Source organism: Raphanus sativus, chromosome 2 (genome assembly GCF_000801105.2).
Source record: "Raphanus sativus cultivar WK10039 chromosome 2, ASM80110v3, whole genome shotgun sequence".
Lineage (NCBI taxonomy): Eukaryota > Viridiplantae > Streptophyta > Magnoliopsida > Brassicales > Brassicaceae > Raphanus > Raphanus sativus.
The window spans coordinates 19,258,547-19,398,059 of NC_079512.1; the positions used below are offsets into that span (position 1 = coordinate 19,258,547).

At 34.9% G+C, this 139,513-nt stretch overlaps 21 protein-coding genes, 5 long non-coding RNA genes and 1 pseudogene across 46 annotated transcripts; 11 read left to right on the plus strand and 16 right to left on the minus strand.

Annotated features, from left to right (window-relative positions):
• The first annotated feature begins 15,662 nt into the window (after positions 1-15,662).
• On the plus strand, positions 15,663-17,180 carry LOC108840527 (uncharacterized). Of its 2 annotated transcripts, none has more exons than XR_008937217.1 (5): positions 15,663-15,871; positions 15,976-16,101; positions 16,454-16,493; positions 16,573-16,671; positions 16,798-17,180. It is a non-coding gene; the product is annotated as an uncharacterized LOC108840527 (long non-coding RNA). The 2 variants fall into 2 exon arrangements; XR_008937218.1 differs by having other exon boundaries at positions 15,976-16,073.
• Positions 16,435-16,928, minus strand: LOC130498325 (uncharacterized). The gene is made up of 3 exons (XR_008937219.1): positions 16,790-16,928; positions 16,696-16,715; positions 16,435-16,566 (listed from the first exon to the last, which is right to left on the minus strand). It is a non-coding gene; the product is annotated as an uncharacterized LOC130498325 (long non-coding RNA).
• Positions 17,181-20,148: 2,968 nt separating the features above from the next.
• On the minus strand, positions 20,149-20,902 carry LOC130501484 (mediator of RNA polymerase II transcription subunit 31-like). Its single transcript, XM_056996403.1, has 4 exons — positions 20,803-20,902; positions 20,637-20,723; positions 20,510-20,595; positions 20,149-20,403 (listed from the first exon to the last, which is right to left on the minus strand). The coding sequence occupies exons 1-4, from the start codon at positions 20,900-20,902 to the stop codon at positions 20,149-20,151; spliced, it is 528 nt and encodes a 175-aa protein (XP_056852383.1).
• LOC108841003 (uncharacterized) lies at positions 20,304-20,941 on the plus strand. The gene is made up of 2 exons (XR_001948035.2): positions 20,304-20,409; positions 20,521-20,941. It is a non-coding gene; the product is annotated as an uncharacterized LOC108841003 (long non-coding RNA).
• Positions 20,942-21,245: 304 nt separating this feature from the next.
• Positions 21,246-22,489, minus strand: LOC108841215 (probable glucan endo-1,3-beta-glucosidase BG4). The gene has a single exon (XM_018613996.2). It carries the CDS (start codon positions 22,424-22,426, stop codon positions 21,398-21,400), a length of 1,029 nt encoding a protein of 342 aa, XP_018469498.1. The 5' UTR covers positions 22,427-22,489; the 3' UTR covers positions 21,246-21,397.
• A 2,147-nt stretch (positions 22,490-24,636) lies between these two features.
• On the minus strand, positions 24,637-27,602 carry LOC108824367 (uncharacterized). The gene is made up of 6 exons (XM_018597781.2): positions 27,294-27,602; positions 26,390-27,008; positions 26,135-26,291; positions 25,865-25,909; positions 25,608-25,773; positions 24,637-25,492 (listed from the first exon to the last, which is right to left on the minus strand). Exons 1-6 carry the CDS (start codon positions 27,495-27,497, stop codon positions 24,803-24,805), a joined length of 1,881 nt encoding a protein of 626 aa, XP_018453283.1. The 5' UTR covers positions 27,498-27,602; the 3' UTR covers positions 24,637-24,802.
• A 726-nt stretch (positions 27,603-28,328) lies between these two features.
• Positions 28,329-30,546, plus strand: LOC108822956 (glycine-rich RNA-binding protein RZ1B). The gene is made up of 9 exons (XM_018596176.2): positions 28,329-28,514; positions 28,602-28,700; positions 28,790-29,115; positions 29,409-29,484; positions 29,558-29,611; positions 29,768-29,836; positions 29,923-29,988; positions 30,085-30,153; positions 30,241-30,546. Exons 1-9 carry the CDS (start codon positions 28,404-28,406, stop codon positions 30,313-30,315), a joined length of 945 nt encoding a protein of 314 aa, XP_018451678.2. The 5' UTR covers positions 28,329-28,403; the 3' UTR covers positions 30,316-30,546.
• A 139-nt stretch (positions 30,547-30,685) lies between these two features.
• LOC108829987 (uncharacterized) lies at positions 30,686-33,562 on the plus strand. The gene has a single exon (XM_057002480.1). It carries the CDS (start codon positions 32,252-32,254, stop codon positions 33,458-33,460), a length of 1,209 nt encoding a protein of 402 aa, XP_056858460.1. The 5' UTR covers positions 30,686-32,251; the 3' UTR covers positions 33,461-33,562.
• A 1,112-nt stretch (positions 33,563-34,674) lies between these two features.
• On the minus strand, positions 34,675-36,337 carry LOC108824313 (GDP-fucose transporter 1). The gene is made up of 2 exons (XM_018597720.2): positions 35,143-36,337; positions 34,675-34,919 (listed from the first exon to the last, which is right to left on the minus strand). The coding sequence occupies exons 1-2, from the start codon at positions 36,122-36,124 to the stop codon at positions 34,903-34,905; spliced, it is 999 nt and encodes a 332-aa protein (XP_018453222.1). The 5' UTR covers positions 36,125-36,337; the 3' UTR covers positions 34,675-34,902.
• A 9,397-nt stretch (positions 36,338-45,734) lies between these two features.
• On the plus strand, positions 45,735-48,688 carry LOC108817833 (26S proteasome regulatory subunit 8 homolog A). The gene is made up of 9 exons (XM_018590648.2): positions 45,735-46,052; positions 46,802-46,899; positions 47,006-47,230; positions 47,341-47,403; positions 47,488-47,651; positions 47,767-47,923; positions 48,011-48,109; positions 48,211-48,321; positions 48,409-48,688. The coding sequence occupies exons 1-9, from the start codon at positions 45,851-45,853 to the stop codon at positions 48,547-48,549; spliced, it is 1,260 nt and encodes a 419-aa protein (XP_018446150.2). The 5' UTR covers positions 45,735-45,850; the 3' UTR covers positions 48,550-48,688.
• A 380-nt stretch (positions 48,689-49,068) lies between these two features.
• LOC108843199 (GTP-binding nuclear protein Ran-2) lies at positions 49,069-50,917 on the plus strand. The gene is made up of 5 exons (XM_057002483.1): positions 49,069-49,193; positions 49,319-49,388; positions 49,679-49,735; positions 49,846-49,963; positions 50,287-50,917. Exons 1-5 carry the CDS (start codon positions 49,191-49,193, stop codon positions 50,702-50,704), a joined length of 666 nt encoding a protein of 221 aa, XP_056858463.1. The 5' UTR covers positions 49,069-49,190; the 3' UTR covers positions 50,705-50,917.
• Positions 50,918-51,179: 262 nt separating this feature from the next.
• LOC108843198 (uncharacterized) lies at positions 51,180-52,979 on the minus strand. Of its 2 annotated transcripts, none has more exons than XM_057002481.1 (3): positions 52,710-52,979; positions 51,942-52,333; positions 51,180-51,855 (listed from the first exon to the last, which is right to left on the minus strand). In XM_057002481.1, exons 2-3 carry the CDS (start codon positions 52,326-52,328, stop codon positions 51,322-51,324), a joined length of 921 nt encoding a protein of 306 aa, XP_056858461.1. In that variant the 5' UTR covers positions 52,329-52,333; positions 52,710-52,979; the 3' UTR covers positions 51,180-51,321. The 2 variants fall into 2 exon arrangements, with proteins under 2 accessions (XP_056858461.1, XP_056858462.1); XM_057002482.1 differs by lacking the exon at positions 52,710-52,979 and adding an exon at positions 52,452-52,644.
• A 3,416-nt stretch (positions 52,980-56,395) lies between these two features.
• On the minus strand, positions 56,396-59,072 carry LOC108839698 (tRNA dimethylallyltransferase 9). The gene is made up of 11 exons (XM_018612477.2): positions 58,743-59,072; positions 58,427-58,480; positions 58,322-58,364; positions 58,136-58,244; positions 57,846-58,044; positions 57,496-57,724; positions 57,290-57,384; positions 57,108-57,202; positions 56,933-57,008; positions 56,704-56,843; positions 56,396-56,618 (listed from the first exon to the last, which is right to left on the minus strand). Exons 1-11 carry the CDS (start codon positions 58,995-58,997, stop codon positions 56,537-56,539), a joined length of 1,377 nt encoding a protein of 458 aa, XP_018467979.1. The 5' UTR covers positions 58,998-59,072; the 3' UTR covers positions 56,396-56,536.
• Positions 59,073-59,295: 223 nt separating this feature from the next.
• On the minus strand, positions 59,296-59,822 carry LOC108841491 (uncharacterized). The gene has a single exon (XM_018614251.2). The coding sequence runs from the start codon at positions 59,699-59,701 to the stop codon at positions 59,447-59,449; it is 255 nt and encodes an 84-aa protein (XP_018469753.1). The 5' UTR covers positions 59,702-59,822; the 3' UTR covers positions 59,296-59,446.
• Positions 59,823-60,131: 309 nt separating this feature from the next.
• LOC108858477 (SHUGOSHIN 2-like) lies at positions 60,132-62,449 on the plus strand (annotated as a pseudogene).
• Positions 62,450-65,343: 2,894 nt separating this feature from the next.
• Positions 65,344-72,662, minus strand: LOC108839100 (uncharacterized). 6 transcript variants are annotated; one of them, XR_008942460.1, is made up of 6 exons: positions 72,405-72,661; positions 72,255-72,304; positions 72,098-72,159; positions 69,015-71,799; positions 68,802-68,873; positions 65,349-68,737 (listed from the first exon to the last, which is right to left on the minus strand). It is a non-coding gene; the product is annotated as an uncharacterized LOC108839100 (long non-coding RNA). The 6 variants fall into 6 exon arrangements; XR_008942461.1 differs by having other exon boundaries at positions 65,344-71,180; positions 71,648-71,799; positions 72,405-72,660; XR_008942459.1 differs by having other exon boundaries at positions 68,802-71,799; positions 72,405-72,662.
• Positions 72,663-73,402: 740 nt separating this feature from the next.
• LOC108839099 (uncharacterized) lies at positions 73,403-73,681 on the minus strand. Its single transcript, XM_018611931.2, has one exon. It carries the CDS (start codon positions 73,661-73,663, stop codon positions 73,403-73,405), a length of 261 nt encoding a protein of 86 aa, XP_018467433.1. The 5' UTR covers positions 73,664-73,681.
• A 7,712-nt stretch (positions 73,682-81,393) lies between these two features.
• LOC130507848 (uncharacterized) lies at positions 81,394-81,825 on the minus strand. Its single transcript, XM_057002484.1, has one exon. The coding sequence runs from the start codon at positions 81,741-81,743 to the stop codon at positions 81,489-81,491; it is 255 nt and encodes an 84-aa protein (XP_056858464.1). The 5' UTR covers positions 81,744-81,825; the 3' UTR covers positions 81,394-81,488.
• Positions 81,826-89,432: 7,607 nt separating this feature from the next.
• Positions 89,433-91,080, plus strand: LOC108822375 (probable receptor-like protein kinase At5g20050). The gene has a single exon (XM_018595434.2). The coding sequence runs from the start codon at positions 89,628-89,630 to the stop codon at positions 90,996-90,998; it is 1,371 nt and encodes a 456-aa protein (XP_018450936.2). The 5' UTR covers positions 89,433-89,627; the 3' UTR covers positions 90,999-91,080.
• A 549-nt stretch (positions 91,081-91,629) lies between these two features.
• LOC108829538 (uncharacterized) lies at positions 91,630-93,911 on the plus strand. Its single transcript, XM_018603180.2, has 9 exons — positions 91,630-91,723; positions 91,835-91,897; positions 91,973-92,084; positions 92,460-92,496; positions 92,609-92,678; positions 92,788-92,892; positions 93,104-93,254; positions 93,362-93,441; positions 93,530-93,911. Exons 2-9 carry the CDS (start codon positions 91,867-91,869, stop codon positions 93,700-93,702), a joined length of 759 nt encoding a protein of 252 aa, XP_018458682.1. The 5' UTR covers positions 91,630-91,723; positions 91,835-91,866; the 3' UTR covers positions 93,703-93,911.
• On the plus strand, positions 93,718-96,418 carry LOC108843019 (nudix hydrolase 19, chloroplastic). The gene is given in 7 exon segments (XM_018616095.2): positions 93,718-93,757; positions 94,191-94,387; positions 94,390-94,926; positions 95,014-95,259; positions 95,339-95,438; positions 95,816-95,908; positions 96,007-96,418. Coding segments are annotated over 7 exon segments (1,497 nt in total). The 3' UTR covers positions 96,291-96,418.
• A 49-nt stretch (positions 96,419-96,467) lies between these two features.
• Positions 96,468-97,935, minus strand: LOC108843020 (mitochondrial pyruvate carrier 1). 2 transcript variants are annotated; one of them, XM_018616096.2, is made up of 5 exons: positions 97,796-97,935; positions 97,247-97,373; positions 97,080-97,134; positions 96,859-96,994; positions 96,468-96,733 (listed from the first exon to the last, which is right to left on the minus strand). In XM_018616096.2, the coding sequence occupies exons 2-5, from the start codon at positions 97,346-97,348 to the stop codon at positions 96,691-96,693; spliced, it is 336 nt and encodes a 111-aa protein (XP_018471598.1). In that variant the 5' UTR covers positions 97,349-97,373; positions 97,796-97,935; the 3' UTR covers positions 96,468-96,690. The 2 variants fall into 2 exon arrangements, with proteins under 2 accessions (XP_018471598.1, XP_018471599.1); XM_018616097.2 differs by having other exon boundaries at positions 97,247-97,368; positions 97,796-97,930.
• Positions 97,936-99,228: 1,293 nt separating this feature from the next.
• Positions 99,229-101,214, plus strand: LOC108840208 (uncharacterized). Of its 2 annotated transcripts, XR_008942615.1 has the most exons (5): positions 99,229-99,393; positions 99,493-99,603; positions 99,770-99,912; positions 100,084-100,154; positions 100,895-101,214. It is a non-coding gene; the product is annotated as an uncharacterized LOC108840208 (long non-coding RNA). The 2 variants fall into 2 exon arrangements; XR_001947838.2 differs by having other exon boundaries at positions 99,493-99,912.
• Positions 101,215-115,444: 14,230 nt separating this feature from the next.
• On the minus strand, positions 115,445-116,927 carry LOC108822416 (54S ribosomal protein L10, mitochondrial). Of its 12 annotated transcripts, none has more exons than XM_057002489.1 (5): positions 116,635-116,909; positions 116,318-116,529; positions 116,079-116,196; positions 115,980-116,015; positions 115,445-115,856 (listed from the first exon to the last, which is right to left on the minus strand). In XM_057002489.1, the coding sequence occupies exons 3-5, from the start codon at positions 116,091-116,093 to the stop codon at positions 115,590-115,592; spliced, it is 318 nt and encodes a 105-aa protein (XP_056858469.1). In that variant the 5' UTR covers positions 116,094-116,196; positions 116,318-116,529; positions 116,635-116,909; the 3' UTR covers positions 115,445-115,589. The 12 variants fall into 12 exon arrangements, 11 of the variants coding, with proteins under 11 accessions (XP_056858469.1, XP_056858470.1, XP_018451008.1 ...); XM_057002490.1 differs by having other exon boundaries at positions 116,295-116,529; XR_008942462.1 differs by having other exon boundaries at positions 115,961-116,015; positions 116,079-116,529; positions 116,635-116,927.
• A 1,935-nt stretch (positions 116,928-118,862) lies between these two features.
• LOC130508606 (uncharacterized) lies at positions 118,863-119,369 on the minus strand. Its single transcript, XM_057004188.1, has one exon. The coding sequence runs from the start codon at positions 119,367-119,369 to the stop codon at positions 118,863-118,865; it is 507 nt and encodes a 168-aa protein (XP_056860168.1).
• Positions 119,370-123,403: 4,034 nt separating this feature from the next.
• Positions 123,404-124,839, minus strand: LOC108836790 (uncharacterized). The gene is made up of 2 exons (XM_057004189.1): positions 124,537-124,839; positions 123,404-124,423 (listed from the first exon to the last, which is right to left on the minus strand). The coding sequence occupies exons 1-2, from the start codon at positions 124,837-124,839 to the stop codon at positions 123,404-123,406; spliced, it is 1,323 nt and encodes a 440-aa protein (XP_056860169.1).
• Positions 124,840-127,294: 2,455 nt separating this feature from the next.
• Positions 127,295-128,501, minus strand: LOC130508608 (secreted RxLR effector protein 161-like). Its single transcript, XM_057004190.1, has one exon. It carries the CDS (start codon positions 128,499-128,501, stop codon positions 127,695-127,697), a length of 807 nt encoding a protein of 268 aa, XP_056860170.1. The 3' UTR covers positions 127,295-127,694.
• Positions 128,502-139,513: the final 11,012 nt, after the last annotated feature.

Genomic DNA, 139,513 nt, shown 5'->3' on the forward strand with positions numbered 1-139,513 from the left:
GAATACTTCAAAGGTTCCTTCAAAGGTCGAGCTGTACTGGTGAAACAGATTGCAAACTCAACTGAAGCTCGTGCTGCTGCTGAATGAAAGTGATATAACCACTACAAAACCGAGGCGTTCTCCAATAGGGTACTTCGGCTCCATGATGTTATATTCACTGATGCTTACATTTATTTGGTGGTTGATGAATGTAATTGCACGTTTGGTGATTTTCTACGATTTTGTGCGAATAAACCTACCCGCTTTATCACTAACGAAGCAACATTTGAACCAACTGAGCTACTGTGTCTAACGTTAATTAGCTTGCATTGTTTTGTATCTTGTTGCGACATTTTCTCCGACTTTTTTTGTTTGTTGTCGCGACATAAACCCCCCCCCCCCTTTTTCTCCTCTGATTCCAGATTCTATAACCCTAATTTTCCTTAAGCCGTGAGATGTGATGGAAGAGGATCTTCGAGATGCTCATTGTTTGTCCATTTCGTACGATAAGAAGCTTGCTGTGGGTGCTGATCAAGGTGAATACTTCAAAGGTTCCTTCAAGGGTCTAGCTGTACTGGTGAAACAGATTGCAAACTCAACTGAAGCTCGTGCTCCTGCTGAACGAGAGAGACAGAACCATTACAAAACCGAGGTGTTCTCCAAAAGGGTACTTCGGCTCCATGATGTTATATTGATTGATGCTTACATTTATTTGGTGGTTGATGAATGTAATTGCACGTTTGGTGATTTTCTACGATTTTGTGCGAATAAACCTACCGCTTTATCACTAACGAAGCAACATTTGCACCAACTGAGCTGCTGTGTCTAACGTTAATTAGCTTGCATTGTTTTGTATCTTGTCCCGACACTTTCTCCGACTTTTGTTGTTTGTTGTTCCGACATAACCCCCCCCTTTCTCCTCCGATTCCAGATTCTAGAACCCTCATTTCCTTAAGCCGTGAGATGTGACGGAAGAGTATCTTCGAGATGCACACTGTTTGTTCATTTCGTACGATAAGAAGCTTGCTGTGGGTGCTGATCAAGGTGAATACTTCAAAAGTTCCTTCAAGGGTCGAGCTGTACTAGTGAAACAGATTGCAAACTCAACTGAAGCTCGTGCTGCTGCTGAACGAGAGACACAGAACCACTACAAAACTGAGGCGTTCTCCAAAAGGGTACTTCGGCTCCATGATGTTATATTGACTGATGCTTACATTTATTTGGTGGTTGATGAATGTAATTGCACGTTTGGCGATTTTCTACGATTTTGTGCGAATAAACCTACCCGCTTTATCACTAACGAAGCAACATTTGCACCAACTGAGCTGCTCTGTCTAACGTTAATTAGCTTGCATTGTTGTGTATCTTGTCGCGATACTTTCTCCGACTTTTTTTTGTTTGTTGTCGCGACATAAACTCCCCTTACTCCTCCGATTCCAGATTCTAGAACCCTAATTTTCATTAAGCCGTGAGATGTGATGGAAGAGGATCTTCGAGATGCATACTGTTTGTCCATTTCGTACGATAAGAAGCTTGCTGTGGGTGCTAATCAAGGTGAATACTTCAAAGGTTCCTTCAAGGGTCGAGCTGTACTGGTGAAACGAATTGCAAACTCAACTGAAGCTCGTGCTGCTGCTGAACGAGAGAGACAGAACCACTACAAAACCGAGGCGTTCTCCAAAAGGGTACTTCGGCTCCATGATGTTATATTGACTGATGCTTACATTTATTTGGTGATTGATGAATGTAATTGCACGTTTGGTGATTTTCTACAATTTTGTGCGAAAAACCTACCCGCTTTATCACTAACGAAGCAACATTTGCACCAACTGAGCTGATGTGTCTAACATTAATTGGCTTGCATTGTTTTGTATATTGGTGCGACACTTTCTCCGACTTTTTTTGTTTGTTGTCGCGACATAAACCCCCCCTTCTCCTCCGATTCCAGATTCTAGAACCCTAATTTTCCTTAGGCCGTGAGATGTGATGGAAGAGGATCTTCGAGATGCACACTGTTTGTCTATTTCGTACGATAAGAAACTTGTTGTGGGTGCTGATCAAGGTGAATACTGCAAAGGTTCTTTCAAGGGTCGAGCTGTACTGGTGAAACGGATCGCAAACTCAACTGAAGCTCGTGCTGCTGCTGAACGAGAGAGACAGAACACTACAAAACCGAGGCATTCTCCAAAAGGGTACTTCGGCTCCATGATGTTATATTGACTGATGCTTACAATTATTTGGTGGTTGATGAATGTAATTGCACGTTTGGTGATTTTCTACGATTTTGTGCGAATAAACCTACCCGCTTTATCACTAACGAAGCAACATTTGCACCAACTGAGTTGCTGTGTCTAACGTTAATTAGCTTGCATTGTTTTGTATCTTGTCGCGACACTTTCTCCGACTTTTTTTGTTTTTTGTCGCGACATAAACCCCCCCCCCCCCCCTTTATCCTCCGATTCTAGATTCTAGAACCCTAATTTTCCTTAAGCCGTGAGATGTGATGGAAGAGGATCTTCGAGATGCACACTGTTTGTCCATTTCGTACGATAAGAAGCTTGATGTGGGTGCTGATCAAGGTGAATACTTCTAAGGTTCCTTCAAGGGTCGAGCTGTACTGGTGAAACGGATTGCAAACTCAACTGAAGCTCGTGCTACTGCTGAACGAGAGAGACAGAACCACTACAAAACCGAGGCGTTCTCCAAAAGGGTACTTCAGCTCCATGATGTTATATTGACTGATTCTTACATTTATTTGGTGGTTGATGAATGTAATTGCACGTTTGGTGATTTTCTACGATTTTGTGCGAATAAACCTACCCGCTTTATCACTAACGAAGCAACATTTGCACCAACTGAGATTTTGTATCTAACGTTAATTAGCTTGCATTGTTTTGTATCTTGTTGCGACATGTTCGAGGAGTATCCTTTATCCAAGCTCATTCATGTGAGTTAGAGTTTTCTTGAATCATCATCTATCTAAAAGTAAATCTTCTTCATAGCTGATAATTTTCTCTTTTGCAAGGTTCCGATATCTCTTATTCCTACGCCTGTCCACCAAATATCATTCGATTTCCTCAGAAGTATTTCGCTCAAGACACTAACTGGCTTTGTACGGTCGTCCTCTCATCTCATTCTCACTGAATGGCGGCCTGGAGTTGTCCAAGTTGTAGATCTTCATGATGAAATATATAAGGTTCAGTTTTTTTTTTTTTTAACTCTTTTGTTTCGACTCTGACTGACTGACTCCAATGTTTTTGTTTTCGTTTTTCTTAACTTGTAGGTGGCAACATTTGTTGTGTTAGCCATGGTGTTGCGTACTAAACCTGATCCTTTGACTCTCGTTTTGAAAGAGCTGAGGCAGACACCTACATATCATGACCAGGACAAGCTCCCGCTTCTAATTTGGATGATAGCTCAGGTTAATTGTGATAAATCTTTTTTTTTATGCAACCGAGAGTGTGTTTTGTTCAAGTTTCTCAATATTTTTTTGATTAAATGGTAACAGGCCTTCCAATATGATTTACCTGCTGCCTTGTATTCGTGGGCGTGGAACTTGCTGCCACTAGTTGCTAACTACGACGAGTGCTACACCTCTCAGTCCATTGATCTCATCCCGCAGTTTGTTGAGATGTAAGTACATTTTTAAGATTTTCTCCTTTCCCTCCCTCCCTCCCTTCCTCCGCTTGTATGTCTAAAATCTTGTTTTTTTTCTTTTAAACAGGATTTTGTCCTCGTATCCGGAGGCTCGGGCTGTACTCCTAAACAGAGCTGTTACGCCTGAAGGGAGGCTGATTCCACCTTGTTCGTTTGAGATCTTGGTGCGGCTTACATTCCCTGCTCCATCCGCTAGAGTTGAGGCAACATTGAGGTTTGAGGAAATTTATCCCTTGTTGAAGGAAGTGGCCCTTGCACCAGATGATATTATTACTAGTGCAAACGCACTGGAACAGATATTCGCTTTTTCCTTGAAATTAGCTGGTGGACAAGGTATTGGCAACAAACCAAACCTCTCTCTCTCTCTCTCTCTCTCTCCCTCTCTCTCTCTCTCTCTCTCTCTCTCTCTCTCTCTCTCTCTCTCTCTCTCTCTCTCTCTCTCTCTCGGTTTGGTGGCGTTCTATTTGAATTTACCTCCCTTTGCTTGTTTTACAGGAAATCCTGCTCTAGCCAGTGAAGCTACAGCAATCGCCATCACTGTTTTGACACAAAACGTTGATTGCTTTAAGCAATGGGATCTTCTCTACAAAGAGCATCCTGAAGCTTGCTTTGCTCTTCTTAAAAAGCTTGTAGCCGAATGGAAGGATCATTCCCTCAAACTATCATCATCGTCTAGTGATACTCTCACTGTCAAGAATGTTATGAACATCTTCAGGATGAAGGTAATAATGCCTCTCTTCTAAAGCTAATAATATTAACTCTCTGACCTCACCTGCTATTATATTTTTGTCTGCAGAACGAAAAAGCCATCACTGAAGGAGTAGCCAATCTTCCTCTTTACAAAGAAGCTGACCACTTGTGCAAACTGATCTTCAGGTGCCTCTCCCGTGGCTCTCCCGTGGCCCCGGTATAGCAACCTTAACCGCTGCAGGAGGCGTTGTTGGATGTGGAGCCGCACTTACTCTATCTATCTTTAACTAAGGTTTATTGCACTAATTCTGGATTTTAAAACTTTCGAACCAATCCTTGTAGAAAAGAAATTTATGCACTTTTGTCTTTAGAAATTATAGCTAAGCATATGCTGAGAATTACTCCTCTTATCTAGCCTGTTGTACTGCAACGGTTTTTGTTTGATGTTTTAGTTTAATAAAAAACAGAAATAATAAATTATTTTATCATAGTTTTATGGTTGTTGTTTTACATATGTTTTGTGGATTTAATTTATAGTTAAAGGAAAGTTGTTACACATAAGTTTATGTTAATATATGTATTTTTTAATCATGGTCTATAGATGAATTGCTGTCAAATTTATATTTAGATTAGAGAAAAAACTATACATTTTCTTATTATAGAAGGAAAAAAATTGAAAGTCAAATAGTGTCGTACACTATCTTATGTAATAATTGAATGTTTTATTAAAGAAGTTTTTAAAATTTTATTATGTTAGGATTTGTTTTAAAGGGAACACATTATATTTTATAAATCTCATTTTTATTTACAATTTAAATATAAAAAAATACTATTAAATACTTTTTTACTTTTTTTTGTTTAGGATGTAGAAAAGGTAAATTACTGTTATATAAAGTTTTACAATTTATCTTCTTTTTAGAATTTTTTAAAAATTGCTATCAAATAAATATTTCTAGTTTCTAATAAATAATTAAAAAATACTATTTTTACAATTTATATCAATATTATTTTTCAGTTCTTTCATTAAGTGTATAATTTTTAGTATCATATTCATCTTCAAATTCTCTCTTAAATATTATCAATAATTATTTACAATTCTCTTTTAGTTATGACTTAAAAATATGATACAAATCTATTTTGATTAAGATATTTAGAAAGGAAAACAAATATCAAATATTATTTTCGAGTTTTTAAGGTTTTATAAAAATAAATTAATATTAAATAATCTTTTACAACTCTATTTTATCTAGGATTAAGAAAAATAAAATTACTATCAAATAATTATCTCCAGTTAATATTAAATATTTTTAAAAGTTGCCATTTTCAAGATTAGACTTTCTCAATATCAGTAGTTTCTGGTTGCTTTCACCAAATTTTTTAAAATGCAAACTTGATTTTTGCCTTTCAAATTTACTTATGTTTGTTTGTTTGATTTCCATGTCCAAAATCTCAACTCTTGTTTTTTTGTTCTGAATATTACAGAGAAATGAAATTCAAGAATGCGTCTTCCATCTTTTTTGTTCAGATCCATGTTCCTCCTTTTTGATTTTTTTTAATCATAACATTCCTGGTGTTAGTTCTTCTCTCAAAAGAGAAGAAGGAACATACTTATAGATATGGCTTTACCATTTAGTGGTTTTCTCCTTCACAAAGACTTCGGAGTTTGATATACCACATGCACATGTCTTCTGTCCACAACAACACCATCCACTCCTCCCAAGTCCCACACAACCACAACCACAACACATATTCTCTGTCCACATAGTGGAAATGTTAAATGAGGAGCTTATAGCTGATCAAAGAATTTTCGACAAGAGTCTATGGTGTGGAGGAAATTCATCCGAGTCTCTGATTTTCGTTAAATCGCAGAGAAGAAACATGTTCACTTGAAGTAAAATGTCCCTCTTAAAAAAAACTCCAACCAAAACAGACAATTAAAAAACATGCTTCTACCAGGACGTATAAGTTCTTATTTCACAAGAACTAGTTCGGCCAACTGGATTGAAAAGGTGCCACCACCGGCATCCATACACCCACTCACTACCAGGGCCTTGACCACAACATCCGCGACCACAACAACACTTCCCCTAACCACGAGAGTCCCATCCACAACTCATTCGACCGCCACAACAATCACACTAACCACGAGAGTCTCATCCACAACACACCCGACCACCACAACAGTCACACAAACTACGAGAGTCCCATCCACAATACACTCAAGAACCCCAGTCCGACCACTAACCTTGGAATTTTCATCCCCACCTCTCTCATGTATCTTCCCGGAAACTGCAAAAACCTTTAATCCATCTTCGGCAACCTCAACAACAACCAAAATGCATTAACTCCTCGCACTTGCTTCGTTTATTCGAACATGTAATATTAAAACACAACCATTAGATCAAATAGACACTTTTGGATCGTGTGGCTCACATGACATCACACTCTCCTATACACCTAACACCAATTTAATTTATTGTCTAACTATCTATCTAACTAAACTAGCAAAACCAAAGTAACTATTTCCTAACTTTACAACTCACACGTGAAACGCTCCACTTAGCTTAAGAGTAAAAGTGTCAAAATTAAACCTCAATTTCAGCTATTGTATGCTGCAAACACAATGTGTTCTTTTGTGTAGTAGAAAAGACAAATGTGTCTGATTGTGTAACTCTCTCAAAGAAATTTATGCACTTTTGTCTTTAGAAATTATAGCTAGCATATCCTGAGAATTACTCCTCTTATCTAGCCTGTTGTGTTGCAACGGTTTTTGTTTGATTTTTAATTTAATAAAAACAGAAAAATTATTTTATCATAGTTTTATGGTTGTTGTTTTACATATGCTTTGTGAGATTTAATTTATAGTTAAAGGAAAGTTGTTATACATAAGTTTATGTTAATATATGTATTTTAAAATCATGGTCTATAGATGAATTGCTGTCAAATTTGTATTTAGATTAGAGAAAAAAACTATACATTTTCTTATTATAGAAGGAAAAAAATTGAAAGTCAAATAGTGTCGTACACTATCTTATGTAATAATTGAATGTTTTATTAAATAAGTTTTTAAAATTTTATTATGTTAGGATTTGTTATAAAGGGAACACATTATATTTTATAAATCTCATTTTTATTTACAATTTAAATATAAAAAATACTATTAAATACTTTTTTACTTTTTTTTTGTTTAGGATGTAGAAAAGGTAAATTACTGTTATATAAACTTTTACAATTTATCTTCTTTTTCGAATTTTTTTAAAAATTGCTATCAAATAAATAATTCTAGTTTCTAATAAATAATTAAAAAGTAATATTTTTACAATTTATATCAATATTATTTTTCAGTTCTTTCATTAAGTGTATAATTTTTAGTATCATATTCATCTTCAAATTCTCTCTTAAATATTATCAATAATTATTTACAATTCTCTTTTAGTTATGACTTAAAAATATGATACAAATCTCTTTTGATTAAGATATTTAGAAAGGAAAACAAATATCAAATATTCTTTTACAGTTTTTAAGGTTATAAAAATAAATTAATATTAAATAATCTTTTACGATTCTATTTTATCTAGGATTAAGAAAAAATAAAATTACTATCAAATAATTATCTCCAGTTAATATTAAATATTTTTAAAAGTTGCCATTTTCAAGATTAGACTTTCTCAATATCAGTAATATTTTTACAACTTTTCTTGTTAATTAATATTTTTAGTATCATATTTATCAATAATTTTTCAAAGTACAAATCACAATTAAGTCAAATTGTAAAATTCTCTCTGGTCAAGATTTAAAAAAAAAAAATCTTATTTGGTTAAGATTAAAAATAAAAATATTTTATAACTCTTTTATTTAGGATTTTAGGAAAAAAAGTTATTTTCACATAATGACATATTTTAATTGTTTTAACTGATGATATATGTTACAATCATATCGGGTGAAATATGTTTTTCATTTTGGTTTATAATTTTTTAACACAAAATTATTAAAAGTAAAGTTAGTTAATTATACAAAAAATAAGATTACTTTTACTGTTTTATTTTATTTAGACTTTTAGAAAAGGAAAATTAATTATTTTATAATTGGGTTTTATTTGATATTTTTATTCAACTAACTTATTTCCATAATTGTTTATTAATTATATATATCATATACATTATTTGAGAAGTGATTTTGTCACATATCCTCTGAACAATGATAAATACCATAAGATGTAATAAAGATAAGAAAAAAAAGATTCGCTTAAGAAAATTGCCTTTTGTAATGCTACCTTTGCTCTTCCCTAAGTTTTCCGGGAATGATTCTCTAATATATGTGGTGTTCAAAAAAAATAGATAAGAAAAAAATTAAGTTGTATCAAGTAATTAAAAAAAATACTCAGGTAACTTAAACCTAAATATATATGTGAACTTTGTAGCTTGTTTTTGTCATAAATTTTTTAACATACAAATATCTATTAGAAAAGGAAAATTAGTTACTTATAAGAAATAATAAGAATACTTCTACAATTTTTTTTTAGAATTTTAAAAAGGAATATTATTTATTTCATAGTTAGTTTTTCTATATGATTTTATTAAATAATTAATTATACTTGTAGGGTTTTATAATTCATTTTGTTTGATATTTTTGCTTAAGAGTTAATATTTATCTTTAATAATTCTCTTTCTTTAATATCTTTGAAACCAAAAATTATATATATATATATATATATATATATTTAAAAAAATTACTTTCAAATAGATTTTTACAGTTACTTTTATACCTTTTAAAAAAAAATTACTATCAAATATTTAAACAATATATAATTTTAAAAGACTATCTAATTGTAAACATCATTTTCATATAGCTTTTTACAATTATTTTTTCTTTAGAACTTTTTTAATAATGAAAATTATTATCAAATATTTTCTTTCAATTATAATGTAAAACAAACTATGTAATAGTAATTTTACTTTTCTAAGATCTTATTTTGTAATGTAAATTTTACTTTCCTAAATCTCTTTTAAATCCTTAACGAAAGATAATTGTATCATATTTTTGACACATATCACAATCTTAAATATATAATTGACATGTGTCACAATCATGTTAATTAGTGATTTTGAAAACGAAGTTTTATACAATAAGATCGAAACCTATACTAAGACCTTTTTACATATTTAATTAATTAAGTCAAAAGATTAGTACATTAACAACATAGTTAAGATGCTCTATGTGGAAAACCGATAGCAATATGAATGTATTCAAGCTATTCATGTACTCCAGAAGAATATTAAAATCCTCAGAGAAACGAGTCAACTAATATACAAACCTGTAATGTGAGGTACCGGTTAAAGAATAGAAGAATATTTCCTCGCTGACCTTCCAGTTTATCAATCCACTTGTATCACAATACAATCTGAAAATAAGTACAAAACATAAAACCATAGTGCCATGCCATCTACTGAATTCGCATTACAAAAAAACTGACTCCATTTCACTCTTCAAAACTGGTACGTCTTATTCATTATGACAACACATACACTTGGTCCCCAATGAACAATGTCAATGACATCTTGTTGGGGGATACTAAAGTCTCATCTGAATACATGAAGGTTATCGATTTCAACTTGTAGCAACTGTAATTTACTTCTAATATCTGATAGTTCTTTCTGGATGCCTAAAAGACGATCAAGTCTCAGCTGAGCCTCTTCTCGGTAAGGCTTGGCAACAATATTCACAAAGTTTACTAGATTATTCGTTGCATCTGAAAGATCCTTTTGCATGGCATCTTCGGGTTGTTGAGCCAACGCATCAGCCACTTTATTCACTTTACCTATTATAGCTTGCCTACGATATGGGAAGTTTGCTATAGCTACATACCTGCCACATCGATTATGTTATATACAACTAACTAGATGATAATCCGCGCAGGTATGTTATATACAACTAACTAGATGATAATCCGCGTCCTACGCAGAGTGAATTCTTTAAAATATGTTGTACTAGGATTAAATCCGCCCTACGGGCGGGTAAACAAATATACAAATTATTTAAATATATTTAAAATGTTTAATTCATTTTAGATAAAAATTAAATTAATTTATTTTTATTACGTAAAATTTGTCTATTTATTTTATAAATCATAAATTTAGATAATATAATCTAATTATTTTACAAATCAAATTACAAATCATAAAATATTTTTTTTAGTTTGTTCTAATTTAGCTTCTAACAATATGTCACTTCGATTATTTTTACCAAAGAAACATCTAGCTAATAGTTATAGCAATAATCTGAATCTAATGTTAATTTTAAAATTGTCCTTCACTTTTATACACAGTCATACACAAAAAAGTAAAAATATTTTATCGTAGACTAAGTTTGTCATCATCTGTCATGGAAACTCATCATTCTCCGACTTGAAAAAACCGTTTTCCGCTAAGAACAAATCATTTTCTTTTCTTTTACTTGTCTGCCTCTTGAAATTTTCTGCGCAAAATCTCCAATTTCACACAATGAAATTTTGAATTGCGAGCTGTGTCAAAAAGGGTATTGGGTACAAACTATAAAAATTGGATTTTTGTGTGTTTAGTGATGTCTAAAGTATAAGTTTTTATCATCCTGACTATGCTCTTTTTGCAGATTTATATTTACACAATTGTAATTGTTTCATACTATGATTTCTCGTGGTAGATTTCACTGTCTGCTCCATCTATGACATCTTTTGTGTATATCACCTTTGCTTTTTCTTAACATCATGTTGTTTTGTAATTTTTAAAGTTCTGGTTTGTAGCAGTGAGTTCCTTTTCATTATGTGATGGCAACGCCACTGCTTGTTGTTTTTGAGATCCTACTCTATGTAAATCTTGATGATCAGTATGATATACTCTTTAACTTTTAATATTAATCACGGTTGTGTTTATGGTTGGTGTTTTTGTTTATGGTAGATCTAGACTTGGTTTCTTAGTTATTTTTAAATACTATTTACCATCATATGAGTGATGAAGTCATATGAGAAAAACTTCCTGTAAGTTAGTTCTTTACTATCTGTATATGAACTTCCAAGCATATTTTCCTATATAAAAGAGGATCTCTTTCATCCCTGCATTCTGTCTTCTTCTCATTTTTTCTTCGTCCGTGTTATTTCACTTTTACTCGTCAGATTTAGAAACATGTATAGTGAATAGACATATACAATGTTTTTATGTATATATATATATATATATATTTGTTTATGATTTGCGGACCTTACTACTGGAGAGACTATTGAAGATTTCTTTGTAGACAATATTGTTTACTCCAGTTGCTGAGTCTTTTTCTTCTTTTAAAATACTTGAACCTTCACGTGATGTTACTCTTGAGAGAGCAATATATAGCTGGCCATAACTGAAAACTGGTTTAGGCAAATATAAAGTAACTAATTTAAGCTTTGTCTTTGACTTTTGTTTATGGTCATTGTATAGCATACTCTTATTGGAAATTGTCTTTTTTAAGAATAAATGGATGGTCTGAGACTATTACAGATAAAATGATTCTTTGGAGTGAGAATCTTTTACAAAATATGTGTACCTCTGACTATTTCACCTTCATAGCTCTTTCTGTCATATGAGTAAGATAGACATTTATAACGATGTGGTTGAGAGAGAGATAACCGGTTTCTTTACATAAAAATATTTAGAAATAATAAAAATGTAAAAACTATACATTTTTCAGATATTTGTTTAATGTAGTATTTCCATTTCATGTATTGTATATTTACTTAAAATGTAAAACTATATATTTTCAGATAGATGTTTAATATAGTATTTCAATTTCTTATATTTTATATTTAGTTATTATTTATTTACTCTTATATTGTATATTTATTTATTCTAATTTTCTTGCTTTTATATCAAATGGTTATATTGTGATAGATGTTTAATGTAATATTCCTATTTCTTATATTGTATATTTACTTATTATTTATTTTACTATATATTTTCAGATAGATGTTTAATGTAATTTTCCTATTCTTATTTTGTATATATACTTATTATTTTTTCTTTCTTGTATTGTGTATTTACTTACCTAATATTATGATAGATGTTTAATGTAATATTTCTATTTTTTATATTATATATTTACTTATTCTTTATCTTACTATACATTTTCATATAGATGTTTAATTTAGTTTTCCATTTTTATATTATATATTTTACTTATTGTTTATTTTTCTTATTTTGTATATTTATTTATTCTAATTTTTTGCTTTTATATCAAATGATAATATTACAATTGATCTTTAATGTAATATTTCTTATATAGTAGATTTACTTATTATTTATTTGTTCTTATATTGTATATTTTTATTTTAAGATTACGATAGATAATATTTTATTTTTAATATTGTATATTTTCTTATTATTTATTTTTTCTATATTGTATATTTACTTATAAAATATTAAAAATAATAGAAATGTAAAAGTATACATTTCAGATAGATGTTCAATGTAGTTTTTTCATTTCTTATATTGAATATATACTAATTATTTATTTTATTATAAATTTTTCAGTTCAATGTTTAATGTAATATTTCTATTTCTATATTGTATATTTACTTATTATTTATTTTATTATAAAGTTTTCAGATAGATGTTTAATGTAATTTTTTTATTTTTATATTGTATATTTAATTATTATTTAATTTTCCTTATATCTTATATTTACTTTTTTATTTATTTTGCATTTTTAATAATAATGCAACCTGGCATCTTTCAAGAGAATTTTTGACTTATTAATATTATTTTTACATACTCCATCTGTACCATTTTAAGTGGTGTTTAAGGTTTCTACACAAAGATTAAGAAAATACAAATTTCTATGCAATTTATCTTGGTTACATAAAATTGCATTAAATAAAATCAGTCTAACCAATAAGAAAAACATGTAGTATTTTATAATTGGTTGAAAGTTTCAATTGACATTAAATTTTATCTAGAAATGTGAGAACATCACTTATAATGGAACAAAATAAAAATGCTTAAACATCACTTGAAATGTGAGAACATCACTTATATATATTGTAATCTTGCATATGTTTAATGTAGTATTTCCATTTCTAATGTTGTATATTTACATATTATTTATTATTTTCAAAATTATATATATCATGGTAATCTTACATATGTTTAATGTAGTATTTCCATTTAAAATTTTGTATATTTACATATTATTTATTATTTTCGATATTATATATATGGTAATCTTACATATGTTTAATTTTCATTTCTAATGTTGTATATTTACATATTATTTATTATTTTCAAAATTATATATTTTACATATGTTTAATTTAGTATTTCCATTTATAATTTTGTATATTTATATATTACTTTTATTTTCGAAATTCTATTTATCAGTAATACTAAAATGTAAAACTATTCATTATATCAATATTTTGAAAAATGTAAAAGTAACATAATAAGGTAATAATATTAGTTATGCCACATGGCTTCTTTTCGAATAGGGTCTTTAAAACGATGTGGACGCTCTCCGAAGCCTCAAAAGGCTACTTTTATTAGTATAGAATTTTTTACTTATTAATATTATTTTTACATATTATTTATTATATACATATTATTTATTATTTTGCAATTATATATTTTGTAATCTTGCATATGTTTAATGTAGTATTTCCATTTGTAATGTTGTATGTTTACATATTATTTATTATTTTCAAAATTATATATTTTACATATGTTTAATTTAGTATTTCCATTTATAATTTGTGTATTTACATATTACTTTTATTTTCGAAATTCTGTTTATCAGTAATACTAAAATGTAAAACTATTCATTATATCAATATTTCAAAAAATGTAAAAGTAACATAATAAGGTAATAATATTAGTTATGCCACGTGGCTTCTTTTCGAATAGGGTCTTTAAAACGATGTGGACGCTCTCTGGAGCCTCAAAATGCTACTTTTATTAGTATAGATTTAAATATTACAATTAGCACATATTTTGTTATCAAGAACTTTTTGTACATTTGATTTAGGGTGGACATTCGGATACCATTTGGTTCGGTTCAGTTATGTTCCAATTTTTTGGTGAGTTCGATCCGGTTCAGATCTACGGGTTCGGTTTGAATTTGCACTCAGATAACCCATTTAAAAAAATCATATATACTTTAAATCTCTCAAATATAAAAATAGAATTATTTATAACATATAAATGTGTATAATTAAAGCTAAAATACTTAAACTTAACATAATATTTGGTTTAGCTTCAATATTCAGATAAGAAATCAATAGATATTTGAAGTATTGGTATTTTGAGTATCATCTAACTATTTTAAACATGTACTTTAAACTATTTGTATATATTTTCAAATATTTTTGGAAAACTTAATAACATCTTATATCTTAAGGTCTCTATAATTTTACAAAGAAAAATTCAAAATTAACATATTTATGTATTTTATGTTATATATAGTTTAATTCAACTAATATTAATATATATATATATATATATGTATATAATATTATATTAAAATCTCAATTGTTTTTCAATGGAAATTTTGAAATTAACATATTTATAATTTTATATATTAAATGATTTAATGTAAATGATATATATAATGAAATTTCATATTCACACGATCTGTGATCAATTGTATCTTTCTTGAACGAAAAAAACAAAATAAACCATTGATAACATCCATTTTTTAATGTGGGACTTTTATCATTTTTCGTAATTTATCTATGTTCAAATTTTTTAATGTGGGACTTTTACCATATCTGAAAGTTGTTCATTCTAAGTTCTAACTGTATGTCCTTTGGGCTTTTATTCATCTGCCATCTTATATATTAAATCATCACATTTCACTTATTAATGAATTTGAATTAGAAAAAAAAAATTTAGACACTTGCCAATTTAAATATTTGTTTAGTATTATTTTATAAACAACATGATTTAATTTTATAACAGAAATCGATAGTAATTATATATATATTCTCTTCTACTGTTATGGTTCTAGAAGCTTATATAAATATTTGTATTGTTAGATTTCATTCGAAAAGAAATTATATTAAATATTTATTAAGAAACATATTTGCAAATAAAATTTCTTTACATATTTTTTAATTCATTATTTATATCATTCGTACTTTACATTTTAGTAGTTTTGTGCTAACAAAGCGGTAAATACAATGTATAAGTTAAACAAATGAGCCAAGTCTCAAGATAATATAAAAAGATTAAGCCCAAATTTGATACTAAGCAGATTAATCCAGGGGAAAAAAAGGAAACAAACATACACATACATAGCTTTTTTCCTTTTGACTTTAATGTATTTTTCTGTGGGTGAATCGAAGTTTCGCTTCTTTCTCTCTTCGTGGAACAAAAAAAAGAAAAAAAAAAAAAGCTTCTTCTCACTTCATCTCTTTGCTTACCCTTGGCTTTTTTATCAAAGATCAAAACTCCACCGAGAAGAAGAAAACCAAAACTCTAACTATAATTTTGTGTGACTCAACTACCCTTCAACTTCTAAAAGTCCCCTGTGACAAAAAAAAACTTAGGTTAGGGTCTCCATAACTTTTCCTTTAGCTTATGTGATTTAGTTTCTCAGATGTATTGATTTAGTATCTGATTCATATATATATATATATATATATATATACAGACTGTGAGAGATCATTGTAGATTGGAGACTACTTGGTTGATCGAAACATTCAATCTGAGGATCAATTTGAGAAGAAATCAGGGGATGTTGAAGATCAGGTCAATAAAACCCTTAGACTCTGTTGAGGTATTGGCATATGACATAAAAACTCTAAACATAGAATCCAGTGAATCGGAATACTCATACAAAGGTAGCTATTTGTTTTATAATAAGGTTGATGAATACCCTTGTGATTTGATAAGATAGATTTCCAATGTCTTAAATGTTTCTCAGACATTAAGTATTAATATGAAAACCAATTCATAGTTCGAGAGAGAGAAAAGTAGCATCCGATTTAAAAAAGAGAGAATCTTAAGATTTTGGTCACATTGATAAACAGAGAGATGAATCTTAAGGAAGAACGTAAGATGTTTCTCTCAGTTTTTTTTTTCTTCTTTCTTGTTAAGAGATTTTTAACTTGTTTAAATCATATTTACAGCTCAACAGGTAGTCAAGGTTGTCCATGTCCCCATGTTGCTGTAAGTTATTGTTAAGTCTCCATCAACGTGTTGCTTGATGTCACTGATCATGTATGTGTTTTGTCTTATATATCTGCAGATTGAATCATTGTTGTCTTTCTGATAAGATAGCAAACCCATCGATCAATGGAGCAGAGGATGAAATCTTTCAAATGTTTGATATGAAACTGTAATGGAGGTAAGAAAATGTGTTCATATTTACCTTACATGTATTTTTACAACCTGAAAAAGAAAAACAAAGTAGTATAAGATTAGATTTACTTGACATACGATTTATATAATGAAAACATATTTACCTTTACAGTTCCGTTGCAAGTATGAGCTCAAGAGTTTCTCCACCATAACGGGTGTTTGGTTTCCACTGATAAGCAATTTGACTCGAACTCGCCAACCGGTCTTATAATACGGTTTGACGTCATTTAGAAGAGACTTATTTTTTTGCGCTCGCCATGTTTTCTGTGAATGGAGAATGAAATGTGGATTGAGTAGTAGGTAATTCTAGATTCAGTATATATAGATCGGTGAAGAATCTATATTATTAAAAGAGAAGTACCCATATAAATTACCCCTAAGTTTTCAAAGTTATTTACACTACTATGCCACTGAAAATTAAATAACTTACATATTTTAAATGTTGTCTTTTCCAGTTGAGTTAGTGTGATGTCCTAATATAAATTAAATTGCCTATTTAAAGTTTGTCTTTTTCAGTTGAGTTAATGTGATGTCTTAATATAAATTAAGTTACCTATTTTAATGTTGGCTTTTTCACTTGAGTTAATGTGTTGTCCAAATATAAAATTTAATTTTCCTTCTCTATTAAATCAATTTCGAAATTATTTATAGTTTTATTAATTGCTGTCTTTTCAGTTAAATAAATACATTTCCTAATTCTAAATTTACCACATTTAATGATAATAAAAATCGCATATGGTAGGAAAATTATTGTGCCATCACTATCTTTTAATATTCGAACCAAATCAATTTTTATGTTAATTTTAAGTTTTTGGCATAGATTATTCAAATTTATATATATATATATATTTCTTACACATACATCTAATCATAGATGTTAGATTTGTTTAAATGATCTCCAGTATCAGTGATACATTTTACGTTAAATGCAAAATTATTAAATTACTTAATTTAATATGATTACATTTACAAATATAACATTTAGTACACACAAAAATTAAAATTTAAAATTAAATACCGAGTGAGATTATTTTCTTAACAAATTTATATTAATAAAAATTCCAAATATTTGGAATTCGAAAGCATTATGATCCACACCTATACTATTTTAATTATGATAATTGAATTTATATAAGAATATTTTATTATAATTTTAATTTTATTTTTTTTATAACTGCAAAAAATTAGTTTTTGATCTAAATTTATGATCAAATATTACAAATATATCATTTAATACAAACTGAAAACTAAAAACATAAAATAAATACCCGTGCGGTCGCACGGGTCAAGATCTAGTATAGGTTAAGAGGATAGATACGACGAGTCTAGATACAGCTCCGAATTATTTGCCTTCAATTTTTTTAAGTAAATTATATCTTTTGAAAATCTCTATAATCAGTCTTAGAGATTGTTTTGATTCGTTGCGCAAAATATGGAAAATAAGAAGATACGTGATCTACTTGTAAGTATACACTAGGATTTAACCCGCGCTTTAAAAGCGCAGATTTATTTTTCTTTTTTTATAAATTTTGAATAAGTTTGTGAAATGAAATATTTTCATTCATTTTTATTCGTTTTATTTTTATTTTTATTTTATAAATGGATATTTATGTTTAAAATTGAACTTGATTTTTTTCAAAAATTTGAAGTGGTATTTTAAAATTTTTCAATCAATTTTCACTTTTATGTACTGAATTTTTGAAAGATATATTTTTTAACAGATTTAACTTGTGAATAAATTAATATTATATTTTTTAAATAATTTTAAGTCTTTCATTATCAATATTAAAATATTTTCAGAAAGTTTTAATTATATTGAGAAAAATAAATAATAATAATTATGTGTAAATATTTGTTAATATTAATATTAGAACTTGGCCCAAATAGTCCAAACGAAAAATGTGAACTTAGATAAATATTAAAATCGGTCCAAATAGCCCAAAACCGTGAAATTAAAGAAATAAAAAAAGTTTGGGCCTATAATTAAAAGACCCATTAATTGAAAATGATACAAAATAACAGAAATACCCTTAATGAAACCTGCAACTTCCTTATAACAGAAGGGTATGTTTAGGTAAAAATTCAAATAGGATCCTGCTTTAATAGTATAGATGGGAAGTAATATGAAACCAATGGCATATGATGTAATTTTTGTGGAAAATTAAGGATTAAATACTATTTGTACTTCAATGTTAATAGTTTAGATAGTTTAGATGCATTTGGGTTTTGAGTGAATGAATATACACATTAATCCCAAAAATTGTATGTTAGCTCTTATAATAAATCAGTCACGGAAAATGTCAACATGTTATAGGTTTCAAGCCGTTTCAGTCAATCGTGTTTGAAAATGCCTAGAAATTATATGCTTCACATAAATAGAATTTGAAGATCGTGTGAGGTTTCAAATCAGTGTCTTCTCTGCTACCAATACCATCACCCACGCAAAAGAATTTGTCGGGAGAGTCGACAAGCGCAGTGAAGATAGATACATAGTCAAATATAAACATACTTGACTTGTCATGGGAAAAACCTGGCTTGACTTCAGAAATGTATTCTGTTAAGAACGCATACTTGACTTGGTGCTCTTTGACGTAGCGATATGTTTTTTTCCTTTATTCATTATCAGTGTCATGGACCAGACTTTGAACCTGGATGTACGTTTTAAAAGAAACACTCTTATCAACTAGTTTATCATGAACCTTGACATAAGAGATAATATATATAACTCCTCTTTTATCTCAACTCCATGGAATAAAAAATGATGTAATTGTTGTCAAATACACGATTGAAGAGTATATTACAGATTCGACCAAAATGGAAACCACCTCCTCTCATAATGCTTTGCCGACACAAGTAATCTCTACCAAGGACGAATGTTTGACAAGTCCAATAACTTTTTCAATTGCCTTCTAATGTCCTCAAGTTCCACGGAACTTACATCACACCGGATCCAAACAAAGAGGTTAATGCTACCACGTTGTCATTCATCTAATTGATCATTTAGGAAAGATGAGTAGATTTTCCGCACGCAGAACATAAATGCATCATTCAGTTATGTGCATGAGTTGGAACATTCTCATTGCAATAACTAAAGAATATAATGTAGCATACCGAATCAAAACTAACATTTACTATAAATCCAACAGCCTAGATCGACCAGAGAAAAAAAAAGACAGACTAATTAATACTACTGATTAAGGATTGTATACCATAGACAAAAATTGACGCCTTGTACTCCTACAAACTTCCCACTACAGCCTATGAATATAACGAGTTTTGTAACTTGAGTCAAGTAGGAAAAGCATATAATCCAGACCCATGGCGTCTGCTTCAGGCAAGAATATGCTCATGGACCCTTCCTGATATCATATGATATGACTCACATATTAGAATATAAATTCCTTCTTTTCCCTCACCACATTTGCAGTGATCTTGAAAATAAAATAAAATAAAATAAAAAAACTCAGGAAGAAGAAAGGAGAACATACTTTCTCTTCCTAGGATCAATTCCAGCAGAAACCATATTCCTCGGTTCATTCTTAGGAAGCATATTATTGTACTGCATCGGAGAAGGAGCTGGAGATGCAGATGGGACAGGTGGCAGAGAAGCTGGTGGTTGCGGAGCTACAGGCTCAGGAAGAGGCCGTGGTAGAATGTGTTTCAGCCTGTTGTTCCTGTAGTTCTTCCAATAGTAAAACTGTTGCCTATGCGCCAACTCCTAAAAGTAGCCAGATTCAACATAAGAACATAAGATCCTATTTATACTGCTCACTAACTTGCTGGTGTAATATGTTTTGTTAATGAACCTTATTACATTCATTTACCTTGTTTGCAGGATGGGCCATAGCAGTTCTGTAGTTGGGGTTTTGAAGAAGCTCGAGGAAATAAAGACAGAAGAACATAAGAAAACAGACAAAAGACAAGATGAGCACAACATCATCAGAACTCACATGATGTACTTGGGTTGCTGCCAGTACTGAAGATACTTCAAGTATCCAATAAACGCTTCATCTTCAAAATACCGATTCTGTGCCACGTCTGCAACAAAATACAACCCCAAAAAGCTCTTATCAATTAAAGCCCTAGAACGAAACCTATAAACTCTATAATAACTTACAGTGGATGTAAGTAGGATTAGCGAGACACTGAACGAACTCAAGTTCCAGTAAGAATCTTTGCCTTCCACCGTCGGGATCCTTGTATGAACTCAAGTTCATGTTAGTTCTGAATTAAACCGATATAAAAGTTTGGTTTGATTTGATTTTCGGTTAGTTCGGTTTCAAAAAAAAAATTGATTTGATTTGAAACTATGAAATATACATCTTGCTCAGCAGAATTTTAGTGACTAATATGTAAATACTATTTGAGTCTCCAATTAATTTTGAAACAATGTATTAACCCATTTAGTCTCCAATTCGTAAATTTAAAAATCTTACAGATTTCAGAGCACTATGGCATACTCTGTCATATACGTTGATGGAAAATGTAGTTTGAAATACTATAATATATATTATTTTTCCCCAAAGCAAAGTATGATTTGCTACGAGACTCTAATCATCCATCGAAACCAATAGTTGATTACATGGGGTATTCAGTATTGTTGTTAATCTTTACAAAAAAACAACCAGGGCATTTTTTTTATAAGGAGTTTAATAACCAGACCATTATAATTTGTATAAAAAAAGTCGGGAAAGTCAAATAAACGTTCACACTCAAAATAGCTTATAGATGGGTTTCATGTCAACAGGATTGTACAATCCAAAGTTCTGTTCAGTCCCGGGCGGCTTCTGGTTCTCATTGAACGTTGCAAATAAAAACCCGTCGACGCCACTGTTAGGCCTCTTCGGTGTCCCTTTGCCGCTAACTACATGCTTCACAAAGTTTCCATTATAAGTAGCTGCAATATCCGGCGTGGTAAGCTCCCCGTTTCCAGCGGACGGCCACCCGGTCTCAGACACCACCATTGGTAAATCCTTCACGCCTTCCTTCTCCATTGCCCACACGAACGCGTCGAACATTGCATCAAACATGTTTGAATATCCCAATGGTCCATCTTGGACCACGACGGCCTCGCTCTTGGAAACGGCGTAGTCGAGATGAATGTCCACCGGGTCGGTTGCGTAAGGGAAGTAAGGGTAGATGTTGACGAGGATTGGCGTATTTGTTTGAGACAAAAACTTAAGCACCGGGGTGAGTTGTTCACGCGCTTGGGACGTGAACGTTCCCGCGGAAGGTGGGTAGGACTGTCCGAGGTTCGCCATGGACACAACAGTGGTTATGGAGATAGGAAGATTCCTAGACTTGACGAGGTTGGTGAGAGACGTCACGACGGGAAGAACCTGAGGACCGAGCTGTCCAGGGATGACTTCGTTACCTACGGTAATGAACGTGATGTTGACGTCGGTTAAGTAAGGCTCGATGTTGGTAGCGAACCAGCCGTTAACAGCTTCTTCGCTGGCTGAAAGAGCAGCCAAGTCTTGGTCCTTGACGCCTACGGTGACTCCAATGTCGTGGTGGCCACGTAAGGCATTAAGAACATCGGTGTTTGGGTCGAAGATACGGACTTTGGTAATGCCAATGGACTTGTAGAGGTTGATAACATTTGATGGAGTCGGGAGATTGTCTCCGAGGAGGCCGTAGTTCAAGCCAACGTTACTTGCTGCGGTGAGGAGGCCGTAGTTGGAAATCAGCACAATGCAGGAGAGGAGGAACAAGAACACCGTCTTAGGAGAGCAGTGCATGATGAAACTTCTGTATGTGTATGTGTATGTGTATGTGTATGTGTGTGTTAGATTGTCTGAAGAACAGAGAAGAGTTTTTTTTTTCTTGTTCTTTTTGTTTCTTGCAAATATTGGTTGTCTACGTGTGTGTTTAAATACTAGTAATTTTTTTTTGTTGGCCAAAAAAACTAGTAGATTTCTTTTATTTGTGTTTACATTGTTATCTTAGTCGTCGATTCATTTACAGATTTGGTGCTTCACTTATAACTAATATGTTTTGTTTTCTTTGCTTGATTAACTGAACCTTAATATTTTGTATGCATCTGAAATAAATGTATAGTTGAATATCTGTTAAAATATAAAAAAAATATCTAAAAAATACATGGATTTGAATACATAATTAATCGATGCACTCATTTATAAATTCAATATGTACATGTATGATATCAAAATTTATTACATACATGAATAAGTTCGATATTTTATAAAGTAGTTAATAAACATAAAATACATGAATTTGATCAGCAATATATCAATGTGAATAAAGGACACATTTACATATTATATGAACAATTAATTAGTGTTCCAACTAAGAACAATACTTCGATGAATCAATGAATGTAATAAATTGCTCCGGTTGGCTTTGTATCGGCAATGGGAACTGCATGGATGGCTTAAAAGTAGTTGAGAAGAGTGGATCGTTATGATTTGTATAGGTAATGGGAACTGCATGGATGGCTTAAAAAGTAGCTGCCAAGTCAATATCAAACATGAGTCATAAATAATCATCTCTCCAGTAGGTCCAAAAAAATACATATATATGTAAAGTACATATAACGCGTAAGCATACAATATTGTTTTTTCTGATAAAATTAAATAACGATTTGTTTTTTTTAGAAAACAGGTTTTAGTTGTTCAGGATTTAACCGTCTAACACACCAACTTCAAAAGAATTAGATATTGGGTTTTGAAGACTATACAATATATATATATATATATATATATATATATATATATATATATATATATATATATATATATGTGTGTGTGTGTGTGTGTGTGTCTTGTATCTTCTTTTATCCATCGTTGGAGCATTTGACAGAAGAAAATCAATGGTGTTTTCCTTAAAAACTTTCAGAATAAAATCTAATAGCGACATGTAATCTGACACTCGCAAACTTCCATGATATATCCGAATAAATACCAAAAAAATCTGTCAGTACAATATAATTATTGAAGAAGTTTACCTAAAAGGTTTCCATAATATGTATTTTCTTCTCTTTTATGATTTAATGAATCTATTTTTCTTTTACATTCAGCTATCAATAATGAGCCAAATTCAAAGCCAACCTGTAAATCATTCAAACCAAAGTTAGGTTTAAAACGAGACCAAAAAGGAAGGGAAAGAGAATCCAATTCACTGATCGATCAATATCACATAGAGAGATCAACATGAAAAACTCTCATCTCCACGTTTAGGATATAATATCTAGGATCTAAAACTAAAATCCAACCGTAAAGAAGAAACTAGAACAAAACATGTAAATCTAAACCGATTGAAACTTTAAAAAGATGATTCAAAGGAACTAAACCTGACTCCAGCTATGAGAGAGACTGGAAAATTGATGCGAGAAGGTAAAATTAAGATTTTCGAAGAGGACTTTCACTTTATTTCTTATATTTTCTTTTCAAAAATATCAAGAAGAAATTAACAAATAATTACTAGTGTATCAAACAATTTTTATTATTATCTTATGTTTGAGATTTTAGAAAAAAATAGTATTAATAAATAATTGTGAGATATTTTAAACATATGCGACAATCCAAAAATTTCACGTTCATGTTAGTTAACAACTTTATATTTTTATTTATTTGTAGTTAACAACTTTTAAAAAATCAAACGATTCGTCTCATGCTAGTTTTGTAGATTATGGTCTTTTGGGTGACACTGTCACGGTGGCAGTATTCATGTTATGAATCTCTTTGCTACAATGCTGAATTTGTACACATGTAATCTCTTATGCAAATGCAACCACCTCTTGCCACAGTTGTGGTTTGAAGTCGAGTTTTGAAATTACAATTCTAGGACTAGAAGTCAATATAGATCTTGTACTCCTTAATGCTAACTATGGACAACAATGGTTGAGGACTTAGGAAACATGAGAGATTCTCTTCAGGTTTTAGACTTGAGCCAAGCTGTCAGAATATCTCAACGGGAGAGAGAGCTGGTGTGTACATAGCTACAATTTTCCAATATGTACCAAAAAAGTTAAACATCATCAAGACTCAAAACTATGCAACTTCTAGATACAGTTTTTTTTGTATCCAGCACTCACCAACTTCTAGATACAGTTTCACATTAAAGACTAAACAGGTTTGATTAACGATGCGAGGCTTTCACCATAGCTTGTGAATCCCAATTTCTAAATCTGTCGAGATGGAGACTAGTTGCTGAGAAGACTGCCACTCAGCTTTGAACACCCTCTTCTTATGAGCTTTGACCGAGAGAGACGGGCTAGGTGCATTGTACCGGATATCAAAGATGTGGATCACAGGGTCTGAAGAGCCAGACGAGATGTGCAAACCATCCGGAGACCAAGACTGGTTGATTAGAGCCGACTGTGACTCACTGCTTTCTTGCTTCCACCCAAAACAAAACAGTTCCGTCTGAGGCAATCTCACATCGTACAACCGAAGCTGCCTGTCTAGCTGCCTCGTGTGGACCATGACAAGATTAACATCTCGCGGGTTAGGCAGCAAGTTTGTGCATCTGTTGTCTAGTCTATGCGTAAACGTGGCTTTCTCTGCTCGTGCATCGAACCCGACGAATCTCCTGTCGTCTCCACATGACAAGACGAGATTCTTATGGCTCATTCCAGCAACTCCCATCACAGATGACGAGTGCAAGTCCCTGTGCAGAAGCCTCGACTTCCATGCGTTGCGCTCACGTTGTTGTTCACGCCACAACACTACTGCGTGGTCACACCCGCCTGTGATGAAACAAGGATCATCCCAAGGCGTGAACATGATTCTGTTGATGAGTCCTTTGCTGTGAGGCCTGTCCTTCAGAAATTTCGACTCACAACTCTGCACATGAACAAAGATCCAACTAATCTCAGCACATAACACAACTCACAGTTTGCAATCAAAAGTTTAAATAAGGTAAAGCGCTAAAGTGACTAACAGAATATAGTCTTTTTACCTCTCTACCTTCGTTCAGATATATTGCTGATATCTGAGCATGACCTTCATCTGCGGTATACACAGAGAAAAGTTCACTTCTGTGAGGATGCCAAGCTATATCTTCTGCCCATCTCTTCTGATCTAATCCTACCCGATTAACCGTATTGATCAGAGTAGCCGAGGACCTGCTCAATGGTGGAAGCAATATTTCAGTCAAATATAGATAATCAAATATGAGTCTATTAGTCAAACCATGTATACTTAAGGCAGGCATACCTATTAGAGTGAAGCTTCCAAAAATGAACAACTGCATCCAATGCACTGAAGAATAAACAAAAACCAAAAAAAAAGAAGAAGATTCAGCACATTTAGTAGAGAGTATATTAGATGAGCTACTTTGTCCACAGTCTTTCTTGGTACTACCCTCTCCTATGCATATAATACCATTATCATAGTGAGACCGAGTTTCATCCACAAGACTATAAAGTAGCTCGTGTCTTTTATTCAATTCCTGGTAAAAGAAAAAACAGACAATAGAAGAAGCACCTTGTAGCAAAAAGATCACGGTTAGAAAGAGAAACAGCAAGACATCTCATTCTTTTCGTGTGGCCACTTGGTAGCATAGCTTCGGTACGACTTTTAATAGTTGGACGCAAAGAACTCCTACCTATAAGCGCTATCAACTCATCATGTCCATGGAACTCTGAAATAATAAAAAAAAAAACAAAAAAACAGATTCAGACGCAATGAGATATATAGCAAATCGACCAAACAAAAGAGGAGGCTCCTTTTTTATTTTACCGGACTTCTCCTGTCGAGCTTGTCCAGAAATGTTAGAAGAAACTCTGATCTTTGGCTTAGCAAAACCCTTATTATCAATGTGGTTATCTCGAGCTTGAGTTTCCCTCACCACTCCATTAGATATAGTGTCATGAGATCTCCTGCCTTCTTCCCTTGGGAAACTAGAACTCCTTGTAACCGCTGGCTGCGCTTGTTGTGCGGTCTCATTCACTTCTTGTCTGACAGGCGCAGAAGCTTTCCTCACCACTCCATTAGATATACTGGCATGCGACCTCCTGCCTTCTTCCCTCGGGAAACTAGAGCTCCTTGTAACCGCTGGCTGAGCTTGTGCAGAAGCTTTCCTCTTGAAAGAAGGCGGTAAAATAATGGGCGGCAACTTCAACGAAGGATCCTTCTCACCGCGTGGATGTGGAGGAGAGGTTTCATACACCATCTTCTCATCACCACGCACATGTGGAGTAGAGGTTCCATTAGCAGCAGTCTTCATCGCCTTATCAAGTAAACTTCCAGTTTTACCAGGCATCTTTGGTTTTGCCTTAGAGAAGGTATCAGTTTCAACTCGATCAAGTTGTAAAAATTTTGTCTCCGCATCTGCCATCAAGTTTCTCTCTTCAGCAAGCTGCAAAAATGTTTCAGACAAATTTTTAAAACAAGATCAATAAAAGACAAAACAGAACATGTAACATCCCAAAAGACAAAAGAAAAAAAAATCCTCATGACACGATAACAGCAACCGAAATAACAAAAGATGGAAGCTTTTGAGCAAGAAGATGACATTAGGATCATTATATCAACGGAAACTGAACTCAACTGAAACACAGTAAATCCCAATTAGTACAAAACTAATGCACAGCATAGAATCCGAACTTCGGTAAGATAAAAAAAAAAAAAAAAAAGAGAGGACCTTTCTCTCGAGGATTGAAATCTGGTCTTTACAGCGTTGGATTGATTTGGCACGCTGGTCCATGAACTCTAATAAACCTTCTTTATCATCTGGGATTTGACTTGACACTACTTCTTCTTCCTCTTCTTCTTCTTCGATTCTCCGTTTCTTCATCGCTGCCGTCGCCATTGGGAAGCCGTCGTTTCCCTCTTCCCGACCAATCATGAGAAGTGGGGACTGGGGATTGGTTGATTGTTTCTCTCTCTCGTCGTTTTAATGACTCAGATCACTTTCTCACATGTAAGCGGTTTGTGCCACCTCCTCACTAAAGGGATAGAGTCGACTATAAATGTGTTTAAATATTTAATCGTTACAAAAAAAAAAAGTGTTTAAATATTTAGTTTTACGGAGAGTTCATATTTGGAAGTTGAGACTGCTAGATGATGATTATATATGGGGATAATCATGATTTAACACATATATCTATACATTACCAAATCTTCCAAAAGATATCACATTAATTAAGCCAGTAAAATACATGGCTGTAAATTTCTCAGGGAGTGTAGGAAACTATTTACACTCTTCATTAGCATCTGTAAGATTTGCTACATATCTAAAATATCTTCTAAGATGAGTGTCATCTGTTAATCGATATTGATATATCTAAATGTTGTAGTGTACAGATCGAGTGATACGACAAATTTGAAGAAGAAAAACAATAACTTCGAATTTGAAACTAATCATCTCAGATATATTAATTTGTATGGACAGTTAATAAAAACATCTAATTACTGTTGTGGACTTCCTTGGTTAAGTCTAGCTCAGTCGGATATCAGGAATATCAGAAAAAATGTTGTAGTGTGGAGATTGTAATTTGCACACCCCAGTTTGCTACTGTCAATTATAGTTTTTGTTTTGTCATTTTTATGATTTATGGGCTAGTTTTCATTCCAGAAAGAAGAACAAGCCCAATAATAATAAAAGCCCAATAATAATAAAGCCCAATAAAAGAACCGAATTAATTCGAAATTCATCAAAATATACCCACAAAGCTAGCTATCTCTCTCTCTCTCACCATGTTTGTGGAATCGCCACAAGTCTCTAAAGTCGATAAAGAGAGTAACTAATAAAATGACGATGGACGATAATAACTCCGTCTACGTCGGCGGCCTCCCTTACGACATCACCGAGGAAGCTCTCCGCCGTGTTTTCTCCCCTTACGGCACCGTTCTCGACATCAAGGTCAATTCTCAACTCTTTTGTTTGCTACCTACAAGTTCCTAAATTTAGGTTTTTTTTTTATTCTGTTTCGGATGAGTATGCTGCTAGATTGTGAATGATCAAAGCGTAAGAGGGAAATGCTACGGCTTTGTCACATTCTCGAATCGAAGATCGGCTGATGATGCTATCCAAGACATGGATGGCAAAGTATGTTTTCTTTTTTTTCTCTCTCTTTTATTCGTTTGTCCGAAACGAGAACAAAAAAGTTTGAGCCTTTTCATTCTTTGTTTAATCAGAGAATCGGTGGGCGTGCGGTGCGTGTGAATGAGGTGACGACGAGGTTTGGTGGAAGGTTGAATCCAGGTGCTCTGGGGAGGTTTCAACCACAGAGCCCTGATGGGAGAAGTGATTTTAGTTGTGAAAGGGATCGGTACTACAGGGAAAGGGATAGGTCTCAGGGCAGGAGAAGAGATCACTATGAGCATGATATGGTGGTGGTGGATAGGAATGGTTACAAGGAGAGAGTTTTCGAAGGAGGAGAGTGGCGTGGGGATAGTGGTAGGGGAGTCAACGGGACCAGTGGTCACCAAGGAAGGAGCCAAGAGACAAAGAGAGACGATAGGTTAAAGCTTCTTAACTCAATACTTTTCGTCCTCTTTCTTTTGAACTGTGAGACATATCCTAGAGAAGTCAGGTTATGCCGGCAGGTAGATTGTAGTTGATGTGACGGTAAATTAACAAAACTAAGTCACTGTTAGCGATAGTTGCACCTTAGAGTTGAGATTACGCTCTTTCAGATTCTTTTATGCACTGCTTGGACTTCAAGTTGACCAAATCTTTTTTGTAAGAACTCTATGGATTACTATGGTTTAGTTGAGATATCTGAATCCTTGTGTGATTTTACTGAATTGACAGTTCTATGCTTGATGGTGGGCGTGGCAGAGATGGCAAAGATCACATCTCTAACTCAAGTGGAGATCACAGTTTTCAGGTAAAGATGATGTTTTGTTAGGCATGTATGGTTGCATAGGATATTCATGTGAAGAATTGTGATTTTTATACAGCCGAGAGAAGAAATTGAAGCGATGATTAAGACGCGTGACGTGCTTCATGATGAGGTATGAGGTCGCTTATCTGCCTAGATTAGCACCTGGTAGACTTCATGATTCTTTTCCACAATTTACTCTTTTTGACATATAAGTACCAGTGGAGTAACTTCCTTACATAAATCATGGGAGATGGAAAAAAATTTATTGTCTAGTTTCGATTTTAAGGTGCTGGTGATGGAAGAAAGACTGAGAGCAAAAGAAGATTCGTGCACAGACCTACAGAAGAAGTGTGAGGTATCTGTCTAACTATATTCTACAAACCCATTATTTTTTAATTTCACTATGGTTTTTTTGTTCTCATTTGAAATGATTTATCACAGAGATTAGAAGATTTATTGAACGATGAAAAGAAATTGACTTCACAACGCCGAAAAGAATTGGCAAAGGTAAGCAAACATAGGTTCAGATCCTGTTTACAAAGCTAGGTTTGTCAGGGTAGTTGTTGTTGACTAAGTTCGATGTTTGGTCTATGTCTTTGGTAGCTACATAAGTCATTTTCAAGAGTCAGAGAGTGCACGGACAACCTGAAAGACTGTGAACAGGAACTCCAGGTTAGACTCTATGTTGTTTGCATTCTAGTGATTTGTCATTACATAAGGATTAGGTCTCATCGAGACAAGTCTCTTTTCTTTTTGCAGTCGCTTGTTAATTCAGTAGCTAGAGAAGGCGGCGTGGCTGGTGCTGATGAAGGACTAGAAAACGGGTACGCGTAATGCATGTATGATTTGTCTCGTCCTAAGTGTAGCTTTGGTGTGTTTTGAACCCAGCTAGGTTGTGATACTGGTTAGCTCAGATCAACTGGTCTTGAAAATGATTAAAGAGAATCCCCCTACGTCAAACTTTCACTCCCTTTGTAAAAGTCTGGACACTCACTTTTGCTCATCAATTAACAATAGTGTGCAAAGCTATTAAATTCAAGCAAATGAAATGTTTAATTAGTCTAAGAGTCAAGATTCTTAAACATCAGGAACTAGTCTAATGTTTAATTGGATTCTTAGTTTTGTGATTCATACTGAACATACGCTTGTGATTCTAGCCAAGCTAGGTTCATTTGGTACTGGTTGGCTCAGGTCACCTGGCTTTGGCTTGGAAATGATTAAAAGAGAACAGCTATTAACTAAGTGAAATGCTCTTTTGTAAGAGTCTTGACTCAAGACTCTTACATTTACTCATCAAATTGCAATAATGTCCAAAGCTATATGTTTATTAGTATTAAATAAACTTCAAGCAAATAAAAATGTTTAGTTAGTCTAAGAGTCAAGATTCTTAATCTTCAAGAATTAGTCTAATGTTTAATTGGATTCTTATCTTCTACCGAACAAAAATAATCAATCATTTTATAGAAGTGGATTATATATGCTAAATTACAAAACTATTAAAAACTTTCTTTAAAAATTGACATCACTCAGACAGGGAAATGTCATTTTTTTATTGGATGAAGTTGACAAATTTTTGTTTTCTATTGTTTGCTTCACTCTTTGTTACTAATAAAGATACTTGGCAAGAGCTAAACTGTTACAAATAAGAAAACAAGAAGAATGGTCGACAAGAAAAAAAAAAGAAGAATGATAAACAAGTTAAAACAAGATTGACCTCGACCATCATATCCACCGTCCATTCACTCGTAATCACAAACTTTTTTTAAAGTTCGATTAAGATGTAGCCATCTTTTGACCTATCGTTGCTTGTAAAGCCAACTAACACTCAAATCATTATAGACGATGATCTTAAACCAACCCCATTTAAGATATTCTGTGCTCTTTTGCATCTACATTTCAGCATAGTAATATACAATACATATTCATAACATATATCCTCAGTCGCTACTTAGACGTCTGTGACTGAGATGCATGGACCTAATGCCCCAAACATCATTGATTTTTGCTCTTTTTTTTGTAATCTTGGAGTATACAAAACATGATTGTGCCACTGCCATATCAATATGATCTTTGATGTGTCCGTCTAGGTCTAGTCGGTAGTCCCACATTATTTTTGTAGATAATATCCTGAGGGCTATTCTTCCCGTGGTGGGTTGTTTGGTTGTTCCTTGCTTTCTTGGGGAGCGTCGTATTGTCAACTCGATGTAATTATGAATATTTCAGTGGTTTGACGAACTATGATAACATTAATTAGATAACGTTGTTAAGCAAAAAGTTTTGTTGTAGTCTTGTAGATAGCAGCACTCTCGAAAGTGTTAATGGATTAAAAAGTTAAAATGTGCTCCAATACGTAATTATTATAGTATATATTATCTTAATCTGATACTTGTACTGGGTCGATCAAGTAATATAAAGCTGTAGTAGCTCATGCTGCTTGACTCATGCTCATATCAGCATGTGGTTTTGATATTTCCTTAAAACTCAAGTTAAAAAAATGGTCAAAACTTTATCCCATGATCCAATTAACTCTGTTTTGACCTAGTAAGTGACCTTTAAAATATTTTATATTTCCACCAAAATATATATTTATAAATATATTGTATAGTACCCTAGATTTTTATATTGGTAATGATCAAATATAACAGTGAAACAAGACTCGTTTTTTTTTTTTGGTAAAAGAAACAAGACTCGTTGTTCTATATATAACCTACAACACTGAACTTGATCCTTTCAAATCAAACACTGCCCCCAAAAAATTATTTACAAAATAATGGAGAAAAGCCAAAGATTTAACAAAGACACAAACACCAACATAGGCTTCTGCCTTCTTCCCTCTGAGCTCATACAAAACATTTTATTCCATCTTTGTATACCTGAGATCATCCGAATGAAACTACTCAACAAGTTTGTCTTAAACACAATCTCCGACCAAAGCTTTATCAGACAACTCAACCATGGATCACAGAGAGACACATGGATCTTTGTCTATACAAGGCGTTGGCGTCGCGACAACGGTGTGCTTCACGGATTTTCCAACCGTTCTGTACGGTGGTTCAAGATTCCGGTGGCTGAAATTTTGACCGGTGAGGTTTTTCCCGGTGAAGATTTATATTTACTAACGGCTAGCGGTAATTTTCTTCTCTTTGCTTCTAATACTCATAGTGGAATCATAGCCGTTGATCTCGTGGACAAGAGTGTTAGAAGAATCAGCTCATGTCCTTTAGGTCCACGTGGCACGTCCTCGTGGAGACGGTCCGGTATGAAGCTTGTACCTGATCCATCAAATCCAAGTCATTTCCGGTTTATGTTTGCTGAGATGGTAAATAACCGGCCGGTTCTGTTTACGTATCATTCTAACACAACCACGTGGACTACTAAAGAAGCAGAGGAAGTAAATAACTGGGGTTATAAGAAAAACAATAATGTTTTCTTAAGCTTATCAAACCGACCTCACGAGAGTATTGTGATGAGCGTGGACGATGTTGATGGGTCGATGACAAACCGGGTTCCAGTGATTTTGAGGCCAAGGATGAACCAAGAGGCGATAAGAGGATGCCCATCAAGTGTTGGATTCAGCAGGAACGATCTAGAGAGTCAGTTGTTACATATACATGGAGATGAATACAAAGTGGTTATTAGGTTAGACACAATAGAGTTATCAAAGATGAAGCGGATGAAGAGTCTAGAGGTTTGGGAGATAAGCTCAAATGGTGAGAAGTGGGAGTTAGTGTCAAGAGCTCCTAGCGAAGTGATCAGCAACAAGCCTTGTGGTGTGATGATGGGATGCTTAGAGAGGAGACTAGGGGTGATTAGAGTGGCTTTGATGACGAACCGTGAGGGTTTATGGAATATTATATGGATGGATTATGATAAGGAGAAGGATAAGTGGGAATGGGTCCCATTGCCACATTGTAGATTCTTGCAAGGCTCAAATATGGCCGGTATTAGCTTTTCTTCTGGTCTCACTTTTTCTTTGTAACACACTTCAAAAGTTTAATATATATGTCGGTATCAATCACCCGACCATACGCTTTTTTATTATATGATTGTTGGAATTCAATGAATTTCACGAGCTGGGACAGTGTCAATGTGTCATGCTTCATGAGGTTTCAAGTCAACCACGGATGCATACTCTATGAAATAATTGAATCACGGAATCGAAAGAAAGATACAAGTGGAAAATAACAATAAGAGAAAAATAAACAAATGGTTGAAAACAATTTTTTTGGCCGTGACGCCATAAACAAAGATTCATTTATTTAAATCTATTACAAAAGAAGATTACATTTTCAAAAAATTAGTAAAAACATATTAAACCCTCGTACAAACAGACCATATACTTTTTTTTTTTAACAGACCATATACTTAAATAACACTTTCCTTTTGTTTACTATTAACATGTGAAAAGATTAACTAAATTGTGAATTGCTAAACGCAGAATGAGAATGCTCTGATGGCTGAACCAGTGTCAGTCTATAATAATTGTAATATATTAGAGATACTAGAAAACAGAGAGACAGAAACAAACAAAATATGTGAACCTCCGTTGTTGTGCAGCATTCATCATCCACAAAGATGGAGATCCAGTCAGATTGCATCCAATTCCAACTCAACTTTTCTTTATCCAAAGAGTCTTTATTATAAGCTGGCTAAGTAGATCTCAAGCACATTGCTCCCGTGTATAAAGATAGATTAATTAAAGCTTTGCACTAACAAGTGAGTTAACGTATGCGAAGTGCACGGGGAGTGTCAATATTTTAATAACAATGATGATATTGACAAAGTATTCTTCAACACCTAAACGAGTTCTCTACCACTACGAACCAAACAGCAGTTTTTAAGATATAAGATAAAGAAAACAAACTTTTAAACAAACTAAACGAAACAAACTTATGTAAGTGCGTGGAGAACCAGTCAATCTAAAGGAGTGAACACAAACTCATCTAAGCGGTCATGCGCAAGTACACTCGTTTGGGATTTACTAAACATAATTCTAAATGAGAGCTATAAGTTGTATTAGTCGTATGGTATAAATAACAAAATGTTCATGTATATTGTCATGCTTTTATGACGGCTTTTTAACTGAGTTGGTATATTGGATTTTCCCAATATAAACAAAAGAACCAAGCAAAATATATATACAGTAGGTAGTCCTCAGTCACTGATAATTTCAGGTTCTGCTGTGCCTTTAAGAACTAAGAAATCGATGACAGGGTTACAATTATAAAATGCTGGTGACACGTACAGATGTTCTGAATCAAATAGATATCAATACAAAGATCTGGTTCACTTGCTATGTTTCAACTGAGAGGATTTACAGATTATATTAACTTCAAAAAAAAAAGAAACATTTTGAAGCATGAAACTCCAAAAAACTATAATCCATTCATTTGCCAACTAACTCCTAGCAGATTGGACATGTCACCGCTGTTTCACATCTGCATTAGAACAGAACAAAACATCAAAAACCCGACATGTCTGTAATAATCTTACAAAACACAGAGAAGAAGAAGATAAAAAACTGCTTTTTTCTTGTATTAACCGGTAGACAAGGATGCTGTTTACAAAATTGATACTATAGTGGCCAGAAACCTCTTTGAAAGTAAAAAAAAAAATGTTATCAAATGCTAAAAGCAACTCATGCATTAGTATCTCCTTTACCCGGAATCAACTCCATCGACTCATCATCATCAACCTTCCCGGTACCATTGGTCGGTTTCTTAACAACGGTCACAGACTGCTGATACCCAACACCACCACAGATAGTAACAAGTAAACAAACCAACCCAACAGGAGTGGCATGCTTATCCCAAACCAAAACATTAATCACCACAGTCAAAAACTTGTTCACCACACCAGTCACGGTAAAAGCAGTCGCGGAGATCGCTTGCCTCGCAGCAAACCCAAAGAAGCTAATAAGAAAACCAAACACACACGACAAGGCCACGGCGAAAAACGCAACGGGCTCGAACAAGCTCCCTCCGTTCGCACTCACCGCCGCGAAAACCTCCGTGTGTTCCCCGGTGAGAAACCAAAACACGGGAGCGATCATCAGAGACAAGAGGTTGTTGTAGAGCACGAAACCCCACGTGTTCAGCTCGAGGCTCGAGACCATGTGCTTGATGTAGACCATCTCGGTTGTGATGGTGACGAGATACCCCAGGGCCCAGGAATAGGCGGTTAGGGTGAAGGCGGAGTCGTTGGCCACGTAGCCGACGGCGCCGGCGAGGATGACGAGGAGAGAGAGGAAGGTGAGGCGGGAGGGAGGGGGCTGGGAGCGGAAGAGGGTGTCGGCGAGAGAGACGAGGAGAGGGGTGAGGGAGCGGAAGACGATGAAGGTGTCGACGTTGGCGTGGCGGAGGAGGTTGGTGTTGGTGAAGATGGCGAGGTAGAAGACGACGGCGGCGGGGAGGAACTTCTTGGCTGTGGGGAGGGTGAAGGGGTCGTGGCGGAGGAGGCCGGATTTGCCGAGGAGGAGGACGGAGAGGGAGGAGGTTAGGTACTGGAGGGCGGTGAGGAGGCCTGGGTAGTTGAAGAAGGTGATTGCGAGTTTGTTGATGACGGCGAGGAGGCTGGAGCAGAGCGCGTAGCCGACTACGAGGCTGCTCGTTGCGTAGTGTTGTTTGCGGGAGGAGGGTGACATTGTTGATTTGAAGGAGAGGTGTTGTGTGAGCAGATCTGGATCGAGACAGAGTTTTAGCTACCAGATGAAGGCGATGATGACTTCATCAGTGTTGGATGAGATTGGCTTAATTGCCTTGTTCTTTGACGTTGTTACTTAGTTCAGAACAAAAAAAAAAAGACTGTTAGTTTGGTAAAATGACCAGGTAACTGAATCTAAAATCTGATCACCTGCCCACCTGGTATGTGGTGGGATCTCATCCCCTTATTACCAACCATGACTAAATACTTAACAAATTTCTAACCCGTATTTATGAATTTTTATTAAGATAATCCGTTCAAATTATTTTTCATATATTTCAAATTCTTCAGAATTTAAAAACAAAAATAAAAAAATATATACATCTGAATAATGTATGTTACAATACCTAGACTTCACGTAAAAATTGATTTGGTTTGAATATTTAGATGAAAAATCATTAGATATTTTAAGTATTTTTTGTGTGTTTGTGTATTGAGTAAAATTTTAAATATTTACTTTTTACTATTAGTATAAATTGTTAATTATTTTGAAAAACTTCAAAATATCTTATATATTTTAGATATTAAATATAAAAATAACTAATTTATTTAAGTCTATAAATTTTAACATGTATAAACATATATCTGAAATATTTTGATTTGGATCAGATCAATTCAAATATTCTAAATACTAAATTTTTGAATTAATTTAGATATTTAATCAGTTTTGGTTTGCGTTCATACTATTTTTTTATTTTGATTCAGATTGTTTTCTCAGATTCATGTTTTTGTCCACCCCAATATCTAGTGATGAGATGGGAAGTATTTTTCTCTCTGTTTGGAATGGGAAATCCAACTCATCCATCTTCAAAATGGTTGAACTGAACCTGAACTGATAAAGTGGAGATATATAGAGTTTGAGTGGCAACATGAAAGACAACCGCAGCGCGGTTAACAAAAACAAAAACATATAGATAAATATAGAAATTTTGGTTACCATTAACTACAGTACAAAATACAGTTTATAATAATCAGACCAGTTATGTATTTTAGATTATAAACTTTTATCCAACATATCCAAAACTTATAGTTCTACAATTTTTACAAAAACCATAACAAAAAACTATTAGCAATACAATTAACTGAAATATTTTATTTTATAATATATTTTGATATAATTATAAGACGTATATTATTAATTACTTTAAAATGAGTTCAAATCAAAATAAATTTTAGATATCTATACTACTATTTAAGAAGTGATTTTGATTATTTTTCATATCCTCCGAAATTTTAGGTAATTATTCTTATTTGTCATATTTTTAGTGATTTTGAATAGTGAACCATCAGTTTAAACTTTTGAAGTTTTATTAAACAAATAAAAATATGGATTATGATAAAATTCTTAATATATTACTAGACCCAATCTATAAAATCATATCTCTTATATATTATCTAAGAAATATTATAACATTCGATGTTGTCAAGGAAAGACAAGATAAAAAATACATTGGAAAGGGAAAAATCTAAAGCTCAAGGTTTCAGAAAAGATCCACATCCTTGCTAGAGATCCGCGGCCAACAACACCGGCCTAATCGAAGTCAAGCTGACCACTGCACATCCAGTGCCTCTCAAAAAAATTACTGACACACACGTGTGCAAGACGCAGATCTCAATCTAGTTTGTTATAAGATATGTACCGTAGTATACACTAATCATTTTGTAAGAGGTTTTAGTTAGTGGTAACTCTATCATATGTGCATACTATATACTACAAGTTCATTTTTTAAAACGTCTGAACTCTATAAATAGAGGTGGTGCAAAGTTGCAAGTACAAGGAGAAACAAAACCAAAACAAAGAAGACATTGACATCAATATAATCTTAAAGCAAAGATCTAACAATTGACATAATGAATCAAATGTTATTATATTGATCAAAACTTTGAGATTTTCATAGTTCGGCAAACAAATAATACTAGTGAACTAAATTTCAGATAAATATTTATTTGTTAGGTTAATTTCATCTATTAACTTATAAGTATAATGTGTATTGTATCTTTAGTACATGTATAAATGATTAAACAAGTAGAAGTAAGAGTTGAGACGTGATTCTATGAATACATCTTAAAAAACTTATGTATTGTATTATGTTAAACATTATGCTTGTGACAACTTATAATAATGTTTTTATAGAATATGTGTCTTAGTATTTATAATGTATCATTTTATTTTAAATAGCTAATTCATAATTTATTGTAATAAACTAATATTATATTTGATTTCAGTTTGCATGATTTTCATCCTAACCAGTATATGAATATGTAGCCATAATACAAACAAAATCATCTATATATTTTAAAATTTCTTCACATCATCTAAGTTTTAGATATATTTTAATTAAAACCATAACTTTATTAAGTAATATATTATATTTAATAAAAAAGTGAACCAACATATCAATATCTTGAGAATGTTTAAAGGATCTCTAAGGTGAAGCTTGTTTGAATAGTTTTTGGATTTTAGTTTTTGGTTTTTGGCTTTTGGCTTTGGATTTTGGTTTTTAGATTTTAGATTTTTGTTTTTAATTTTTAGTTTTTGATTTTTCTGTAGATTTTAGTTTTTTTCAAAAACTTGAATGGTAAACTTAGATTTTGATTTTTGTTTTTTAAATTGAAAAAGTTATTAAAAATAATTATTTTAAAACAATAAAATAAATTATTATTATTATTATTATTATTATTATTATTATTATTATTATTACTATCCCTATAATAAATAAATATAGTAAATTTTTAAAATTTATTATAAAATGAAAATAATAGATATAATTTAAAATAAATATAATTTTGTATCATGGAAAATATACAATAGATAGTTAAGATCTTAAAATGGAAGAAATATCCATAACTGGATTTTCAAAGTATATTTAATTCTACAAAACTAAAAAATTATATTTTTAGAAACATAATTTGTATACTTATATTTTTAAATGGTAAAAGTACATAAAATTTTGTAATTCAAATATTTTAACACAGAAAATAATAGATAAATTTTAAATAAAAACAAAACAACAATGTTAGAATTTATAAATGTATAATAATTAAAACTAACAAATTATAACTTAAACTATATATTTTAGGATATTAATTAAATATTACTCCCTCTGTTTCAAAATAGATGAAGTTTTAGGATTGTGCACGATTATTAAGAAACTTGTTTTTTAATCTGAAAAGTATCATTAAAATATAAATTAAAAATTGTTCAACCAATCACAAAATAGATTACATTTTATCATTGGTTACATAGTTTTTGATAAAGTTAAAAAGTACATTGATATACTAAAACATCAACTATTTTGAAACATCAAAAACTCCCTAAAACATCATCTATTTAGAAACAGAGGAAGTATAAAATTAATCTATCTAAACGTAACTCCAATAACTTAATTTGTAAGGAATATTATTAATTTGTTTTATTCGTATTTTTGTAGAATAAATTTATCTATTTCAACAAAAACATAATAAATGTATCTTTTACATAGAATTGGATTTCTAAATTTATTTTTCAAAATAAAAAAAATTAAAAATAAAATTATATTTTAAATAACTAATTTTATGTTTTACAAGTTTTTTTCAAAAATTTAATATATATTGTTTTCATATTACATATGTTAGTAAAATAATTCTTACGAAACTTTATATTTAAGTATATTTTAATGCATGAATATACTAAAAATATATCTTCCAAAAAAGAGACAAATATTGAAAACCAACATATGTTTTTTTAAGAAACCATGAAAACTTTGTTTTTGGTTTTTGTGTGAAAAACAGTTATTGGAAAAAACTAGTTTTCCTACATTTTAGGAATCCAGTCTTTTAAAAATCTTGATCGGAAGAAAAAATGTTTTTAAAAAACAAAAAACAAAAACTAATCTAAAATCCACAAACAATCATTACTTGATATAATATTTCAGAATGTCTTGAAATTAATCTTATATTGTTGACTAATTGTGTATATAACTAAATTATACCTTATATTTAATATTGGTTAAAGTCCAAAAATAAATTTATATTTTATACCCAAGTAATAGAATAGAATCTTTTTAAACCTAAATATTAGATAATATTACAACTCATATTTGATAGTCAATTTCAAAAAGAAACTCATATATGGTACTTTCTCTTTTTAATTTTTACTTTATAAAAGATACATATGTTTTGATGATTAATATAATATAAAATATTGTTATTCTTTCACAATTAAACAATTAATTTTTTTTTATAGATTTGTTTATCAAAATTATTATAAATTTAAAGTATATAAAAACTTAGTTGCAGAAAATAATATTTAAATGATATATCCATAATATCGCAAGAAATCATCCAATTTTTTTCCACTAAGGTTTTGTTGCTAGATAAAGACAAAGATTTTCTTTCAGACAAGAAGTTACCCCCATTTTGGGATGGCTAAGATTTTAGAATGTTTGATCATTTCTTCAGTTCCTTGTGCTCCAACTTCCAGTCTACATAATACATGTATGATACGAAGACGACTAGTGTTTTCTTGACTTCGAAATTGATTATGTGTGAATATCAATCTTCATATTAGCTACCAACCAAGTCTTTCTCTGTTTTTTTGATGTTTCGAAGAGTTTAGGTAGGCATATGACTCTCCAAGTTTAGATTAGGTAATTGTCCCATAAAGTTAGTTAGACTATCTATAATAGGTTTTGTATAAAAGATTCAATAGTTAAATCAATATAATGGAAGTGTTGAAAAATAAAATATGACGATCTAAATTATTCGGTGTTGAATAAAAAAAGTGGAGACCACCAACGGTACATATCATTTTCTAAGAATGATTGATATTTTCACATCCTCTAAGTTATTTAAATTTAATAATTTTATCATAAATTAAATATTTTATTTGTATATTTGATAAAAAGTCATCATTTTAAATTCTCTATGAAAAGATATTATGTTTATTTAATTTGGATATATTAACTAGTAAATTTATTAAGCAAAATCACTGTATTTTGTAATAGTTAAATGTATGTTGGATGATGAGGTGGAAGAAAGAGAAGATGACATGAAATGTTACAATTGAAATTGAGTGAATTGAATCTTGAAATCATTATACATATTTTTACAATGAGAATGTTGAATTCTTATTTCAATATTGAATAGTTTAAAATGAGGTAGTTTAAAAATATATGATGTAGATTTAATAGAATTGAGAGTATTACATTCAACATGTTGAATATCCATAAATGTGGTCTATTTTTATCATTTTTTCTTTTTACATCATCTTAAATATTTAAAATAAATTATCTTATAATAAATTATCTCTTTTGCAAAAGAATGTTATACTAAAATTTATTATTTTTGCGATCTATAAATAAAGATTTAGTTCATTTGATTTGGATTCATAAAAATATTTGTATTAAACTAATATAAAATAAAATGATGGAGTATGATATTGATCTTTTAAAAAATAAATTGTTATAGGATAAAGTGTTGAATTAATACGTGAAAGAAAGATGCTGATGTGGAGTATTAAAAACTTTAAAATAGTGTGTTAAATAACCCTTTCCACTGTACATATTAACTTTTAATTCATGATCATAAATTTTATTTTTCCTTTTCTTTCCTTTTCATTTCTTTTTTTTTTTGCTTTCTTGGTTATAATACTTTTTAATACCCTCTTGGTTATAAAATAAGTTTTAAATACAATTATTTTTGGTTTCCACTTCACTCTCAGTTTTATTTTCCAAATTTAATCATTATGCCTCAATTTAGTTTTAATATAAAGTACCATAATAATATTTTAATAAATAGAAAAACACTCTTGGTTAGTTTTCATACAACTTATTACAGATCTTATTCCAGTTTATTGTTGCTACTAGGGCTGGATAAATAAATCGGATCCGAAAATCGAATTGAATCCGATCCAATGAAGATGAACCCAAACCATTCCGAACCTGACATAAATAAAGAATGGATCTTGTTTTATGGTATTTTAGATTATGGATTTTATTATAATCAAACCTGAATCTAACTGGATGTCTGATAGAACCCAAATTTTTTTAAAAAAATTGTTAATATTTATTCAAAATACACTAAGATATTACTCCATCTCTATCAAAACAAATAGTTTTAAGGTTTTTGCACACCGATTAAGTAATTACAAACGTTTGCCTAAAAACAACAATAACTACAGCTACTTCAACCAATAAAACATACTGCAAAATATAAATGGTCAAAAACATCAATTTACATTATTTTTTGCATAGAAACTTGAAAACATCACTTAAAATGAAATAAAATTAATTACTTAAAACACCACTTAAAGTGATACAAAGAGAGTATTGAACATCTAAAATAATTATATATTACATGAACAGTTGACTCAAATACTTAGTTAATATATATTTCTGGTATTTGGTTAATATTAATATTTTTATTTTTTGAGAATTGTTTTAAAATTCAATTATGAATAAGTTTGTTTTTCAAGTTTAAACAATGTTTTTAAAGTTTAAATATTGATTCTTAGGTTTATAGAGTTGCTACTTGTTAATCTGTTTACGTTTCATTATGTATGGTTTTAGCTGGTACAATACTTCGGCTTGTCATGCTATATATGATATTGTTACGTATTGGGCAAAGAAGAGTCTTGTATGATTGATAGACAAATTTCATCAAAGTTATTTTGAAGGAAAACAATATGGTTCGATGAAACCACATAAACAAATTTATTAATTATTGGATATATGTTGAGTTTAATTAAACACAAATCAATATATTTGGAAATTATAACCCGATTAACATCTGATACTAAAATTATTTCGAATTCAGTCAGATCTTGGACATGTAACTAAATCCGAACACGAACCCGACTAAACTCAAATAGAATTTGACCCAAACTTTTATAATATCCGAATAAGGCTAAAATTCATGAACCAAAAAAATTAAAACATGAATTAATCCAAATCGAAATCTGATTGGATCCCCGATTGCCAAGCCCTAGTTGCTACATATTTTTGGGTGTCAGCTTGATATCATCATTTCTTCGCATATTAAATTATAGAGGACCACAAATGGAAGCATTAGGATCACCGTTAAAACAATACAACCGTAATATTATAGACGACAAACATTTTCCAACATAATATATTTCATTCTTGCAAGCAGATTAATATAATTCACCACCATTATATTTAATACACGTTCCACGTGGCGTACTCTAACTTGGATCATGGATGTGCTTCATAGTCATACCACACCATCAGACCAAGAGTTGTTGTGTTTCCTGGAATTTGTAATAGAGAGTAAACGATTAATTTAAAACAATATGTAAACATTTTCTGAATTATAATGCGAAATTTGCTTTTATATTCTTTACAAATATAGTTTTTAGAAGAGTTATCAATCATATATTTGTTTCTGATTTTTTTTGCATACGTCAATGTTGCAGAATTTCCAATTAAAATAAAAATAAATAAATATTGTTAATTTTTGAAATTTCAGATCAATGGGAAAAGATCATGTCTAATTTGTCAGAAATTCTTAGTTTGAGTGACTTTGAAACGAAACTAATATTAAATAATGTAATTTCTGGTTTAGAAGGATTACAGGCTTAGACTCCAAACCTCTTAGTATTTTAAAAAGATTCATATTAACAACATACATATCTAAATTGATTTTTTTTAATGTGGTTTCAGGCCTAGAGAGATTACTAGATTCGGTCAAACCTCTTTATTAAAGAAAAAGACAATTACATTTGCAACAAAAAGTACATACACCAAAAATAGTAATATTTCTTTTACAAAACAATTGTTTGTATTTTATCTTTATAACTACTTGATGAGTGTTGTATAAATTCATAAGATTGTGGGTTCATTTGAGAAAATAAAAACATACTTCAAATCAAAATGATACCACAACAGAGCATTGTGTTGGGTTCCATATCTTAGAATGTTCTTTAGAGATCAAGGAGAAAATCATTAGAAAATGATGAAACCAACAACCAGACCCGGCCCTGACCTAAAGCCCAACAAGCTAGGGCTTTAGGCGCCAAAATATATTAAAATTTAAGGGGCGCCAAATTTGTCAAAACTATACATAGCCTAGTGGTAAAAGCTGTTAAAAATATTTCTAACAACCCTAGTTCGAACCTACCTACTGTGGGCAAATCTACTATATTAATTTAGAGTCCTAAAATTTATCTACCATTTAAAAGTTATCATTTAAATTTAGACCTTCTCTAGAATAGTAGGTGTTTGGCTACTTAAATCTGTTTGGTTCCTTGAATATATCAACATAACTAACAACTTAATTTAAACCAACATAAATACACATTATAAATGGTTTAACTAATGAGCTTTGGAAAATTATTAAAATTGTGTTGCTTTACAAATAAAGGACCATACACTTATGTAAACCAATTTACATTAGGTCTTATAAATATTGGGTTTTAACCAACTAACATTGTATTTGAAACTTAAAAATAAAAGACTATATAATATATCCACAAACAATATTATAATAAAAATACATTATTTTTATGGAATTAAAGTTTATTTGTTTTTTTTCGTTTTCTCAGTAACAATTAAAAGCATTGTCTAAATATTTTACCTATAAATTTTGAATCACACATATTAACGTTTATATACAGTATAAACTCTTTGAATTAATACTTTATAAATTAATATACACTATTTTTTTTATAAATATTATAATTTTATAGTCCCAACATTGAATTTTTGGTTCAATTATTATATCGATAAATTAATAACCTCTATAAATTAAATTTTTTATAGTTCTGGTGTAGTCCCAACATTATTAATTTATAGATGTTTCATTGTACAAGTTTTAATTTTAAAAATGTGTATATTTTATAACCAAAACAATATTATTCAAAAATTATATATATAAAAAACTATTGTTTTTTATAATTTGTATATTCTAATCTCGGTAACAATTAGAAAGGTTTGTTTAAATAATTTCCGCCCTTTTCAAGGGCGGGTCAGTATCTAGTTATTTATTTATGCTTTAGGCATGAGATTATGCTGGACCGGCACTGTCAACAACAGATACACATTTTTTACCATGTTTTTTTTGTTCAAACCATGTTTGTGCTTAATTTACCAATTCATTTGTTTTTAAATGGGAGTACGTATTGAATTAAGCCACAGTCAATTTATGACGGGTATATTTTAATAAAAATATTGAAATTAAATAATTTATAGTATAGTTCAAATTTTATATCAAATTTAATAATTTATATTTAAATAAATATAACAATAAAACTAAAATTTATTGATATATATATATATATATATATACATATTAATCTGTACAAGGTGAGAAAAACCATCTAGTATAAAAAATATATATATATATAGCTTGACAAAAAAAAAATATATATATTGCTAAAAATAAGTACCCAAATTTCAACCAATTGTTTTTGTAATTTAACAAAGGAAAAAATTAGAAGGTATACAGGTCTTGGACACTCTAACTCATATAGAAGTTTCGAGACGTAAAAAGACAAAGAAGAATATTTCTATTGTTGAGTTAATTGCCTTTTAACTTTTGGTGTAAGTAATGTTTGCGTCGTGAAAGGGTTTTTTTTCTCAGATTCCGATCGAAAACAACACTGCTCTCTCTTTCTCCTTGTGAGTTTCATCAACATCACAATACTCGCGACGATCATTGAGGAGAGGATATGGCTGCCGTAGGAGTGGAGTCGATGCGTCCGGAGACTGCGGTGGAGGAAACCTGCAACATCAAGATAGGGGCGGCGAAACAAGGGGAGGGGCTCAAGCAGTACTATCTCCAGCACATCCACGAGCTCCAGCGCCAGCTCCGCCAGAAAACTAACAACCTCAATCGCCTTGAAGCTCAGAGGAACGAACTCAATTCTCGAGGTCCTTCCTTAGCCCTAATTTCAGATCGATTTCTTTGTTGAATTTAATAGATTTTTCTTATATATCATCGTCTTAAATCTTAATTTACTATTCTTGGATTCCGTGTTAAAGGCTTTCGATTTCGTGTTTTTCTTGGAGTTGGGTGCTTTAAAAATGTGATTTTTAGCAGGCCTTTATTCAGATTTCATGATTCTCTTTGATCCCTAGGGTCGTGTTACAAGAGCTTATTATGTCTTCTACTTGGTTGTTTGCCAGAGTAATATACTGACTGTGATGGTGTGAGGGTGAGAGGACAGCTGTCACTGCTGCTACCTGCATAATTAGTTGGGTTCATGGATGTTTAGAGTTATATACAACATGTTTACAAGTATAATGCTAAATGCGATAATGAAGTTTCACATTTTTGGCTTCTTATATATGTAATTCTTGAAGGAGATTTAAACTGCAAAAAGAGTTGTATTTGATATGGAAAATCCATGGCTGTTAGTGTTGCTACATTGATGCTTTGAGATCCTAGTTCTTTCTTCACTCTCTTCATAGAGGTGTTATACATACTCACCGAAAGGAGTCCATATTACAAGTCATTTCCAATGCATCTATGGTTTTAGTAACACAAAACAGTCTTGGTTGTTATTATGACCATCATCATATTCATCCTTAAAAGGATTTATTGCTAGCATTTACAATTTCTAGTTAACTCTAATTTTTAACCTCTTTGACACTAGTTTTTTTTTTCCTGAACCAAACAGTACGAATGCTCAGAGAAGAGTTGCAGCTACTTCAGGAACCTGGTTCCTATGTCGGTGAAGTGGTCAAAGTGATGGGAAAAAACAAGGTCTTGGTTAAGGTATGAATCCTTTGTATCGTATTGTCTTAGTTTAACTTGTCTTTGTATTGTTTTGTAATCGAATGAACATAGCTATCAGTAAAGCTTAAACTCGTCATTTTTCCAGGTTCATCCAGAGGGGAAGTATGTTGTTGATATTGACAAAAGCATAGACATTACGAAAATCACTCCATCAACAAGAGTTGCTCTTCGTAACGATAGCTATGTTCTCCACCTCGTCCTCCCGAGTAAAGTTGATCCGCTAGTCAACCTTATGAAGGTTGAGAAGGTTCCCGATTCTACATATGACATGATTGGTGGTCTTGACCAGCAAATTAAGGAAATAAAGGAGGTATGCTTGCTTAGTGATAGAAAAACCAAAGCTAGAAGTCACTGGTTAATCAGCTATACGTTCTGTTGTTTCATTCTTCTTATTAAATAGTATCTTAAATTGTTCATCAGGTCATTGAGCTGCCAATCAAGCATCCTGAACTGTTCGAGTCTCTTGGAATTGCGCAGCCAAAGGTACACATGCATTTCGAAGCTTCTCTATATACTGTAACGATGTTAAGAAGATTATAGATGATTTCATCTTCCTTTCTTTTCTAGGGTGTATTGTTATATGGTCCACCTGGAACTGGAAAGACACTTTTGGCTCGAGCTGTGGCACATCATACTGACTGTACGTTCATCAGAGTTTCTGGTTCCGAGCTGGTCCAGAAGTACATTGGAGAAGGTTCTCGAATGGTCCGAGAACTTTTCGTGATGGCAAGGTTTGTATATGCTAAGCCCTATTTTGAAATTTCAAACATGGTAAATAATGCTTGTGAGTTGTGATACTTTTGCTGTTGTCTTACCATACTGTTGCTGATGGCTTATCGTTTTCAGGGAGCATGCACCATCAATCATCTTCATGGATGAGATCGATAGTATCGGGTCTGCTCGTATGGAATCTGGAAGTGGAAACGGTGACAGTGAGGTGCAACGGACTATGCTTGAGCTTCTCAATCAACTTGACGGATTCGAAGCGTCAAACAAAATCAAGGTACATGTTAAAGAAAGGTGTCAGGGACTCTGAAAAAGACGAGTCTGTGGTATACTCTCATTAATCCTCTTCTAATGAATGTGGCAGGTTTTGATGGCGACAAATCGTATTGATATTCTGGATCAAGCTCTTCTCAGGCCAGGAAGGATTGATAGGAAAATCGAATTCCCCAATCCTAATGAAGATGTAATGCTTGTGCTTATTTTGCATTTACCATGGAGTTGCTTCAGTAAATAGTTTTAAGAACATGTTTGGCTAATGCATATTTCTTTTTTATGTGCTGGCAGTCACGTTTTGATATCTTGAAGATTCACTCGAGGAAGATGAATTTGATGCGTGGAATTGATCTGAAAAAGATTGCAGAGAAGATGAATGGTGCCTCGGGTGCTGAGCTGAAGGTAAAGTGTTTTTTCTTTTGTTCCTTTTTGTCTCTCTGCATAGTTTCTCGTTCTCTCTCTTATGGTATTTGGTTATTATGGTGACAGGCGGTGTGCACGGAGGCGGGCATGTTTGCGCTGCGGGAGAGGAGAGTACACGTGACACAGGAAGACTTTGAGATGGCAGTGGGGAAGGTTATGAAGAAAGACACAGAGAAGAACATGTCTTTGCGTAAGCTCTGGAAGTAGGAAGGAATATATCTCTGTGTTATTGCTATGTGGTTTTCTCTGAAATAATTTTCTGTTTGTTCTCTTTAAGGATTTGAAAACAAAGTTGTTTACTGCCTAAACACCAATGTTCTTAAGCATAACAGTCTCCGATTTCATCCTTGTCGACTAGGAGATTATTAATCGAGAAAGAAACACCAGAGTGCATCAAGATAATAACATGAACAGTTTTGATTCAAAGAGAAACTCCAACGTAGATTTATAGGTAGGATCAGTAAACATGCAAGCAAACTTGTTACATTGTAAGAGTAGACAACAGTTAAGTGAAAAGTCACCACGATAATCATCTCCGTCAACACCGGTTTATCATCATGATCATCAAACGCACGCGATTTTTCTTTTACAAAATTCACAACGGGCCCGAAAGAAATGGTGGGAAGACAGCGTGGAATTAAAGCTCAAAGAAAAAGATCTAACGGTGGAGAAAGCAGCGTTGAAATTTCAGAAAAGAAGGGAATCTAACGGTCATAAAAATAGCGTCAGACCTAAGCAGCGAAAACCCTTGGAAAAATTTCCTCTTTTAAAAACCCCACCCCCCATCTCCCTCTCGCCGCTTCTCTTCTTCTTAACATCATCTCCACATCGTCTGCGATTCCGAAAACATGGTAAAATTCTCGTTGCACACTGCTGATTTTCTTCTTCTCGTGCGACTAGATTTCGCTCCTTGATCTAGGCTCAGATCCGTTGCGTTTTTCTTTGATTCTAATTTGATCGTGGATATGTTGTTTAGGCTCTACCAAACCAGCAAACCGTCGATTACCCTAGCTTCAAGCTCGTCATTGTTGGTGACGGAGGCACAGGTACTCTTCCGCTCGATCGTTCTACGCAATTGAGAATTTGCTGAGGCTCATGTTCCTTTGTTAAAGTAATATTGTTCCGTTAATATCAATGGTTTATTTACGTTCATGGTGATTTAGTGATCGAGATGAGCTCGTTTAAAAACATCCTTTTGCTAAGCAGATTATTCGTTATATATATATATATTACTCACTGTTGTTCTCAACCAGTGGTTCAATTGATCCGTAAGTTATAGTCTAGAATGCTTTTCTTTTTTTGCTAAGCTTTAGATTTCTATTATGTGGTTGTGCAGGGAAAACCACTTTTGTCAAGAGACATCTTACTGGGGAGTTTGAGAAGAAGTACGAACGTGAGTATTAAAGAATTATTTCTCCTGAATACACCTTGTCTAAGTATTTCTTCATGAATTAAACTGATTTTCTGATTGATTTGGGCTCTGTGTGTGTGTGTGTGTTGCAGCTACCATTGGTGTGGAGGTTCATCCTTTGGATTTCTTCACAAACTGTGGCAAGATCCGTTTCTACTGCTGGGATACTGCTGGTCAAGAGAAGTTCGGTGGCCTTAGGGATGGTTACTAGTAAGTCTAGACACCTTTTCACTTTTCCGCTTTTTAAGTTGTTGAAGTAGTAGTCTCTCTAGGATCACTTTGCTAGCATGAGTTAATCTATGTAGCTTTGAATAGCTCTGGTTATCAATAGTTATGGTTATATATCACTTGCTAGCATTAGGTTAATGCATGTTGTTGAAGTAGTTTTCTAGGGTCACATACTAGCATAAGTTTGATATATGTGGTTTATTACTAATGGAAATAGGACCTGAAAATTACTCTTGCCATAGTGGTTGATTTGGTCTTTCTTTTTGTATATATAGTAAAGCTAATCTTTTTCCTTCTTATTGCAGCATCCATGGTCAATGTGCAGTAATTATGTTTGACGTCACAGCGCGGCTCACATACAAGAACGTTCCGACATGGCACCGTGATCTATGCAGGGTGTGTGAGAACATCCCTATTGTTCTCTGCGGGAACAAAGTTGATGTCAAGAACAGGCAAGTCAAGGCCAAGCAGGTGACGTTCCACAGGAAGAAGAATCTGCAGTACTATGAGATATCTGCCAAGAGTAACTACAACTTCGAGAAGCCCTTCTTGTACCTCGCTAGGAAACTTGCTGGCGACCCTAACCTTCACTTTGTCGAGTCACCAGCTCTTGCTCCCCCTGAGGTTCACATCGACGTTGCCGAGCAGCAGAAGAACGAGGCTGATCTCATTGCCGCCGCTGCTCAGCCTCTCCCCGATGATGATGATGACGCTTTTGAGTAAACAAAAGATGTTCCGAGATGTATGCTGCAGTGGTTTTGCTGATTCTCTTCTTTGTTTTGGTTTTTGTTCTATGTTGCGTTGATGTTACATATGGAATGAATCGAGTGTTTTAGAACTAATATTGGGGAATATTGAGATTGTTCCGTTTTGGAATAGAGCGAGTTGTTTTTGAACCAAAATAGATTATGCAATCAAGGATCTTATTTGGCGGAAGACTCTTAACTTGAATCTTTTGTGGTCTAGTTTATTTCTATGTCGCTGGGTCATGTGACTGTTCTGTTTGCATGTTGCTGCTTTAACCGTGCTTGTCTGTCACTGGCAGTGACTCACTGCTATATGTGACAAGTAGCAAGTCACAGCTTGCTTGTTGTTTGTTTCACTGTTGTTAACTATTGTGTTACTAATGCAGTTGTTTACTGTTGTTCGATTGATCACAACAGACATTAAGTTGCATATTTGAAACCCGAAACTTTACTTGCAGGAATCGTTCAAATTGACATTTACAAAACAAAAATCAAATACTTTGTTTGAAAAATAGAGCGACTTTTGTACAACCTTACCCTTAAGTTTTTTTAATTCTATGTGACACAGCTTTATATTTGTCAATGATAATGCTGCTATCTGTATGTTGTACTGTTATCATCAGAGATAAGGTTTCTTATCTGCAGCAGATGTTCCTCATTGGAGATGTTCAGTCTCAGCCGGAGGTTTGTGATCCACGTTTCTTGTTCCCACGTTATAATAGGCCCAGATGCGTGCAATCTCTCAATACTGTGTCGGTATTCATCCAACTCTAGCTTATGAACATCAGCAGCTTCTGAGCCTTTCCCTGGAAAGCCAGACTTGCTTCTGTAGCGACAAGATGATGACTCTGTGTCACTGGAGTCACCGGTTTCTATGGGAGTGAAAGATACAGTAGTATATAAACCATCCATGTCCGTGCCACAACTACCAACAGAAGAAGCAACACTCTCTCTATCTTCTTCTCCGACTTGTGCAGTTTGATTGTGTGGTGTAACCAAAGAATAGGTCCGTTTGTTTGGACCTTTTCTCGAAAGTACATCAGATGCATTGAGCTTGTCTTTGCTGTTCAAATCCACCTTTCTCCTTAACTTTCCTGTTGATGTTTGTGTGCTTGATCTTGATGTACCCTTTAACCAAATGGTATAAAGTATAAACAAAATGTCAGCTCATAAAAATCCTTGGAAAATTATTGACGGAGGAAAGAAACGTGTACCTGCCCGACCATGATCCATTCGTTGTTTTGCCAAGACTGTCTAACCCTGATGTCAGATTTGGCTGCCTTGACCTTGACTGAGGAACCAAGTAATCTAACCAAGACACAATCATTCTCCAAAACCTTGGAAACGATAGCCATCTTCCAGGAACAGCTTTGAAAAACCTCAAGAACGTCACCAGGAGCCCAAGAATGTAGAACTTGCAGATGAGGAGGAGGCTCAGGTCTCATACTCTTCCTCGGTACCCTCTCTGTACCGTTAGAATTATCATACATGACAGTGTAATAATGCCCATTACCGGACATTATCTCAGCAGATCTCCAAGCACCAGATGGAAGTGATGATTTGGTCAACACTTCCACTTTAGTTCCTTTCTTAAATCTCATTTTTCCTGCAATTTTTGAGAATCTGAATGTGAATATCTTTACACTTTCTAACTGTTTATAAGATTAGGATTAAAAACATCACAACTGATCAATAATGATGATCCATTGCAAATAAGTACATACAAATATCAAGAAATAAGCTGGAGCAAATAGATCCATGATAATCTTTCATCTTTCAGAAACTTCAACTTCAATCTATTGTCAGATTGCAAGAGAAGTCCACTATTTTGCAAAGCAAGTACACAGTACAGAGAAACATAGCATGGATTCAGATGTAATGAAATTGAAAAGTATGATGATGATTGATGACTCAAATGTATAGGATCAATAAAACTCAGAATTTCAATTTAGAAAAAAATGCATAATACATATTGTGTTTACCTTACAACAAAAAGAAGTTTGGTCAGTGAATGTTTAGCACGCAAAGGAAGCCATGATTCTGCTCTCACAAACAACTATTTTTTTTTTCTTTTTGATTTTCTGGGTAACCAAACAAGGATCAAAGGGGTAAAGAACAGAAAAAAACTTATTTGCAATATAATTAGGATAAATGAAAAAAAAAAGAGAATATTTTGGCTTATTACACATCAGCAAGCAAAACAAAATCCATATGTTTAAATTTAAATGCAAAACATTCGAAAATAATAGTTGAAGGTGTAAAAACCCCTATGGGCTCTGGCACTTTTATCCATCAAGCCCGCATGAGACATGGCCTTTTGTTTGATAGATTATTTTTTTGACTAAATGGGTGATGACGATGAGAGAAATTGGTGAGTGGCAATGATTTGATGTTTTATTGAAAGTATATATGTAAAAGTTGGAAAAAATGCCTATTTCAACGTGAACTTTATGCGTCGTGCCTATTCTTTCACGAACTTTGTAGCAGTGCGTATTCCACACTGAACTAAACAAATTTTTTAAAATACTATATGAACTTTATGCGTCGTGTTTATTCCTTCACGAACTTTATAGTAGTGCGTATTTCACATTGAACTAAACAAAAATAAAAAAAATACTGTATAGACTCTCAAAATATTGCTTATTTCAATATTGAACGTTAAATGTATTAGTCATCCGTTAATTTATCAAAACGTCATTTTGAATAAATTTGTGAAATTAAAAATCAAAATAAAATATAGACTCTTAAAATTGTGCTTATATATATTGACTGTCAAATGTAATAGTCATCCTTTAATTTACCAAAAACCTCTCAAAATTGTACTTATATATTGACTGTCAAAGGTGTTAGTCATGTTTTAATTTATCAAAAGATTTTATTTTGGATAAATTCTATGAAATTATCCATCAATTTGTAATTTTTTATTTTTTTATAAAATCTATCAAAAATGACGTTATTTTGATAAATTAACGTATGACTAACACTTTTGATTTCTTAAACAGAAAAATACTAACACTTTTGACGGTTAATGTACATATATATATGACTACACCTTTGATTTGCTGACAAAAAAAAGACGAACACCTTTGACGCTCAAAATCGTGATTATATATATACACCGTCAAAGATGTTAGTCTTTCTTTGTCAGTAAGTGAAAGGTGTTAGTTAAGTCATACATTAATTTATTAAAACAACGTCATTTTGGATAAATTTTTTGTAAAATAAAAAAATTAAAAAACGACGGACAATTTCATAGAATTTATCCAAAATAGTCTTTTGATAAAATCAATGATGACTATTACTTTTGACAATCAATATATATAAGCACAATTTTGAGAGTGTATTTTATTTTTAATTTTTAATTTTTAATTTCACAAATTGATACAAAATGACGTTGTTTTGATACATTAACGGATGACTAACACATTTAACACTCAATATTAAAATAAGCACGATTTTGAGAGTCTATGTAGTATTTTTTGATTTTGGTTTTGTTCAATGTGAAATATGCACTACTATAAAGTTCGTGAAAGAATAGACACGACGCATAAAGTTCATATAGTATTTAAAAAAATTTGTTTAGTTCAGTGTGGAATACGCACTACTACAAAGTTCGTGAAAGAATAGGCGCGACGCGTAAAGTTCATATCGAAATAGACACTTTTTCCTGTAAAAGTTAAATAGTTTGTTTATAACTTAAATCTTCTAAGGGTTTAAGTTTTTGACATATATGTCAAAGCGTTTTTTTTTGATTAACCAGGTGTTGGCCTCTTCGGGACCCACCACTTATGCCCGGCGCCAGTCTGCTTCTGTACCGATTAAGGCTCTGGACACGTCTCTCCGTCCGAGTTTCGAACCCGCATTCCCTCAGCCGAAGTCTCGGGGTACCACTGGACTAACTCGTCCGGGTATCAAAGCGTCTTTTATTTCCAAACATTTAGAGAAAGTGAAAGTGGCATGGCAATGGCACAAGAATGTTAAACGTTGGTATCTAGAATGGAAAGTTGATTTATAAGACAACGAAGAGTATGCAAAATCATTAAAGACTGGAAGTAATTGCCTCTGGTTCATGCATGAGATATTGAGATGCAATTAATATAGGAAAGAAATCAGTATCGGATTTAAGATGATCAAAAATGTCTTTGTTATTATTGAAATAGAGATTTGTATCATTTGCTTAAGGACGATAGATATACGTATGTTATTTATTTATTTCATATCGGTGAGCGTCACGAGCAAAGTGCGTGTTTGAGTGTGCCAAAAACAAAAAGTTTACAGGAGAAAAGAAAAAGAAAGCGTTATAGGGATGGTGAGAGGTCAGGCGGCTTTAAATAATTCCCACTTAACTTTTGAAGATATTAAAGATACCTAGAGGTCGTAGGCTCCATATTAACGTACCAAAAATGTTTTAAAATAGTGTCGTTGTCTTGCATTATTTTGTTAATATTTTCTTGATTCTGAATGGATAATGGAATCAACTGTTTTTATGTGCTAATAATTATTTGGATAGAATATTATGTGTCCATTTTGGGAATGACTTGTTTATCTGATAACGCATGCAGTTTTTGTGATTGGTAATGGTGGTTAGCATTTTGAAAAATCATAGAAAATACTTCAAATCGTTTCGAACCGTTCTAAACCACTTAAAAATAAAAGATGATTTTGCGGGTGATTGCAAATGGTTGTAGAAAGGTAAAAATCTGAATGAATAATATTTTGTTAATATTTTCTTGATTCTGAATGGATAACGGAATCAACTGTTTTTATGTGCTAATAATTATTTGGATAGAATATTATGTGTCCATTTTGGGAATGACTTGTTTCTCTGATAACACATGCAGTTTTTGTGATTGGTAATGGTTGTTTGTATTTTGAAAAAATCATAGAAAATGCTACAAATCGTTTCGAACCGTTCTAAACCACTTAAAAATAAAAGATGATTTTGCGGGTGATTGCAAATGGTTGTGGAAAGGTAAAAATCTTTTTTAAAAAAATCAATAAAAAATTTAAATAGAAGTTATAGAAATATTTCTATATATATTATAGAACTTGAAAACAAAAATTAATATTTTCTATATTTTTTAAAAAATTATATTATAATTTAAATTATATTTATTATAATATTATAATTTTTAATACTTTTATAATTATAGAACATATAGATATTGTTAATTTATTATTTAACGTCTCCTGCATTAATTAACCAGTAATAACTATTCCGCAAACGCACTAATTTCTAGCTGATATACCAGTCGATTGTCGTACAAATCTTTTAAACGCTTAAAACCGCAACTATCTTTACAAACGCCCACAATCACACCCGTAACCGATGCGGTTACAGCAAGCATACCATTTACTCGATTATAGGATTAATTGAAAAATTGCTTGAAATATATTATGTTTGAATACCATTTTCTGAAAAAGTACGATTAATCAAAAATAATTAAACATTTAAGTTTTGGGTAGAGTTTAGTGGGTTGGAATTAAGTTTATAAACTTTTATAAATAAATTTAAAATATTTATACATGATATAAGGGAGTTAATTTTGTTTTTTCATAATAAACTGAAAGTGTTTATGACATCGAACATTATTTAAAATTAAATTTGAAAAGTGGTATCATGTTGGTGATTGTTGTTTAAAGGAGTCGTGAAATTAAGACTTGTAAGTGAAATTTTCAGACCCCAAATTCATGTTCATCAAAAAACATAATCTTAAAATCTAGTCTCCTCAAAATTTCATTACACAGAAAGTTACACACTTGCTTTCTCTCTTGGATAAAATGATAGTATGCAAGTGGGTTAATTTCATTACACAGAAACTTCACTCTTACACCCTTCACTACTGATCCACTCTAACACCGATGAACAATCCTCCCGTCCTACGAAATGCCTTCATAACAAAGATTCAACAAACCGTAAATAATCAACAACAACAACAAAAAAGAATGCCTGATCTAGTGTTCTGATCTCTGTACCTGTTTCTGGGGCGGTACCCCTTGAGTGCATTAGCCTCTCGAGAATTTCTCAAGTCTTTGTTCATCCTGAGAGTATCTGGCACCACCAGCGTCTCCGATTTGTTCTCATATGCATCATAAATGAATTCAAGTATAGCATCCTGCAAGGAGTGCCAAAAGGATTTATCACAAGCAAACCAATAGTAACATAAAGAGATTGAATAGAATCAGACACATGTATATATATTACCAGAGGTCTAGAAGCATTGAGCCAGTGGTACATAGGCTCACACCGGAACCATGTCATTTGCCTTTTTGCAAAGTTTCTGCGCATCAAATCAAGCAAACAAAGTGAAAGATATGAATCCTTGTGCAGAAGCTTATATGTAACGTTACATATTTCAAAGTCTATGCAGAGGAATCACCTGGATGCTTGCTGAAATTTGTTCAAAAACCAATAGAATTCTCCAGGGGAACTTACACCCCCTTGTTGACGACATTTTGATAGATATTCCATGGCCTGATAACAAGGAATCATAAACAGTATCAAGGTAAGGTAAGTTATGCACAATCCAATAAAGAAAACAAAAAAAAAGAATTTTTTTACCTGTCTGTAACCAATGGCACGAGTTGCAGAACTGGTGTTTGGAAGAAGACCAAGATCAAGAAGCCATCTAGCTTCTGACAACACTCCTTCCGCACCTGATGTTGAGAGACAACAACCATTGAACAAAAAAAGTTGAATTCAGAAGAACAGCCTAGCAAACATATACAAAAAAATGATATTATTTAAGTAGTTGCACTTGTTTTTACCTGAAAGCATGTCTTCACATCTAAAATCAATAGATCTATAGAGATCAACGCGTGGGCTTGACAGGAAAAAACAGAGGAAGTCATAGTCCAAATCTGTCTTTATGTTTTGGATAGAGATATCAGCAGATGAACCATTCTCATCAAAGTCGTTGTTGGCATCAGGAGAATTCAAATTATCTCGAAAAGAATCGTATGGAACACGAAAGGAAGACGGAGGAGATCCAGTTGTCTGCCATACAAGTTTTTTAAAAAGTCTATTAGACACTTAAACCAAGATTATAAATGCAAGAACTGATTATCTACAAGGAAGAGCAACTCTTTCAAGTGAGCAGATAATTGTGATTTCAAACCTTGAGTATCTCAAGGCTGCGCCGGAGTCTGTACCAATCGTTACGAGCTAAAGAAGAGGCCTTTTGATCACCAGCATTGACCACAAACTCAACAGCTCCATCCCAGTTATATTCGGTTTGAAAATCAATGAGCATATCATGGACCTCGGAGACGATCTCTGGAGAAGGTTTAGGCACATCTGGCTTCCCATAGATAAACCTTACACATTACCGAGAGAGAGCATTAGGAATGTGTGAAACAACATATACAAGAAGAAGTATATAATCAATCAATCTGCTGACATACATACCATCGCAGGTACAATCCGGTGCCACCTGTAACGATGGGAACACGCCCTCTACTAAGAATATCTTTAGTAGCTTCCCTTCCATCTTCGAAGAATTGCCCCACAGAGTAGTCTAAACAAAAAAAACATACAAAAAAAATGAGAAGTTAAGCAATTAACAAATGAGAGAGGAGAGAGCTAAAACGAAACCTTGAGATGGATGCAAAATGTCGATAAGATGATGGGGCACCTCCTGTACAAATAGTCAAAGCTCAAAAAGGTACACACTTTCATATAAAATCATCTGATTCATACCTTTCTATCCCTTGCTGATGGCTTGGCTGATCCAACATCAAGGCCTTTGTACACCTGTGGCCAATCAAAACACAAAGCAAGAACCTTTTTTTAAATAACTAAGAAGAAGAAAGAAAGAAACTTTCCAACTTCGACAGTTCAGATACAATTGGGTCAAACAGACAAAACTTTTAAAATGAAAGTACCAGTCTCGGATTGAGCAAAGCATTCATCTTTTCAAACTCAAGAGTCCTATGCAATCTAAGTGAAGCTAATAAAAGCTTAAAAGCAGAGGGCATACAAACAAGTAAAAAGAGATTGGAAGTGAGATTGGGACCTGAACGGAGTCAGCACTGATGATTTCGCCGTTGAGACGCTTAGCTAGCTCAAGTGCTAGTCTGCTTTTCCCGGCGCCGGTGGGACCTGAAATCACAATCACTTTCTCCTTCTCGGAGTTTCTCTTCCCGTTCGGAGAGACAGAGCAAGCCGTATTGGCTCCTCCGCAGAATCTCCGGCGAAATAACAGACGCGGTGGCTGCAATCTCGAGGAAAAAGTACGGGTTAAAACTACGCCACTGCTAATAATCACCATTACAGGTTTCTTCGAACGTTAAAAGAAAGCTTCAAACACTTGAAGAAAGCTCGTCAGCTCGAAGAGGAAGAGACGAAGACGACAAGGAGCGAAGGATTAGAGAAGTACGGTTCGGTTAGGTTTACTGCTTAAACCGAATCCAAGTTATGAACCGAATTGGAAATGGTTTAGTTACATTTGCCAGGAAACGACGGCGTTTTAAGCAATGCATTTTTTGGGTTTAATTAATTAAATATTTACATGTTACCAACAAAATGAAACATTACACATTATTAGGTTTTTGATCCAAAGACGGGGATACGATTATGAATGATGCCAGTTTATTACAATAGGAAAATATTGTAACTAAGAAAGTAAACAATCCAATTATAGGCGAATTTTGTGATTAAAATCATAGATATCTTAGAGTTATTGAAGAAGTGATCACAAATTAACGAAAGGTCATTCCTCTACGTTTGCATGTTATTAATGCTAGTAGTAGGAGCACTTGAAAAAGCCCATAAAACAAACGCACATAGAAAGAGAACAAGAGGGATTATGTGAATAGCTCTCTCTCCATTAGCGGACCTGTAACTGTTGTTGTGAAGCATCAGGTCCTTCTTGGCGACGTCGTAGACCACGAGGTCGTCGTGGCTTGAAGAATCCGGCAAGAGGTTAATCAGAAACTCTTCGGATGGTCGAGAACTAATCTGTAACCTCTGCATCGTGTGGCTTGATCTTGGACTTGGAAACAAACGTAAATGTTATTACTAGGTGATATGATCTCCTTGTATGACTTCGTGACAACTTTGCGGTTATGTAAGGTTCTCTATTCGTCTGAGTTTCAACTATCAATATACTATATTAAAAGGTAAATAACTTCAAAGAAGAAAGCGTCCACGTAGGCAGATTAATTCAGACCAATAGGAAGCTGATTTTTTGCCATGTCAGATCAACTCACCTTCTTCGTCGTTTACGCTTTTGTTAACGAGAGATGATCAAACGACACACGACGCCATCACTCTGCAATCAATCCTTCGGAGCTTTAATCTATGGATTCTTTTCGCCTTTCTCCCTCAAAGCTTATTTATACCACTCTGATTTTTCACAACTTCTTAATCTCCCTTTCCATCCTCGAAAAAAGGAAATCAGATCATGAATCCCGACAACAAAAGCCCTGTTTCCGGCGACCATATGTCAAAGAAAGCAGCTTCCGCCGGCCCGATCAAACCTATTGTTGAATCTGGTGTCTCTTCAGCCAACTCTGTCTCTGTCTCTCCTGTTACCGAGAAACGAAACGGCAAGTCCGTTGTGTGTTCCGATGTGCCGATCAAAGGTAGGAGTGGAACCGGTGTCCCCTCCGCAAAAACTGCTCAACTGGTGTTCTTTAGAGATGTCAAGTTCGGTCCACAGGAAACCCAGCTAAGGTTTCGATTGATTCATTTTTGGGAAGCGCGTAACGTCCTCACGAAGAACCTTATTGGTCTTGAAATGCTTATGATTGATGAGCAGGTATATTCAGCTATGTCTGTTCTTGATTTTAAATCCGTTATAAAATTTTTTTCTCGATGATAATACTAACAGTCTTTGCTTTCGTCCTGATCAGGGTACGGCGATTCAAGGATTCATCGCACCAGATTATTGAGTTTAAGCTTTGTGTTTTAAGAGAAAGCAAGCGTCAAGGACAAAATGTAAACTGTTTTTTTCTTTTTCAGCTTCAGAAATCCTTTTTGTGTACTTACCCATATCGTTTCATTTTTAGCTTCAGAAAGCTCTATCGTTAAGCCAATACAGGTTAAAGAGAGCGCAAACAGCAGAAGTTCCAGGTCTGCTTCATGTTTAATCTGTGCTTTCTGTGAAAGCTTTTGGCAGTCAAGTAAATCGTGAATTGGTATTGTTTCGTTTGTAGGAAAGTTTCTAGAGTCATAGATACTACTGTTATCCCCGAAGTGACCTGTCAGACTGAAGATGACGTTGAAAAGGGGGTTGTCTCTCATGGGGAAAACCAAACTGTTGACAATATTATCAACAAGAAGTTTGTTGCAGCTAACCCCGTAAAAGACAGTCTGCATAGCAAGAGGTTCTTATATTCAGTCCCGGGAATTACATTTTTAAAATCTTCCAAAACAATGGCAACAAGAATATCTTATTTGGGTTTTAATTCCTTTGTCTGGTTGTTTTCTGACAGGCTATCCGTACAAAGGAAATCTATCATGTTTGATGTTCAAGAAACTCAACAAACGGAAACTAAAGTAACTAAAGAAATAGCAAGGTTATTTAGAATTTTTTTATAAACTCTGAATGGATAATAGCATATCAGACTGACACTCTCCGTTTCGAGCAGGCTCTCTTTGAGAAGACGGTCCGCTCGGTTAAGGCCCGAAGAAGCTGAACCATGTAAAAGCTTTCATGAGAGAGGCGAAGTCAGGGAGACGACCAAGAGGAGAAGGTTTGTTAGCTTAACTTCCTATTTACAAATAATAACCTGTATGAATATCACTAAAAATAATGCAAAGGATAATATTTGAGAAGCTTAGTAAGCGAAGGATCAAGATCTGAAGCTTTAGAACCATCTGAAAGCGGACATGACACATCTAATACAAACGGTAAACGCAGGTTTGTAGTAGCAGTTGAACTTCCTACAAGTTTTAGAGTCTCAGTGATGTAATGTGAGTGTTATCTTTGTGGTGTTCTCGCCAGAGTGTCGACTAGAATGCGATCAACAAAGGGTAAATGTCAGACAGCTTCAGACACCAATGGAGCCAATAAAGATATAGTGACAGAGTGTGATCTGTTACCATCAACGGTGTCTCAGGGGGACCATGAAAGAGAATCAAAGAACAAGCCAAGAACATCTGTGGGAAGAAGACCATCGAGACATGCAGCAGAGAAAGTTCAATCATACAGAGAAGTCTCACTTAATGTGAAGATGCGGCGAAACTTCTGAATCTCCAGCATTCTCTTGGTCTCTATGTTCTTAATATGCAAAGTTGTTGTTAAGAAGCTTACTTCATAGTGCGTTTTTATAAATTTTTAGATTCTTTGATAATTTGTTTCTCATGGTTTTTTTTCCGACAGATTGTGCGTACCAAGTACTTTGAAATGCCACCATTGACCGTCTCCGAGGCAGTGGAGCAGCTGGAGTTAGTAGCTCACGATTTCTACGGCTTCCAGAATGAAGAAACCGGTATGCATACATATGCTTGATTGCATGAAATGCAAGGAACATTTACCTTTTTTTTTGGGTCTAGGTGAGATAAACATAGTACAAGAGAAGAGAAGGAGGGTACGGTCTGATAATCCCTAAGAAAGATGGTAAGGCTGAGAAAGTTGAGCCGCTTCCAACAGATTAATTGAATGAACACTCTTTTGCTGAGTAGAGTTGTGGATTCTCGAGAGAAAACAGTGAAAGAAATTGAAACTGTTACGGTTCAGAAAATAGGTGTACATAATAATAAAAGGCTTAAAAACTCTTTTTCTTTTTTAAGATGATTATGTTTTGAGGTAGAAAGAAAATTGAAACTGAAGTTATGATCTTGATTCTCTCTAAACCAGATGATCAGCATAATACATTTCATAAAGCAAGAATGTCGCATTATAGTAATCATACAACAGAACTATCATCACATACATGGACACGAAGCAATGGCCACCACTAACCTCTGGTTCACTATTGATGTGTTTTTCTAATTAAAATAATAATATTATCTATAAATAAAAGAAATTAGTAATCATCTTGGGACCAGAGTGATTGTCCTCGATCAGCAGTTCAGCACGAAGAAATTGGATTTTGAGAAGTCGTAGAAAAATCAGTTTTACCTCCTGTCAAAATCAGGTATAACCTCCTGATTTTTTTTGTAATGAACAAATAGAAGCCAAGTTCTAAGTCGTACAAGCCTAGGACATCACTCCCAAAAACTTGAATACTTTGAGGTGAAGCATTTGTCTTTGTCATTCTCTTGGTTATATCCATTGGATACTTCGGAGGAATCAAACTAAACGCCTTACTCTACAGGCTGTTGAAGGGATTCTAAAGATCAAGGAGAGATACAATCCTGCAACGTGAATGCTTGAAAATGAACATTCACATAGAAGTACCTTATTGCACAAAAATATTAATTTCATAATTATTGCACGATGTCAACTAAATAAAATTTATAATCAGTGTATTTGCAAAAATAACTTAACTAAAACACATAATATAATTCACAATATTATGTAGTTAGAGAAGAAAATAAAAATTTCACAAAAAAATAAGAACAAAAGTAATGTACATTTTTATTTTTTTTCATGTACCATAACTTAACGATCAAGCAAACAAAAATTAGGAAAATTACCATAAAATTTAACAAAATGATAGAAAAGAGCATCCACAAATTAACTTATAATCAAAACAGTGATTTTCAAAAAAATTAGAAAATTATTAGGAAAATGAATCAATAACATTTATTTTGAAAATCAAAGTTCTTTACTCAGATAACATAGTTTATGTGCTTTTCCATTATAATGAATACAAAAAATTCAAGCAACACATGGATATTAATTCTGTTATTTTTGTAAAATATATTAATAAAATATCTAATATTACATAAATAATGCTATAATTAATAGTACATTTAACTCAAATAAATTTTAACAATATTCTATCGTAAAATTTAGTAAATTGATAATCAAAACAATGAATTTTAAGAAAATAAAATTTAAAAGTTATATTACGAAAATTAATCAGTAACATTTTTTGCCAACTAATCAGTGACATTTATTTCAAAAATAAAAATCCTTTATATAAAAACATGGTTTACTTTATTTTCAAATATAATAAATATAAAAAGTTATATCAAACATTTATATTTTATTATCTTGGTCAAATATATTAATTAATTATCTAATATTACATAAATAATATTATAATTAATTATACATTTTAACTCAAACAAAAAATTTACAATAATCTACTGTAAAACTAAATTTAGTAAAAACATAAAATAATCCACTAAAACATATTAAAATTGAACAAAAATATTGAATTATTTTACAATTTTTTTTCCTACTAACAAAAATGAAAAAGAAAAATAATAAGAGAAATGATTTAATGACACATCCAATTTTAATATATAATTAAAGGATAAATGAGTTAATAAAAGAAAATCAGTTAAGCTTTTAAGAAGAAAAAAAGAAAATCATATTTTAATAAATAACAAGTAGTATTTATTTCGTAAACTCATAACTAATTTTTCAGATAATGTGGTTTTTATTTCTATACGAATTATTGTTATCGGCTTCTTATGTTTGATTTCTATATCTAGGCACACATGTCCACGCTATTCTATCTATAAGAGATTTTAACCCTAGAGCAACCAATAAGAAAGATCTCGACGAAGCTTTGATCAACCTACGAGCATCAGTGAGAGAATCCATTCTGGAGGATGCTAAGAAAGTGTGCTCCACCTGCCATGGCAGATTCAATGGGACGGGGATTGTAAACTCACTGAGGTGCAACCACATATATCATCATATATGCATCGTCGAATGGTTTTACCATAACCTAAGTTGTCCCACATACCATGACATAGATTTCTAAGCTGAAGTTTTTCTCTTTAACATTATCCAGATTATGTTATCATTCATCCTTAGATAAAAAATGTTTCTTTCTACCATTGCCAATTACGTTTGATTTATCGAATTCTAAATGTAATACATTTATGATCTAGAAAATATATACTTTCAAAAAAAAAGTTTTACTCCTTAACATAAACCATATTATGTTATCATAACTCCTTAATTAAAAATGTTTCTTTCCACCATTGCCAGTCACGTTTATTTTATCGACTTTGACATTAAATACATTTATGATTTAGAAAATATATACTTTCAAAAGTACTTGATAAAAAAGTAATTATCAATACATATATGTACCTTTTAAGATATATATTACAGAATACGTAGTAATAAGTAAGCAAAAACGAACCTTTTTCAAAAAAAAAAGAACAGAACACATCATCTTCTGAAATTAATTACCAAAATTATAAAAATATATAGAAATTTACAATTTAGGAAATTTGCCACAATTACGTATATGAAACACTACAGCTTCTGTTCTTCAGATACTTGATATCTTTCTTGCATCATTTATGACTCTTTAAGTTACTGTTCTTCTGATACTTGGTCTCTTTCTCCTTTAGTTTTTCATTCCCACAGAACTTCGTACTTGGATTTATTTAGATTTCAAAAAACTACATTGTTAGATTGTTTTGAAAAGTATTTGAACCTAAATGATCCAATTGTTTAATACACAATATTCATATAAAATAAAATAAAATTCAATAGTGTCAATTGAACATCAACCATTTTCCGCGCGTAGCGCGGACATCGGATCTAGTGTATATAAGAGTTCAAAAGTCAAAGGGTATCCTTAGAGACATTTAAAGTAGCATATTCAAATTCCCAAAGTTGTGGCTTAATAATAATATGATCAGTGAACTTTGCTTTCAAATATCAAAGTTTTTATTATGATTTTCGATGACAAGACTATATTTGCTTACGCTTGCAAGACGAGTTGATAAAATATGAAAACGAGTAAAAAATGAGTGTGATATTTTACCAAAGTACTATAATACTACTATTCAATATCACTTCAATATCCAATATTAGCAGGCTAGTTAATTTTTTTTTTTTTTTTTTGTAACTTAAGGCTAGTTAATTTTCTTATAGAAATATCCAATCTTGTAGTATATCCCTACAAGATGTCAAGATATTAAAGTGATCTTGAATAGAATCATACTTTGGATATTTAATACTTTGAAATGTAAACTAACATGTAGATGATCTTAAACCAAAGGTTTGCGTGTGAAAGCACGACCACAATGCATGCATATTCCAAAAAAATCATACACGAACATTTACTAAACAGGTATAATGTGCAAGCGCAATTGTAGTTAATTCTTTTTAATTTGATCAATTAGCTTTATGAAAAAAATCACATACTACAAGAAATTACATTGTTTGCCAATTTCCAATAATTATATATTCATGGATACATTACAAATCAAGATAACCAGCGTTGACAAGTAAACAGCAGGGATGAACTCTTTCATAAGTTTAAGATATATGTGTTGTTTGGAGCCTTGCAGCGAACTTGAAGGTGGCATGTGAATCTTTTCCTAAAGTCAAAAACTTGTGTTCATATGACATTTGACTTATTTTATTTTTCGATTGTAATAAATGCTTAAGCAAATATCTAGTCAGAAAAATTTAGACCAGAAATATCAAAGTTTATGTGCTATTATTAGTATAGCTTTCTTCTAATATTATAATCTAGAACATTTTTAATACTATTTTAGAAAATAAACATGTATTGATATATTGACATAAAGATGTATTAATTTAGTTGTAGTCTCTGCATAGTTGATCTTGAGATTATACTATAAAATAAACTTAAGTTTAAATATATGCATGACACTTTAAGTTTAAATGTATGAAAATCTAAGTTTAAACATATGCATGACAATTAAAAAGTGTAATAGCCAAATTGTTGATTATTTGATTGAAAGTTATTAATTTTTGTTATGATATAAGATTAATAAAAATGTGCAATAATTATATATAGTCATACAATGGTTATTAAATATTCATTGTTTGCTTTCCTCGTGATTTGGTCGCTTGGACTTGTAAATAGTATGTGAATTGGTGCATTTACTATGTGGCCGATGAGACCGTCGTTATTCTCATTTGGGTATATGTTACTGCGTTTAGTGCATTTAGGAATGCTCAGAATGAAGATCTTTCCCGCAAATACAAACATGGTTGGGTCTAAAGTGTGCATGTGTATAGATTTGTTTGTTGTTGTTGTTGTCGAGATTGGATTATAAAGCTTCTGATATTATAACTGTGTTTGGAAAGGGCTTTTCTTTTGCAAATTTTGTTTTTAGATTTATTTTTCATTACTTGTGAAGAAAGAAAAGATAAGCAATATAGTAGATGAATTAGTGAGATAAAATGTTGACTATGTTTACTCAAACTAATTTTTTCATATACTAAGATACTTAGTAATCAAATCATGATTTGTCGTATGTTTAGCCGCTAAGTTGACACCACTTTTCTAAGTTGCAGCTCCTTCGGCATTGTTTAAATATATAGTATTCATTGCTTTTCAGAATATTATACGATTCATTACTTCTGGGAATATTGTAAGTGTATAGTTTTTTCTTTGTTTGCTTAATAAGTTGGGAGACGTCACTGTACTTCGATAATGTATAGTTTGTTCATTGGTTGCTTAAGTTGGAACGTCATATACTTCAGTTATAAGATGGAACTTAGAGAGAGCCCTCCTAAGTAATGACGTACTAAATTTTGACTAAAAGTTTGTTAAATTGTTAAAAAAAAATTGAAAATAGGTATTATGAAGTTAAATTGGTAATCTTAAAATAATATTTCCGTGAGAGTTGTAGTTTCCTTATAGTACTACTTTAATTTAAGACGAATAATCATGATTTTAACATTATGTTGCAATAATAATTTATCTCGTAACCTTAAACTGTTTAGTAAACATAGTCAAAAGAGATTCAAGTGTTTGTTTTAATAAAAACATTGATCATGCCAAAACCAATAAAATTAAGCATGCAAAATTTGTAACCTAGAACACATCCACGAATCAATAATATCAAATCGTAAATTGAAAAAAAACATAGTCCACATGCAACCACTAAAGTCAAATTATGGAATTTAGATCATAGATTATTTAGAGAATCTCAATTTGAGTCTAACAAGTTTTATTATTAGTTTGAGAGAATAATAAACCATCTTAAGAAACTTTAAAAAATATATAGAAGGCATTTTCTTTATCAACAAAACTAACATCTAAATTCAGATTTTCCATATTAAACAAAAAAAAACAGCAATAAAATTATCTTCGTGGAAGATTATATATGGAGTAAATCATGGACAAGACCAGGTGCAAGATATTAAAAGAGTACAACTGAAATTACCTTCAAGCTACAATGAACAATATGCACGGAAAATGAGTCAAAAACTTCCAAATTAACCACTATAATAGCAGAAATACAATTTATTAAACCGAAATAAGATTTTAGGCATATATTAAACTTAGCCTACCTAAAAACCTAGAAGATTACAGCATATATGATGTGCCTACAAAGGAGACGATATACTGCGCATGCTAAATAAATCCACCAATGATTCAGTAAATTTCCAGAACCACCAACTATGTACGACTAATGATAAACACTAGCACCATAACAAATATATTTTTGATCAGTGTGTATTAAAAATCCAATTCAATAGATAACATTTATAGAATATAATACATCAATCATAAGTATATGAACTATGATGCAGAATGCCAGAATTTATTAGACATACAAATATGATTACAAGATTGTAAACACACGATACATAATGCAGAATTTAAAGACATATGCAGGATGCAGAATGGTAAAGACATGATACACATAATGCAGAGTTTTTTGGTGTAATACATAATGCAGAGTTGTAAAGACAGAATGCAGGATGCAGGATGCAGGATGCGAATTGTACAGACGTGATGCAGGATGCAGGATGCAGGATGCAGAATTGTAAAAAACATTATGCTGAATGTAGATTGTAGAATGCAGAATGCAAGAACCAAAATTAGTTATAAAATGATATGAACGTCATTTCCTATATTTAGAATGATCGTCAATAAGGTTAGTAGATAACACAAAAAATAGATTCAATAGTCAAATAAACTGCAGAAGTCTCTCTGCCTACAAAATATATATCTGCGTAAGACTCAATTTATTACAAAGAGATTTGTGAGAAGCATAATACCTGTCACGAAAGTCTGCCAGACTTGTAATCTCCTCAGAGTCTAACCATTTGAACACCTCCTGAAGCACAAACCTGAGGAAAAAAAAAGAATTAATCTTTACTTACATTTAGTATGTTTCATGAGGACCATGTTCCTTCCAATGCCTAGATCATGAATTAGTTTTTCATTTTTTTGTCGCTATATAGTATGTAGTACAGTAAAGAATCACATACGATTTGTAGTATTCTGAAATTGTTGGTTGTTTATCCATACAACAAACCACTTCAAATCTTGTTTTCAGTTCAGAATCTGAGTCATAACTCTAAACCGTTAGTGTATGTTTCCAACCCAACATGTCTTCTTTAAACTATTGTTCGTTTTGTCAGACTTCTCTAAGCTGTTGGTCGTTATATTCATCCAACATAATGAAAGTGAACCCATAGTTTTTCACTTTTAAGCCTTGTGGAAGTAGTAGCTGGTCGTTTTATTCCATCCAGCAAATCTATAACCGAACCATTGTCTTTTAAAGACTTTTGATCCCTCTTTTGTATTTTAACTCACTGCTTGATCGTTTTTGTAAGCCGTGAGTTATAGTATAGTTTAATCCCTGTCTAAATAGTTCTCAATTCCCATTCATATCCTTTTTCTGAGGACATGCTCTATCCGTATGTCTTTTAACTAACCTGTCTTTGTAAGCCGTGAGTAGTAAAGTCCCTGTCAAAGGGTTCTTGGTTCCCATTCATAGCCTTTGTCTAAGGATATGTTCCATCTATATGTGTCTCAACCGACATGTCTAAATGGTTTTGTAAGCCGTGGGTAGCAGTAAAGTAAGGAATCTGTTTCCATTTTGTAGTCTTGAGACTTTCTTAAACCGTTGGTCGTTATAGATTTTGGTTAGCCATAGATAGTGTCTTCTATCTTTTAAGACGTGTGGTCTTATTTGGCATCCCCTAACACCTTTAGAAGTCTTTTTTTGTAATGACATTTTCCATCTGTAAGACTGGAAGTGTTTCAAACGACATGTCTTACAAGTCTTTAAGCCGTGGGTGATTAAAGTTTCTTTCCCATTCAAATGGGTCTCGGTTCCCCATTCATAGTCTTTCTCTAAGGACATTTCCATCTATAAGTCCTTTAACCGACATGTCTTTTATGTTATATTGTCTGAAGAGTTTTTGTAAGACGTGGGTATATGTTATTGTCTAGAGTTTTTGTAAGCCATGGGTCTTTGAACTGTGCAAGCCGTGGGTAAAGAAGTAAGGAATCTATTTCTAGTGTGTACTCTGTCTTTAGACTTTCATAACCACTAGTCGCTATACATACCATCCAGTTGATCAAAACAGATTTTCTTAAGCCGTGGGTAGTAGTTAAGACTTTTAAGCCGTGGGTAAAGAAGTAAGGAATCTGTTTTAAGTGTGTGTAGTCTTTGTCTTAAGACTTTCATAACCACTGGTCGCTAAATACCATCCAGTTGATCAAAACAGATTTTCTTAAGCCGTGGGTAGTAGTAAAGACTTTTAAGCCGTGGGGACTTTTAACTGACATGCTTTGTATGCCTTTGTCTTTTTAACTGACATGTCTAACAAGTCTTTGTCTTAAGACTTTTGTAAGCCGTGTGTAGTAAAAGGCTTTTGTGCTGTGGGGACTTTTAACTGACATGTCTTGAGACTTTTGTAAGCCTTGGGTCTTTTTAACTGACATGACTAACAAGTCTTTGTCAGAAGACTTTTGTAAGCCTTGGGTCTTTTTAACTGACTTGTCTAACAAGTCTGAAGTCTTTTGTAAGCCGTGGATAGTGTTAAGAAAGGAATCTGTTTTTAATTACAGTATTTGTCTGAAGACTTTGGTCATTATACTCCACATTCCATCCAAATAATTAAAAACAGATTCTCTCAAGCCGTGGGTACCAAAAGACTTGTGTCGTTGGGACTTTTAACTGACATGTCTTGAGACTTTTGTAAGCCTTTGGTCTTTTTAACTGACACGACTAACAAGTCTTTGTCTGAAGACTTTTGTAAGCCTTGGGTCTTTTTAACTGACTTGTCTAACAAGTCTGAAGACTTTTGTAAGCCGTGGGTCATGCCTTTGCCTAAAGACGTAAGCAGTTGGTGGTGTTAAGAAAGGAATCTGTTTTTAACTTACAGTCTTTGTCTGAAGACTTTGGTCATTATACATCACATTCCATCCAAATAATTAAAAACAGATTCTCTCAAGCCGTGGGTACCAAAAGACTTGTGCCGTTGGGACTTTTAACTGACATGTCCTGAGACTTTTGTAAGCCTTGGGTCTTTTTAACTGACATGACTAACAAGTCTTTGTCTGAAGACTTTTGTAAGCCTTGGGTCTTTTTAACTGACCTGTCTAACAAGTCTGATTTTGTAAGCCGTGGGTCATGTCTTTGCCTAAAGACGTAAGCCGTGGGTAGTGTTAAGAAAGGAATCTGTTTTTAATTTTCAGTCTTTGTCTAAAGACTTGGGTCATTATATCCCCACATTCCATCCAAATAATTAAAAACAGATTCTCTCAAGCCGTGGGTAATAAGCATCTTCTAGAGGCAGCAACGGGACAAATGTTCCCAAAATAAGAATCTGACAGTGCACTATTAGATTAGTGTCTGTCTATGATCTTTTTGGGGGTTTTGAAGTGAAAAGCAAAAATATCAAAACAAAACAATACCCAAAAACATTAGAAGAAGGCGTTGAAAGGCTTTGTTGAATTCAAAAACAAAACCAGTAAAAAAAGGAACGCTGATGTCAAAATCCCAAAGACATCAGATGTGTTTATTAAATAAAGAAATAATCTCAAAACAAAAACCGGAATCAAGCTTCAAAAACAAATCGGGAAACTCTAGCGTAGAAAGAGAATTTACCTTAAAAAGGTGGTTTCACGCGGAGTCGGGCTTCAAAACGTAACCAAGATCCCAGCAAATTGCTTCATCACTTTTAGCTCTTGCATCTCTCTCGTCAGCCTCTTTCTCCTTAGGGGGGAAGGCTATCTGAACTTTTTTTCTGCTATGATCCTCTGAAAAACGTGAATAGATAAAACAGAAACAGAAGTCAGATACACCATAACCATGTTCAAGGGAACTCTTGAACTCTGAAATAAAACTACAAATTATAGCATAAACTTGACCATGTTCAGTTACTAATTAACTACAACTGAGACATTATATAAGAGAGAAACAATGGTTACGAGATTGCCAAGAAAATAAAGATTGTGAGGTTCAAAGCACATATAGCCAAACAAAACCATAAGGAATTCAATACTTAAAACACAAAGCTATGAATGTAATGAGAAGATTACATATCTGATGACAGACCTTGACCACCATCGGAATCAGCAGTGACAGAGAGAGAGAAAGGGACACCGTATGTATGTGATCTGCCACACAAAAGGTGGTTTTATCTTATTATCACAAAACTCAAAAATAATTGTTGGATATGAATGCAAAAACAGGTTCTTATATCGATTCTTACCCAGTTTGGGTAGCAAAACCAAACAGGTTCTCTCTTCTTGGATCCTCGATCTGTATAAAAGTGCAAGAAACAAGACATCAATCGAACTATAAAGGAACAAGAAAAAATCAATCAATCGATAGTAACATAGAAACCCTAACTTAGACGCACCTCGACGACGAGCGAGAAACCCAATCAATCGGATCAGATTCAGGCGGAATCCAAAGAGAACAAAACAGCGCGAAACTCTAAAACAAAACGGCGATCGAAGCTTCAATCCTCAGAGAAATTCATGATTTACAGAGATGTAAACACTTACTAATCTGACAATGTTCATGAATTTTCCGTTTCTGCGACTTTTGGAGGACTCGATTTATCGAGAGATTTTTTTTTTTATGAAGAAAGAAACTACGGAAATAATAAAGTGATTTTGGGATAAAATGTTCATAAATGGATTACTATTGTTTCCTAACAGTTATATTTCAATTTTCAGTCGGTTTCGATCGCGTTTGACAACACGCGTCTGGGTTAGTGATATTTTAAAATTTTGAGTCGATTAGTTTGTAATGCAAACCGATCCTGCACTCAACGATAACCAACTAAACCGAACCGGTTCTTTTTCACCGTCTAAATGTCAAACGACGTCGGGTAATCAAAAACTGATTTTTGATTTCGCCTCTCTGGCTCATTAGAAAGACGACGTAGAGGAGGAGGTGAATGTCGTACGTTGGTATGGGTGAAGCCCACTAGCGAATCACCGAGTACCTTAACCGCTTCTACGGCGCCGTTTCGAACCAAGACTCTTCTTTTACACTCTGTCGCCTCCTCTCTTTCTCTTCCAATTCCCCATATCTTCTCTCACTCGCCGACGCACTCAACGTCTTTCAGTTGCTTAAAATTACTCTGATTTTGGTTAAAGTTTCATGTTTGATTGAGAGGTACCCGTGTCGTATGTTAGCAATTGAAAATCTACTTTATATTGAAGAAGTAAATATAATTTATTTTTATTCTAGGATCGTATATAGATTTTATTAAATTTTGTTGGTTTGAATTGGAAAGACCACTAACATTATTTTTGGGTCAATCCAGCTATAGGCAAATATTACTAGTTTAAATCATAGATATCGTAACGTTATTGAAATGATCACAAATTAACGAAGGTCATTCCTTTACGTTTGCATGTTATTAGTGCTAGTAGTAATAGTAGGAGCACTTGAAAAAGCCCAGAGAACAAACGCACATAGAAAGAGAACAAGAGGGATTATGTGAATAGCTCTCTCTCCATTACCAGAGTTGTAACTGTTGTTGTGAAGCATCATCTCTTTCTTCGCGATGTCATAGACCACGAGACCGTCGGTGCTTGAAGAATCAAGCGAGAGATTAATCAGAAACTCTTCGGATGGCCGAGAACTAATCTGTAACCTCTGCATCGTGTGGCTTGATTTGGACTTGTAAACAAATGTATGTTATAATTAGGCGATGTCACCTTGTATGGTTTCATGACAAGTTGGCGGTTATGTAAGATTCATCAGCATTTCAACTACATATATAAGAATTCAAAAGTCAAAGCGTATCCTTAGAGACATTTAAAGTAGCATATATATTCCCGAAGTTGTGGCTTAAGTTATGACGAATATGATCAGTGAACTTTGCTTTCAAATATTAAAGTTGCTATTATGATTTTCGATGACATACTAAGATTCGCTTAGGCTTCCAAGAAGAGTTAATAAATATGAAAACGAGTAAAAAATTAACAATATTTTACCAAAAAAAATATTATTAATTTGTGATCACATCAGTGTCCCAAAAATATTAGTCATGTGTATAGAATTTCAAAAAATAAAATCCATGATATCCCTACAGCATATTAAATTGATCCTGAATATAATCATACTTTGGATTATTGGATATATAATACTTTGAAATGTAAAATAGCATGTAGATGATCTTAAACCAAAAGTTTGCGTATAAAGGAACAACTAGGTAGTAACCCGCGCATTGCGCGGGATGAGATGATTAGATCAGCAATTTTTCGAAAATATTAGAAAGTATATATATAGTTTGGAATTTGGGTTTTGTGTGTTTATCTTACTCTCGAACTCATTTTCTCTCTCTCTCTCTCTCTCTCTCTCTCTCTCTCTCTCTCTCAGATTTTATCAGTATTGATGAGTGTTTAAAAAAATAAGATTAAGATTTTAACATATTTTTATTTTAATCATAAGAATCGTATTAATGCCCGTGTGCGGGCATTAATACGATTCTTATGTTTTATGTATAAATATTATTAATATCTAATCAAATGTTGTATGTATTATTAAAACTAAATTTGTTCTTCAGATGTTTTATGTATTATTAATATAAATATGTATTATTCAAATACGATTCATATGTTTTATGTATTACTAAAACTAAATTTGTTCTCCATTCAGTCTTTGTGGTTCAAAACTATAAGCATTTTAGACATTACTTAATTCAATATACTTTGAGGTTTAAATTATTATCATATACTTTGAAATATGAAATAATAAATCATGCATGTGCGGGCATCGATATGATTTATATATTGCATGTATAGCTATTATTTTTAGTGCATAAGTGGATCGTAATTATATTTCACTCTCGTTGTATCTTTGTATCTTACTCATTTAGGTTTATCCACATATAAGTCTCTCTCTCTCTCATCATAAACATTTTAGTTTTTTGAAAAGGATAAAAAGATAATTACGATCATATCATGCGTGCGGGCATTCATATGATTCATATATTATCCGTCTAGCTATTAGTATAAATATAAGTAGATTGTAATTCTTTCTCAATCTCTATGTATCATTATGTCTAATTCATATACTACATGTTATGTTATTATTATAAGTGCATAAGTGGATCGTAGTTATCTCTCTCTCTCTCTCTCTCTCTCTCTCTCTCTCTCTCTCTCTCTCTCTCTCTCTCTCTCTCTCTCTCTCTCTCTCTCTCTCTCTCTCTCTCTCTCTCTCTCTCTCTCTCTCTCTCGGTATCCCCTCATCGTAAACCTTTTTTTTGAGAAATATAAAAATGTAAACATTCTTTTAATTCATCGATTATCTTTTAACTACCACAATTTTGTTTTATATGAGAATGTTTCCTAGTTTAATATTTTATCATGAATTTTTCTTGGGTGAATTACCAACTAATCATAGTTTGCCAATTAATGTACAGTTTTATAAAATATAATAAATAAAATAATACTAATTTGTGTTAAGTTTTTAAAAATAAATGAAAAATATTAGTAGCTGCCAAAATATGAATTTTTTTTAACAATTTTAAAATCGTCACAAAAGAGTAAATCATAAACATTAAACACTATACCCTAAACCCTTGGACAAAACTTAAACCCTTGGGTAAAAATCCAAACACTAAACCCTAAATTCTTGGATATACCCTAAACCCTTGGGTAAATCCTAAACACTAAACTGTAAACTCTTGGGTATACCCTAAACACTCTCTCTCTCTCTCTCTCTCTCTCTCTCTCTCTCTCTCTCTCTCTCTCTCTCTCTCTCTCTCTCTCTCTCTCTCTCTCTCTCTCTCTCTCTCTCTCTCTCTCTCTCGGTATCCCCTCATCGTAAACCTTTTTTTTTAGAAATATAAAAATGTAAACATTCTTTTAATTCATCGATTATCTTTTAACTAACACAATTTTGTTTTATATGAGAATGTTTCCTAGTTTAATATTTTATCATGAATTTTTCTTGGGTGAATTACCAACTAATCATAGTTTGCCAATTAATGTACAGTTTTATAAAATATAATAAATAAAATAATACTAATTTGTGTTAAGTTTTTAAAATAAATGAAAAATATTAGTAGCTGCCAAAATATGAATTTTTTTTAACAATTTTAAAATCGTCACAAAAGAGTAAATCATAAACATTAACACTATACCCTAAACTCTTGGACAAAACTTAAACCCTTGGGTAAAAATCCAAACACTAAACCCTAAATTCTTGGATATACCCTAAACCCTTGGGTAAATCCTAAACACTAAACTGTAAACTCTTGGGTATACCCTAAACACTAAATCTCTCTCTCTCTCTCTCTCTTCTCTCTCTCTCTCTCTCTCTCTCTCTCTCTCTCTCTCTCTCTCTCTCTCTCGGTATCCCCTTCATCGTAAACCTTTTTTTTTTGAGAAAAATAAAAATGTAAACATTTTTTTAATTCATTGATTATCTTTTAGCTACCACAATTTTGATTTATATGGGATCTAGTTTAATATTTTATCATGAATTTTTCTTGGGTGAATTACCAACTAATCATAGTTTGTCAATTAATGTACAGTTTTTTAAATATAATAAATAAAATAATAATAATTTGTGAAGTTTTTAAAATAAATGAAAAATATTAGTAGCTGCCAAAAGATTAAATTTTTTTAACAATTTTAAAACCGTCAGAAAAAATTAAATCATAAACACTAAACACTATACCCTAAACCTTTCGACAAAACTTAAACCCTTGGTAAAAATCCAAACACTAAACCCTAAATTATTGGATATACCCTAAACCCTTGGGTAAATCCTAAACACTAAACTGCAAACCTTTGGGTATGCCCTAAACACCAAATCTCTCTCTCTCTCTCTCTCTCTCTCTCTCTCTCTCTCTCTCTCTCTCTCTCTCTCTCTCTCTCTCTCTCTCTCTCTCTCTCTCTCTCTTGATATCCCCTTTTTTTTTGAAAAATATAAAAATGTAAACATTCTTTTAATTCATCGATTATCTTTTAACTACCACAATTTTATTTATATGGAAATATTTCCTAGTTTAATATTTTATCATGAATTTTTCTTGGGTGAATTACCAACTAATCATAGTTTGCCAATTAATGTACAATTTTTTTAAAATATAATAAATAAAATAATAATAATTTGTGTTAAGTTTTTAAAATACAAGAAAAATATTATTAGCTGCAAAAAGATGATTTTTTTTTAACAATTTTAAAACCGTCACAAAAAATTAAATCATAAACACTAAACACTAAACACTATACCCTAAATCCATGGACAAAGTTTAAACCCATGGGTAAAAATCCAAACACTAAACCCTAAATTCTTGGATATACCCTAAACTCTCTCTCTCTCTCTCTATAATTTTTATTTGTGTTTTTAATAAAGTAATTATAGTGTTTTAGTTTATATAGTTGCAATATTATTGCTAATAAGAAAGGCAATACGAAAGTAAATGCAAAATTAGATTATGTTAAATAGATATCTTATAAGTTCGAAGTTTAGATATTTAACATTTTTTTTACTGATTTGAGACTTGGTAAGCAAGAAAAATATTTAGTAGGTAAATATGGTAAGCAAGAAAAAAATTTATAATTTTTTAACTGATTCAATTAAATGCAAAAAACTTAACATGCACAATGTCCTCGTATGTATTAAACAAAACATATGTGTTTTACAGAATCTGATCGATATTATTATCATGCAATGTTATCTAAGCCAATGAAGTAGTTAAACAAATGTGTTTTCTTGCACTGTACGTCTATTTAGCTTCTTTCTATAACCTTACTTGACAAAAAAGAGAAGATAACCCTTTTATTAGTTGAAGCTGTTGTTTTGGTTATTAAACTTCCGCGAAGAAGACACACATAGTTCTTTTTTTTTTGCTTCAAAGAATTCATACAACATATAACTTACATACATGAAACATCAGTGTGCACAAATAACCAAACTATAGCATACAAAAAAATACATGACAGTCTATCAAACTTGACTATAATGTTACTGGTTCGTTCAATCCAACTTTGGTTATGCAGAGAAGCAAATGACTCCGAATATTACTTAAATAAAAACTATGGTTATACCATAGCAGCAAATGTTTGATCACAATGCAAGACTTCCTTTGAATGCAAGACTTCCATTGAATAGCAGCAAATCACCATAGAAGCAATTGTTTCACCCACTTGCCTTGTCAAAATACACGACTTACTAACGTAATGCTTGCGAGAAACAGGGAAATAAACATCAGCTCCACGAGCAGCTCGGTTCTACAAAAACATGAAAATTGTAGATAACTATGGTCGACCTATAAAACAACAAAAAATCAGTGTAGAGACTATGAAAAACATAAAGTTTATTCTTCGTAAACGTATCAAATCTTTTCCTTCTCTCTCTCAATCTTCCATAGTTACTCGGGACTGAAGTTTGCTCGTCCCTTAGCTCGCCCTTAGCTCTCCGTGTTTGCTCGTCTCTTAGCTCTCCCTGTTTGCAAATGGCAAACTCATCCGATTTGGCCTTCGCAACTGAAGTTCAAACTCATCCGCTTTGGCCTTCGTCCCTTAGCTCTCCCTAAATTTTGTCCTCCTCGTCTACGCTAAGGGCTGGCTCATCGATCTCGGGGTCAAGAACCCGCGACAGAAGACGGCAAGACTCGAAGGGAGAGAACGATGACGTGATGTTTCAAAGTGTTTCTGCTTCGTGGTGGTGAGTTTCGTACGCTCTTTATCAACATGCTGAGATGGGGATTCAAACCATAACTTGGAAATGTAGTTGTTTCTACACGTTTAACGTCAACGCAGTTCGCGCATGAATGAAAAAAAAAACTGGATTCGTTTCTTGTAATGGAAGCAAATAAGGAAACAAAGCAAAGAATTAAATGCTCCGTTTTTCTTAAACTCGCTCACAGAGTGACACGTGGATCCGAGCCTTCTCATGCATTCTCACAAAAATCGTTTAAGAAAAGCCTTAAAAATGCTTCTCCTTTAATATATAGGGGATATCAGTGTTCTTAAAAAAAAACGGACAACATCAGTGTCCCAGATGACTATAAGTTAATAACCATGTTTTCCATACAGTGCACTGTGCAGTACAGTCTTGTTTCAATTTATCGTAAACTAGACATCCCAACAATCCAACCTGAAGACGCAACCACAATGCATGCATATTAGCATATACCAAAAACCATACACGAACACAGCTACTAAACAAGTATAATGCGCAAATGTAAGTGTAATTGTAAAGGAATTATTTTTCTTCTGATCAATTAGCTTTATAAAAAGATCACATACTAAAAGAAGTTAATCTGAAAGTACTAGTTTCTAATTTATAGTTTTCATGGATACATTACAAATCAAGACACCGAGCGTTGACAAATAAACAGTAGGGATAACAAAACTTTCAAAATTGTAAGATACGTGTTTTATTTGGAGCCTTGACCGAACTTGAGGTTCACATGCGAATCTTTTCCTCAAGTCCAAGCTTGTGTTCATATGGCATTGGACTTCTTCTTTTATAATTTTGATTGTAATAAATGCTTAAACAAATTTCTAGTAAGAAATATCAAACACAACCTTATCTTCCGAATCCGATAGTACTCTCTTTTTTTTTTGTTATTAAATATTACATTTCAGCTACATTTTCAAAGTCAATAAATGCTCAAGTCCGGCAAATATATATATTTATATAATTTTTGATATATTTTTCCTTGATGTAGACAAATAATACCCCTTCCGATTTGAAATCAGTTACAAAATTTTATATACTCGAGATTACGTCTTCACATACCACACATTAGGGGGATCCACATGATAAGCGGATTAAATATTGCAGTATAGTTTAACCGCAATTTATATAAAAAAGCATATAATATGGAACAATTGCGGTCCGTTTAAAATAAGAAATTTAAAACAGAATATAAAAAAATGACATATATAATGAATATAATAACTGCATGATACATATAATATATTTATATATTACAAAATAAAAAAAAATCAGAAACTTGTATAATTTTATGATATATATTATTGTGACTTATAGCTAATTATTTTATTTTGAAAAAATATAATTGCACAAGTTGTCTTCTAAAAAAATAAATTAAGTTTTATGCAAAAATAAAAATTTGAAATAAATATCAAAAGTGTAGTGTTGGATTATATTATGTAATTTTATAAGTAATATATGAAGAATTTTTTTATTCGACATACCAAAATAAATAAATATTTTTTGAGAAATCTTGAAAGATATTTTTCTTTTGAAAAAGTTGATATAAATTCATGAACTAAATACACATGTAGAAATATATACATATTATTACTAGCTAATATAACTACTTATAATTTGTAAGAAATAGTAGGATCGTCTCTATAATATTTGTCATTGTTGAACTAGACGTCAAAAAAACACCTAATCTCAATTGCAGACAAAATAACTTAAAAATATTATTCAGCAAATATAATTCAATTCAGCACCGAATTATATACACACTACAATTCCTCCTTGTGAATTCAGCCCACGAGTAGTCACGATGAGCTCATCTGAAACAAAAAAACATGAAAAGTCACCCAAGCTCTTTATAAAGTCTGTAATGAAGGACAAGAAAGCAAACATAACATAATCGCCAGTTCGCCACCATATCCATCTTAGCCCTTATCGTGGTCATCATCGCCGCCAGAATTTCTCTAAAACTCTCCAAAACGTTTTACCTCATCGCCGGCGTCCACATCTCCCTGGTCTAGCTCCGAAGGAAGAGAACTCCGGATCGAGTACAGTTTCCTCCCGAAAGTCGCCGGAGTCCCGACCAAGTTCAACCTCGAGGATCTTGAAGAAGCCATCGACGGGTTCCAGAGCCAAATCATAAAAGGCGTATAGACGTAAAGCCAGAGAACATTCTACTCGACGAGGAATTGCAGAGCGGTGGTTACAGACTTGGGACTCTCCAAGCTGATTGCTAGAGACGAGAGCAGAGTTATGACGGAGATTCTCGGCACGTGCGGATACATGGCCCCAGAGTGGCTTCATGATGAACACGGTATCTATAAGACGTCTGATGTCTACAGCTACGGAATCGTGTTACTAGAGATTATGACGAAGGGAGAGGTTGAGGAAACAAACAAAAAGACGAACAAGAAGACCAAGAAGAAGAAGCGGGCGAAGAATTAGAGAAGTACGGTTTGGTTTCGGTTAGGTTTACTGATTTAACCGAATTCAAGTTATGAACCGAGATGGAAATGGTTTTATAATTTTATTACATTGCCGGATAAAGGACGGGGTTTTAAACAATGTTTTTCCAGGTTTATTAATTACAAGTTACAACATGTTACCAACAAAATGAAACAATTACTTTAGTCTTTTTTTTTATATCCATCAACGGGGCTATGATTATGAATGTTGCAAATTACCACAGGAAAATATTGTAACAAAATCAAATAAACAATCCTTTACGTTTGTGATCAAATATTACATTGTAACGTTAGTCAAGTGATCACAATTAACGAAGATCATTCCTTTACGTTTGCATGCTATTTTTGAAACTATGAGTAGCAGTTGAAAAAGCCCAAAGAACAAAAGCACATAGAAAGAGAACCAGAGGGATTATGTGAACAGCTCTCTCTCTATTAACAGACTTGTAGCTATTGTTGTGAAGCACCAGCTCCTTCTTGGCGACATCATAGACCACGAGGTCGTCGGCACTTGAAGAATCCGGCGAGAGGTTAATCAGAAACTCTTCGGATGGCCGAGAACTAATCTGTAACCTCTGCATCGTGTTGGTTTGATTTGGACTTGGAAACAAATGTTATACTATGCGATGTCTCTCTTTGTAAGGCTTCGTGACAACGTCTTTGCGGTTATGTAAGGTTCTCTATTCATTACAGTTTCAATTATATATATATAAGAGTTCAAAAGTCAAAGCGTATCCTTAAGAGACATTTAAAGTAGCATATTCAAATTCCCGAAGTTATGGCTTAAGTTATGATGAATTTGATCAGTGAGCTTTGCTTTCAAATATTAAAGCTATTATAATGTTCGATGACGAGAGTAAGATTCGCTTAGGCTTCCAAGAAGAGTTGATAAAATATGAAAACAAGTAAAAAAAAATGTAATATGTACCAAAGTATGATCTCCTTTCTATTCGATAGCACTTTCATATCCAAGAGTAGCAGGCTAGTTAAATTTCTTATAGAAATATCCAATCTTGTAGTATATCCCTACAAGATATTAAAGTGATAACCAAGCGCTCGTAGCTTGGTGGTAAAAGAGGTACAGTTGTACTGCCGGCTATCCGGGTTTGAGTTTTGGTCACAACAGATTTAATATCCATTCTGTTGGGGGCGCTGGACCATTTTCGGAGGATAGTTAGGAATGTGGCTGCCCAGATACCAGAGTTATCAAAAAAAAAAAAGATATTAAAGTGATCTTGAATAGAATCATACTTCGGATATATAATACTTTGAAATGTAAAACAACATACAGATGATTTTAAACCAAAAGTTTGCGTGTGAAAGCACTACCATAATGCATGCATATTCCAAAAAATCATACACGAACATTTACTAAACAAGTATAATGTGGAAGTGTGAGTGTAATTCTTTTTATTTTGATCAATTAGCTTTGTGAAAACATTACATATTACAAGAAGTTACATTGTTTGACCAATTTCTAATAATTTTATATTCATGGATAGATTACAAATCAAGATATTGAGCGTTGACAAATAAACAGCAGGGATGAACTCTTTCAAAAGTTTAAGATATGGGTGTTCTTTGGAGCCTTGCAGCGAACTTGAAGGTGCACATGCGAATCTTTTCCTCGAGTCAAAACTTGTGTTCATATGCATTGGATATCTTCTTTTATTATTTTCGTATTGTAATAAATGCTTAATCAAATATCTAGTCTGGAATATTTGTTTATATATTACTTTGGTGTAGCATTTTATGTAACAAAATCATGTTATATAATAATGTTTATGTTATTATTTAATATTTTGTGTTACGATATCATATATTATGCAAGCCCCCTTAAAAAGGTGAGAAATGAAGAAAAAGATAAGAATAAAAATCATCTTTTTGTGTAAGCAAGAATGAAAGGTAGTTACTAGTAATTAGCATATTATGTCTTCGTATATAATAAGTATATAACTGACATATTAAGTATAGTGGCTCCGGTGGGGATACAAGCTACGGTGAGTACAGTGGCTCTTCTGGTGGTGATATGAGAAAAAGCGATTGTGATACTAACTTGGAGCAATGACGTATCCTCTTTGACGGTTCATGAATTAGGTTTTAGGTAGTGGAGAAATTTACGTTAAATATATATATACTAGGTTTTTGATCTGCACGGATGTTTTTCATTTTCAGCATAATAAAATTATAGATGATTGACTATTTATATTGGGTTTAGAAGTTTAACCAATTGAATAATACATTACATAAGTTATTTGTTATTTGATCCTATTTTACTATATGGACCATTTTCAATAATACATTACATATATTATGGTTTATATTGATCATATTTAATTAAGGGAATTTGCAATGGGTGACTATGAAAACTTATTTTATTAGATAATTGGATACGTTACTGTTGAAAACTTCAATATCCCAAAAATGATCCTACTGACTCTACTCTTAGGCATGCATATAGAGCTGACCGATCAATTGCTGTCCTACAACTACGGGAATAATTATGATCCCACTGCCTCTCTCATTTCCTTGCCCTTTTTTTCTGTTTTTTTTTTTCACCCTTTTCTAATTTTTCAGATTCTTATTTTTATATTTTTTCTTGATTCTCTCATGTTCTATCAATCTAAAATGAGAAAAAACAAATATCATTCACAGCTACTATAAATCCGAAGAAGGTAGCTTCTTAGATGCTCATCACATGCTTATTTATCCTGCAAAACTCTCTAAAAAAGATAAGATTGTGGAGTATGATGTTTAATTTAGACATCTCCTTCATCTGGTAGTTATAATTTTAAAGGTTTTCTATTTCTTTGATTCTCTTTTTACATTTTTCCATATTCTCTTTATTGTATTTATTTTATATTTTTTCATTCTCTCATGACAGTCTTGGTGGAGACAAAGGTTTCTTCATGACAGTCTTGGTGGAGACAACGTTTGATTTCTTTTTTCATTATTTATTTTGACCTCTAAGCAGCCTTTTTATGAGATTTAATGTCCATTCATTTATCTGTAATAGTTTGTAATATCTGGCTAAAGATTATGTATACATATTGCTCCATTTTTTGTAATAACTCAACTCAAACTTCATGATTTATTGTCCGGTTTTAAGACACATTGATGTTACAAATACCGGTTTATTTGGACACACTCAACATTTTAAATTCCGGCTAACAAAATAATACTAATGGCAATTAGTCCATTAGAAGATTCATTGAGATTAACTATATAATATCTGGTTAAAGCTCACGCTTATATATCATTCTATCTCTTATAATCTAGTTTAAACACATGATGTAGATACCAGTTTATATAGAGGGATTTTACATTTTAAATCTCGGATAATAAAATTATATAGCTGGTTATCACAAGATTTATCCGGATAAACCTTTTAATATCCGGTTAAGTCTCACACATTGTTAACTCCATAAGCTAAACTCTAGACACTAAATTCTAAAATGTAGGATTAACTATAAACATTAAATTTTTAAACCCTAAATTCTAAACTTTAAACCTTAGGTTTTAGGATTAACCCTAGGTTTTGAATTAACTATAGATTTAGGATTAACACTACAGTATAGGGACCCTAGGGTATAGGGTTGACTCTAGGGTTTAGGATTGACTGGTTTAGGGTTTAGTGTTTAGGATTTAGAGTATTTCGTATTCCTGTTAATAACATCAATTTTTTCTTGCCAATTACTATTAACCCCAGCCCTCAGGGTTTAGGATTAACCCGACGGTATAGGGGTTATCCTAGGGTTTAGGGTTGATCCAAGGGTTTTAGTTTTCAATTTCGGTTTACATTTTTCAACAATAGAAATATTACTATATAGTTTTCAATTTCACCGGATTACTTTTTATTTATCCGGATGAACTATGAAATCTTTTTCACATCCTATTTAGTTCAAATAATTTTGTCAACCACATATTACCGGTTATAGTTTATAAAACCGGTTACAATGCATTTTCCTGGTTTTTTTTGTTTTTATTGAGTGGCAATATCGTAATTTACTTATCATCTTCTTTAGATCTTTCTGTTTTTTCTGCAACTTACTCCATGGCCAGTAGTGCATATTTTCATCATATTCCATTGATTTTCTTGCATTATCCTCTTCGTATTATAGTTGAATGAATAGATCTACCAGTGACTCTAAGTTTACTTGTCGATTAAGAGGAAATTGATTCGCTTAATCTCCGCCGTGCGTTTCCCCATAATCTGCCAGTACAACTGCGTTTTAGACCTTATTAACTTCTAGTTCTTTCTCTTTTCAAAAAAAAAAAATTAGATTGTGTGAATATATTGACGAGCTTTATAAATTCTGAGTTTCCTACAATATTCTGACATAAAAATTATACAAATTATTAAATATATCTGGTTTATGCTGCCCATAGGTTTGTCATTTGGCTTCAATGATCATTTCGTCATTTTCTTCTTCTCAGCTACTTGGTTCTGCAAATAATTATTATTTTTACATACTTCTGCAAATACCATCTCACTTTTGTATATTGACCTAATTAAGCCTTTAATTAAAATAGAAACAATTATAAAAATATTATTGATATCTAAGAAAATTGAAAATATAAATTTTTAAAAATAGTTAATATTAGCTAGAAATAATTATCTGATAGTGATGACAAAAAACAATAATTATCTTATAGTAATTTTGTTTTCTAAATCCTACACAAAATATAATTGTAAGAGATTATTTAATAATGATTTCCTTTTCTAATACCCTAAAAACTGTAACAGAATATTTGATAGTTATTTTTATTATAATTTTTATTCTGGGTTGGATCCGGTTTAAATTTATAGGTAAATATGTTATCTGTAGCTCTAATTACAAAGTTAATAACAACGCATATATAAACTATGATTATAAAATACAAACATTAAGTAAAGCTTATGTGTGAAAATGAGTTTTTAATTATAAAATAAATTTCGCATATCATATGCGAAAACAATTCTAGAACTATAGTAAATGATTTTTAATATTTCATTAACTCTATGAGAAATTGAATGCATAATGTGACATGTGTTAAAATATATAATGACAAAAACTATGATATCAAAATATAGAGATAATTTTTTTAAATCTCTATATTATAATTTTAATATAATCATTTTAATATTGTGACATGTGTTAAAATATATTATGACAAAAACTATGATTTCAAAATATAGAGAATTTTTTGTGTTATGTTGTTTCAAATGATAATCTTCATTTGCTATACCAATAGGACTGGACACGGATACTTGATACTCAATTCGTGCCCGCTACTTGACTCGTACTTACCCCGTAAAATCGAGTACTTGCAGTGATCAAACCAAGTAACAAGTACTTCAACCCCAAAACTTGCAAGTACAAACCAAGTACCAAGTCTTTTTAAAAATTTAACTACTTGACTCGTTTGTACTTGTTACTCATTTATTCTTTTTGTTTACGTAATATTGACATAAGTTTTGTAGTTTCAAAATCTTAATTCTTTCAAATTTTTAAATTATATGAGCCATGATTCTTTTAATTTGGTTTATTATTATTTTTGTCTTAAAAATCAAGTTTTCGACATTATTAAATTTGATAATAAGCAAATATAGCTTATTATTAGCAGATGTAAGTCACATATAAAATATCTTTATATCTTTCAATATTTGTTTCGTTACTTGTTTTAGGTGTTATTCGCTACTCATTTAAAAAAATTATTATTATATATTTAACATATTTTATCTTTTATTTATATTGTAACTGAAATCAGATAAATATATTAGATTCGAATAAAAATTGATAAAAAGATAACAAAATTCTTTGTATGAGATTATGCTTTATTTTAATTATTTATAATTTGTAAGTAATAAGTATTTTACTTGATTTTAACAAGTAACAAATCGGATCAAGTAACATACAAATACTGATTTTTGTTTTAAACAAGTCAAGTTCAAATTCAAAATACGATTACTTGAATAAGCCAAGCCAAGTACCAAGCCTTCGAAAATTATCTAAGTACTTGGCTTGCGTCCACCTCTATATACCAATATATCAACAACCTTATCTTCCGATTATATATCAAAGTTTATTTGTCAAAGTCTATATGTGCTGTACCATATTTCGATATCACATGTTTATTCACCGCTTTAAATGCAGCAGGCATATGCAATCATTTTGAATCCTGTTTTTATTCTAAGGATTCAAACGTTCAAACGTTCTTAGAAATCACGACCACTAGATTTTGACCCGTGCTTTCGAAGCGCGGAATATTTTACGATGGAAAATTTCACTAATAGTTTAACAAATATTTTGGTAAATTTTAAAGAGTGTGTATTTAAAATATTTTTGCATTTAAATCAGTATTTTTAAATTCAACCCGATTGTGATTATACCGGTTAATCCGGAGATCTGACAATTCAATTTATGTTTTAAAAATATTCATATTAAAAAATCACTAAAATCCGAGACTAACCGACTGAACTGATGGATGACCGATATGTAATCTAATTGGATTTAAATAGCTTCATAATTTGTAATCTTATAATCGAAATTTTAAAGTTCACTATTTTGCAATTTATGATAGTGAACTTTAAAATTATGACGTTTCTACAAAATTTTAAAGAGAAAATGATAGATATAAAATAACTAAGATTAATTATTGTATTATTTGGAAACATTGATAGTAGTATAAAAATATATTGTTTGGAAACATTGATAGTAGTATAAAGAAATAAATATATTGTTTGGAAACATTGATAGTAGTATAAAGAAATAAGTATATTGTTTGGAAACATGGATAGTAGTATAAAGAAAGGAACATAAAATGATTTAATATATGTTTAAATATAAAGTATAAAGGTGTATTTAATTTAAAAACTTACAAAATAAATGTTAGGTCCAACATAATGTTTATGTTTTAATAAGATAGATTGTACATGAAAAAGCCAATACACGTAAGCAATTTATTTTAAATTATCGTGCTAAACTCATTTTTGATTTTTTTTTGAACAAACTCATTTTTGATTTGGCTATTCCTTTATTGTGGTTAATTAAAGCTTTCCACAAAAGTTTTTTAAAAAAGTAATTTGAAGAAGTCAAACTCTAAAATACGATAAAAGTAATTGGACGCATAGAAATCGGGCTATTTTATATTTGTCGGCAAACCAATGAGAAGTGATATGGTGAGCCTGATTTCCGTTGACCAAGTGTGATGAACGTACAATGGAAAGCCAACAAAGCATACACGGTTTTAAGTTTATAACTAACCATAACAAAGCGTTGACTTAGTAGAAGACAAAAATAAAATACAACAAAACAAACCAAAACAAAATATATCCCCTAATAATCAATAATATGTAACAATGACGTCTTCCAATTACAAAAGTTATATGCTCAAAAGTCAAAACTATATGCTCAAAGGGTAAGCAAAACCGATGGAATATGACATAACGGTTCAACCCAATAGTTATATAAAAAATACGTAAACGAGTGCAAGCCCACGGATCGAGGCATGTATCCGACCGGTGAAGTTAGTCTCCGAAGGCAAACCTAAGCACTAAATTATTATATTTCAGCTGCATATTTCAAAGTCAACAAATGTTCACGTCCGGCAAATAATATTTTTATATGTACTTCTAGTATTGGGCATTTTCTTCTGGTAGAAAAATCATATCGCATCCGACCTGAAATCAGTTACAATTTTCATATACTTTAATTAAAATTTAAAACTAAAGTAATCCCCTTCCCTCTACAACCAACACTTCCGGCTTGGCCAAACCTCTTAACTAAGGAACCTGCCAGGGCTAGACGATTCTCCTACGCAGAGAGTTCACAAACCACTGATTAGATTAAGTTCAACATAAAAAATTTAAATATGATAAAAATTTAGAATAAATGTTAAAAAAAAAATTAACTGTTAACCCTTAATCCGTTCAATGTCGATATACTGTATATGGCTGAACAATACTAACATGCCACAACTTGCGTTGTCAAATAATTATATTTTTGGATAGCACTTTCCAAAATTACACATAAAATCTACAAAATACTTATTTTCAAACTGAACAATACTAACGTACCACAACTTGCGCATGTGAGCCAATGACTCATTTAAGATAATTTATGACAAACCTAACCTATATTTTGTACATTGTACTATACACGTCTCTATATCAATACAACTTCTATTATATTTGTTTAACCAAAAAAATTACAATTGGCCACGAGTCCAACAACTCCTTTTTGCTTTTGATATTACAAATTAAATATACAATATTATTCAAAAACACGGAATCTAAATCAGCAAATATAATTCAATTCAACCACCAAAAACGATAAGATATACAATACAACCTGTTGTGCCCATTTAAAAATATTTAATTTGAAATATTTTCGTTTCCTCATTGTTCAACGCAGAAGGAAGGAGAGTAACCATGCTCATCTGAGAAAAAAGAAGATGAAGTCAGACAAGCTCTAAAGCCTGTAATGGAAGACAAGAAAGCAAACATAATCGCAACCATATCCATCTTAGCCCTTATCATAGTAATAATCGTCGCCAGAGTTTCTCTAAAACTCTCCAAAACGTTTTACCTCATCGCCGGCGTCGACATCTCCTTGATCCTCGCCGTGATCTGTTTCCTCATAATCCGTCGCCGTTACAACAGAGAGAGGAAGATCTTGGTATCAAAGTACGTCTCGGAAGGCAGAGAGCTCCGGATCGAGTACAGTTTCCTCAGAAAAGTCGCCGGCGTCCCGACCAAGTTCAAGCTCGAGGATCTCGAAGAAGCCACCGACGGGTTCCGGATCCAGATTGGAAAAGGCGGGTCGGGCTCGGTCTTCAAAGGAGTTCTCAAAGACGGGAGCCAAGTGGCTGTGAAGAGAATCGAAGGAGAAGAGAAAGGAGAAAGAGAGTTTAGGTCAGAAGTGGCGGCTATAGCTTCCGTGCAGCACAAGAATCTAGTCCGTCTCTACGGTTACTCATCAGTGAATCGCCAGAGGTTCCTCGTCTACGCGTATGTACCTAACTCGTCTCTAGATCACTGGATCTTCCCGGACAGAGGAGGGAACAGGAGGGCCAGAGGATGCTTGACGTGGGACCAAAGGTACCAAGTCGCTGTCGATGTAGCGAAAGCCCTAGCTTATCTTCACCACGACTGTCGGTCAAAGATCTTGCATCTCGACGTGAAGCCGGAGAACATTCTCCTCGACGAGGATTACAGAGCGGTGGTGACAGACTTCGGACTCTCGAAGCTGATTGCTAGAGACGTGAGCAGAGTTGTGACGGAGATACGCGGCACGTGCGGATACCTAGCACCAGAGTGGCTTCTTGAACACGGAATCTCTGAGAAGTCTGATGTCTACAGCTACGGGATCGTGTTGCTAGAGATGATCGGAGGGAGGAGGAGTATAATGAAGGTAGAGGTCGAGGAAACGAACAAAAAGACGAACAAGAAAAGCAAGAAGAAGAAGTTAGAGTATTTTCCGAGGATTGTGAACCAGAAGATGAGAGAAAGGAAGATAATGGAGATCGTAGATCAACGGCTGGAGTTAGGTGATGAAGAGCAAGTGATGAAGCTGGTGTGTGTGGCTCTTTGGTGTATACAGGAGAAGGCGAAGAATAGGCCTGATATGGCTATGGTGATTGAGATGCTTGAAGGGAGAGTTCCGGTGAGTGAGCCTCCGGATTCACAGCTTGTTGTGGTCGATCTTTTGGCAGCTGGTGATGATGATGATGATGGTGCACCTACAGGTGTACGACGTGTTGTAGAGGTACCGAGGTTGCATATTCAGAGGGAAAGGAATTTTCGTTTACCGTCTATTTGTTCTAGCATCATATCTCCCATTTCTCCACGGTAGAGTTTTGGTTTTGTTCATTTGATATATGTAATAACAGACAGTTTAGTTATTACCAGGATTGAACACAACATTATGGTTTTAACTGGAAGCTATCTCGCATCTAAAATGAAATAGTGACTCTATCAAGCTAATAAGAGTCCAAATCAACACAGGTAAGTGCAACTCAAAATCGATATGTAAAATAAGCACAATTTATAATCAGGACAGAATAGATCTGATCGTTTCAAATAAATTACCATTCAAATAAATAAACCAGAACCAAACCGAAAATCAGTATTCTAAAAAGGAACCGAATTAGATCCAAAATTTTAATGATATTAGTTAGTTTCTGACATTGTATCTGAACCGAAAACCGGAATAACAAATCAAAACCATTCTAAATTTTTTAAATAACCAAACGGTTTCGATATCAAAACGAAGTGAACCAAAAACCGAACCCCTGAGATCTTAGACAGAAGCATAAGACCAGAAAGTACAAGCCTAGGAATTAGGATCATAAAGCCTTAACCAAGTTTGGTTGGTTCAAAAAGTAAACCGAATCTCCCCAAATTTTCTTATTATGGGATATACTGATCTAAACAATAGTCTCGGGATAAAATTGGAAAGAAGTAATATAGATGGGGCGATAGTGAAAAACAAAGTGCAAGCCATATCAAAAGTTTAATGGGGTTTGCTGGCTGCTGCTGAGCCACTGGCTTCTTCTCCGTCGATAAACTATAGCCGAGGTACCGTCTCAGACTCTCAGATAACATCTATTTCTGTTTTTTCCTGCGACTTTCACCAAACTCTTCCTCATCTGCACTGGTTTGAACTAGACTGTGTTGCTTTTCCCCCAGGTGCTTCTTCTCAGCACTGCTTGTCATCCGAAATGAGTATCTCTGGTGCTGCACTTGGTTCAGGTTAGTATATTCCTCTTTTGTGCGAGTTCAAAACGAAGATTTATAGAAACAAAAATAACTATCAGTTATTCCCAGGCAGAATTTTAGGAAGAGCGGTAGAGTTTGGGAAAACTCATGTGGTTAGGCCCAAAGGGAAACACCAAGCTACTATTGTCTGGCTACATGGTCTTGGCGACAATGGCTCCAGGTATATCTGGCTCTGTTTTTTTTTCATTTTTTTGCAATATCATTTAGCATCATAGTGTCTAGATCCAAAGCCTTTTCTGAATGATGGATATATCCTATAACTAATTTGTTTCGGTACTGGGTGTAACTTTTGCTATAATGTTCAAGTTTACGCCTTGTCCTTGTACTTTAGTTTTCTTCTATGAGTTTTGGTGCTTTTTCTATGCAATTTCGTTTCACAATCAGCTGAGAAAAATAACTGAACTTGACTTTAGAACACTCTTGCTTTTTTTAAAAGCTGTCTAGAGACGAAAAGCTTCACACTGTCAGTTTGAAAAGTTGGCAGTCATGACCTTATGTCTCTTTTTTTTATTTTTTTATTTTTTCCTGGCTGCAGCTGGTCCCAGCTTTTGGAGACACTTCCCCTTCCAAATGTGAGTTATAAGCTTCAAGTGATTTTCAGCCGTTGCTTTTGTTATGTTAAGCTTGCTCAGTTACTGTACCTTTTATCAATACGAAACCCATTTTTCTGTATCTGTGATGTAGATAAAATGGATATGCCCAACTGCTCCTTCTCAACCTATAAGTTTATTTGGTGGTTTTCCCTCTACAGCTTGTAAGTTGTTTGCTTCGCAGCCTTCCTCTTTCGTTCTGGTTAAGTGGAAACTGTTACTAACCGAAATAGAAAGGGAGGGTTTGATCAGTTGCTACTGTAATTTATGAAGGGTTTGATGTTGTGGGCATCAATGAAGATGGACTTGATGATGTAGAAGGACTGGATGGGGCTGCCGCACATGTTGCAAATTTGTTGTCGAATGAGCCTGGTGATAGTAAGTTTTTCTTCTAACCTGCCTCTTCATTCCCCTCCATGGATCACTTGAATAGTAAAAAGATCTAGTAAGCAAGACAATTATAACTTTCTACAAATTGATGTATGGTACATTGTTGTAGTTGAACAGTAGAAGTTCAAATATAGAGAAAAACATTGTTTTTGAAATTCTTTTTTCTAAAAAAGAATTTCAAACTTTCATTGCTCAAAAGTTAAATTAGGCGTTGGAGGGTTCAGCATGGGTGCAGGGACGTCTTTATATTCTGCGACATGTTTTGCACTCGGTAAATATGGAAATGGCAATCCTTACCCTATCAATTTAAGCACAGTCATTGGCTTAAGCGGTTGGCTTCCTTGTGCAAAGTAAAGTTTCTTCTTTGTCCGAAATCGTTCTTCTAGTCTAAGAGTTTTTTTATGAATTAACTGGATATTTGAATGACTTTTGTATATTTATTATCTTTGTTTTGAAGGACACTGACTGGCAAACTAGAAGAGGAACAGATCAAGAACCGAGCTGCGTCGTTACCCATTTTAGTTTGTCATGGAAAAGGTAACACTACCCTTAAAGACTTTGAAATGTTTCATCAAGATACAAGTAAAAGAAGGGTTACATTTTGAAGATTATGTGTGATTTCCAGGTGATGATGTGGTACCGTACAAGTTTGGGGAGAAATCTTCACAAGCCTTGATATCACATGGGTTTAAGAAAACCACCTTCAAAGCTTACACTGGACTTGGCCACTATACCATCCCACAGGAGATGAATGAGTTATGCTCGTGGTTAACATCTAACCTCGGCCTGGAAGGTTGAAAAGGCTTTTCAATCATGTCACTTTTTGATGAAAAAACCCTTCAAAATCTTGAAAGTTACATTGATTTTGATTAGATCCTTCATTCTATCAGAAAAAAAATAATTAGATCCTTCGTATTTTCACTTTAATATGTATACATTGGGGAATATATGTAACATCAAAGTATTAGTAGTGGTGGTAGTCTTAAAAGTTGAGAGATTAAGAAGTATTCAAAGATAACAAATAATGACAAATATAATTTTTTAAAAATATTATGAAATTTGTAAGTTATTGTAACATATAAAAAATTAATATATTTAATTAATTCCAGATATTTTTGAATTTTTATTCGAAGTTCGGTTTGATTCGGAACCCAAAAATATACAGCATTAAAATTTCGTTTAGATAAGTTTTCTCATTGTAAGTTAAGATCAGAACTTTGATTTGGAGTAAAAATGATAAAGTCCCGAGACTTGTATGGTTTAAGATCGAAATTAAAATAATTAAGATATCTCCGTTGGTTGCGCGCGGTTAGCTGAATACAAAGTCGACGCGTGTGAGGGGAATAGTTCGACACGTGTGAGGACCAGACTCGTCGGAGTCATCGTTTCTCATCAAGCGCGGGGAGAAGTAGAAAACAGAGACGCTTGCTTGCTCTCTTCTTCTTCGTATCACTCTCTCTCTCTCTCAAGATCTGTAACTCTATTGACTTAGCCCAACGACGAACAACACACTCTACTCTCACGATGAACCTAAGAACCCACGCCTACGCAGGCAACCCCCTGAGATCCAAAACCCCAAAATCCACCGACTCCTTCTCACCTTCCTCTGCTTTCGAATCCCTCAAAACCCTAATCCCTTCAATCCCCAATCACCCCACGCCTTCTCCCGATTTCAAAGTCCTCCCCTTTAGCAAAGGCCGCCCACTGGTGTTCTCCAGCGGCGGCGGAGACGCTTCCGCGACGCCTCTCTGGCATCTGGGATGGATCGGCTTATCCGATTGCAAGGCTCTGTTAGCGAGTCGCGGTGGGGTCGATCTCGACGAGAACTCGCTTGTGTATCTAGGACCCAAGGTGGAGGAAGATTTGGTGTGTTGGGCTGTTGACGTGTCGTCTGAAGAAGAACACGGCGTCGTTTTGGAATTGGCGAATAGGAAGCTCTGTTTCGTCGAGCTGAGAACGCTAATGGTGGCTGCTGACTGGGAGGATCAACGCGCTATGGATGAGTTAGCTATCGCAGGCCATGTATGTTTGTGAGCTAGCTATCTTTAAAGTGTCCTCCTTTATGAATGAATATACGTGACTATGTATTATACTATACTATAATGACAGGCGAGAGCATTGCTTGAGTGGCACAAAGTCTCACGCTTTTGTGGATCTTGTGGAGGTTCAACTGTTCCAAAGGAAGCTGGAAGAAGAAAACAATGCTCAAACGAGGCTTGCAAAAAGCGGGTTTATCCCCGGGTTGACCCGGTGGTTATAATGTTAGTTATTGATCGAGAGAATGATCGGGCACTTTTGAGCAGGCAAGCTAGATTTGTACCGAGAATGTGGAGTTGTTTGGCCGGGTTTATTGAGGTATGAATCAAAGCTCTCACTGCTAAGCCATCGTTATTGTATGTATATATTATTTATTATGGAAGATGCTTTCTGATAGCCAGGGGAAAGCTTAGAAGAGGCTGTGAGGCGAGAAACATGGGAAGAGACAGGCATTGAAGTAGGAGAGGTTGTCTATCACAGCTCTCAGCCTTGGCCTGGTAAGTTCGACTTGTTATAAATGTAGTTGTTGTTGGTGTTAGCTTGTGGTTTACAAAGTATCTTAGCTAATGTTCAATCAAAGCATGAATTATCATATAACAGCCTTATGTTTCCTTTGAAAGTTTTAAGAAATGTAGTGTATCATGTTTATAGGTTTGATTCTCTTCGTTTGTGGTTTCCTAACTTATACTACCGTCAATACTTTTCTTTTCACCTCCTCACTAATAGATACTGCTAATTGTCATTTCCTTCTAGTTGGATACCAATAGACTTTCACATTTTCTTGATATGCTGCAACATTTGGTAGTTTAGGAACTTTTGTTTCAAATGCCAACAATGCTTTAGAAAAGAGGATATGCTTTGTCTTAAACTGCAGTGGGACCAAGTAGCATGCCATGCCAATTGATGCTGGGATTCTTTGCTTTCGCCAAGACTCTTGAAATAAACGTAGACAAGGAAGAGTTAGAAGGTAAGAGTAACTTCAATTCCAGCTCAGAGTTTCTTAACATTTCATCACGTTAAAGCTCATCTTTAACCACTAGCATCATGCCTTTTTTGTTGCGGCAGATGCTCAATGGCACAGTAGAGAAGAAGTGAAGAAAGCGGTGGCGTTTGCAGAATACCGGAAGGCACAAAGAACAACGGCTTCGAAGATAGAGCAGATGTGTAAAGGTGTGGAGCGAAGCCAGAGTCTATCGACAGATTTCAATGTGGAAAGCGGTGAGCTCGCTCCTATGTTCATCCCGGGTCCAACTGCCATAGCTCATCACCTGATCTCAACATGGGTAGACCAGGGTTCTGGCAATGTTCACTCGAAACACCAACCCGGTCTCTCTCTCTCAAGTCTTTAGGCAGAAAAAAAGTTACCAACTATGATGCTTAGAGAAATCAAACGATTACAGAATCCTATTATTGTTGCTTGATAAGAGTTTTATTATTATTATGTTATTTCATATATTAATAAATAGAATTTATATAATGAACTCACTCTCTGTCTCATTCAAAAATGATATAAAACCACTATGGCCTTTCATTTTGGATCCCCAATTTTATTAAAAAGGAGAGATGATAATGAAGGATCCAACAAGTAAAGCATCATAGCTTGGGGACACAACACAAATATGTTTCGAAGTAAAAGCAAACAGATGGTTTCAGAATTTATTAATTCCCAAGAAGAGATATGCAGATGATCCGTTTCGTTACTCATCAGAAGCAAGCAGAGGCGTTGAAGAAACCTTTCCTTGTGACAGTTTACTGAGCCGGTTTCTCCTCTTGTTTCGTTGAGGATAGATACCTGTCATTAAGCAAGTTTAGTGGGTTTCTTCCATAATCAGCTAGAAAAAAAAGAAAACAAGGTAAAGGCTACACTTGTAGAAGCAATTGCATCATAAACTGTACACAGGAAAATATAGAACTTACCCCTGAGCTCTAGCCCAGCGGGAGAGCTGATAGAGCTGAACAGTCTCGTTGGAAGCATGGCAGGCAAGTAGTAAATAGTTGCGTGGTTGGACCATCCAGGCAAACCTCATGAACAATGCAGAGTAAATGCACATGGCTGTAACAAAACACAAATGTTGCATATAAGGAAGGGCCTTACAATTCGAACAGGGTGGTGGGTCTCTATCATTGTGGTGTCTTACCTGAGGTCATGTTTCCGGAGATCATCTCAGGAGGCTTTTGCATATCCACCAAACCCTAATTATTAATTGTTCAACAACAAAAGGTCAAATTCAAAACACGAGAGTGCGCATCCATTGGATTGGATCACAAAGTAAAAAAAAAAGTGTTAGGTTGTTGAAGCGCATACAGCAGCAACAAAGCCCCAGTTAGCGATCGGACCCCAGAAATGGGTTGTTTTAGGTCCAACGGGGCTATTCAAGAATGCTTGGAACCTTGATGCTGTTGCCATTTCTATCTACCCAAATCCGCCTGCACTGCAATAATAATAATAATTATAATTCAAGATTCACTGTTTTTTTTTTCTTTTTCTTTTCTTGCTCTGGTTTGTAAAAATGTCAACCAAATCAAATCAAGTGTGAACAATTCATCTTTTAAGACTTTGTTTCTCGTTTGAAAAAAAAAAAACAAAAGCCTCGGTATATAGAGATATATATCAGATATAAAACCAAATAAAATACAGAATTTGACTGGAGGAGAATCCCTCAGCATTAACCCAGAGCCGGTTCTAAATCGATTGCAACAGGGGGTTTTTTCTATGTCTAAATTCAACAAAAACCACGAAATCATCGCAATAACATTTCGACTTCCCAACCTCGAATATATCTCAAAGGGCAGAAAGCAGGCAATCCAACTTTTAAATTTGATTGATCACTAAAAGAGATCGACACAAACAAACCTGAGAGATGCCAAAGGGGTCTAAGAAGACAGATCGATGATCTAAGAATGGTGAAGGAGAGAAGAGAGACCGAGAAATAAGTGAAGGAGGAATGACAAAACACAAGTGGGTTTGGGCTTCGTCGTTAACCATTCTTTTAGTCAATCGAATTTTAATTGAAAAAATGAGAGGTTCGGTTAGCCAAACCGGAGTTACAAAAAGATGGATAATATTATACGATGAGGTAACTTAACTCCTTTTGGTATTTGACCCGCGAAATGAAACTCCCTACGATTCAGATTCATAACATATGAAGTTTTGGTTTCTGCACATATGTAAAATTTTTTTTTTTGAAAAAGACTATTAAAAATATAATTTGGAAATCTAATCTATTAAAAATGAAGTACAAACTAAAACCAACCCTCAGTTTTCTTTAAATATTACAGATCTATGCCACTCAACTAAACCATATTTAACACTTAAATTAAACCACTTAAATCTAATTTAAATAATTAACCAAACCATCTAATCTATTAAAAGTGAAAATACATTTTGTAATTAATCCTGATTTTTCTACAATAATTACAATCACATGCCATTATCTTTTTTAAACCAACAATTAAGTTAACTAGGTGTTTTGTCCGCACATGCGGGTATAATCATTGTACTAATAGTTACTAACATATGTATTATGATTTGGACATCATGATAACTTATTTTTAATATTCTTAAATATTTTAGTTTTCTTCGCTTTTTATTTTGGTATACATCTCTTAAATACAAAAGAAAGCTATAAAACTATGAGAGCATAATTACATATAAAATATTATATACAATAAAGTAAAGTAAAAATGTGTTGATTTTTCTTAATTTACTTTGTATTTTTGAATCAGAAACATGTATTAAATTATCAAAACAAAACACTAAACACACATAAAATCCAAGTAAGAAAAAATAATAAAAAGTAAAAAACTAAAGTTTGATGATAATTTTGAAGAAAGTTTTTTTTTTGAAAACGAATTGAGGTAATGACAATATTTCATTGGTTTACTTGATCAATACATACATTGATTTATCTTAATATTTCACAGCTTTACTTTTAATAAAAGAAAAAAATAGATAATGATAGTTTTATATGAAGTAATTTATGGTAAATTATATAATGATAAATCTAATTATTCATTAAAATATATATATTTTAGCCTTTTGAAAACTGAAACATTAAACACATCAGTACCATACTAAAAGGGAGACAACAAAGCCTCTGAGCGTGTCCACGTCAGATGGAAAAATTAGCCAGTAATGTTGCAGCATTCGTCCATGTCATCATCGATTTAATTTGTTTTGGGCTTCTTATTTTTTCGGCCTGTTTGTTCTGCAAATTTTGAGTCTTTCTATTTTTTCTTTTTGGGCTTCTCTGCTATGTCAACATCATCGACATCTAGAACACAGAAAAAATAGAAAGCCCTAATTTCGTTCTTCTCTTACCTTTCGCCATTGACATGACCTTTCGTCTCTGTACTCTTCCTTCAGCAGGAGAAACTAAAGACAACAGTTACAAAATCTCTTTCTCTTCTACTTCCCACTTTGTCTTCTAACTATTAATGCTCCATTAAAGTGTAAAACCACATAATTTCGCTTCCCTATTCATTTTTTTCCATTCTGATTTTGTGTGAAGTTTGGCATTAATAGAATTCGATTTCGTATGACATTACCAGAGGATGGATGAGATCGCCGTTCAAGCATCGGAGCAACATCGTTTTAGAGTGACCTTGATGTTTCAGAAACGCTTTTCTTCTATTCTGAGCAGCGTCTCTGACGTCAGAAATGTGGGTGAAGCTTTGTAACGATTTACATCTATTCGGATCCAACTGCTACGGAACGTTTGGATCGAAAAAAAGAAATTAACCAATCCCTAACATTTATAATCAACTCCACTATCTCCCTCTCTATTCGTAACCAACTCAACTGATCACTTTTACCATGTCATTGAAGCTTGCGATATAGAGCTCACAAAGCCAAAGAAGTAGCAGAACTGAAAACAGAGAGGCAGAGCTAGAGAGACTTGGGAGCCTGAAGCATGCAGAGGCAGACATGTCCCCAGCTAAAAGTTAGTGAAGCAAAGTGGAGGCTAATTGGTGGGTTATTTGTAAGGAAATAGGCAGTATTCAAACCCTAGATGCAAAGCTGTTTTCAGTATTTTATTTGCTGAGTTTGTTATTACCTCCATCACCCTCTCTACAGAAACACATGCTTATTATTCATTGCTCCTAATATTGACCACTCTCTTTTGTTTTTCTTTGTTTCAGGTATGTGCATGTTGCAGAGTTTAAGTGCCTACTCGGTGTTAAAGCTAATACCAAAGAATGAATACTTATGTGTAAGGCATGACAGAACTCTTAATCTTCCAGTGTTGGAAGGATCCTATGTCATTCTTAGATTCCATTATCTGTGCCATTCTTAAGTGCATCCGTTAATGTATAGCTAAATAGATAATATAGGTTCATTAGTCGAGATTGTTTTTTTTTAAACTCTACACTCTACAGTGTGACTTTCTTTGGTTTTGGAGCAATAAAATAGTTGATACTTCGCCTTTAGATACTTGTCTGCTTGGTTCACAAATAATATTGATTTCAATTGCTACCATATCTCATTTTCATAACCATTGAAAGGGACAGTCTTTTTTTTTCTATATTTTCTTTTGATTTAAGATCTATCAAATTAACCATCCTTAATTTTCAGGTTATCATCGAGATGAAGTTGATATGTTACATAATGATGTTAGTGCTATAATGTTCTATTAGTTTCTAGATTTAAGATATCGTGCTTGATTGAATTTCAGATTCTATCAAATTAAACTTCTAAAACAATGATGTTAGTGCTATAATGTTTTATTAGTTTCTAGAATTATTAATTTTTAGAATTCTATATTTAACTTTTGTGTTGGGTTTAAGATTGAGGTGATCAATATCACAAAAATATGGTTTTTGTATGGTTCCTAGGTATTAGATGAGTTTTGTTGATCAAATCTCTTTCTTTTTTTACGAGAGGAACCATTAAATTCTTCTCACTATTGTAATGTTTGGTGTTTAAGAAGCTCAATGGTTGAATTGCATACAGAACCTTTAGCTGATCACGAGTGGAAAGAAGTTGCTTTGATCAGGAAGAAGATTAATTCTCTTAACAAAGAATTTTCAACACGCCAATCTGTAAAGCTATCACCAGCAGCAGCAGAAAATCCTCAAGCTGACCTAAAAAAGGTGAAACGAGGCTCAAGAAAAGTACATAATCCTGTATTGAGAATTCTGTTCAACCTTGACTAATCACTGAAAATATGAATTTAATAAGTTGTTTAGAGTTTTTTTATTACACTCGGTAAATAGCATTACAAAGATTTTTTTAAATTGTTCCTTCCAGTCTATCAATATACCACTCTATCAATATACCGTTAGATTTGTCTATTCTTTAATTATCTTATATGAAATATTTTTTTTAACAAAATAAACCAGTTCTAATTTACTTCTTCTATTTCTGAAAGATCTAGTAATACTTTGTATTGATCAAGATGGATTTACAAGTAAAGTTTCACGCCTCTTATATACAATAAGGCGATATCAATCTCAACTACTAGATACATATCTATCTTCTAAAGATACTCCAATATTCTCGGACTAGCATCTTCTCATGCTTATCCCAATACTCCTCCTCAAGTTGAAGCATATAGATTCCTAATGCCCAACTTGGATAGAAACGACTGAAACACCTTTCCGCCAAGCGCTTTTGTAAAAATGTCAGCCAACTGATTCAAAGTAGACACATGTTTTGTTCGAACCACACCTCGCTGTATATCATCTCGAATGAAATGACAATCCAACTCAACATGCTTTGTCCGTTCATGAAAAACAGGATTAGCTGCAATGTAGAGAGCTAATCGACTGTCACAAAATAGATTCATCGCTCCTCGATGCTCAATTCCCATAGTAAACAGGACGTTCTTGATCCACTTCAACTCACACAACGCTTCAACCATTGCACGATATTCTGCTTCAGCCGATGAGCGAGATACAACATCTTGCTTTTTGGATCTCCAAGAAATTGGTGAATCTCCGAGCTGAACAAGCCAACCACTGAGAGATCTTCTTGTTAAAGGACAACCCGCCCAGTCAGAGTCACACCAAGCCATTAGCTGAAGACTACTGTCTGCCTTGAGAAATACGCCTGCTCCAGGAGAACCTTTCAAATACTTTACCACACGCAAACCTGCATCCCAATGCTCTTGTGTAGGACTCTGCATAAACTGAGATAGAGTATGAATTGCATATGCCAGATCAGGACGTGTAGCCGACAAGTAAATGAGCCTTCCAACTAGTCGTCTGTACTTCTGCGGGTTGAGCAAGAGTGGAGCCTTGGACTTACCTAACTGATGATTCTGCTCGATAGGAAAATCAACTGGATGACCACCAAGATAGCCCACATCAGTGATGATATCCAATATGTATTTTCTCTGTGACAAGAAGACCCCCTCCTGATTTCGGGCTACTTCTATGCCCAAGAAATACTTAAGTTTGCCAAGATCCTTCATATGAAAACAATTACTGAGATATGTCTTAAACTCTTGAACAACCTCATCCGAGTTTCCTGTCAAAACCAGATCATCTACATATATCAACACATGAAGCTCTTTCTTACGAGTGATCAGTGAGAATAGCGAGTGATCTGCTCCACACTGAACAAAACCATAGTCAAACAAGGCCTTAGCAAACTTTGAGAACCAGCAGCGTGGGGATTGCTTCAGTCCATACAACGACTTGTGCAATCTACACACCATTCCTTTCTCTGAAGCGTGGAATCCATGCGGTAGTTTCATGTAAACCTCCTCATCCAAATCTCCATGTAAGAAGGCGTTATGCACGTCCATCTGATGCAAATCCCAGCCTCGTCCACACACAAGCTTCAAGAACAAGCGCACCGTTGTCATTTTCACCACTGGAGCAAAGGTTTCAAAATAATCGATCCCCTCCTCCTGTCTGTTCCCAAGAGCCACAAGGCGAGCCTTGAATCTTTCAATGGTGCCATCTGCGTTAAATTTTATTTTGAAGACCCATTTGCACCCGATTGCACGTTTTCCTGGAGGAAGTCGTTGCACTGTTCATGTGCCACTGTCTTCTAACGCAGTAATCTCAACACCTGCTGCATCTCTCCATCGCTTATCCTTCATTGCCTCTGCAAAAGACCGTGGCTCGACAGCCTCAGTAACAGCTGCTATGAAAGTAGTATGTGCGGCTGAGAAACGTTCACAAGACAAGAACTTGTCTATTCCATACAGAGAATCAAACTCAAGCTGAAACTCCCCATCACCAAGATCTTCATACTTCTAAGCTGTGTTCAAGATATAATCTTTCAACCGCGTAGAAGATTTCTTTTCACGCAAGCCTCTTCCCAGCTCAGTTACTGATGCATCAACAACCTCTGTTTCTGCAGATTTCTCTGTTTCCGGTTGAGACGGCTCTCCATCCCCTGTCTCTGTAATCGCTTCTTCTCCTAAAGTCCCACTGACTTCCAACGAATCAGGCGAATCATCTCCAGCATTATCAACACTCTGTTGCTGTTCTCCTTCAAGAGTGCTCTCATGTGGTTTATCAACTTCATCTTCACTATCAGAGAACGACACTGCATCAAGATCTATCAACCTATTTCCTTTATACTCTGCGTCTTTGAGGGATTCAGATGGAGGAAGCTCGGTAAATGGAAAAACATCCTCAACAAATGTGACGTCTCGAGAAACAAAAATGTCTTGAGTATCCAAATCATACAATGTCCACCCTTTCTTTGCATATGGATACCCTACGAAGACACACTTACGACTCCTGCTAGCAAATTTGTCACCACCCCTCTTCTGATTGTGAGCATAGGCCAGACAGCCCACCACCTTTAACTCGTCATAGTTAGGAGCAGTGCCAAAAATAACTTCATAAGGCGTTTTGCCCTTGTGAATCTCTGTGGGAGTTCGGTTTATCAGGTGAGCAGCAGCCAAAACGCACTCTCCCCAGAACTCAGTAGAAAGCTTGCCCTTAAACATTAGAGCTCTTGCTATGTTCAGTAAGTGGCGATGCTTCCTTTCGACCCGTCCATTTTGCTGTGGCGTCCCAACGCAAGACGTTTGATGAACTATTCCTTGTGAAGAGAAGAACTTCGTCATTGATGTGAACTCAGTGCCATTATCTGATCGTATTGTTTTCACATGTCTATCAAACTGTCTTGTTGCCAAAGCAATAAAATCCTTCAAAGTTTGTTGAACCTGTGTCTTGTCTGCCAAGAGAAACACCCAAACACCTCTTGAAAAATCATCAACTATAGTGAGAAAGTAGTATGATCCACACAAACTCTGTGTTCTGTACGGTCCCCACAAATCGACATGAACAAGTTCAAAAACTTCTTTGCTTTTATTAATACTCAAAGGAAACTCAGTTCTACACTGTTTTGCTCTGAAACAAATATCACAGACTGAAAAATCAACACCATCACTACTACCAACTACTGGCAATTGCCTTATTCTCTTCTCTGATGGATGACCGAGTCGCTTGTGCCACAGTTCCAACGACTCCTTTGCACCTACTTTCTTCACTCTTCCCACCGACTCCACTCCTTGAAGAAAGTAGACGCCATCTCTTCTCTCACCCATTCCAATCGGCATCATCTGCGTGAGGTCCTGCATCAGACAACACTTCTTTGAGAACAAGACAACACAATTCATCTCATCAATCAGCTGAGAAACCGATATCAGGTTACACTTCAACTCTTTCACAAAAAGAACACTATGAAGTGTCAGAGTAGCAGTTAACTGAACACTTCCTTCCTGATCAGCCATAACGAGTTTCCCGTTTGGTAAACCGACCAAACATGGAGGAACAGTATGTATATCAAACAGGCAATCAATCAATCATGTCATATGATGAGAGGCACCACTGTCTATTATCCAATCATCTCTACACTTCTTACCATTGAGACGTGTCTCCTCTGTTTTCTCACCCAGCATTTTCACCAATTTGTTCCACTGTTCTTTTGACAGACCAGTAACCACATTAGCGTCAACTGCAGTCACGACGTGAGGCGTCGCATTGAGAGCAACTCCTTTCCCTTTGTTTCCTTGTTGAGGAGTCTTCCCTCCTTTTCCTTTTCCATACTTCTCGAGCCACTAGTCAGGATATCCATGCAACTGATAGCAAGTTGTAGTGTCGTGTCCTGTCTTATTGCAGTGGCTACAGAAATTTCCTCTGCTGGGGCCTCTGGTCTGACCTCCACTTGCATTGACTGCAAAAGCCATAGCTTCCCCTCTCTGTTCCTTCACTCTGTCTCGATCGGAAGATCACATCTGCTCCTCCCTTGCCACCATAGCATACACATGATCAACACTCGGCAGGGGATCAGTGTTCACAATTGCTGATCGAACATTCCCATAGAGAGACGCATCCAAACCGAGACAAAACTGATGAAGTTTCTCTTTCTCTCGTGCCATCTCCAGTTGCATCACAAAGTCACATGTGCATCCTTGACACTTACATCCACCACAGCTGCACACTGGTTTGAACTCATAGTTCGCGAGATCCTCCCAAATTACTTGTAGCTTCCCATAATATGTCTCAAGCGAGACATCTCTCTGTTTGCAGTTCATCAATTCTTCTTTCAATTGCTGAACTTTCACTTCACTTCTGACACTAAATCGCGCTTTGATGGCATCCCACAAATCCTTAGCAATCTCACGATGTGTGATGCTAGACCTGAGTTTTGGATCAATGGTATTAAAATCCAAGATGTCACCATCGCGTTCACCGTCAACCAATCTTCTTCTTCTTCGGATCCTTCTTCTGGAGGCTTTACCGTGCCGTTGACGAAACCCAGCTTCTTCTTTGCTCGAAGTCCGGTTCTCATCTTTCTTTCCCATTCATCATAGTTTCTACCATTGAACACGACCTTCGTGATCACGTTCTCTGATCATCCGAAAGAGACAAAGCGTATGGAGACGTCACGATTTTGCTCGCCGCTCCCTCCATCTTGCTTTCGATTTGCTTATCTTCGTTTTTCGTCATGCTTTAGAAAAGCTCTGATACCATGAAAGATCTAGTAATACTTTGTATTGATCAAGATGGATTTACAAGTAAAGTCTCACGCCTCTTATATACAATAAGGCGATATCAATCTTAACTACTAGATACATATCTATCTTCTAAAGATACTCCAATATTCTCGGACTAGCATCTTCTCATGCTTATCCCAATAACTTCAACACCGTCTCAAGCTAAGAATAGTGGAAATATGTTTCTATTGTAACATAGAAACAATATTCCAAAGTTATAAATTGGACAATTGTCCAAAATAGCATTTTTAAAGTTTTTGTCTCAAAAATGACACCATAAAGAGAAAATCACACAAATGACATTCATTAACTGTTTAAAAGATTCAAGTACCCTCAATTAAAAAGACGCTTCTTCTCTGTCGACAGAAAATAAATAGAAAAAAATAATTTTGGATCTTTCACGACTTCGACGAACGAGTCGAATCTAATTTGTTCGATCATCTCCGGCGAAGACGTTTCTGGCGAACACGTTTCCGGCGAACATCTCGTCGCATCCCTTCCTCCTCCTCTATAAGACCTCAACTGTTCAGGCGAGATCCCAACGCGAGGATTCTCGACGGTTACTACGGTTACCGTCTGTGAGATATCAAACTAAGTCCCACATTGGAGAATTAGACAAGGAGTGTCTAATATATAAAGAGAAGTTCAACTCTAATTAGTACGAGGCCTTTTGGAATGGAAACCAAAAGTAAATCCATGCGGGCTTGCCATTAAGGCTTAAAGTGGACAATATCGTACTAATGGACAATATAGAGTTGGACATGAGTTTTCACAATCCCAACAATTGGTATCAGAGCGGTTGACGAAAAATCTGGAAGAAGACCTAAATACCCTTCGAGAGAAGAATGGGTATATCCTATGAGTTAGGAACGATGAGAGGTGTGTGTGGCAGAGATCAAGTCAAAAGATCCTGAAAGTCAGTTGTGGGACACGAGATGAATGTGATCCTTAGTTTGAGGGGGAGAATGTGAGATATCAAACTAAGTCCCACATTGGAAAATTAGACAAGGAGTGTCTAATATATAAAGAGAAGTCCAACTCTAATTAGTACGAGGCCTTTTGGAATGGAAACCAAATGTAAATCCATGCGGGCTTGCCATTAAGGCCCAAAGTGGACAATATCGTACTAATCGGATAAATAGAGTTGGACATGGGCTTTCACAATCCCAACACCGTCCCGGTTAGATGAAGACTGTCGAAGGGATTCTACACGAGACTTCCGCATCGGATCCACCGGCCGCTGAGGAGTCTTCGCTCCTGATGGATGTTGCTGATCCGATGCCGATGGAGGTAGCGACGGTTTCCGATGCCGTCGGAGGAGGAGGGGGAGGAACGGATACACACGGGAAGAGCGTCGACGAGGTGTGGAGAGAGATCGTGTCCGGGAGAAGGGAAAGGGATTAAAGAAGAAGAAGAACGCAGCGTGACGAGATGATGACGTCAGAGGACCTCTTTCTAGTTTTGTGGTATACAGTTGCTCGTCAAAAGTGCTTGTAACTCCAAACAATGTCTCATCGACCTCAAACTGATTCCAGCCCCTATAATACCATCACATATAAAACATGTTGGTTTAGCCAATAAAAGTGTACTGATAGAAATAAACGAGCAGGAAAACAAGTAAGCCTGTCTCTGTTCTTGTTAGAGTTAAGAATCATGAAACAAAAAATAACACAAAACTCTCTTTGTTAACAGAAAGTATCAAGTGACAAGAAAAGAGATTGAATAAAACCCAACAAAACTTGGTTCAAACTTCAAAGCACAGTAACAATTTCTTCCACGACCTAAACCTCTACAGTACTATCTAGATTGAATGAGTCTCATAGACTTCATATGTGTATTATATAACGTAGAAGCAAAAAGAAGTATAGAAATAGAGACACTAGACACTTTTCTAAACCAGAAACTAGAAATTCTGATTATTTAAAAAAAACACATATCTATTTATATAAAGAAGGGTTGGTTCTCTCCTGCTGACACATCAGCATCCATGTCACAAATTCGAGTGATGAGGAGCTGACACGTGTCCATGCATCTAAAACACATCGTTTCATTAAAACTTCAGTTAGATGGGCTTCGATCTGTTCCCTGTTTGGGCTCTCCTTAGACTCATCTTCTCTTCGAGGGTTTCTTGAGTCGCTTCATCTCGACGGCGGCAGTTTCTGCAAATATCGAGAACGCCGAAGTTTTCCTTCGTTGCTTGAGCTTCTACCTACACAAGTAGTGGAGCTTCTCCACTTAACTGATTCGTTGTCTTCATATTTTCAAGCACTGGGTAACGAATGGTTGAGATATCTCTCCACCACCACTTTGCTCTTAAGTGACATGACTATTCAACAACGTTTCGAACCAACCATTTCCTAATCTGTGCATCGTAGTACCGCAAAGAACCTCACCGGATTGTGCCCACATTCAGATATGTTTCAAAGTTGTAAGTGAATAAACAAACAAAAAAAAAACAGATCTAAGAGACAAGAAAAGTTACTTACCTATTGAAAGTATGTGGCTTTGGTAATGAATCCGAGTAGTGATGCGAGTTGGAACAAGTTTGTGAGGTTCCGACACTAAACTGTTTTAAGCAGACAGAGCAAATGTAGAGACCACATACCATTGCAAACACCAGAACTATCATCCTTACGAACAGAGGTGATCTCTTTGGTTGTTTTATTACAATCGCTGAACCGTCCTGTTTACATCAAACATTAAAACCTGAGAATATGAGTAAACCCTTAGTGCTTTAAAAACCATAACTTTAAATCTTATGAAGAAAAAAGAGAAGATTTTGAAGGCTGATTCCGATGATACAACTAACATGCAGAGAAACACAGAAGCTTAAATCACGAAAGATTAGATGAGAGTGGTAGAAAGAGAGTACCTTCAGGTATAAACAGATGGACTCCGCCATTGATGCTTCTGGAAGTTTATGAAACAGAGTGAATGCCTTCAGTGAAAAAAGTCTTCTGAAACAGAGTAACCATGGAAATGAAGAAGAAGAGGAGCTTAGATAGAAGGAGGATCTATTGGTTACTATATTGAAGATGATCTATAGGGGGTGAAGAAGAAGATGCGATCAGGTGGGGAAAGAAGAAGGTGAGGTGGTGAAACGAAGATGGAATGGGGTAGTGAAAGGAAGAAGAAGATTAGGTTTCGTCGGCTAGAGTGAAACAGTCAAGGTATTTTTTTTTTCCTTTCGGTTCAATTAACCATTCATTTTATGTAGCAATACAAATTAAAATCCATTAGTAGCCCGATAACTAAAGTTCATTAATCAAAAATATGAGTATTGGACCACAAAAGCTAAATATGCATTCGCATACCAATTAAACTGAAAAAAATATTTACCAGACACCTAAAAACATGACAATTTCAGATACAAAAGTCAATAATTTTAAATACATTGTATTTATAAAATAATAAATATTTATATTTAATTCAACATCTAGCTAATTGTTAATAGAAACACAAGCAATCTATCTATAACAATATAATTTTTTATCTCTATTTAAATCATATCTCACGTTGACACGTAAACATTTATTATTTAATATTATTTTGTTTTTATCAGAATATAATGATTTTTGGTTTTATCGATTTAATAAATAAAATAAAATGGAGTGTGGAATCATTTCTAATTTTTTTTTAAATTCAGTTCCTTATGGCTATACTACACTAGCAAATGCCGTAACAGAAGTTAAAACTACGATAATATCAATATACACAATACACACACTAATGATTAGCTCATATTGTCATATATGTATAACGCCATAAAAAATGTCTTGCTACATGTAATCTGGAGGCTCATCACATTCAATAAATACAAAAATTATTTTACACAATAACATTTAAAGATGGAATAACACATATCTAGAGAGCAGCCAAATGTTCGTATACAATGCTATTTACAATACAACAATACAATATAACTTATAAGTTATAATATAATGTTATGTAAAAAAGAGTTCGGGTTGACCAGCCACTTACATAATTTTAGATAGAAACTAAACAAAATTAGAGTTAACAGTTGTTAGAGTTGTATCTAAGCATCACGTCATGGAATTAAAATAACAATTTTAATGTTATTTGACAAATCATAAAAGTATATGAGAAATGATTATATGTAACTGGTGAATCTTTGAAAGGTATTATTCATGTTAATATTACAATTAAATGATAGTTTTTTTTTACAATTAAGCAAAATCAGTATGATACATGTTATTATTACAAGTAAATTATAAAATTTATTTTCATAATTTAAACTAAATATGTTAGTGTATGGTTAGGGAGTACTGTTAAATATCGAAATTTGAATTTTAACAAATACCATCTCCGGATTACAACTTAGGCATTAAAATTAATAGTTTTAAAGTTTGGATTGCTACAATAAATCCATACCACCATTATACATAAAAACAATGTGATATCTCACAATCTTTACAAAACAAATTAACAATGACACAGTCACAAACATCATATGAAAAATTGGTCCGAATCAGAGATGAACACAATCACGTAAATTTAAAAACACATTTAAAATATATTTGACAAAATATCAAATCCCGCCCTGTTATATAAGATATAGTTTTTGGCACTTTCAAGATGGGGTTCAAGAAAACAAAAATGAGTCTGTTTTCTTGCATAAGTCTGTTTTTGAAGAGAATCAAAAGCGAGTAAAGAATGTTAGACAATCATTGTTCAGGATGTCTATCCTAAATTGGAACTTAATCTTAAAAAAAACATAATCAAAATCTATAAGAAAATTCATTTGCTATAAAAATCATCAAATAGAGTTCATTGTCTACAAAATAGAGAACACATATCAAACAAAGAACATTAAAATAGGATAGCTTGAAGCATTTTCAATAACTCAATCAAGAAAGTGTTAAATGTGGTATCATTAAAAAACACATATGTTATATAGGGTACCTTTTGGCACTTTCAGGATGGGTTTTCAGAAAACTAAAATGAATGTGTTTTCTTGCATAAGTCTTTTTCGAAGAGAATCAAAAGCGTGTAAAAAATATTAGACAATCCTTGTTCATGATGGCTATCCTAAATTGGAACTTAATCTTCAAAAAAAAACATAATCAAAATCAATAAAACAAACTCATTTGCTATCAAAATCACCAAATAGAGTTCATTGTCTACAAAATAGAGAACACATATCAAACAGAGAACATTAAAATAGGATAGCTTGAAGCATTTTCAATAATTCGATCAAAAAAGTGTTAAATGTAGTATCATTATAAAACACATATGTTATATAAGATATAACTTTTGACACTTTCAAGATGGGTTTCCAGAAAACTAAAATGAGTGTGTTTTCTTGCATAAGTCTGTTTTCGAAGATAATCAAAAGCGTGTAAGGAATGTTAGACAATCCTTGTTTAGGATGGCTATCCTAAATTGGAACTTAATCTTCGAAAAAAAACATAATCAAAATCTATAAAAAAAATTCATTTGCTATAAAATCACCAAATATAGTTCATTGTCTACAAAATAGAGAATACATATCAAACAGAGAACATTAAAATAGGATAGTTTGAAGAATTTTCAATAATTCGATCAAGTAAGTGTTAAATGTGGTATCATTATAAAACACATATGTTATATAAGATATAGCTTTTGATACTTTCAGGATGGGGTTCCTGATAACTAAAATGAGTGTGTGTTTTTGCATAAGTTTGTTTTCGAAGATAATCAAAAGCGTGTAAAGAATGTTAGACAATCCTTATTCAGGATGGCTATCCTAAATTGGAACTTAATCTTCCAAAAAAACATAATCAAAATCTATATTAAAAAATCATTTGCTATAAAAATCACCAAATAAAGTTCATTTTCTACAAAATAGAGAACACATATTAAACATAGAACATTAAAATAGGACAGCTTGAAGCATTTTCAATAATTTGATCAAGCAAGTGTAAGGAATGTTAGACAATCTTTGTTCAGGATGGCTATCCTAAATTAGAACTTAATCTTCCAAAAAAACATAATCAAAATCTATAAAAAAGAATCATTTGCTATAAAAATCACCAAATAAAATTCATTGTCTACAAAATAGAGAACACATATTAAACATAGAACATTAAAATAGGATAGCTTAAAGCATTTTCAATAATTCGATCAAGCAAGTGTAACGAATGTTAAACAATCCTTGTTCACGATGGCTATCCTAAATTAGAACTTAATCTTCCAAAAAAACATAGGCTCTAACTGGTGACCTCTTGAAACTTAAGGAACAAGAGGGAATGATACGTTCCTGTTAATTCCTTTTTTTTCTTTTACCATTCATTGGTAATTTTTGACATAAATGGAACACACATAGTTCCTCATTATTCCTCTTCGTATATGGAACGACAGAAGAAAATATTTCCTATCAATTTTGGCTAGGAACTAAATGGAAAATAACAAAACTTGTTTAATATCTGTTAACATGAATTAGAAAATTAACATTTTAATTTATTTAGTCCTCCACGTCCATTGCTTCTATTATATATGTGAAAACTATTCTACTCATTTAACCTAAACAAACCGTCATAGTTCTTTAAAAAAACAAGAATTACATACTTTTTATTACAATTGTTAAACTAGTTCTATATCATAACAAGTAATTAAGCTGGAAAATAACATAATATGTTGTATGTGTTAGTTAGATATCATGTTCCCCTCTGCACCTATTCCTTTGGTTGGTTACCATTTAGAGGGAAAATGTATTTCATCCCTCTCTGCATCTATTCCTTTTAATATATTCATGTTCATTCCTTTTTGTTTATTGTTCCAGTCGTTCCTCATGTTCCCGGAATGGTCACCAGTTAGAGCCATAATCAAAATCTATAAAAAAAATCATTTGCTATAAAAATCATCAAATAGAGTTCATTGTCTACAAAATAGAGAACACATATCAAACAGAGAACATTAAAATAGAATAGCTTGAAGCATTTTCAATAATTCGATCAAGCAAGTGTGAAATGTGGTATCATTATAAAACACATATGTTATATAAGATATAGTTTTTGGCACTTTCAGGATGGGGTTCCAGATAACTAAAATGAGTGTGTATTTTGCATAAGTCTGTTTTCGAAGAGAATCAAAAACGTGTAAGGAATGTTAGACAATCCTTGTTCAGAATGGCTATCCTAAATTGGAACTTAATCTTCAAAAAAAAAAACATAATCAAAATCTATAAAAAAATCATTTGCTATAAAAATCACCAAATAAAATTCATTGTCTACAAAATAGAGAACACATATTAAACAAAGAACATTAAAATAGGATAGCTTGAAGCATTTTCAATAATTCGATCAAGAAAGTGTTAAATGTGGTATCATTATAAAACACATATGTTATATAAGATATAGCTTTTGGCACTTTCAGGATGAGTTTCCAGAAAATTAAAATGAGTGTGTTTTCTTACATAAGTCTGCTTTCGAAGATAATCAAAAGCGTGTAAGGAATGTTAGACAATCCTTGTTCATGATGGCTATTCTAAATTGGAACTTAATCTTCCAAAAAAAGCATAATTAAAATCTATAAAAAAAATTATTTGCTATAAAAATCACCAAATAGAGTTCATTGTCTACAAAATAGAGAATAAAGATCAAAAAGAGAACATTAAAATAGGATAGCTTGAAGCATTTTCAATAATTCGATCAAGAAAGTGTTAAATGTGGTACCATTATAAAACACATATGTTATATAAGATACAGCTTTTGGCACTTTCAAGATGGGTTTCCAGAAAACTAAAATGAGTTGTTTTCTTGCATAAGTCTGTTTTCGAAGATAATCAAAAGCGTGTAAGGAATGTTAGATAATCCTTGTTCAGGATGGCTATCCTAAATTGGAACTTAATCTTAAAAAAAAACATAATTAAAATCTATAAAAAAATTCATTTGCCATAAAAATCACCAAATAGAGTTCATTGTCTACAAAATAGAGAATACAGATCAAACAGAGAACATTAAAAAAGGATAGCTTGAAGAATTTTCAATAATTCGATCAAGAAAATGATAAATGTGGTATCATTATAAAACACATATGTTATATAAGATATAGCTTTTGGCACTTTCAGGATGGGGTTCCAGATAACTAAAATGAGTGTGTGTTTTTGCATAAGTCTGTTTTCGAAGAGAATCAAAAGCGTGTAAGGAATGTTAGACAATCCTTGTTCAGGATGACTATCCTAAATTGGAACTTAATCTTCCAAAAAAACATAATCAAAATCTATATAAAAAAATTATTTGCTATAAAAGTCACCAAATAAAGTTCATTGTCTACAAAATAGAGAACACATATTAAACAGAGAACATTAAAATAGGATAGCTCGAAGCATTTTCAATAATTCGATCAAGAAAATGTTAAATGTGGTATCATTATAAAACACATATGTTATATAGGATATAGCTTTTGGCACTTTCAGGTTGGGTTTCCAGAAAACTAAAATGAGTGTGTTTTCTTGCATAAGTCTGTTTTCGAAAAGAATCAAAAGCGTGTAAGGAATGTTAGACAATCCTTGTTCAGGATGGCTATCCTAAATTAGAACTTGATCTTCCAAAAAAAAACTATTATCAAAATTTATAAAAAAATAATTTGCTATAAAGAGCTTACTAAAACATTAATATATTAATTAAAAATAAAAAATATTAGGTTATCAAGTAAAATGTTTAGGAATTGCTTCCTAAAATTTTAATAGTTAATTAAAAAGGATAAATATTAGGATAGCAAGTAAAATATTAAGAAAATGTTTTCTGAAAATTTGATATTTAATTAAAAAATATTAGGACAGCAAGTAAAGTATTAGGAAATGCTTCCTCAAAATTTTATATTTAATAAGAAAAAATGTTAAGATAGTAAGTATTGAACATTTATAGTAAATAATGTTGGTTATTGAACATTTTCAGGTTGACTTGAATCATCTGTCGAAAACCTGTTAAAAAGATCAAAACCAAAACAATTCTATAAAAATGCGCAAGGAAATTCTAAGAAAATATTTTTTCTGGATAGTTATCCTAAATTTGAACAAAACCTTCCAAAACAATTCAAAAAGCCGACAAATAAATTTTAAAACAATCTTTATTCTGGATTGCTATCCTAAATTTGAGAAAAGCCTTACAAAGCAATTCAAAAATAATTTACAAGGCAATCTTAAGGCAATTTTTGTTCATTATGGCTCTCCTAAATTTGACAAAGTCTTCTAAAACATTTTAGAAAAGGCGAGTAAAGCAATCTTAAGACAATTCTTGTTCAGGATAGCTATCCTAAATTTACAGCATAACGCGTAAAGCTTAATAATTACTAAGTGAAAGCTTAATAAGTGAAAGCTTAACCAAATCTTTAGATTGATGTCTAATCATGTATAAAAACCCCTCTAGAAATGTTTACCTTAGCAATGACAGGTCGAGCCATGGAGTTACCAAGCAAGTATTACAGACTTTATCGTTTACTTTTGTATATTATCCCACACTCATGCAGTTTTATAGCTCTAGAATACGTCAGTCTCGTTAGTGAAAAAGAAAAATAAAACGTACAAGTACAGAAAATGAGAAAATTAAACGAGAGAATGGCTTTATTTCGTCCAATAAAAATCCGCCATTTTCAATTTTTTTTCTTGTAAGAACATGAACAAGAAACAACACAAACAACTTAAACCAAAACATGAAACGTTAAAAAAACCTATCTCAAACATCACGATTCAACATGAGACTCGACTTTGTTTTCCTCAGCTGAAAGAAACGGGATGGGTTTCTTCGGAGCGGGAAGACGTCCGATGCTATCGACCCTATCTTGTTGTTTCGGAGGCGGTCTCGCTGCTTTTGGCAATAGCCTTCCTTTCTTCTCAAACCATTCCGGTTTAAGCAACGCCCTCAAGCCCAATTTGTTGTAATACACTCTCCTCACCGATCCTCCTGCCGCTTCCACCACTTCTTTGGCCCTAACTGTCACTCTCGAGACCTGTAATAAAACATGCCATTTCCAATTAAACAAGAGTAGTCCAAAGACTGATGGAAATGACTAATGTAATTCAAAATGAAGAGGCCATTTGATCTCATCAGCACCACGACCCATTAGTCTTACTCCGTCTTCTATTTGCTTCCCTATGGCTCCCACATCCTGCAGATCAGCGTTAATAGTTTGATAAGAAACTAAATCAAAGAGTGAGGAGTGTGACCAAACCTTGAGTGTCTTCATTTTCGTTCATATGTAATCTTTCACAAACTCCTCCGTGAGGTCCTTAACGACCAACTGAGAAGCACCACTAGCCTTAGCCTTTTGGTCCAAACCATCCACAGCTCTTTTATTCCCATAATATACCAAAGCATTAAGAGATTGAGAAGACATTAGCCGAATGCTACAATAAAATAGTCGGCAGTAATGTAAAATAGTTGGTACCACCACACGAACAGTTTCTTAACTATTATCAGCAGCAACAACAGAGTCTCTAAGCTCAGCTTGTGGATGAGTAGTTGCAGGCGGCGGCTTCTCCAGAGTGAAAGAAGGCTCAGGTAGAGGAAGAGAAGGCATGACAATGATGACTCTCTGCTTCTTAACAAAAACCCAATTCTTCCCCATCAAAACCGAGCTTGGAAGAACCAATCCTGTTTTGGCCTTTGCCTCGCCATTAAACCTGAGATCCCCAACAACAGTATTATCCCAAGATTACACTTTTGCAGCAAAATTTATAAAGTTTAAACAAGAATCAAAGCAAACCCAAGGAGAAACTGAACTGAACTCATTTCTAAAGTTGTAATCTTTGTGTAAATCAGAGTAACAGCTCAATTACATGAGCGCAGTTGAGAGACTAGAATCGAAGCAAACCAAGTAAAAATCAGCGAAGCTTGAACAAAACCCTAGAATCCAAGTTCCATTTTGAGCAAAATAGAGGAGAGATTGGGGACTTCACAGCGACGGAGAGACCGAAGAAGCGCGAAGGAGGCCATGGAGGAGAGAGAGAGAGAGAGAGAGAGAGAGAGAGAGAGAGAGAGAGATCGTCGACGGATAACGTCGGAAATCGCCTCTGATAAATGATTTTGGATTCTCTATTTTTTCTAATTAGGGGTATAAAGGTAGATGATCCTTTTAATAAAACTTATTTTTGTGACTTTGGATCTTTAGTGCTAGTTTGCAAACAAAAACTTGGTTTAGTGTTATTTTGATTATTTTCTCTTATAAATTTTATACCTATTACCAACGACTAATATATCTGCATATGTAATGCAATTTATCCAAAGTACATTTATGTAGTGACTTAACATGAAATCGTTCATATTGAAGTTTACTACAAATTTCACATTTTTATAATAAATAACCATTTACAAAATAATAAATACCAAAAAATTAATATTGAAAATAAATTATGGCTTCAATACTTACAGAAATATTGAATCATTTTTATTGGTTATCAAAATTTATTGATTTAAATATTCAAAACTATTACACATTTATAAAATTATATATTTATATGAAATAAAGGTTATTACCTATACTTCAAATAATAATTTATAAAATCATTCGGATGATTTATAAGAAAATATATAATATACATAAGTTGATAAAAATTTATATTTTATTAAATGTAGAGTATCTTAAATTGTTTAAAAAGATTTAAACATGATTACAAAAAAATAAATAGAAATATTTAATATGTTTAGATATAAATGATATAATATAAACAAAAAGAAAACTTAACTTTTAAAAAAATCAAAGATTTAAGTTATATTTAACATTAAATTATATAAATTTTACAAACAAGCAAACCGCGCTCCATGTAGTAAAACCGATCTGTTCATAATCTTTCAAACTCAAAGAAAGAAGAAAAACATAGAACTCCAACAAAAAGAAAAAAAATATCAAAAGCACATAAATATAGATGTCAAAAGTTATAATCGAGATAACCTGGAATGAATGAGAAAAATAAAACTATAAAGTTTAAAACATCTTACATCATATGAAAATAATAATTGGTCATAACTTGCTTAAAATAATTATAATTGTAATTCCAGTTAGAAGTTTGAAATAGTTATATTATTTAAATTAATAAATTAATTATTTAAGCGAAAACTGAAAGAATCTTGTGAAAGTTAAAATAATTATAATCATAATTCCAATTAGAAATTTTGAAATATTTATACTATTTAAATTAATAATTCATTAGAAATTTCGAGATATTTTTATTATCTAAATTAATAAATTGATGATTTAATCTAAAAAACTAATAAGAATATGACAAATAATGAAAATTAGCTAAAATTATGGAGAATGTGACAAATCAGCAAAAAACACTTCATAAATAACATAAATAATAGTATAGATTACTAAACCAGCAAGATTTTAGTTACTCTTGTAAACCAGTTATACCATTTAAAAAGGCTGTAAATTAATTAATGGTTTTGTTTTCTCTACAGAATCATACCATATCTATCCAAGATTCGATTATATACTATATATATATATATCCCAATTGTGTACCGTGTACGTGTTCAAAACTTTCAATGCCACTAATTTCTTGGTTTGATATTTTCTACAGAATCACATACAACTAATTAAAATTTCATACTTATTTATAAAAAAATTATATAACTTACCACATTGAAACCGAACCGTAATATATTTTTGTTGTCTAAGTATGTTTTTAATATATGAAACTAAAGGATTGAATGTTTTCGTTCATAATTATTGTTACATTAGTTTTTCAACCGGTTGTTCTTCATATATTTATAATCCTTTGTGATTAAAATCTTTTTTTTTATAATTTTGACAATTAGTTTAATTGAGTCAAAATAGATTGACCAAAATTTAATGATAATTTTGGTCCAGCATATCTTTTTTTTAACACTTTCATTATATAAATATAAAAGGGGAATTATATAGACTGAGGGAGTCCATTACAAAACAAATAAAGAGGATCTACTGCAATCGTATACATATAGGAACAAGAGGCTATTGAAAAAGATGTCTTAACTAACATGGGTAGCCTGCAGCGATGTAAGATTGGAAGCGATCCCCTTGAATTACACTGTCTGCAATAAGGAAAGCTCCTTTGAAAACAGAGCGAGGAACAAATTGTACCTGCCAGTCCAAAAAATGATGGAGATGCAAAGAAATCGTTTGAGAGTAGAATTTGAGAGAGGACCAAGCATGAGGTTTGGATATTGCTGCAATGAGGTCCTTGTCTTCGCTTGTAAAGATTATGGAGTTAAAATGCAAACTCCTAAAGCTTTCCATAGCCCATAACCAGCTCTCCAAAGATGCATCCAACATATTATGTATATTCACAAAAGATCTTCTACCATGAAGGAGAGTTTTCCCATCACTATTCCTTAGGATCCAAGAAGCACCACTTTCATTTGTAGTCTTGTTCCAAGCAAACCCAATATCACATTTAACCCAGTCTTTAGGAGGAGGTTTCCAGCCAAAAATTATTCTCTTTTTCCTTACAAGATCAATCGATTTTTCCTCCTTTTCCATAGTCTTGATAAAAAACCAATGATCTGCCTCCTCATAGGTTTGAGAGATGAGATCAGGAGCTCTGGAGGTACGACCTTCAAAGAGATGTGAATTCCTGTTTTTCCAGATGCTCCAAATAATCCAAGGACCCACTCTTCTTATGTTCAAAGGAATTGATTGACTTTCTCTTGCTTTAAGAACATAGAAAATGTTAGAGTAGACTGAGGTTGTGGAGAAACCTGAGTGGGGCAATGGGAAGTTAAATGCAAACTCCTAAGGCTTTCCATAGCCCATAACTAGCTCTCCAAAGATGAATCCAACATATTATGTATATTCACAAAAGATCTTCTACATGAAGGAGAGTTTTCCCATCACTATTCCTTAGGATCCAAGAAGCACCACTTTCATTTGTAGTCTTGTTCCAAGCAAACCCAATATCACATTTAACCCAGTCTTTAGGAGGAGGTTTCCAGTCAAAAATTATTCTCTTTTTCCTTGCAAGATCAATCGATTTTTTCTCCTTTTCCATAGTCTTGATAAAAAACCAGTGATCTGCCTCCTCATAGGTTTGAGAGATGAGATCAGGAGCTCTGGAGGTATGACCTTCAAAGAGATGTGAATTCCTGTTTTTCCAGATGCTCCAAATAATCCAAGGACCCACTCTTCTTATGTTCAAAGGAATTGATTGACTTTCTCTTGCTTTAAGAACATAGAAAATGTTAGAGTAGACTGAAGTTGTGGAGAAACCTGAGTGGGGCAATGGGAAGTTACTGTAAGCCCAGTATTGTCTCGCCAGGGTGCAAATGAAAAGCGTGTGATTGATGGATTCACCTTCTAAACCACATATCTGGCAAGTCTACTTTCATACCGCGAGCCAAAAGGTTATCAGCTACAGAGAGAGCTCAACTGATTGCTTTCCAAAGAAAAATCTTTATCTTAGGAGCTGTTTCCAAAGTCCATATGTAGTCTTTAATGCCATTGAGTGATGGGAGCATTGAGGCTGATGCATATGCTTCTTTGTTTGTTGTTTTCTCTGCAAGCCAGTACCCTGAGCGAACCGTATATTCACCTGATTTTGTATGATTCCAGCAAAAGAAATTAGCAGAAGAGATGACCGGTTTGATCTTGGAGATGATGGTTTGAGGATAAAAAAGATCATTTAACTTCTCCATATTCCAGAGATGAGATGAGGAAGTAAAAGATCTTTTACTCTGAGATTAAGATCAATCAGAGGCGTCTTCATAAGGGGGATACGCATTCGATCTCCATCTGCAAGCCAAGGCGTGGACCAAACAAAAGTGGATTCACCATTACCTATCATATGTCTCAAACCCTTTGATCAAGAGATCCCTTCCGTGAAGGATACTCCGCCAAGCGTAAGAAGGTCTGCTGCCTAATTTTGCAGTGAGGAAATTTCCATTTGGAAAGTATTTGCTCTTTAAGAAACTTCCAAACAGAGACGATGGATCTTGAAGAATTCTCCAAGCTAGCTTGGCCAAGAGAGACTGATTGAACGTTTCTAAGTCTTTGAAACCTATTCCTCCGAGTCTTTTGGGGGAGACAGAGCTTATCCCAACTTAACCAATGAATTTTACCCTTATCCTCTGATGAATTCCACCAAAAAGCTGCCATTGCTGATGTAAGGTTATGACAGGTCGTCTTAGGAAGCTTGAAACAGCTCATCGCATATATAGGCATTGCCATGGCTACAGATTTAAGAATAACTTCCTTGCCTGCTTGAGATAGAAATCGTGAATACCAACCTGACATTCTCCCTTTCATCCTCTCTTTGATGTAATCAAGCATCTCAATTTTAGAACCAGAAAAACATTTAGGGAGTCCAAGATAAGTACCGGCTCCTCCTTCTGCATAGATCCCAAGCATGTTCTGAATTTGGCACTTAAGGTTAAAGTTCACCTTCTTACCAAATGCCGAGGAGGATTTGGAAAGGTTGATCACTTGGCCTATAGCATCACCATACTGCTGGAGTACCTATTGAAAGGCTTGACATTGAGAGATATCCGCTTTGAATAGGAACAGACTGTCGTCTGCAAAAAATAGGTGATGCACCGCCGGACCATTAGGAGTGAACTGAACACCTTCAATCTTGCCTTGAGCTGCTTTCTGATTTAGAAGGAAGGTAAGGCCTTCAGCGCAGAGGACGAAAAGGAAGGGGGATATAGGATCACCCTGTCTCAACCCCCTCTCTGGTGAGATGAAACCATGAGATTGACCATTAATCAGAACCGAGTACTTAACTGATGACACACAAATCATTATCCAGTTAACCCATGTACTGTGGAAGCCGAGTGAAAGAAGAAGAGCTTGAAGGTACTTCCATTCCACTCTATCAAAAGCTTTTGACATATCAGTTTTAGCAGCCATAAAAGTGGATGAAATGTAGCTATCTGAATTAAGACTATGGAAAGCTTCATGGGCTAAAATGATGTTGTCAGAGATGAGACGATTGGAAACAAAAGCAAATTGATTTGTGGAGACGATCTCGGAAAGTATACGTTGAAGTCTGCCAGCCAAATTCTTGGAAATAGTTTTGTATATCACAGTACACAAACTAATTGGTCTGAGGTCAGTCATCAGAGACGCATTTACCTTCTTAGGGATGAGGCAAAGTTGAGTGTAGTTCCATTCTTGAGGCATGAATCCAGTATCGAAGAAATTGATTACTTCTGTAGTCAATTGTTGCCCAACAATGCTCCAATAACTTTGAAAGAAAAAACCAGTCATACCGTCAACCCCTGGTGCACTTTCGCTTTTAATGGAGAACACTGCATTCTTAACTTCTTCTGGAGTGACCTTCATGATCAGAATGTGATTTTGCCTCTCTGAAACACGAGGAGGAAGATCATGGAATACTGCATTATAGTCCTCTGTAATTGATGGCTACTTGAGCTTTTGAAGCATCAGATCGATGAGTGATACCATTCGAATCCACCAGTTTGATGATTTCATTTCTTGCTCGAGACACTTTAACTGCAGCGTGGAAGACTTTAGTGTTGCCATCTCCATGAATAATTCATTCATCCTTGCTTTTTTGTTTCCAAAAATTTTCTTCATCTCTGTAGGCCTTTAAGAGGTTATGTTTAAGGATATCAATACAAAGAGAGCAGGGATCCAGAGCAGACTGTACCTGTTCTAGTTCATCTTGTAAGCTTGTAATTCGCTCCTTAGAGTTGGCCTTGTTGTCTCGTTTCCATTTACTAAGAGCCTTCCTACAAAGCCGTAAACGACTTGATACCGAAACCTCCTGGTTCCCAAAACCTTGATTCCAAGCTTGATGAATAGCTTCTTGCACCAATGGCTTATGTAAAATACGGCGATCAAAACGGAAGGAGCCACGGTAAGAATAGATTAATCAAAACTGGCCGATGATCAGAACCCCTTTTTGCAAGGAAGGCTTGATTAGAAGCCTGAAATGATTTAAACCATTCCGAGTTACCAAAAGATCTATCCAGTTTGCTTTGGATCCAGATCTTCCTTCTTCTACCTCCCCAAGTAAAACTATTACCTGTACTTGGCAGTTCTAACATACCACATGATCGAAGCATATCCATAAAAGGTTGAAAAGAGGTATCTTTTCTACTAGGGCCGCCTATTTTTTTATGAGTTATTGCATATCTCATTAAAGTCGCCCATCATGCACCAAGCACTTCTTCTATTTACACCAAACCGCATCAAATGCTCCCAAACAAGATGTCTATATTTTATGTTGGGGTGACCATAAACACAAGAGAGAAAATACTGCTTATCACCCATCTTTATGTTAACATCCAAAAGATTCTTGTCGAAATACATGGGTTCTACTTCTACACTGTTTTTCCAAAAAAAGAGCTAACCCACCCCAAGTGTTAACCGGGTTTACAGTGAGAAGATTATCATACCCTAGCCACACTTTGAGGTCTTCCATTACATTCCTACTATTCATAGTTTCCATAAAAAAAAAATCTCAGGGAAATACGTACAACGCAGTTCCATGAGACGCTGAACCGTCAATTCCTGAGGCCGCCCCACTCCCCGACAGTTCCAGCTCAGACTCATTAAGCGTTCGACGGTCCCTCATTCGGGACCATCGTTGATGCTTGCAGCTTTAAAGGCTTGGATGCATCCACCAAATCATCTTCTGCTTTACGTTTGAGAGACTGAGCTTCAGTTGCAGTTGGATAAGTAGCTTTAGAGGTACGAGCTTTAGCTTTGCCCTGAAGATTGCACTTGTATTTGCCGGGCCTTCTCCTTGCTTTTCCTTGTACATTAGAAGCTCCGATAATATCAGTTAATGAGAGATTAAACTGAGGAACCGTAGAGCTTAAAATGTTATCAGGATTCAGAGAAGACATAGGAGAAGTACTATTCTGTTCTGAAGGACGAGAAGGCATGACCTGATGAGCTGAGATGGCTGCAGACATAAGCTTTGGACCTCGAACTTCTTGAGGACGGTTGTTCTCCGATTCATAGTCAAAGACTATTCCTTTATCTTTATTGATCTCCTTAGTAAAGATGGGCGGAGGGATGAGCTGAAGCACTGTCTTTTGAGAGATTGGATCTTTTTCCACCGCTTCAACAGAGGAGATGATTCTTTGTTCTTTGACCTTCCTGTCTTCACGAGTAGATGATAGTAAGTAATTACGCATTTCCTGCAACACCTCCGGAGCAATTCGTGGTCTTCCAGTGGCAGGATGAACACCAACTTGAGAGTCTTTGATTACTCCAAACAGGGGATCTGCTTTCGTAATGAACATATTCTCTCTTGGTCGGGAAGAGGAAGAGCTAAAGGAAGATTGAATGTCTTCGGTAGGTTGAGCTCGATTGAGAAAAGGGCATCTGTCTTTTGCATGCGTCAACCTCTGACATAGATGACATATTTTTTGAACCTTTTCGTAATAGTAGTAGACCGTGTGTTGAATTCCTCCTCGAAGGTTAAGAACTTTGAACTTCTTTAAAGGCTTTGAGACATCAAAGATGATCTTGACACGAACAAAATCCTGTCTCTGAGATTTTTCCGGATCAAAGGCTACAGTATCTACATGACCAACAAGGTCACCGATTGCAGTGATAGCTTCCTTCGTATAGTGATTAACATGAATATTTTTGATTTGTACACAGATTGGTACATGCTGGAGGTAGTCTTCGGGGGGGGATTCTCCACCCATCTATCAATTGCCAAACCCCTTACGTTATAGGTTTGCATGCCTTTTCCCAAAACATCTTCGAGATCATATGCATGATTGAAGATGAATTGGAATCTTTCTGCTGTGAGAGCGATACCCCTAACCCTGTTCTGCTTTTGCCATTTGCGCGGCATATCAAAGATCAAGCTTGCCATGTATTGATGATCTGGGTTGAGAAGACGGCCGATCAAACTATTTTGATTCCTTTCACAAGAATAGAAATGAGGAAGATCGGGCATGTCGAAAGGAACATCTTTGTCATCTTTGAGGGACAAGGCCAGCATGGCTTTATCCATTTCAGAAGACATCTTTTTGAATGCTTTTGAAGATAGAGAGAGGATCGCGAGGATTTAAGATAGAGAATGAAAGGAAGATTAAAGATTGAAAGGGTGAATCTAGAAGATAACAGCGGAAGAACCGAGGCTCAAAAGAGAGAGTCCAGAGCTCAAGAAAGAGAGTTCAAAAGATTTTTTTGGTCCAGCATATCTAAACTAATAATTTCGTTTCACAATTAAACCAATAACAATTTATTAACCTTTCCTATATTTAACCAATCACCATTATTAAATAGATAACAATCAACATCATCCTTATATTCTTTAACAAACCACCTTGCACATCACGTCCTATTTAGTTAACCAAACAAATATATTGTTACCTAAAGATTTTAATCCGATTAAATGACCATGTTACCTAAAGATTTTAATCCGATTAAATGACCACAAATTATTCTTACAAATCCGATTAAATATATTTACAAGGCGCATGTCTTATCCTACTTAGTTATTATTGTTGAGTCTTGTATTACAACAAAGTCTCGTTAGTAATTGAACCTTTTATAGTTTATACAACGAGGCTTGTCTATGCATACGTCGAGCTGTCTCCAAAAAGTCGTTGCTTCCAATATATAGTATTCTTAGCTCCACTCTTGCTCACCTAGCTATAGCTTTTCATTAGTAATTTAATTCTTAAAATCTTAATCACATTATTTCAATCTTTTATAAGGAATAGATCTTCCTAGTTTAATTTTATGCACGCTCATATACATTATGCACATAGGCCAAACAAACTCGACCCACAAATTAAACTAGGGTTCATATGCTTCTTCCAACTTTATGATAACAATACAATACAATAAAATGATGATAAAAGCGGTCATGATGACAAAGCCCACAAACGGAGCAGAGACAAAGAATAAAAACGCCGTGGACTTCAGACGGGTTATGCAGCAAGCTGTAGAAATAGAGATTGGAGGCCACGGATATATGATTACATATACTCATTATAAAATAAATGATCTTAAATATATGATTTTGATATTTTTAAATATCATTCTGGCTATATTGTGTAAAATATATCATAGTTGATATAACGTAGAAGTTATTATATCAAGTATCTATTTTATGTAAACTTCATAATATACAGAAAAATTAGAAAAAAAGTTTAGAGGGTTTTCTATAAATATATATACGGTATTCATAATTTATGAAGACCTATAATATAGAAAGGTTCCACATATTCCACATTTTATCATCTATCTTTTAGTTATTTTTTTTAAACATACAAATTTGGTAACATGTGTTTTTCATAACTATTAATGCCCTTTTAAGTAATTTTTATAATATATTATGTTATATTTGTACATTTTTGTAGCATTATGTTACTTTTTTTAAAAAAATAGTTAAAAAACATATTTATATATTGCTCTCACTTATCAGTAGTATTGAAAAATTATTAAGAGTATATCATCACCAAATGAAGAATACTTTGTTGATTATATCATATATATTGATTATATCATATATATATGCTCTTTTTTTTTCTTTACTTCAATCTCTCTTTTTCTATTGGTAATAATTCTTAAAAAAAATTAAAATCATTATTTTCGTTTCATAAATAAATTTTATATTTTTATTAAAAATAATTATATTCTAGAGAAAGAGAAAATTAGTTTTTTTCATTTTGATTAAATAATCTTATATTTTATATCCAACAGGAATGATGGCAAATGCACAGGATAAGCAAAAATTGTGTAATCAACAACAGCTCCCTGTAAAAGATGAGGTGTGTGTTGCTTCTGAATGCCAAGCTAGTTGTATTAAGTCACTCGGAGCTAAAGGGAAAAGTTTGTGTTCTGGGTCAAAGGAGAAAAAATCTATGAACTGCCATTGCGGAAATCTTTGTTAACATTCTGGTTAAGTATATTGAATAAATATGATGCTCAACCATGATATCTCTGAAGTATTTTTTTAAAAAATTTCTCTCTTTTTTTTTTCTTTAATATTTATATTGGGAGCCTTATAATAAAGTATTGAAGTTGACAAAAAATTGAAGTATTGAAATTTTTGTTTCGGATTTGTTGCATTTTTATAATAATGAATAACATAAATGTGAATCAAGACACAATGGTTAGTAAAATCAGTGTACTTTGTCTTTTTTTTAATTAGTTTATTTGGTAAATTAAACAGTAAAGTATTAGAGGTTTTAGTATACTTGTAGGATTTATTAAATTATATTATAAATATTTAATTTTAAATCTGAATATAAGGTTTAAATTTTTAAATGAGATTTTTAAAAACAAAGACATTATTTAGAAAAATAAAAATAATGAAACCAAGCTATAAAAAAACGTTCAAAATAAGAAGAATGCTTAAAAGATTTTTTTTTTTAAAAACATTTATTTAGCAAACCTAAGTTGGTACATCATAATGAACCTTTTGTTATGAAATGAGAGAAGTGTTGCTGTGAAAGTTGTGTCTTTCTCATTAGCTCTTGCCACTTATATATAGTGGTTGTCACATAAGGTTTTACATCAATGGAGAATCTACACAATGAATACATTTTGACTACATTCAATACAATATCAAGACTTGGTCAAAGCTCATAGATGCTTAGGTTGAATGGGTCTTCATCTTGACAAGTCTCGGGCGGAATGTAGACGGATCGAATAGACGGGTCGGATGTAAACCTCCTTGGTCTTGGTTATAGGCAATCCACACAAACCATACTATGGTTTATAACACTCCCCCTTGGATGCCATAACCATATCGGCTTGTAATGTGCTAACGTTGCCTCATTAAAACCTTACTAGGAAAACCCATTGGGACAAAACCATAGTTAAGGAAAAAGAGTAAAACACACATTACTCCCCCTGATTTGGACATCACTGAAGGTCCTTGAGTCTACGCAAGCCAATCTGCTTCGTGAGCTTCTTGAATGTGCTGGTGGGAAGTGACTTGGTGAAGAGGTCGGCTGAGTTCTCACTAGACCGGATTTGGACGACATTGACCTCCTTGGCTTTCTGCAACTCATGGGTGAAGAAGAACTTGGGTAAAATATGTTTGGTCCGGTCACCTTTGATATACCCATCTTTGAGTTGAGCAATGCAGGCTGCATTGTCCTCATATATGATGGTCGGACCATTGTCCTCGACCATACCACTATCTGCTCGGATGTGTTGGGTCATGGACCTCAACCATACACACTCACGACTTGCCTCATGCATGGCTAAGATTTCTGAGTGATTAGATGAAGTGGCTGCTATAGTTTGTTTCATGGAACGCCATGATATTGCAGTACCACCATGAGTGAACACATAGCCGGTTTGGGACCGAGCACGGTGTGGATCAGATAAGTAGCCTGCATCAGCAAAGCCTACTAAACCATCTTTGGTTTCATTTGTATAAAATAAACCCAAATCCTTAGTTCCTTGAAGGTAACGTAAGATATGTTTAATTCCGTTCCAGTGCCTTTGGGTCGGACATGAACTAAAACGAGCTAGGAGGTTGACGGCAAAACATATATCTGGTCTAGTGTGGCTAGCCAAATACATTAACGCTCCTATGGCACTGAGGTAAGGCACTTTAGGACCCAGGACGTCCTCATCGTCCTTCTTAGGACCGAATGGGTCAGTGTCCACTCCAAGGGACCTCACAACCATTGGACTGCTCAATGGGTGAGCCTGGTCCATATTAAATCTCTTGAGTACTCTTTCTGTATATGCCTTTTGATGCACAAGGATTCCTCCTTTTGTGTACTCAAGTTGTAACCCAAACAGACTTTAGTTTTACCTAGGTCTTTCATTTCAAACTCTTTCTCGAGACATTCAACTGTTTAGGCGATTTCCCCAGAGGTTCCAATGATGTTCAAATCATCAACATACACTGCTATGATAACAAATCCATTGTTTGCAACTTCTTTATAAAGATACATGGACTGATAGGGTCGTTCTTATAGCCTTCTTTGGCAAGGTACTCGCTCAAGCGATTGTACCACATTCGACTGTTGGGGTCAAAATCGGTCAAGACGAAATCGATGTCCGAAAATCTCGGAAAAATATGAAAGATGTAAAAGCAACCTCGAGAGACTAATTGTTAATCGAGAAACCTTAAGAAAAATTAAGTTCGAGATTCATCGTCTCGAAATCAACTGCTAGAAACATTTTCTACACAAGGAAAAAACCTACGGAAAACTAAAAACGCAAAGAACACGACGCGCCGAAGGAACCGAGCAGCCAACACCGGACGTGGCCGTGGCCGCCGGGCGGCTAGCCCCGTGCTGGCCGTGGCCGCCGGCGGCTAGCGCCCGTGCCGGCCGTGGCCGCCGGGCGGCTAGCCCCGTGCTGGCCGTGGCCGCCGGCGGCTAGCGCCCGTGCTGGCCGTGGCCGCCGGGCGGCTAGCCCCGTGCTGGCCGTGGCCGCCGGCGGCTAGCGCCCGTGCTGGCCGTGGCCGCCGGGCGGCTAGCCCCGTGCTGGCCGTGGCCGCCGGCGGCTAGCGCCCGTGCTGGCCGTGGCCGCCGGGCGGCTAGCCCCGTGCTGGCCGTGGCCGCCGGCGGCTAGCGCCCGTGCTGGCCGTGGCCGCCGGGCGGCTAGCCCCGTGCTGGCCGTGGCCGCCGGCGGCTAGCGCCCGTGCTGGCCGTGGCCGCCGGGCGGCTAGCCCCGTGCTGGCCGTGGCCGCCGGCGGCTAGCGCCCGTGCTGGCCGTGGTCGCCGGGCGGCTAGCCCCGTGCTCGCTCGGGTCGTCGGACGGCTAGTCTTCGTGCATAAGTTCCAAGCCTCCGGGTCGCCAGAAATCCGTGTTTCACGACTTTCCGAGTCCTTATAAATAAAACTCCTTTTTCTGTTCCGGGATTTCTGAAAACCCCTAAGACGTCAACGGATAGGAAGACTTCGTATAAAACGGTGATGGTTATCGTACAACACCATTCACCTCAGCAATGGATCGAAGATCTTCCGAAAGACTCGACATCCAAGTAGGAGCATCCTTTCAGAGAAATCGTAGAAAAACAGCGGAAGCCCGGAATGCGGCCCGAAAGGGACCAACTCCGATCGGACGACCAGTTTACGATTTTCTAAAGGGATAGATGCGACGGTTTACAATTATCTTCGCATGACAAGATAAATGATAAACTTCCGAAAAGATAAATGTCAACTTTCCGAAAAGATAAATGTCAACTTTCCCGATAAACACGAAAGCCGACGAAAATGGAAAAAGTCCAGCCCACGGCAGACTCAGCCCACCAAGGATAGACCGTCATATGGGAGTATATAAGCAATGCTAGGAGCAGAGGAAGGGGGATCCGAAATCAGAAGAAAGAAACCACCCCAGAGCAATTTAGAACTTAGGCGCTTATTTCCTTTTTTAGCGAGCTGCGACTCAACTAGGTTAGATCTAGGTTCTAAGACTAGCGACGATCGACAGCTCTCGTGGCCGAGATCTCGACCTGTTGTCCAAACGTTCTCCGCAGATTCGGAAATAAGATTCTTTCTTTTTGCTCTATTATTTTACGCATTTATTCTCGAATTAGACTTGTTTAACTTTGTCGTGCGTGGCCCAGCAGATAGCCGGGATCCTCGGGGAAAACTAGGTCAACTTAGTTTTCCTACGTTTTAACTTAACTAAAATCGACAGTGCGAATTTCGGTTCCCACAGTTTGGCGCTAGAAGGAGGGGGATTCACGGCTTTATCTTTCTCGCAACTACGCACGCCCAGTTAAGCATGTCTGTTGACGCGGAAAAAGACAAGCAAACACACGACGGACCAGCCGTCGATGTCAACGCTGAGAAGACTCCTGACGGAAACGTATCGACGGTCACTGCCGAGGCAAACACCGCGATGCTGGACCAGATGAAGGAACTGTTCGCCACCGCCCAGAAACGGTCGGAAGAACAGGAGAAACTAATGGCTTCACTCGCTAAACAGGTCAATACCTTAACAGCGAAAAGCAAACTCCCGCGCGGATCCACCAAGGTGAGGCGTGTCAGGAGGCTGGACTTCGGACCTTCCGAAGACCAAGAAAAAGATGCCCCGAGAAAATCCCCGGAACTCGTCCCTGACGATACCACTCCGACGGGGCAGAAGAAAACGACGGGCAACCTTCCACCTCCCGCAAGGGACAACGAAGGAGACGACGTCGAAAGAATCAATCTGGATGTCAGCGATCAATCGGATCCGTCCGACGAAGACGCCGACATCCACCACCGAAGGACCCGAAGTCAGTCAGCTCGACTGGCGGCAGCCTTCGAAAAACCCATGACAGAAGAGGAAGAAGACCTCTACTGGTCAGAGCAAGAAAGGCTGGCTGAGGACCAGACTCGGGCCTATCGCCGCCAGCGTAGACAGAAGAGCGCAAACGGCACCAGCGAGATTCACGATCTGCGTGAGTACATCGCCAAAACTGCAGCCGAGGTGAAAGCGGTAAAATCGCAGATTCACCACGCGACCAGCACTGCCCCCGAGATCGACCTGCTCCTCGAGGAGTCGAGAAAAACCCCGTTCACCTCTCGAATCACGGAGGCGCGAGTCTCGGATCCTGGGAAAATAAAGCTTCCCACCTACGATGGAACCACAGATCCAAAGGCACATCTGCAGTCTTTCCAGATTGCAATGGCAAGGTCTAAACTTCCGGAGCGGGAAAAGGATGTCGGCTGCTGTCTCCTGTTCGTCGAGAACCTCAGAGGTGCTGCGCTCGAATGGTTCTCACACTTGAAAAGAAACTCCATCGGAAGTTTCCGCCAGCTTGCTTCAGCTTTTCTGAAGCAATTCTCCATGTTCATGGACAGGGAAACTTCCGACGTGGACCTTTGGAGCCTAATTCAAAAGGAAGACGAACCGCTCCGCGACTACATAAAGAGGTTCAAACTCGTGATGTCCAGGGTAACAGGCCTCAGCGATAGAGTCGCCATCGACGCCCTGAGGAAGAACCTCTGGTACAAATCGAAGTTCCGAAAGTGGATTTCTCTGGAAAGGCCACGCACCATCCAAGATACCCTCCACAAGGCAACGGATTTCATCATCATGGAAGAAGAGATGAAAATCCTAGCGCAAAAGCATGGACCGCCGAAAGCGTCCGGCAAGAAGAAAACCTCTCGTAACGACAAGTACGTCCATCACGAGGGGGAAGACGTCCAAGGCGAACATAATTACGCCGTTAATTCCGAGCAAGGAAGGACCTCCGGAAACACCTGGACGCGGAACTCGTACAAGGACAATTCCAGCTGCGAGTTCCATCAGACGAGAGGTCACTCCACCGCCAACTGCAAAGTCCTCGGCGCTAGACTCATTATGAAGCTGCTCGACGGCAAACTAGCAACGGTCAAGAGCATGAAAGACCTGATCCTAGATTCTGACCGTCCGCCGAGGACCGACGGAGCCAATCCCAATAACGCTCCTGGAACTCAATCGGGCGAAAAACGCGAACGGAGACAAGACGGCGAAGGAAACAACAACAACCGCCAAAGGATCAACATGGTCATCGGAGGATCGCATTTTTACCAGGACTCTGTGTCGTCGATCAAAGCCTACGGACGGAAGGCCGAGACAAGCCCCGGATGGTGTCCGGAGGACGACGTTCCCAGTCACGCAATCACCTTCGAGGAACAGGATACGACCGGACTCGATAAACCCCACTACGATCCTCTGGTCATCGACTTGGTGATTCAAGATCTCGAAGTCGGCCGCATCCTCATCGACACAGGAAGCACGGTCAATATCATGTTCCGCGACACTCTGCAGAGGATGAACATACCCCTCGGAGAAGTCATCCCAGAGCCAAGACCACTAACTGGATTCTCGGGCGTCACATCCATGACCCTCGGAAAAATCAGACTCCCGGTCATGGCTAAAGAAGTCACGAAGATCGTCGAATTCGCGGTAGTGGATAACCCGGCTATCTATAACGCCATAATGGGAACTCCTTGGATAAATGCCATGAAGGCAGTCCCGTCCACTTACCATCTCGGCGTCAAATTTCCAACACCAACTGGAACAGCGGTAATCTGGGGAAGCCAAAAACAGTCGCGACTCTGCTTCCTAGCCGAACATAAACTTCGCAGCAATCGGAACGCCCCAGTAGCTAACCCGAAGCGAACCAAGAAGAACCTGAGTACCTCCGAGAACTCAGCAAAAAGCAACTCGGATTTATCCGAACAGGCCACAACTCAGGATACTGGAAAAATCCTCGAGTCCGTCGCCGAAAAAACGGATGATCCAACTCCCGACGCGACCGCCGACTTAGCTGAAACAGTCAAGGCGCCAGAAATCGTGGAGTAATAACAACCGTGATAGAAGCAGAACTACGAGATGGCTTGATCCTCGCAAGAGGTACGTAGGCAGCTCGTCGCAACCCGACGAGTTCAGCTATCCCCCTCGCCAAAAAGGGGGGGGGAGATGGGAACGGATATCCTTGTACTCCCGCAAAAACACTTTTCGCATGTAGTCTACATTATAAATGATAAATCCTTTTGATTCAAATGCTTACTCAACGCATAAACATTAAGGAAAACGAAAATCATATCTTTAAGGAACGCGAGACGTCGTTAGTTCCCAAAAGGTCTCGATTCTCCATTTTCCTCCAAACAGTCCATCCGCGACTCTAAAAACTCCACTAAACAGTCCATCCGCGACTCTAAAAACCATTTCCGTCGATTGGCCCCGACGGAAAAATACAGAAACGTTTCACTCAATCAAATTCGTAGTCCGGCTTCTAACGAAGTCCTTTTGCATCCGACAAGGATATCATAGCGCGCTATACAAAAAATCCAAATTTTGGTTAGCTCTTCGTAAAGGAAGTAGCTCGACTCGTACCCAAACGAATCATATAAGCCGATAAGCACTTCGCAGATTCTAGAACGGTACGAGTCAGGTCAAAATCGCAAACAAGCAAAACGAAAGCCGATTTGTCATCGCACAGCTTCAGTCCGAAAGTAGACCTAGGTCTTGCCCTAAACCCGGCCTTGCTGGTATCTAAGACATCTCATAGGCATAAGTATCCAGAATACGAGATCCCAAAATTTGCCTCTTATCGCTTACAAACCTAACGTTCACTACGAAGTGACCTACGGACCTAGCGACAAAAAAAAGAGATTGAATGCGAAGTGACTACGCGTATTCAAACCCTCAACACTTGACGAAAGTATAAATCAAAACGCATAGTTCATAAAAGGCATTTATAACAGGGATTCGAAAGCCACCAACGGCCGATCCCGAAAAACATAAAGTCACGCGACCTCCTAGGAGTCGCGACACATACATACAAACGGCCACAGTTGGCCTATCATAAATTATAATCAAATGCATAGCAGTCGGTTAGAGATATTCCGAACGAAGAATCGGGCTGGTCGACCTCCTCACCCCCGTCGCCTGCGTTTGAACCCTCGCCTACATCCGCCGTATCCTCCGAGACTTGGATAGGATTCCACAGTTCTCGAATTCTCCCTTCAATCGGAGGAACAAAGGATTCGGCGCTGGCACATATCCTCATCGAGCCATCCATCGTGGCAAGTTCGCCGGAAAGAGAGAAGTCCTCACGCTGCATCTTGCTGAGGGTACCGACCGAACCACGGCACTCGCGAAAATCACCTACAAAGTCCTGAGCCTCTTTGTACGCTTCGAACTCAGTAGAAAAAATTTCGGCCCTTCGGTTCATCTCGGCGGCAGCTCTTCTCCGTCCGCTCCTTTCCGCACGAGCGAGGGCTCGAGCCTGGACCTTGGCTTGCCGGCGATTTTGCTCCTCCACCTCCAGCCGATACTTAGCAAATTCCCTTTCCGTTTCCTCCGCTTTGAAACGGGCCAGCCGGGCAGTGCGGAAACTCCCATCGATCGATGCATTCCACACTCTCACGGCCTGCAAAGAAGCCGAGGTCAAATAAAAAGAAAAGTGGAGTTACTCAAGTTTCAAAAACAAACCTCGTTGACCAAGCGAGCACCCTCCGCAGTCACCTTGTCCCTTTCCTCGTTGTCTAAAGACTCGTCACGGGAAAACGCCGGAGGGAGTTCGTCAAAGAAGTCACCCGGGGGAGGAACATCCCGATTCTCTGAGGTAAAGCCAGGATCATATCTCGGCGGCGCGCCATCTCCCGACGAAGTCTCGAAAGCGATCCCTTTATCTTTACGAGGTCTCCGCCTCTGCCTCAAAGGGGCAAAAACGTAGGACCTATCGTTCACACAGGGACGTGTACCACCTCGCGATCGGTGAAGCGCGACCGCCCCTCGAATCCGGTCAAGAGTAAAGGAGTTCCAGGAACAAGGCCTCGACCTAAAAAGATCCCTCCTGACCGAAAGATCGGAAGGAACATGCGCGAGACACCTGTTCTCTAAAAAAAAAAAAAAAAACACGTTCGGTATTCGCCTTTCGGATTATAAGAGAGGGGATGCGACAATCTTACCTCGCTGGTACAACCAGTCTGTCGGGAATAGATGGAGAAAGCCTTCCTCGACAGACTCTCCGTCTATCCTCACAAAAAAGAAACGATCGACATAATCCTTGGCGTGCGAGGTGACTCCATTGATTACCGAAAAGTTGGTCCTCGCCTTCATGGAGTAAACTCCATTGATGCTCGTCGCCTTGGAGTTCCATAACCCTTCGAAATCGGCAGGGCTAAGGTCTATCCCTAACTCGTAACTCAAAATCACAACGCCGAGCCAGCTCTCCAAAGCTGACACATTCAGCTGGCTGATTGCGATTCCGAAACGGTCGAGGGCCTGAACAATGACCCCAGGGATTGGGAACCACAGTCGACATTGCGTCAAGAACGCCTCGTAACAAGTAAAGTAACCTTCCGGAGGATGCTCCGAACTCTCATTCCCGCAGGGAATGCGAAACACAACTCCCTCCGGAACCCCATAAAACTCTCGAAGAGTTTCGAGATATTCGGGGGATACTTCGCTCGGTGAGTCAACTTCTCCACGCGCCCTCAGAGGTCGCCGGGGAATCGGGATCACGGGAAGGGGAGCATCAGTGCCAAAGACAGCGTCGCAGTACGCGTTCCTGTTGATCTCTGAAACCTCGGGCTTCGGATTTTCTTCCTCAGCGTGAAAACTATCCGAAGACGAGTGAGACTGCCTCCTCGAGAATTTCGATCTTGAAGTCATTCTTTTCTTAAAAAGTAGAGAGAGAATTTGCAAGAGAGAGATTAGCTTGAGATTCTTGGGTGAAGTAAGAATGGTAAAAAATTCACAAGTACTTATAGGAAAAATTTTTTACTATTCACCCCGACCTTCGATACGATTTCGTCTCCATTCTTTCCTCATGAACCATACCGCAAGCTAGGATCTCCAAACCCTACGATTCCTAGCTAGCTGGGGGGCTAACTGTTGGGGTCAAAATCGGTCAAGACGAAATCGATGTCCGAAAATCTCGGAAAAATATGAAAGATGTAAAAGCAACCTCGAGAGACTAATTGTTAATCGAGAAACCTTAAGAAAAAATTAAGTTCGAGATTCATCGTCTCGAAATCAACTGCTAGAAACATTTTCTACACAAGGAAAAAACCTACGGAAAACTAAAAACGCAAAGAACACGGACGCGCCGAAGGAACCGAGCAGCCAACACCGGACGTGGCCGTGGCCGCCGGGCGGCTAGCCCCGTGCTGGCCGTGGCCGCCGGCGGCTAGCGCCCGTGCTGGCCGTGGCCGCCGGGCGGCTAGCCCCGTGCTGGCCGTGGCCGCCGGCGGCTAGCGCCCGTGCTGGCCGTGGCCGCCGGGCGGCTAGCCCCGTGCTGGCCGTGGCCGCCGGCGGCTAGCGCCCGTGCGGCCGTGGCCGCCGGGCGGCTAGCCCCGTGCTGGCCGTGGCCGCCGGCGGCTAGCGCCCGTGCTGGCCGTGGCCGCCGGGCGGCTAGCCCCGTGCTGGCCGTGGCCGCCGGCGGCTAGCGCCCGTGCTGGCCGTGGCCGCCGGGCGGCTAGCCCCGTGCTGGCCGTGGCCGCCGGCGGCTAGCGCCCGTGCTGGCCGTGGTCGCCGGGCGGCTAGCCCCGTGCTCGCTCGGGTCGTCGGACGGCTAGTCTTCGTGCATAAGTTCCAAGCCTCCGGGTCGCCAGAAATCCGTGTTTCACGACTTTCCGAGTCCTTATAAATAAAACTCCTTTTTCTGTTCCGGGATTTCTGAAAACCCCTAAGACGTCAACGGATAGGAAGACTTCGTATAAAACGGTGATGGTTATCGTACAACACCATTCATCTCAGCAATGGATCGAAGATCTTCCGAAAGACTCGACATCCAAGTAGGAGCATCCTTTCAGAGAAATCGTAGAAAAACAGCGGAAGCCCGGAATGCGGCCCGAAAGGGACCAACTCCGATCGGACGACCAGTTTACGATTTTCTAAAGGGATAGATGCGACGGTTTACAATTATCTTCGCATGACAAGATAAATGATAAACTTCCGAAAAGATAAATGTCAACTTTCCGAAAAGATAAATGTCAACTTTCCTGATAAACACGAAAGCCGACGAAAATGGAAAAAGTCCAGCCCACGGCAGACTCAGCCCACCAAGGATAGACCGTCATATGGGAGTATATAAGCAATGCTAGGAGCAGAGGAAGGGGGATCCGAAATCAGAAGAAAGAAACCACCCCAGAGCAATTTAGAACTTAGGCGCTTATTTCCTTTTTTAGCGAGCTGCGACTCAACTAGGTTAGATCTAGGTTCTAAGACTAGCGACGATCAACAGCTCTCGTGGCCGAGATCTCGACCTGTTGTCCAAACGTTCTCCGCAGATTCGGAAATAAGATTCTTTCTTTTTGCTCTATTCATTTTACGCATTTATTCTCGAATTAGACTTGTTTTAACTTTGTCGTGCGTGGCCCAGCAGATAGCCGGGATCCTCGGGGAAAACTAGGTCAACTTAGTTTTCCTACGTTTTAACTTAACTAAAATCGACAGTGCGAATTTCGGTTCCCACATCGACCACTTTGCTTAAGTCCATATAAGGATTTGTTCAGCCTTATGCAGTGTTCTTCTCGAGAACCTTTGTTAGCTTTAAGCTCAATACCCTCTGGTAATCTCATATATATTTCATTATCCAGTGGACCATAAAGATATGCGGTTACAACATCCATTAACCGCATATCCAAATTTTCTTTGATGGCCAGACTTATTAAAAATCGAAATGTAGTTGCATCCACCACAGGGGAGTATGTCTCCTCATAATCGATGCCTGGTATTTGTGAGAATCCTTGTGCAACAAGCCGTGCTTTGTATCTTACAATTTCACCATGTTCATTTCTCTTCCTCACAAATACCCACTTATATCCCACTGGTTTAACATCACAAGGTGTCCGGATAATCGATCCAAAGACATTCATTTTCTTAAATGATTCTAACTCCACGTTTATGGCTTCTTTCCATTTTAGCCAATCTGATCTTTGAGTGCACTCTAGTATAGACGTGGGTTCATGATCCTCATTTAAGTCCATCATTTCAAGGGCTACATTATATGCAAATATATCATCGATGTCGACATCTTTTCGGTTCCATTTTGTCCCAGACATTAAGTAATTAATCGAGATCTCATCATTATCAATGCCTTCAGTACCATGAGGCCCGGCGTCCCGAACCCCAAGTGTTGATACTGACGGCATAGCCATTTCGGCCTTGTCTGGACAATCTATGACCTCGGTTTCTTTTGCACCTTTCTTTGTTTTCCGAGGTCTTTTATATTTGGAACCAATTGGTCTACCACGCTTGAGGCGTGCCTTAGACTCAGTAGCCACTTGATTGTGTCCATCTTGGACATCAATACTTATTGGTGCATTACAAGCTGGTATATAGGACTTAGTCACTCTTTTCGGGTCAGCAAAGGAATCAGGCAATTGATTAGCTAGCTTTTGCATATGAATTATTTTCTGGACCTCTAAATCACATGATTGAGTCCGAGGATCTTGCCATGATAAGGATGTTTGATTCCATATTATCTCTTTGCCCAGCTTGTTATTTTCTATCCCTAATGTTGGGTACTCTGATTCATCAAAATGACAATCAGCATATCTGGCCTTAAATAAATCTCCAGTAGTAGGCTCAAGATATTTAATAATGGTTGGAGAATCAAAACCAACATATATCCCCATCTTCCTTTGAGGTCCCATTTTTGTTCTCTGTGGTGGTGCAATAGAAACATACACAGAACATCCAAATGTTTTAATATGGGACACGTCTGGCTCATGACCCGAGAGTAATTGGGATGGAGAATATTTATGTTCACTGGATGGCCTTATTCGTATCAATTCAGCAGCATGTAAAACTGCATGTCCCCAAGCTGATACTGGTAGCTTCGACCTCATGAGTAATGGTCTTGCAATCAACTGGATTCTTTTAATGAAGGATTCGGCCAATCCGTTCTGTGTATGTACATGTGCCACGGAGTGTTCCACACTTACCCCCATGGACATACATTAATCATTAAAAGCTCGGGAACTGAATTCACTTGCATTGTCAAGACGTATAGTCTTTAGTGGAAAATCTGGAAAGTGGGCTCTCAGTCTTATGATATGGGCCAATAATCTTGCAAGTGCCAAGTTTCTAGATGATAATAGACAAACATGCGACCATCTGGTCGATGCGTCAATCAGGACCATGAAATATCGAAATGTCCCACAAGGTGGGTGAATTGGTCCACATATATCACCTTGTATCCTTTCCAGAAAGTTCAATGTTTCTTTAACCTCCTTTACCGGTGATGGCCTTATTATTAATTTCCCTTGTGAGCATGGAAT

What these genes read in the sequence shown, in the direction of transcription:
- LOC108839698 (XM_018612477.2), bottom strand. Translation starts at nt 58,997, where the DNA reads ATGGTGATTATTAGCAGTGGCGTAGTTTTAACCCGTACTTTTTCCTCG. An exon ending in GCAGCCTTGAGATACTCAAG is followed by an intron (nt 57,725 to 57,845) that starts GTTTGAAATCAC and finishes CTTGTATGGCAG; the next exon opens with ACAACTGGATCTCCTCCGTC. An exon ending in TCAATGCTTCTAGACCTCTG is followed by an intron (nt 56,844 to 56,932) that starts GTAATATATATA and finishes CACTCCTTGCAG; the next exon opens with GATGCTATACTTGAATTCAT.
- LOC108824313 (XM_018597720.2), bottom strand. Translation starts at nt 36,124, where the DNA reads ATGTCACCCTCCTCCCGCAAACAACACTACGCAACGAGCAGCCTCGTA.
- LOC108829538 (XM_018603180.2), top strand. Translation starts at nt 91,867, where the DNA reads ATGAGTATCTCTGGTGCTGCACTTGGTTCAG. An exon ending in TGGTGCTGCACTTGGTTCAG is followed by an intron (nt 91,898 to 91,972) that starts GTTAGTATATTC and finishes AGTTATTCCCAG; the next exon opens with GCAGAATTTTAGGAAGAGCG. An exon ending in GGTTGGCTTCCTTGTGCAAA is followed by an intron (nt 93,255 to 93,361) that starts GTAAAGTTTCTT and finishes TTTGTTTTGAAG; the next exon opens with GACACTGACTGGCAAACTAG.
- LOC130508606 (XM_057004188.1), bottom strand. Translation starts at nt 119,369, where the DNA reads ATGGAAAAGGAGGAAAAATCGATTGATCTTGTAAGGAAAAAGAGAATA.
- LOC130508608 (XM_057004190.1), bottom strand. Translation starts at nt 128,501, where the DNA reads ATGGACCAGGCTCACCCATTGAGCAGTCCAATGGTTGTGAGGTCCCTT.
- LOC108822416 (XM_018595506.2), bottom strand. An exon ending in GGAAGCAAATAGAAGACGGA is followed by an intron (nt 115,857 to 115,979) that starts GTAAGACTAATG and finishes GTTTTATTACAG; the next exon opens with GTCTCGAGAGTGACAGTTAG.
- LOC108843020 (XM_018616096.2), bottom strand. Translation starts at nt 97,348, where the DNA reads ATGGCAACAGCATCAAGGTTCCAAGCATTCTTGAATAGCCCCGTTGGA. An exon ending in ACTGGGGCTTTGTTGCTGCT is followed by an intron (nt 97,135 to 97,246) that starts GTATGCGCTTCA and finishes ATTAATAATTAG; the next exon opens with GGTTTGGTGGATATGCAAAA. An exon ending in CTCCGGAAACATGACCTCAG is followed by an intron (nt 96,995 to 97,079) that starts GTAAGACACCAC and finishes GTTTTGTTACAG; the next exon opens with CCATGTGCATTTACTCTGCA.
- LOC108822956 (XM_018596176.2), top strand. Translation starts at nt 28,404, where the DNA reads ATGACGATGGACGATAATAACTCCGTCTACGTCGGCGGCCTCCCTTAC. An exon ending in ACCTACAGAAGAAGTGTGAG is followed by an intron (nt 29,837 to 29,922) that starts GTATCTGTCTAA and finishes GATTTATCACAG; the next exon opens with AGATTAGAAGATTTATTGAA. An exon ending in GCCGAAAAGAATTGGCAAAG is followed by an intron (nt 29,989 to 30,084) that starts GTAAGCAAACAT and finishes TGTCTTTGGTAG; the next exon opens with CTACATAAGTCATTTTCAAG.
- LOC108824367 (XM_018597781.2), bottom strand. Translation starts at nt 27,497, where the DNA reads ATGATTGGTCGGGAAGAGGGAAACGACGGCTTCCCAATGGCGACGGCA. An exon ending in TTTCAATCCTCGAGAGAAAG is followed by an intron (nt 27,009 to 27,293) that starts GTCCTCTCTTTT and finishes ACATTTTTGCAG; the next exon opens with CTTGCTGAAGAGAGAAACTT. An exon ending in CGTGATCTTTTTGCTACAAG is followed by an intron (nt 25,910 to 26,134) that starts GTGCTTCTTCTA and finishes TTTATTCTTCAG; the next exon opens with TGCATTGGATGCAGTTGTTC.
- LOC108817833 (XM_018590648.2), top strand. Translation starts at nt 45,851, where the DNA reads ATGGCTGCCGTAGGAGTGGAGTCGATGCGTCCGGAGACTGCGGTGGAG. An exon ending in TTGGAATTGCGCAGCCAAAG is followed by an intron (nt 47,404 to 47,487) that starts GTACACATGCAT and finishes TTTCTTTTCTAG; the next exon opens with GGTGTATTGTTATATGGTCC. An exon ending in TCCCCAATCCTAATGAAGAT is followed by an intron (nt 48,110 to 48,210) that starts GTAATGCTTGTG and finishes ATGTGCTGGCAG; the next exon opens with TCACGTTTTGATATCTTGAA.
- LOC108829987 (XM_057002480.1), top strand. Translation starts at nt 32,252, where the DNA reads ATGGAGAAAAGCCAAAGATTTAACAAAGACACAAACACCAACATAGGC.
- LOC108839099 (XM_018611931.2), bottom strand. Translation starts at nt 73,663, where the DNA reads ATGCAGAGGTTACAGATTAGTTCTCGGCCATCCGAAGAGTTTCTGATT.
- LOC130507848 (XM_057002484.1), bottom strand. Translation starts at nt 81,743, where the DNA reads ATGCAGAGGTTACAGATTAGTTCTCGGCCATCCGAAGAGTTTCTGATT.
- LOC108843199 (XM_057002483.1), top strand. An exon ending in TGTTGGTGACGGAGGCACAG is followed by an intron (nt 49,389 to 49,678) that starts GTACTCTTCCGC and finishes GTGGTTGTGCAG; the next exon opens with GGAAAACCACTTTTGTCAAG. An exon ending in GGCCTTAGGGATGGTTACTA is followed by an intron (nt 49,964 to 50,286) that starts GTAAGTCTAGAC and finishes TTCTTATTGCAG; the next exon opens with CATCCATGGTCAATGTGCAG.
- LOC108843198 (XM_057002481.1), bottom strand. Translation starts at nt 52,328, where the DNA reads ATGAGATTTAAGAAAGGAACTAAAGTGGAAGTGTTGACCAAATCATCA. An exon ending in AATGGATCATGGTCGGGCAG is followed by an intron (nt 51,856 to 51,941) that starts GTACACGTTTCT and finishes ATTTGGTTAAAG; the next exon opens with GGTACATCAAGATCAAGCAC.
- LOC130501484 (XM_056996403.1), bottom strand. Translation starts at nt 20,902, where the DNA reads ATGAACTTGAGTTCATACAAGGATCCCGACGGTGGAAGGCAAAGATTC. An exon ending in TAATCCTACTTACATCCACT is followed by an intron (nt 20,724 to 20,802) that starts GTAAGTTATTAT and finishes ATTTTGTTGCAG; the next exon opens with ACGTGGCACAGAATCGGTAT. An exon ending in TGGCCCATCCTGCAAACAAG is followed by an intron (nt 20,404 to 20,509) that starts GTAAATGAATGT and finishes GGCTACTTTTAG; the next exon opens with GAGTTGGCGCATAGGCAACA.
- LOC108841215 (XM_018613996.2), bottom strand. Translation starts at nt 22,426, where the DNA reads ATGCACTGCTCTCCTAAGACGGTGTTCTTGTTCCTCCTCTCCTGCATT.
- LOC108841491 (XM_018614251.2), bottom strand. Translation starts at nt 59,701, where the DNA reads ATGCAGAGGTTACAGATTAGTTCTCGACCATCCGAAGAGTTTCTGATT.
- LOC108822375 (XM_018595434.2), top strand. Translation starts at nt 89,628, where the DNA reads ATGGAAGACAAGAAAGCAAACATAATCGCAACCATATCCATCTTAGCC.
- LOC108836790 (XM_057004189.1), bottom strand. Translation starts at nt 124,839, where the DNA reads ATGTCTTCTGAAATGGATAAAGCCATGCTGGCCTTGTCCCTCAAAGAT. An exon ending in AAGGCATGCAAACCTATAAC is followed by an intron (nt 124,424 to 124,536) that starts GTAAGGGGTTTG and finishes CACTATACGAAG; the next exon opens with GAAGCTATCACTGCAATCGG.